Genomic DNA, 141,252 nt, shown 5'->3' with positions numbered 1-141,252 from the left:
TCTTGACGAAAATCAGTTTATGATTTTTTTTTCTTATGAAATGTATCTTCCATTTCAATTTCAAGAGCATGCTTAACATAAAAAATATTATTAGGCTGCATTTCTCATGTTGAGTCTTAAATTTGTGAATCCAAATGATGTACATCTTCATCTGTACACCGCTGTTATCATTAAGCAACACACGGCCTCAATAATAATAATAATTATTATTACTACTACTCATTGTTAATTATTAATCACTAACAAAAACGATAAGGGCAATTCTTTCAACGCGCAACACTTTAAAAAAAAAAATATTTATAATGATAATTTTAAAATTTTTTAAATCTATTATTTTTTTAATTTTATTATTTAATATTTAATTTATTAAAGATTAAGTTTCAATTTGTTTTTTATATAATTATTTCAATCCCATCATCTGTACCATATTAATCTGGTTGATTTAATTTTTTTTATTTGATATTTTTAATTTATTATTTAATATTTGATTGATTAGGAATCAAGTTTTATGTTTTTCTCGATTTAATTTTTATGAGGTTATTTTAGACTCGTTACTCGGGTCATGAACTTTATTTGTTAACTTGGATCGACCTAGGTTGTCTTGTTCTGTCATTTTTATAAATTGATTTTTTTTATTACTCAATAATGGGTTTATTGAGAATTAAATTGTATCGTTTGTTTTGATTTTTTTTCTATAGTGTTATCCCGGTCTAATGACTCGAATCGCAAGTTTGATATGCTAAACCGGGTTGACTCGAGTAATTTTTTCATTTTACTTTTTATGAGGTTATCTCAAACTTAAGAATCAAGTAATGGGTTCAATAGTAATGTTAAAGAACAAAATTAAAAAAAAAATCTATTAAAAAAGACCTAATCTTTTTTAATTGATTTTTTTTTTAATTTTGTTCTTCAACATTGAGTTTATTGAAAATTATATTTCTTGATTTATTTTGATTTACTTTCTATTGGGTTATTTGGTCTCATAATCCTAGTCGTAAATTTAACAAGTTAACTTAAGTTTTTTTTTTAATTTATTTTTTTTTAACTTTATCATTCAATATTAAATTGATGATTAGGAGTCGAACTTCATAATTTATTCTGATTTGTTTTATATAAAGTTATTATAATTTTATAATCCCAGATCATGGATATAGATTTAATAGATTAACACGATTCAATTTAATATATTATTATTTTAATTTTTTTATTCATACCCATATTTATTAACCCGATCAAACATGATTCTTATATGTTTTTCAACTGATATCTTTTTGTATAACACCATCGAATAATCTAGCAACACCCTAAAAACCAACTGGTGGTTTGATGGCTACTGGATCCGAATTTGAAACCTCTTCAAGTGTAATAAAAGTTAATTTTTTAAAATATTTTTTAATTAAAAATACATCAAATTAATATATATATTTTTTAAAAAATTATTTTATATAAAACATTAAAACAATCCCAAAACATTAAAAAAATTAATTTAAAACTTAAAAAAATAAATATTTTTAAAAATACAGTTGTAATGCCAAATAAATCCTTCATACAATAGGCTAAAGTTACGACCTGGAGTGGCAGCCATTTCCAAGAATTTGAAACCACTAATTCAAGAAAATTACCCAGTAGGACTGCCACATAGCAAGAGTATAAAAATACTTTGCAAGAAAGATACAAGTCCTCCAGCAAATCATCATTTTTCAAGTATAAACTTAACTGTTGTACATGGAAGAAACATGGTGATTACAAAATTTCAAATCACTGACGTGAATCCAATTACCGTGCCTTTGACAATTAGCAGAAACAAAATGTTATTACAGCTAAATAACTAAAGCACATATTCAAGTGCCACAATCACAACAAATTTCATAACCCGATCTGTCGAAAACATATTATTCACTTGGCTCAGCCTTCACCTGAGAAAAAACTTGCTCTGCTCTTACCGACAGAATCCTGAGAGAAATAAACATTACAGCAAATGCAATGGCGGGGTACCAGTTCAGAGTATCAGTCAATTTCCTCCCGGAAGCAAAGGACTGAATTCACCTTCAGTGGCAGACAATGAATTCTGGAGAATATAATTTCAGAGGTTGGCGTCCAGATTAGTAGGGACCCATGGGTGGCATGCCATAAGGTGGCATTCCCATTCCACCCATTGGAGGAGGTGGTGCAAAACCTCCACCCATCCCTGGACCACCCATTCCAGGCATTGGCGGTGCAGGCAAAGCAAGGGGCAGCAACTGTGCATACATATTCTGCACAAAAAAAGAGCGGGAAAAAGTGCAATGAGTTTAACCTGAATACCAATAACACTGCAACTATTTTTACATACTAGAGTGGACTTCATTATAAAAGCACATTGTCAATGGCATTTCTTCTAAAAGAGCAGTTAAACGTGATAATTTGGAGAAAATATTAACAAGGTCTTTTCATTTATTTATCTTTAAAAACTCTGTACTATTATACCTTTATTGATCAACTTCTTCATATTTAACAATCTGCATATAATTAGCTCAGTGGAAGAAAAAAGCTTTGAAGGCACTTTATTTTCATTACATATTATTCATTGAAAGCTTGAGAACAAGTTCATCAATTTTTTGTGGGAAAGACAACAATAATATAAAGGAAAGGAATTTTTATACTGATACATTAAGGGCTAATGTTAAAAGCATTAAGCTGCCCTTACCTGCTGAGCAACCATGTCCTTCTCCTCGTTCTCTTTAGCCTTCGCCTCATTAAGAGCCTCAAGTTTGCTCTTGATGAGCTCATCTACTTTGCTTGTGTACTCACGGATAAACTTCAAAACAGAAAAGAAAAACAAAATCAGAGGTTGAAGAAAATATTAAAAGTGTTAACAATTAAGAATGAGGGGCATAAAGACTACCTGCAAGAGATATGGGAAAGCAAAATCAATCATATTGTTCATCCAGGCCAGCTCCATAGCAACATCTGGTCGGATCAAATCATAACAAACAAAGAGGGCAGCTGCAAAGCACTCTTTCTTTCCCTGCACCAGCATTAAACAAGATCGTCAATGCAGATCTCCCAATTTGACCAAACAATCCAGCAAAACAAAATTCTCACGTGTGTTTCAGGGGTTTCTTTTTTCTTTTTCAAAAGAGGACTGCATGATAGAATCTTTAAAAATACTGTAGTCTGAAATTTATATCATCCAATGGCTTAATACTTGAAAAGACATTTGAAGAAAGACTAAAAAGCAATCTTGTTTTAACAGACATCAGAATCGAATTAGACAAAAATAAGAAAAAATCCAGTGGAAAATAAGAGAGATTGTGAGGAGCAAGGGGATAGTCAATAGTGCACAGAGACTTCAAGATAGGAAGCTTTTGCAAGGCACTAAAGATGCAAAGTGTGGGGAATTGCTATACACACACAAACACAGAGGGGATGGGGAGAGAGAAGAGATGGGGAGAGAAGAACTAGAGAAAACAAACCTGCTCGATGAAATAGACAAGCAACTCCTCTGAAAGTTCACGATCACCAGATTGTGAACAAGTTTCCATACAATCTTTGTAAAGATTGTCTTTCTTCGACAAAGCAATTGACTGCTTCCACCTTCCCGCTTTCTTGTATATATGAGAAGCAACACGTCTCATCTCAAGAAGCTCATGTTTCTCAATCTGCTTAAACACATTATTAACACTTGTAAATAAAAAATCAACCTTTAGGACTTTCAGTCATTCTTTGAAATTTAAACTAACCTTCTGTGCAAGGCCTATCTGGTCAAAGTTATCATGCAACTCAATAGATTCATGAAGTCTGTCATAGTCCTCCTCCTCGATATAAATTTCATTCAATGCTTCATTCACAGCAGAGACATTGTTGCTCTGAACAGCAACCATGTATGGCTTGATGAGACGGAGTTGACCAGCCTGAAACTCATACAATTGCAGATGTGAATAAGATATTACAGACAAAACTCTCCCTAGCCACTAACTCTCCAAGAAAAGTGGAAGCAACAGAAACATAACACGATAAATGACAAAGTGTACCTTTCGCATTATGTCCACTACTCGAGTATGGTCAACACGAAGTGCAATCACATTAAGAAGATCATTGATTAGGTCTGGATGCTCTTGCAAGTAAAAGTGCACGGCCTTGTAGTAGAGCTCAACATTTGCAACTTTCACTACAACATCTTTGAATTGCATGTGGTCCCATGCTTCTGGAGAGTGGTTCATTATAGTGGTTGCAGCATTGTCAAATTCATCATATTGGATGTATAAGTATGTCAGTTCCTTCCAATGCTGTTGTTCATCACAAGCTCTTATTAGCTTGGGGATGTTGAGACGAGTTGAGAACAACTTGATGTGCTCCATAAGCTTCTCAGGGCGGTATCTCGCATATAAAACTCCCAACTCAGTGAAGATGCCCATATGTGCACGCTCCAAACCAAGCCCACTTTCCATTAAAGAGATGAGCTCGCTAAAGCATCCCCTGTTCTGGTAATACTCACTGACCTCTTCCAAATCATCAACCTTTAATGGTAGAAAAAACAGGAATCAGAATTTATGAGCACTAGAATACTTACATCTAAGAACAGAAATTCATCGTCTACCTGTGTCACTCTCATTAACAGCGAAAGATGAAGATTTATGGGAAAAATAATCAGGAGCCAAAAAGCTCAAGGTCCGTTTAAGGAACCATCATCATAACAAATTACACTCAAGACATTGATATCAGACAGAATGAAACTGGAGAAAGGATTAAAAAATAACCACCTGTATGATAATGTTGAGACCGCATATCTGAGCCAAGCGGAATTCCTCAGAATCAACACAAGCAAAGCAGACTTCTTTCCATGTTTTTGAGCTGTTTGCTTTTCGAGCTGCGTCAACAGCACTTTGAAACTCTTTTAGCTTAACATGTGTGACAGCTAGCTTAGCCCAGTTACTGATAAATCTAAATATAATCTTTGCTGCCTCATACAGGGCTTCGTCATATAAACGATCTCCAACATTTTGGAGATTAGCAACATTAGGCATGAGAATAAATTCTTCAATTTCACCCAGTTGATCAATTTTACCATATGCATATATGAGCTCACTGTCAACCTTGGGCTCCTTTGACTTTTGCCTCACCATTAGAAGGTACTTCACCAAGTCATGATATACATTTGCATCCTCAGCCGCCTTTATGACTTCCAAGAATTGAGTAGCATCATCTGCACGGATAAAGGACTCAATTGCTTCACTTACTAGCCCCTCTCGCAGTTGGGCCTTGGCCACTTGGCTCCAGACAGCTTCTTCTTCCACCCGGAATGCAAACTCCACAGCTCGATCAATGCTATGAATATTATCCAGCAGGACATTGACAGCCTGAACATTAAGATTGAACTTCTTGAAAATGGCAAATGCTTCTTCATACAACTGACCTTCCACAGCCACCTCCCCAATTGCAGGTCCATCAAAGTTGTCTAGCCTATTAACATAATCCATAACTCTTGATGGATCAGCCTTGATGGCAGTCAAGATGAGCAGGTTTTGCAGATTGAAATTCCCGCTGAAAGCAGAATTTTGAAGAACTATCTTTTCAAGAAGTTCGATCAGTTCATGTGGAAGATCAGCTGTCATGAAAGCTTTAACAGCTGCTGAAACTTGATCAGGACTCTTGCTTTCAGGCAAAGCAGTCGATACAACCTGATCAATCAACTGCCTTCTGTACTCATTATCAGGACTAAGGGCTTTATCCCAGAGATCACCATCCATCCGTTCTACAACATATCTGAATGAAACCATTGGACCATCAGCAGAAGGAAACAAATCTGTGCACATAATGAGCCATGACCACTTACTGATGAACAATATGCATACCTGGCCTGCAGTTTGAACAATGAATTCTTGTTTGTGACATTGATTAATTCATCATCACACTGTCCTCTTCGGTAGGCAACAACAGCAAGGGTGGGATCGCGCTTCTCACAATATTTACCAACCACTCGTGAATCGTAATATGGGTTGGTAGTAAGAAAATGCTCTGGATTGTCACCACTTTCAATAATGATTTTACCAAGAGCATTGTGAACATGCACATCTTGACTTCCCTCACTGACTAGATGCTCCAAGAACTGAGTGAGCAAGCGGAGGCGATTTCTGCGAAGAAAATACTAAGTGAAGTGGCAATAACAACAGATGATTGAACATCACATTCTGAAAAAACAACAAACCTCTTCTCACACTCCTCCACCAAGGGCTCAACTGGCAGAAGAGAACGAACAGACAGAATAAGGCCTTTAATGAAATCTTCAGCACATTCATCATCAAGCAGTTGTCCTACAACTAAAGGAGCATTTCCTGGATTGACCTATTAAACAAAAGAACCAGGGGAAAATGAAAACTGGGACTATATTATCACTTAAGAATGATTTTGGCAATACAAAGACACGAAACATTAAAATAAAACTAAGAAAAAAATTACCTTCTGAACATAACCCTCAATATAGCGAAGCATATTGTTTACAAACAGATAGTGGGTAAGGTCTGGGACAAAACCAAAACGATCACAGACATTGATCAGTGGACGTGCATCTGGAAGCTTGGCTTCCATTAAAAAGTTCTTCGTCTTTTCAGCATCATAGAAGTTCGATTCACGTGTCACACGTTCTACCTCCTTGATCTGCCCAGTTTTAGCAGCTGCTTCAATGTACTTGAAGTGGATTTCAGGATCCTCACTACGCAGAAAGCAAAGGAGTGAAAATAAGAAGTTGCAGCATATAATTTAACAACCAAAATCATTGTCTTTTGGATAAGAGAATCCAAGTTATCAAAAAAGGTGTACCTAGAGCTCAAATATGAACCCAAAAAGAAATACAGTCCTTCATATGACTTAAACTGCTCAAAGAGCTTTATGCATGCATCCACACCCAATTGCTCACAGTATTCTTTGGCAGTCTGCATAGAGAGATGCCTATTAGCCCCAAAAGAAAAGGTAGTATTAGTGATTGCTTCTAAACGGTACTCTACCTGCACAATAATCTGAAGGTTGCCCCTCAGGTTGACAAGAAGTAGATCTTTCATACAGTCAAGAGCCCATTCTCGAGAAAGAGTACCAAAGAACTCGACAAGAGCCTGAAAAGAAGCAACATTAACATTTAGGAATAATGTTACATTCACTTGGGACAAACTTGTTTATGCATCATGCACAAACCTGAGGCTCAATGGCATGTGTGTTCACAATAACACGTTTAATATCAGGCAACTCAGTATAGTGCTGCATTATATGAAAAAAAATTGTTAGCACAGGAAATAGTGAAATTCTTAAGCTAAAAGGTTTTACTTAAGAATTGAGAAGGCATTTTACCTGAAGTGCTCGAATATACAACCCAGCTTTTTCACATAGTTGGCCAATACGTGGGCGATCATAGTGACTAAACATACCATTAGCTAATATAGCATCTGCAACATTTGGAAATGTCACAAGATTGATCTCCAAAACCTGAGTAGATATGAACATGCAGACTGTTAAGCCATCAATAGTTATTTCAAGTATACAAAATAATTTAAGGGCGCAAAAAAGGGGTGTTGACCTTAGTTTGAAGGTATCCATGCTCAGGCAAATTTGGCTTCAGAACATCCAACAAAAAAGCTGTTGCCTCGCGGATCAAATTCCTCTGAAAAACAACAACAATAATATCAGGAAAAATAAAATAGCCAGTAGGTATAAAGGCACTTTTTTGCACATATTTGAATTATTTCGCGCTTAAAAATAATAAAACAGTAAAACCTGAAGGAATAGATCAGTTATTGTGTTGTAATCAACTGGGGAACCTCCCTCCATTTGAGACATCATTAGAGCAAAATTAACGGCAGCCTGCAATCCAGAAAGTTGAAACGAAGGTGAATGCTAACAAAACTTAAACAAAATAAGAGAACCATCAGCCATTGCATTCTTGGTTGAAACACGTGTATACGAACACCTGATTGTGTGTGAGCGCAACTAAAAATAATGAACTGAGAGTTTATGAACCTGAGGGTCTGTCCGCAATATTGTTTGGAGGAGGAACAAATAATCAGGGTTGTAGCCAACCTATACCAGTGAAATAAAATTATAAATCATCAGCACCCAAAAAATAACTAGTAGCCAACTCAAAATATTGAATTCTCAACATTACTTAATCTGGAACTTGGCAGCATATGAACAACAGAATTTAATGAACGAGCATGTGAGTGCTTTACCTGCTTTGAGTATATAAGAATCTTGTCAAACTCCCTCCTCTCAGCAAATGCTGCAACAACTTTTGGAGTTGCCCTGGCTTTGATATATATCTTCAATGCCAGGTCATTATCAACGGTCTGCAATGAAAATATGTTTATGATATCAGAAAGATGAAAAATAATATGCATTAACAACATAGACAAAGCAGAAAATTAAATCCATGTCAAGTTAAACATATCCAAGTTGTTTACATCAAGTAAAGCCTACCCCAACAGCGACCCAGATGGCCCTACAAGGTTTGCATGCCCAGCCTAAATACCATATTTACCAGTATTGATATCAGAAAGAATTGTTGGACCTGGGGGAGGTCTCTCAATGCCATCTCAGTATATCAAGTCATTTAGTAGCGTGTTGGACAAATATTAGATAAAAGTTGAAAGAACAATTGAATAAATAGTCCATTTTTTTGCTATTAAAAGAAGAAACAGAGCATCACCAGCAATGATAAGTATAACTGACCTTCACAAGATCTCCAAGCTCTTCAGTGCATTCAAGCTTGTCCTCGGCCAACCAGTTCTCCAGAAGATTTTTCTTATTCTGATTTACAACAAGGCGTGATAATTCCAATGATTCAAAAGCATTAAGCTTTCCTCTAGTCAACAAAGTTCCAAAGTACTGCAACAATGGTGGTGTTTGCCCAGCTTGAACTGGAACACTCTGTAGCACATGAAAAAAACTAGAAATTCAGGACCTTGAAATCACTGTATCTTCATAGATAAAGAAACAAAGAAATAAAAAAAGTAAAAACAATGAAAACTTTGCACTAAAAAAACCTGGAATTTAGCAACAGTATCAGGAGTTCGGAGGATTCCTTGTGGAGATTCTGCGGCAAGTTCTGCGGCCTCCTTATACTTTGATTGAGAAAATAATTCTTGAAACCGCTGGACAACCTGAAAGAGACACCAATGATGTTTCATGGAAGAAACTGGACACACACCATACCATGTGCACAGGCATAAATCAATTAAAGCATGCATGGTAAATTTTCAAGTCAGCCCATGGTATTTTTCAAGGTAAACTGAAATAAAATAAAATAATGTCAACTTTAAGAAACCATCATAAATTACCTTCCATGGAAATTTCAAAATAGAAGTGGGATGCTTTTCTACCATATTCAAGTTTAAATGTTCTGTTGTTAGACCCAACAATCCATAGGATAGAATCTAATGTTGCACAGAGTTTTATTTCTTGAAGGTAGAATATTTTTTTTTAACTCTTAAATAGAATACACCATGTTTCTTGTGATTTATATTAGGAAATGTTTCAGTCTTTAGTTTTTCTCCGGTGCAGGGAGAACTTTCAACCTGTGCCGAGTTAGAAATAATTATCTTTTCAATGTTAAGCAACAAAATGATGATTAGACATCATATCAAATGATCACAATATAAAAACAAAGGCAAGAGTAGGATTGACTCCAACGATCGGCAGAGTTAACAAATGAACACACACACACACACACACAACACAAGTGTGTGTCTGTGCTCTTACCAGATTCTCAGCTCCAGGAAGATTTCCTCTTTTGGCAAGATTAACAGCAAGTTCAAGATTGTTTAACTGCCAAACCACCAAACAATGATATAAGATACTTGGTCCTCTTCGCTATAATAGCAAAACATAACAGAAATGGTAAAAATCCAGGAAGCAAACCTGGCCACTAACAAAAGGCACAATAGTTGCTTCATTTACAGTGGCAAGTAAAACCTGTCCTCTCCTATTGACAGCATAGAAGCCACCTACTGAAGAAGCATCAGTAGTCAAAAATATAGGATCTGGACTGATTCGATTTCTATAAATTGCGCTGGCAGTCTCTAAGTCATAAACAAATAGAAGTCCTTGCTTTGTGATCGCATATATTAAGCCATACTTTTGGGATATCTGTCACAAAATAAAAATAAACAAATTTTAGCTTTCGGTGACCCTATCAGGAGCATTACTAATCCTGATAAAAAAAAAATGCTTTACCTGCATTGACACAGGAAAATCATCAGCGAAGTCTGGTGGAAAGAACAGGTCTGCTTGCTTCTTGGTAAATGAAGGTTTGCCTGATAGACAATAGCACAATCAGTATCCAACAGATTTCACCGAAAGCCAGTATGAAAAGTCATAGCAACATGCTTCTAGTATCACCAAGCCCAAAACTTCCTTTGACACAGCATAAAAGCAAACAAATGAAACCAAGACACAATTACACTGCATATGATGTGCATATGGCTAAAGAAGCCAAAGAAAAGTAAATGACCTGGCACAGCACCAAGTTCAATAACATGCAACTTTGATGTTAGTTGTCCAGCATTAAACGACCTTGATGCAAAAGAGATAAGGGTTGAAGGGCTTTCATTTCCTGCAACCTGGAAAAGAAGCAAACAAGTATAATTAAATAACAATACTAGGAGCAACTAGATTAGAAAATTACTATTTAAAAAATAGAATCTACAAAATGAAACAAAATTGAGGATTAACATCACACTTTAAATGTGGCAAATGACGCAGCATGTGCTTCAAGAGCCTGACTACGCTGCTGATCCACAGAGAAAAGCTGCATATTCCCTTTGACCAATTGTGGCCTCTGCAACAAATATTAGATATTATTAACGCTGTTGAAATCTCTGGACGAATTTTAAAACTCTGCAATCATCAAGGTAGGTGCAATATCGATCATAAAGGAGCATTTCACAATCTAAAAAATAAATATGTAAGCTTTAAAACAAAGGAGAAGACAAAATATGCCATCTTACATAGTAATTGCCATACCTAATACACCAAAAAAAACTGGGAAAAGAACAAGCAAAACACAAATGGTTACTGTAAATTAACAGATTAAAGACTGGGCAATTATACTTTTAATAACATTCTTTCCTGTCTACAGAAAAAGAAGAAGGAGAAGCTCTAGAAATAACCACAATGTCTTGACACTATAGGAGCAACTTAAAGTTAAAAGCAGGGCCAACAAATTTAGTACTAATAAAAACCATGGTCCAAATGAGTTTCTACCTATTATGGACAACATTCAAACACAGCAAACTGTTGTCTGACGGGAAACATGCAAGCTCTCATGTCATACACTAGAGGAAAACTGTATTCAAAGTCATGAACGAGGAAACATTTAACCAAGGCAGTTCTCATAAGCAAGATAAGTTAGGCATAAAACAGTGCATTATTCTGGGAAGTATCAAATTATCAAAAAGTGAAGCTTTGAGCCACTTCGGTCTCAGGAATTGTGCAAGCAACCAAATCTTTTACACGTAGAAACATTTTAACAACAAGCATAGTGTATCATCGCTAAATAGTTCCCAATGCAATGAGAAAATGCCAAGTTTTCCATACAATTTATAAGAAGTGAGCATAGCAAACAACAAAAAAGGGAGATAAATAAGTTGAGAGCCCAAAATATTATTTGGCCAGGTCCAAGAAAAAATTTCGCATCAGAAGCATCCAATTTTAGCATAAAAAAAGGGCATGAGTACAGTAAGTTTGCAAATCAAGATTTACCAAGAAAGCATGTGAAGCACCTAACAGCCATTTCGCTAACTAAAATCCAACTTATAAATTCTTATAACATGGCAAAACTCAATGGAGCCACTAACATGAATGGTGCTATCATGAATACATTAATTAATAAATTACTAAATGTAAATAGGAGAAGCCTGCATGACACACCTCTGGAGGACCTTGAGCAATTCCAATGAGGACCAGCCACTTTTCTGAAGGATCACATCGATAGTTGATTATCTGATTGCCTTGTAGATTAGCTGTTCTATCAAACATCTTCACAGGCTCCGAATCACCTGCAAGTATGATAAAATCATAAACAAAGAGGAATAAAAACAAGAAAGTCGCAAAATCTTGAGAACATGAAGGTTAAAATATGCTCGCCTTCAATTGACCAGTGATAAACTGAAGTCTGAGTTACCAGGGCCAGCATCTTAGGGCTAATCCACTTCCAAAACACAACCTATAGCACATACACACCATGAATACCACAATTTAGACTAGCATTCTAAAAGTTAAGTAGGAAATCAAATCAATATTTCAAACATTGAAACCTGCTCAGGCATTTGATGAGATTTCACTTTCGCTTTCAGTTCTATATTAAATATCTGCAAATGATCCTGCGTAGTTCCCGGCAGTTGAGCTTCCAATCAAAACACCGAGATTCATTAACCATTAGACAAGGATTAAGGCCACAATTATTTCTATTATTGCAATTATTAACAAATAACAAATAAAGTTCTCTTGTATTCACTGGAAAATAAGCAGATCAATTTAGATAGAAAAAAATGATTGCATTATGTGTTATAAAAATACCTTTGAGAGCGAGAATTCGAGAATTAGGATTCATCAAGGCGGAATCGGCAGTGATAGGCCTTCTTAGAGGCTGCATAGGCATGCTCATGTCGACAATAACCACGCTGTTCTGTGGCGCCGTTTCTCTGATGCATATGTACTTCTCTGATTCCATAGTCACATGCGTGAAGTTTATGAACTGTGGGTTGATACCGAGGGTCGACAACTAACAATTCAACAACAAATCAAACAAAATAAAAATCAGCACGAAGACTTGTATTTCAAAAAAAAAATCTAGTGGAATCACAGATCTAGAGAGAGAATGTTGAGGATATTACCGTTAGAGCCTCTTTCATGGTGATTGGGGCATTGGCAGCAGCCATGGTGCCCTGGATCGGAGGTTTCAAGATCAGAAACCAGAGAGAGAGGGGGAGAGAGAGAGTGTGTGTTCCTTTGTGGATCGGTTAAAAACGGGTCTGTGTTTCTTCCTCCTTGATTCGACGAGCTAAAATGCGATTCAGTTGGGTTGTACGTTGACGTAGATCTCCATTGTACCAAATAGATATTGGTCTTGGGCTTTTAAATCCTTGGGCCGTATTTAGTTCCGAAAACTAGGTCTGTTCACGGGAAGTTGATGGCCCGGTGGGTCTAGGTTAGACTTTAGAGGGGGGGAGGGGGTTGACTTTAAACGGAGCAATAACGATGATTCAAAGGCGAGGTTTCTCTCTCACTGTATTGCTTCTCTTGAATCAGCAACCAATCACTGTTTTGCTTCGGTACATAAATCAAAGCAAGTCTCCCTCTTATGCAAGTGAACAAGTGCTGTACCAAAGCTTAATAGTAAAACGAAGAAGAGATCAGTAGTGTATAGATGAAGAGGAGGAGGTAATTGGATTGTTTAGATTCTGAAACAAGGTCGTGTAAAATGAGGGTGAATTGACTTAGATAGTAGTTGACTTTTTAAAAAAATAATAAAACAGGAACAATTAGGATAAAAACGCGTTTGTTTATGAAAATGGAGACAAAAAATAGTTTTAATGTATTATCTATCCCTGAGGAACAGAGAAGACAGACATAAATACAATAAAGTTAAGTTTTTTCATAATCCATTTAAATATTTCATAATTTCATCCTTCATTTTTACATATAGATCTAAACTGTTAATTTGAACTAACTTCATTTTCACCATCAAATCTAGACTGTTAATTGTTTATATTGTTATAAAATATATTTAAAGAAATAATTTAGCTACCGGATATTTAACGAATATATATATTCACTGAAACAATAGATTATATTTCAATTCTTGAAAGCTTTTTGGTCTGCTGGCACGTATACTGCCACTCACTTCTGCAGCTGTTCGCGTACCTAAATCTTGATAGCTACACCACTACCTTCCATACTGTTCTCCTCAAGAGGCAACACACAGCCTCTTTCTCCATTCTGCTCGAGGGCTTTCTAGGAAAGTACCCATCTCTGTTCGTGGCATCAATGCGAGACAACACTGAAAACGAAAGGTTGAATTTTGTGATGATATGTTTGGAGAAGCCTGATAAAAGGTGATGCGCATTTTATTTCTAGTAGCTGGACGCATGTCGATATTTCCTGGTAGAGAGCGGATTCGCACATCAATTGTCTCTGTATCGGGTGCTGTTTGCTTGGCCAGGAATCTCTCACCTGAAAATGCTGATCGATGTGATGATCTTACCCTCAAACGGTGCTTCTTTCTTACTCAAGGTGGAAGTGATTGTATCCTTAAAAAAGAATGCATTGTTAAATATCTTCGTATGCACACACAATTGATATTAATCATAAAATCTTTTACATTTCCGAGGGATCTATAATACTTGCAGCATGTGCGGAAAAGTCGAAGTTTGAACATCTAAGCCATTGCTTTGCTACTTTGGAAAAAAAAATAAAGAATAATATAAATTATATTTTTAAATTTTATTTAATAACTTAAAATGTTGGATAAAATAAAAAGTTTTAATTATCAGACAGTCACGAGTTCGAATTCTATTATTTTTATTTATTTAATTAAAATTAAGTATAAATTAATGTGAATCTGTATAAATTTTAAAATCAAAAACTTTTACTTGATAAAATATGTTAAATAATAATATAAATAAAATATTAAAATCTCATCTAACTTAAAATAGCTAAAACAGTTTTTTGACAATACCACTAGCATTTATGCAAAACAATACATCATATCATATAGTTGTGATAACATTATCAGTTTACTATCTTAGAATATATATATATATATATATATATATATATATTATTTTGAAAAAAAAAATGTTTTGAAGTGGTAATTAAGAAGGCTAATTTCTTTTAATAAAGAAATTTTCATAAATATTTAAGAGATAAAAACATATTTTTTAAATCCTCAAAAATTCTTTTGAAAATATTTATCCATTAAAATCTGTGAAAATATTCCAAAACTAAAACGTTAAGATTTTCAAAGATTAAGAAATGAAGAATTAGAATTCCAACAATTTGTTTCTCAAAATTTTAAGAATAAATTTTATTTCATGTTGGAAAAATTCAAATAACAAAAAATTAAATAGCGAAAATTCTTATAAATTGCTATTTTAAAAAAAAATATAAATATAAATAATTTCTTAAGCATTTTGGAAAATGTTTATTTCTTGACTGACTTTGGGTTTAGGAAATCTTAATCTTCTCTTAATATCTAATCAAAATAGTTAATTTTTCTAACGATCAAACGTAAAAAACGAAAGGAAAGAGAAAATTTAAAATTTAATTCAGTCATTATTTTTGAAAAATTAATACGTTGAGAGGTTAATTTATTTTAGAAAAACAAAATCTCTGAAATGCTTAAGAGATAAAAATAAATTTTGGGAATTCTTAGAAACATATTTCTAAAATATATAATTATCCATTAAGATTTGTGAAAATATTTTCAAAAGAAAATAAGATTTTCAAAATTTAAGGAATAAAAAGTTTGAATTGTTGAATAATAAACTTTAAAAAATGTTCAAGAAAAAAATATTTCATATTGAAAAATGTAAATATATAGTAATAAAAAAATAAAAATTTCTCATCATTTGGTTTATTGTTTTTTAAGAGTGGAGTTTTTTTATTTCTTGAAAATTTTCAAAAATTCAATGGTGAGGAATTCTGGATTTTTTTCTTGGAAAAAATTAGATTTTATTTATTTATTGAACATTTTAAACAGTTTAAGCCTTTTTAAAAAATAATTAATTTTTAAATTTCTCGAGAACTTTTGAAAAATATTGAATTTTTCCGATTTTATTCCTAATTCTTAAGATTTCATACTTTGGGAAAAAATATTTTTTAGATTTTAAAGTCTAGATTTAATTTGTTTTAAAAAGTTCTACTTTGTTAAGATATTTTGTCCTTGGGATAAGGCTTTGATGTCTACATGGCAGGTTGTGGCGGGTGTTTTTAACTGGCTGAAAGAAATTGATGCTTTTTGACAATTTTAAATAATTGATATTTTTCATAAATTTGACGGTGTGACTCGTTTCCTGTTAATTTATAGTATACTGGTGTTGAGCTCAATTGGGTGCGTGATGTGCAGAAAAAGTTATATTTCGGGCAATTATAACTGAAAACTTCAGTGAGCTTTTGATGATATTCATAGAGATATTATTTGTTATCAGAAAGATCATTATTCATTATTATTATATTATTATAAAAAGGTTTAGCTTGATTTTTTCAATATAACGAGTTGCACTTTCCTTTTTAATTTTTTGTATATTTTCTTTTAAGTAGTCCAATATTGAGGGGACTAGCTAAAAAGTAGCCCAAAGAGAGATATATTAAAAAAAAAAAACAGAGAAGAAAAAAGAAAATTACAAAAACAAAAAACAAATAATAAAAAATAAAAAATAAAAAGCCAGCAAATATATATAAAAAAAGAGCTCATGGAAATTTATATGGTCGAGTCTTTTTAAGATCACTAAAAATTTATATGATTATTAACTTTAGAACTTATAGAATTAATTGAAGTACATGTAAATTATCTGATAACTGACGTTAATATATAATAAAAAAAAGCAATGCTGTAGAGGCGATTTTTTTGTATCATTGTAGCACAAAGATATATAATAATGCATTTGTTTGATTTATATCATTAAAAAACAATGCGGGAGAGGCGATTTTGTAGGCATGTCATTATAATTTGTTTGCAAGCATGGCATTTTCCTTCTCGTTACAGGTTTTTAGCTCTTTTTTTATACACGAGTGACGGTAAATATTTCTTGATGCATTAAACACTGGTTTGAGCAGAGAAGTGATAAACATATAAAATGAGCTGATTGAACTTTATATGCATTTACATGGCATACAAATATGTCAAATTGAATAAGTAAAAAAAAATAAAACATTGTAAATAAGGTATTTACTGTGAACTACAGTTTTCAGAAGCCAAAAGTCTTACGTTTATTATTATTCTCATGACTATATATAGCCATGCAGCAAGTGATGGTTATAACAGAATAACCGAATAACAGACTAGGAAACTGTTGGCTAACAAACTAACAGAAAATAGAAAACAGAAATGTTGAGTCATCAGTGCTGAGTCATCAGCTACGAATGTTAACATTCCTTCCCTTAAACTGAAGATATCAATTTCAGTTTACTTCTGGATCTTCACAGACCCCCATCAACATGCGCAGCCTCTCAAAAACAATTCGTGGCAGTGGTTTGGTCATGATATCAGCTAATTGGTCTTGAGAGCGACAGTGCAGCAGAGTTATCACTTTATCACGAGTTAAGTCACGAAGAAAGTGGAAGCGAACATCAATATGCTTGCTTTTACCATGCATGACTGGATTTTTGGAGAGTTTAATAGTAGAACTATTATCACAGTATACTATCGTAGTTCCAGCTGAGGTATGATTGAGTTTTTCCAACATTCTTCTCAACCACACAGCCTGACAAGCACAAGAGGCAGCAGCAATGAACTCGGCTTCAGTGGTGGAGAGTGTGACAACAGGTTGTTTCTTTGATGACCAAGATACAACTCCAGAACTTAGTACAAATAGAAAACTTGATGTGCTTTTTCTGTCCTCCAAATCTCCTGCGTAATCGCTGTCGGTGTAGGCAAGTAGTTCTGCATTGCCACTTGATTTATAAAGGATGCCATATGCGAGAGTCCCCTTGATATAACGAAGTACTCTCTTGACTGCTTGAAGATGGATTTCTGTAGGATGTGCTAGATATCGACTGAGCAGATTTACAACAAACATAATGTCAGGTCTAGTGGATGTTAAATACATCAAACTACCTATCATTTGCATGTACTGAGTGCTGTTGATTGTCATGCCCCCAGAATCTGTAGCTAGCTTGAATCCTGGAACTATAGGATTAGATACAGCATTGCACCCAGCCATATTAAATCGTTCCAACACCTCCTGAGCATATTTCCTTTGACAAATGAAAATACCATCAGCTCGTTGCAATATTTCTAAACCAAGAAAATACCGCATTCTGCCCAGATCCGTCATATCAAATTCCTTCATCATGGAACATTTGAAAGAGATGAACAATGTTTCATCATTTCCGGTAAAGATGAGGTCATCTACATACAGACATACAAGCAGTAAGGAGGTACCGTTTGATGCTTTCTTGATGAACAAAGTGTGTTCATAGGGACACTTCTCAAATCCTTCCTTCAGAAAATAGGCTTCAATGCGGCTGTACCATGCTCTTGGAGCTTGTTTCAGCCCATACAATGCTCTTCGTAAGCGATACACTTTGTTCTCTTCTCCTTTAACTACATAACCAGGGGGTTGTTCAACATACACCTCCTCATTCAACTCACCATGAAGAAAAGCAGACTTGACATCTAACTGGAACAAGGACCACCCCTTTTGAGCAGCTAGAGCAAGTATTAGTCTTATCGTGTCCATACGAGCCACAGGAGCAAATACCTCTGTGTAATCGATGCCATGTCGTTGCGTGTATCCTTTGGCAACGAGACGAGCTTTATATTTATCGACTTCTCCATGTTCATTTAGCTTAGTTTTATATATCCATTTTACTCCAACAATTGTTGCGCCATGAGGAAGATCGGTGAGATCCCATGTGTTGTTTTTCTTGATAGCAGCAATTTCAGTCTCCATTGCACATCTCCATTTATTGCTACGAGCTGCATCTTCATAAGATAAAGGATCTGCATCAACAAATAGAGCAAAATCACCTTGATGATCTTCATCAGACAAACCTTCCCCACTGTCATAGTTCTGTAACCATGATGGTGGCTGTCGTGAACGTCTCATAGCAGGACTGGGAACATTGTCAATCTCAGCATTTGTATGTGCATTGATTGTTTGATGCTGCTCTAAATCTCCTTCTGGACCGTCACCATGATGATCAATATTAGTGGATCCACTTGTACTGCCAACATGATAATCACCATTAGCAAATCCACTTGCATTATCCTTGGCATGACAATTCTTAGCAGGGATATCATTGTTGTTTACAGCTTCATTCTGGCCACTGTCAGTGTTTATATCTTCGTCCCCCCATTCAAGAGATGCCTGAATTGCTGCTGCATGATCTTCACTCCAGGGCCAGCTATCCTCCTCTTTAAAGATAACATCACGACTGATAATTATCTTGTGAGAAAGAGGGTCATACAGGCGGTAAGCCTTGGATTCCTTGCTCACTCCCAGCAGAACACATTTTAAGCTTTTACTATCCAACTTTGTTCGTTTGTTGTCTGGTATATGAGCATAAGAGACACACCCAAATACTCGAAAATGTGCAACAGATGGTTTTGTGCCACTCCATGCCTCCTCTGGTGTCTTGTTACGCACTGCAAATGTGGGGCTTCGGTTAAGAACATGCACTGCCTAGTTTACAGCCTCCGGCCAAAATGTTTTGGGAACCTGCCTACTAGTGAGCAAGCTGCGAACCATGTTCATAATTGTGCGATTCTTCCTCTCTGCCACGCCATTTTGCTGAGGAGTGAAGGCTGCAGTGAGTTGGCGATGGATGCCATTGGTTGTGCAGAACTCAGAGAATTCGTTTGATGTGAATTCCCTACCCCTGTCAGTACGTAATCCCCTGATGCTGATGCCAACTTCCTTTTCAATCTTTATCTTGAACAGCTGGAAATGTTTGAAGGCAGCTGACTTCTCTGTCAAGAAGAACACCCAAAGTTTCCTGCTACAGTCATCAATAAAGGTTAGAAGATATCGTTGGTGACTGTTGGAGATAGGAGAAATTGGTCCACATATATCTGCATGGAGCAGTTGAAGAGGCTGAGATGCTCGCCACATGCTTTCTCGTGGAAATGAGTTTCTGTGTTGTTTGCCCAGTACACAGTCCTCACATGTTAGTGTAGAACATCTCAGCTGTGGCAATCCATGAACCATCTGCTTTTGTTGTAGAGTTTGCAGGCCACTAAAACTCAAATGACCATACCGATAGTGCCAAAGATAATCCAAGTTCTGTTCTGGAGTCAGAAAGCAGTTTTGATCATGAAGTTGGATCTTTGCTAGAAGAACAAACATTCTGTTAATAGTCATGGCTGTTTCGATGATGAGTCCTCTCTCAGGGTGATACACTTTGCACTTATTGTATCGAAACAGAATGGCCAAGCCTTTTTCCTGCAATTGGCCAATGCTCAGCAGGTTGTTTTTCAAGTTAGGAATATAGAATACCTCTGAGATCACTTGTGGAATGTTATTCACTTGCAGATGGATGCGGCCCTTTCCCATTACATCAATGCTGGAGTTGTCCCCTAGCTTAACTGTTTTGCGAAAACTCTCATCCAATTCTGCAAAGAAGTCCTTGTGTCCAGACATGTGATTGCTGCATCCTGAATTCAGGAACCATGCTGTCTCATCAGGTGCCTTCTCAATGTGCGCCATTAGAAGTAACTCCATTGTGCATTCATCTATTCCAATAGACTCAGGTTCTCTGCATTCATCCACTTCAAGGAATTCAGATTCTGAGCAGAAATCCTTATACTCCATTTTCTCTGTATTGTCAACATAAGCCATTAATAATAATGGTTCATTGGTTTCAACATAATAAGCTTGTGAATCTCGTTCTTTGCTCTTCTTTGGGCATTCATGCTTGAAATGGCCAAGATCATGGCAGTAGAAACATTCAACAAGGGATTTGTCAAAGCCTTGCCTCCCACGACCACGTCCCCTTCCATGAAAGGTGTTGCTGCTACGAGCAAATGTGCTGCTGTTACTGTTATGAGTAATCTTCAGTGCTTGCTCTTCCACAACATGACTGTGCATGCGCTGCTCATGAACCAACAGACTGCTTTGCAATTCATCAATGGACATGGTGTCCAAATCTTTGGATTCCTCAATGGAGCAGACTACGTAATCAAATTTTGAAGTCATGGATCGCAGGATCTTTTCAATGATAGTAACATCATTCAATGTTTCACCAAGAAACCTCAGTTTGTTAGTGATAGTGAGGGTGTGGGAAAAGTAATCAGAGACGGTCTCACCGTCCTTCATGTGAAGGATTTCAAAATCCTTGCGCAGAGCCTGTAGCTGTGCACGTTTTACTCTTGCATTTCCTTGGAACTTTTTCTTCATAGAATCCCAGATTCCCTTTGAAGTTCCTTTATCCAGGATAGTCTCAAGAATTGAACGATCGATAGCTTGAAAAAGATAATTCTTTGCTCGCAAATCTTTCAATCTTTGATCTGTTATCATTTTTTGTTGTTCTTCTGAGAGGTTGGTATCATCTGCTGCAGCAGAAACCCCGGTCTCGACTACCTGCCAGTATTCCTTGGATCGGAGGAAGTTTTCCATCAGCATGCTCCAGTGATCGTAGTGTCCTATGAAGCGAGGAATTGCTGGTTGAACAAAACTGCCATCGCTTGTCATCTTAGCTGCTGCTATAAGATGTTTAAAGAGAGAAGGCAGTAAAGGCTCTGATACCAAATATGAACTACAGTTTTCAGAAGCCAAAAGTCTTACGTTTATTATTATTCTGATGACTATATATAGCCATGCAGCAAGTGATGGTTATAACAGAATAACCGAATAACAGACTAGGAAACTGTTGGCTAACAAACTAACAGAAAATAGAAAACAGAAATGCTGAGTCATCAGTGCTGAGTCATCAGCTACGAATGTTAACATTTACATGCAGAATTTTGGATAAAAAAAAGAAATGAAGAATGTTACTGTAAAGGATCAAACCATTTGTTTTGGTGTGAACGCTCTCAACTTCAAATAATATGTGTTGCTACCCAATTTTTGACCCATGTTTTTTATATATTTTCAAAAAATCCAAAAATAGAGAAAAACAAAGAAAATCCAAAAAATATGTTTTTTAATATATTTTCGTCATTTTAGCATTTTCAACGTCGTCTAAAAAGAATTTAATTTTTCAAAGGATTTTCAAACGCGTTCGACTTTTCACGCGTCGTTTTTAAAATCATTGATTTTTCCTCATCGAGTCGACGTTGATATGGCTCGTTTTCAAAAAATACAAAAAAAACAAGAAAAATCAAATTTTACAAAAAAAGAAAGTTAAGGGACCAATTTTGAAAACTTGGCAATATTTTTTGCCTATAAATAACTGGTTTCCAACACTTACAATAGGGGGGGGTTCATTTGGTAATTTTGGGGAAAGGCAACACAAAGGGGAAAAACCCTAAAAACTAACAGCTTCTTCTCCCTCACAAGGGACCAGCCGCTAGCCCCTCCTTGGTTTTTAAGATTTTTCCAGCCGTCAGCTCCCCCACACATCCCTGTTTTTGATTTTTTTTTCTTCTTCAACCTCTCCCCAGCCGATCACCAAGCCAGCAGCCTCTCACCAAAATTTTTTTCCCTTTTCTCTCCAGCCTCAGCCGCTCATAGCCCCGGTCAAAAAAAATTAAAGAGAAAACAGGGGCGGCCGCAGCCTCCCTTTTATTTCCCTGATCACAAAGGCCCGGCCGCCCCCCCCCCTTTTACTTTCAAATCACACAAATCTTCCCCTCTTTCAGCCGTTTCTTCCCCAAAGACCGGCCAAAACACAGCAGCCCCTCATCTCTCAGCACCCACCATATCAACCGGCAAATCAGCAGCACCCCCCGGTCGGAAACTTCCAACAAGCCACACGCCGGACAGAAGCCAGAAGCGAGCATCTTGCCGGTTTGCCTCACCATCTTCCCCGACCTCTCTTCTCCGTCCAGCCTCCGACAACAGCAGCGACCACCTTAGCAGCAACCCCAGCAGCGCCGTCCACAGATCGACAGCCACCGATCTCAGTTTGTCCGCGAGCAGCTCCAGCCTCCAGCCCTCCGCCGTCCGAAGATCCAGCAACCAGCAGAGGAACGAAAACAGAGCGAGATCGATCGGAAGAAGGAAAAGGAACCGATCTGCTTCTGCAGATCAAAGAGAAGCAGATCTGTAACGGAAAGAAAAAAAATAAAAACCGATTGCTGTTTTGTGAGTTTTTTTTTGTTGTTTGTTGCAGGTGGCGGTGATCTTCACCGCCGGCGTAGAAATGAAGGAGGAGAGGGAAGTTGCCGATCCTGCCATCCACATGCCTGATCTGTTATCGGCGGCGCGTGTAAAGCCCAACTTCAGATTCGGCAGATTTGAAGAAAAAGAGGAGAAGCTGATCCGAAACAGTGATGAGAAAATAACTAAAATCAACTGGCCATTTTTTGCTTTGATTTTTTTTCTTTGCAGGTCACCGGGGAGGAATCCACTCCAGATGCACCTCTGTTTTGCCCAGTTTCCGAGACGGCGCTGTGAACCCCACGCGCCGCCAGCGCGGCGGTGCAGGAAGCCCACGCGCCGCCACTGTTCAGATGGCACCAAGGCTGTGCAGCACTGTTCCCTGAGGGTTTCCTGTTTCCTTTTTTGTAATTTCTAGATGCTGTGTGTATTTAGATATTATTGTATTTGATTTGTTTGAATTTTTGTTATTTGTTTTATTGGATAAATGTGATGTAAAAAAGAAAAGAAAAGAGAAAGAGAAAGTGATAATAAAAAAAAAAAAAAGAAATGTTTGTGTGTGCTTGCATGTTTATTTTTTTATTTATTTATGTTATTGAATTAAAAATAAAAAAGGGACAAAAAGAATTATTTGTTAATTTAAATATGGTTAAATATCTCAAGGACAAATAAAATCAAGTTGTATTTTCCATGAAAATATGAGGACAAGTTTTCTACATATATTCGGGGATTTAATAAACTGATTTATTCAAGCCTAAGAATTTAATTAATATTTAAATTTTTTCAAAATCACATCAGAACACGAAGCAGCTTATCTCAGGTAGGGTGTGTTAGGGGGTGTTAATACCTTCCCTAACCACAAATCCAGTCCCTTATGAACCCATTGATCTCTGACAAGACCAGTACATCAGGTTTTCCTAGTAGCCTCTCAATAAATTACTAGGTGGCGACTCCCACGAACGAATTCAAAGCAAACGCAACAACGAGAAAAATCGCCAGCCGATTGCTGCCGCGCGCCTGATTTATTTTTTTTTTTGGGGTGCGACAGAATGAGCGACTCCACTGGGGAAAGGTATTGTTTTTCAAACTTTATCGGCTAACTAAGCTTTGTGTTTTGATGTGTTTTAAAGTTTTTTTTTTTTTTTTTTTTTTTTTTGTACTTTGTTTTATTTTATTTGTGTTTTATTCATGCATTGTATATAAATTCTCTCATAGCTCAAATCACAAGTTTTAATTTTTGAAAGCACACACAAGCTTTAGGTTAGGTGGGGGACTAGCAGCTTACCTTACAACTTGAGTCAAGGTTGAAGTTTGTGTAAACCCCAACTCTTTGTATGAGTGCTTAGACTTGGTAATAGTTGGACACGTGCCAACCAATTACCTGCTGGGAGCCCCTATATTGCCTTTACGAGGGCAATCACTGGGACAACAAGAGACCCTTTTAGAGACCAAGTAGCAAACCTACCCTGTCTCACGTAAAATAAAATAGAACTTGTCTTTTAAGTTGTATGTGCTATCGTTGTTTGCATCTGAGCAAAAAATCACGATTCTTGTTCCATCATACAAGAGTTACGATTATTTTGTCACCCCTCGAAGGGTCGAGTTCATCATATAGATTACATAATTCATACATTTATCATGCATGTACCGGGTTGAAAGGTAGGTCCCCCGCACAAGCTGTGCTGCACGTGATTAAAGAAAGATGATGGGAGCAAAGAAAAATGTCAGATAGAGGCTCATTACCAGATTGAGGTGGGGCAGCATCAAAGCGAAGTAGCTGGACTCAGATTTGCTCGAGCAAAGTGTTGAGCATTAAAATGGAAAGAGAATGTCTGCACAGTCTTCTGTGGGAACACTGCTTGTCCACGTTCAATTGAAGCTGCCTCTCCTTTTCAGTCATTGAACAACAACAACAATGCTTCAGTCATCAACTAATGATAACTTTGTTCTTGCTTTGTTGCACTCTTAAGTGTTCATTGCCTCCACATCATCTAATGGAACCAAATGACTACTAGCCTCTTGTACATGGTGCATTAGTCTTCTTTGAAGCTACCCTAATTATGAGCTCAATTCCATTTCAGCAGCACAAGATGTTGGTCTGAAAAACCATGATTAGACACTGAACTTCTACGTGGCAGAGCTCTCTCTACAAAAATCCATTTATGGCTCTGCAAATTGGGAATGCAAGAGGGGATTTATAAGTTGCATATGCTACAAATGTTTCTCTCATCAGTTTCAGCACGAAGAACATCTTAGTAGGTTGAAGAGCCAGACCTGGTCTGGAAAAATATAAGCAGACTTCAAACTTCAACGTGCAGAGCTCTCTCGGCAGGAATCTGTTTGTGGATCCGCAAGTGGGAAATCCAATAAGGAAGCAGTAGTTTCAAGATCATCTATTATTTCTCTCCAACAATGTCAGTATTAAAACACAAAAGTAGAGAGAAGAGACATGCCTAGACTAACAAACATGAAGAATACTGAAAACTTCAACAGAGCAGAGACTTCCTCTATTGGTGCTTGTTTGCTGCACCGTTCGAGAGGAATCAAGAAGAAATAGAGGAGATTCATGTCCATCATTTTCTCCATAAAAGAGATAAGACATGATTCCACACGTCGGTTAAAAAAAAAACCTGTGGCGATACTACAAGTTTCTAGGCGCTGCCAAGATTACCAAGCTGTTGGAAAGTTTTCTAAACAATCCTCAACCAACCATAGCAACATTGGAAGATTGAAATAATGTTGTGAGATTTGCCGAAGATTTGAACAAGCTATTGAAGAGAGGAAAGAGTGAAAGGATCTGCCATGGATTCCAGAACAATGATGATGAGGGGTGAATCAGGAGATGACTTTGACGGTGTGAACCCTTAATTATGGGGTATAGCCAGGTCTCACGGTAGCATCAATTTGCTTAAATGTCTTTGCCAAGATGGGACATTCCTCTGCCGTTTAAGTTTGTCGACCAGCATTCTGCCAGATTCCATAATTTTGCTTGACTCCGAAAAATTCCCATGCAACCACCAAAATTTCTCAGTGGTATAATCCAGATAAGAGATGTAATGTCATGGTGGGATCCTCAACCATTTCAAGTGAACAGTTTCAAGAATTGCAAGAATGGAGTCTGAAAAGTTGGTGAGCAAGAGACAGGTGGAGTCGTTGAAGAAGGGTGTCATTGGCTATATTGTTCCCCGAACAACTTCAGAATCACATGTGATCGAGAATGTTTTGCAAAACACAGATATTGCCAGAAAAGCTTATTCGAGAATGGTGATGAACAGTCAATCATATTGTTATGGAATTCTGCATTTTGTTTTGGGATCACATCTCATCCTTCAACGAAACATGCTTTGCTTTTGTCTCTTTGTTGTTTTGAAATCAACAGATGTTTAGCATTTTATTCTGACAAAATATTTTGATCAAACTCCAACATGCGATAAAGGTTAATCAATCCGGAAGATTAAAAGTGTTTTGATTACAAAAATGACTTGATGCTTGTTTGAAATGACATGAGGTGACTAAACAATTTTGAACTCATACCTCCTGAAACTGAACCACACATCATATAGCTATGTTTTAAACAGTATGCATAATGACAATGTAGTGGATTCGGTAGTTATGGACTCGTGAATCATGATTCTTACAAGTCCCAATCATTACACTGGATGAGGTCAAAATTTATCGGTTTTAACTGACCTTGCTTGAAATGAGAAAAGGCCATCTTTGATATCCTTCACTTTCTAAAAATTATATCCCTTGTAGTCCCATTTTGAGCCTGGTGAAATATTTTCTTTCAAAAGGAAACCCTGACTAGGATCACGCCTCACACTGGGGGCAAACGAGAGATATTTTGAAGACATTGATGCAATTAATGGATAAAGGGGAAGGCTTAGAACAAAAGTCTAATGATTGAGAGAGAGCTAGAAGAAGACACATAGACTGGGGGCATATAAGAAAGTTTTGAGGAAGGCTATGAGAAAAAAAAAAAGAGAACGAAAAAAAGGGAAGTTGAAATTGCCTTCACTTAAATACAAGTCAAAGGTAAAGGAAGGGAGAACGCCTATCAAGTCTATGAAGAGCAAAAGAAATTTCAATCAAGGAAAGGCACAACAAAAGTCAATACCAGAAAAAAGACTAAGCTATAAACGTGACTTTTGGTGTCCATTATAAAGCCTCTGATGTTATCAGATGATTAAGGTTGGTTATTCATCAAGGAAATGTGGATTTGCATTATGACTTATGTTAAGAAAAGTCTAACTTTGAGGTTAACAAGGTTATATGTCGTTTCCTCTACAAAGACAACAATAGAAAAGAGTTGATGAATAGTTGATGTTGATCCTAGGTCTTTGAAACCCTCAAACACCTGTTGAGCCTGTGAAATTCCTTTCTTTCATAGCCATGAACCATAGCCTGCATTACGTGCTTTTAAAAGCCCTTTTTAATCAAGCAAGAAATTTGAACCGATAAATGGCGCTCTCAAAAACTTGAAGAGTTTTTCCATAAGAGTCGTGGCTTCATGAATTAAACTACTGGTTATTATGCATGCTGATAAAATAAATGCTAAGAAAAGAAACAACTTTTCTTGATAAAGCCTGAGCATCTTGTTTTTGAAATTCACAAAAATGTCACCTCATCACAGAGACCATCAAATGATATACCCAATATCAAGGATTCGAATTGATACAAAGAACCATGGAAAAAAAGCCATTTTAATCCTACAACGGGTCGATTTCTGTTTTCAAAAATACAAGACAATCAAAGGACGGTGTATTTCGAATAACGTGTGTTGGGTCTTTGATCAAAAAGCTTGATTTTCAAAAGATTTCCAAAAAAAGGACATCTCTGATTTCATTTCAACAAACTAGGACTTTGAATAGACATGATCTTTGAAATATGAGAGTTGATTCCAGAGCAAGGAAGAATATCAAACACAGAAGAAACAATTGATTGAGTATGCAAAATCGTTGATAGAAAATGACATTGAAGTCCTCGACACTCCTTTGAAAAGTTGAGCAGCTGGGGGCAATACAGTGGACCTTAAGAAGGAAAACAAACAGTATCCAGATCAACTGGGGGCAAAGAAAGAATCACATGATGAGTCATCAAAAGTCCATCAAAGTCATTCCTGGCATTCACAAAGCCATTTGGTTGTAAACAGAAGAATGAGCATGTTCAGATCAACTAGGGGCAATGTTGTTCAAAGACAATCCATGATTTAGTGAACTTCAGCAGCAATTGATGAGCAACGCTGCACTTGAAAGGATATTTTCATATCTCCATCTTGGGTCACCCTCTGAAACATGGCTATGACTCCTGACAGATGTTATCGGGTGAGTGCATTTGAATGAACATCGAACATATGCACACCACCAAGACTGACTGTGGAACAATGATGCACTTGAAGGACAATCTCATATTGTCATCCTTTGAAACATGGTTATCGACATACGTTACCACGCAACTGCATTGAATGAATGTCAGAAAGGCACCCACCCCGAAGACTGACTGTGTGGGACAATTTGTTTTGAAGCCAGATGAGCACTTCACCGCATGAGTATGGGTGATAGAAGTAGCATCATTGATGAGGCCGAGGCATTTCTTTTCACAATCTGATTAGAAGAGTTGAAAGGAGTCTATGAGAAGAGCACTGAGCATACAACCATGAGCCTTTGTACTGCAAGCTATGAGATGCATGATTGGATGACTGAATGAGTTCCAAGAAGGCTGATGATAGCATGTACTTAAAGAGTACTGTTTCAAATAGAGGCAAGTTCATGACTGATTATCAATCTTGATTGGGTATTGGCATGAGGCACACAATCAGTCAGAGGATAAATTCTCAGAAGAAGCCAGGAGAGAAAATCCTTCATGATGAATCAAGCAGTACCACACTTGGGGGCAAGGGTCAAGCTTGATGAAACGATGCAAGCAGTAATTGTCGAAGACAGCCCGGGTTGGGCACTACATTTACAGCTGAGTGGATGGCTTGCACATGAATGAGCCAATGCATCGAAAGAGCAAGGAAAGCTTTGGAATGAAAACAAAGGCACCCTATGACGATGGAGCATCAAAGAGGGGGGGACCTATATTTCAAATCAGGTAAGGATGCATGCATATCATCTAACCTAAAAAAAAAAAAAAAAAAAAAAAAAAAAAAAAAATTTGCACATATTTTTGAATTGTTACAGGAAAATCCTTAAGGAGGTCCAGCAAGATGGTGGAAAAAGAAAGAAGCATGGTGGTGATGATAATAAAGAATCGGTTTTGATCATGGAATAAAAGGACGATGGGATGAACCCTACTATTAGGAAAATCCCAAAGAAATGAAAGATCAACCTTGCAATCGGGAAGCCTCGAGTTTTCAACCCTTGCAGTCAGGAAACACCGAGTTTTTCAAATCCTATGATCGGGACTTATCAGGAAGCACCAAGTTTTTCCAGCCCTTCTTCTGTCATCCCCTCAGGACTTCGCCAGGTAAGTCCTATTTTTCACACTTGTCATATCACATTTTTTCCATCTGGTAGGTCGCCCATCATAATAAGACCGTTCATCATATTTTTTCCATCCGGGTAGGTCACCCATGAACAATGAGACCGCAGTTTTCCACATTTTTTCCATCTGGGTAGGTCACCCATTACAATGAGATCGCATTTCATATTTTTCCATCTGGGTAGGTCACCCATTACAATGAGACCACACTTCATATTTTTTCCATTTTTTTGGTAGGTCGCCCATTACAATGAGACCACACTTCACATTCTTTCTATCTGGGTAGGTCACCCATTACAATGAGACCACACTTCATATTTTTTCCACGTGGGTAGGTCACCCATTACAATGAGAGACCGCACTTCACACCATTTTTCCAGGGTTCGTCACCCGTACAATGAGACCAGCACCAGGGTTCGTCACCCGTACAATGAGACCAGCTTATTTCTAGGGTTCGTCACCCGTACAATGAGACCGGCTTTTTTCTAGGGTTAGTCACCCGTACAATGAGACCATTTTTTACTTGTTTTGGTTAAATGAGGTCGCCAGATGGGATCTCATGTAGCTTTGGTTAAAGGGAATCGCCAGATGGGATTTCAGGTTAACCGAGTTACACAGTTTAGTTCCACCAGAATTGAGGTCGCCAGATGGGATCTCATGTAGCTTTGGTTAAAGGGAATCGCCAGATGGGATTTCAGGTTAACCGAGTTACACAGTTTAGTTCCAGTTGAATGAGGTCGCCAGATGGGATCTCATGTAGCTTTGGTTAAAGGGAATCGCCAGACGGGATTTCAGGTTAACCGAGTTACGCAATATTTTTCGTTCCAATTGAATGAGGTCGCCAGATGGGATCTCAGGTAAACCCAATGTGTGGGCAGGTCGCCCGTGAAAATAGACTATTTGGGAGAGTGTGGGTCGGTCGCCCGTGAAAATAGATTAGGGTGAGTATGTGTGGGCAGGTCGCCCAAAGATAATGAAATCATTTTCCTTTTTGTTTTCTTTACAAAGCTTACTATGCAAAATTTTGAGGATTTTCGCTTCGTAAGCATTGTAAAGAGGGGGCATCTGTTGCTACCCAATTTTTGACCCATGTTTTTTATATATTTCAAAAAATCCAAAAATAGAGAAAAACAAAGAAAATCCAAAAAAATATGTTTTTTAATATATTTCGTCATTTTAGCATTTTCAACGTCGTCTAAAAAGAATTTAATTTTTCAAAGGATTTTCAAACGCGTTCGACTTTTCACGCGTCGTTTTTTAAAATCATTGATTTTCCTCATCGAGTCGACGTTGATATGGCTCGTTTTCAAAAAAATACAAAAAAAACAAGAAAAATCAAATTTTACAAAAAAAAGAAAAGTTAAGGGACCAATTTTGAAAACTTGGCAATATTTTTTGCCTATAAATACTGGTTTCCAACACTTACAATAGGGGGGGTTCATTTGGTAATTTTGGGGAAAGGCAACACAAAGGGGAAAACCCCTAAAAACTAACAGCTTCTTCTCCCTCACAAGGGACCAGCCGCTAGCCCCTCCTTGGTTTTGATTTTTCCAGCCCTGTCAGCTCCCCACACATCCCTGTTTTGATTTTTTTTCTTCTTCAACCTCTCCCCAGCCGATCACCAAGGCCAGCAGCCTCTCACCAAATTTTTTTTCCCTTTTTCTCTCCAGCCTCAGCCGCTCATAGCCCCGGTCAAAAAAAATTAAAGAGAAAACAGGGGCGGCCGCAGCCTCCCTTTCCCTGATCACAAAGGCCGGCCGCCCCCCCCCCTTTTACTTTCAAATCACACAAATCTTCCCCTCTCAGCCGTTTCTTCCCCAACCGGCCAAACACAGCAGCCCCTCATCTCTCAGCCACCCACCATCAACCGGCAAACAGCAGCACCCCCCGGTCGGAAACTTCCAACAAGCCACACGCCGGACAGAAGCCAGAGCGAGCATCTTGCCGGTTTGCCTCACCATCTTCCCCGACCTCTCTTCTCCGTCCAGCCTCCGACAACAGCAGCGACCACAGCAGCAACCCAGCAGCGCCGTCCACAGATCGACAGCCACCGATCTCAGTTCTGTCCGCAGCAGCTCCAGCCTCCAGCCCTCCGCCGTCCGAAGATCCAGCAAACCAGCAGAGGAACGAAAACAGAGGCGAGATCGATCGGAAGAAGGAAAAGAACCGATCTGCTTCTGCAGATCAAAGAGAAGCAGATCTGTAACGGAAAGAAAAAATAAAAACCGATTGCTGTTTGTGAGTTTTTTTTTGTTGTTGTTGCAGGTGGCGGTGATCTTCACCGCCGGCGTAGAAATGAAGGAGGAAGAGGGAAGTTGCCGATCCTGCCATCCACATGCCTGATCTGTTATCGGCGGCGCGTGTAAAAGCCCAACTTCAGATTCGGCAGATTTGAAGAAAAAGAGGAGAAGCTGATCCGAAACAGTGATGAGAAAATAACTAAAATCAACTGGCTTTTTGTGCTTTGATTTTTTTTCTTTGCAGGTCACCGGGGAGAATCCACTCCATGCACCTCTGTTTTTGCCCAGTTTCCGAGACGGCGCGTGAACCACGCGCCGCAGCGGCGGCGGTGCAGGAAGCCCACGCGCCGCCACTGTTCAGATGGCACCAAGGCTGTGCAGCACTGTTCCCGAGGGTTTCCTGTTTCCTTTTTGTAATTTCTAGATGCTGTGTGTATTTAGATATTATTGTATTTGATTTGTTTTGAATTTTTGTTATTTGTTTTATTGGATAAATGTGATGTAAAAGAAAGAAAAGAAAAAGAGAAAGTGATAATAAAAAAAAAAAAAAGAAATGTTTGTGTGTGCTTGCATGTTTATTTTTTTATTTATTTATGTTATTGAATTAAAAATAAAAAAGGGACAAAAAGAATTATTTGTTAATTTAAATATGGTTAAATATCTCAAGGACAAATAAAATCAAGTTGTATTTTCCATGAAATATGAGGACAAGTTTCTACATATATTCGGGGATTTAATACTGATTTATTCAAGCCTAAGAATTTAATTAATATTTTTAAATTTTCAAATCACATCAGAACACGAAGCAGCTTATCTCAGGTAGGGTGTGTTAGGGGTGTTAATACCTTCCCTAACCACAACCAGTCCCTTACCCATGATCTCTGACAAGACCAGTACATCAGGTTTCCTAGTAGCCCTCAATAAATTACTAGGTGGCGACTCCCACGAACGAATTCAAAGCAAACGCAACAACGAGAAAAATCGCCAGCCGATGCCGCGCGCCTGATTATTTTTTTTTTTGGGGTGCGACAATATGAATGAAAAAGGAGTTCCAAGAAAGGCAGAATGGAGTGGAAGGCTTGCTTAGCTTGTCGTGTCTTTAACTAACCCCCTCGTCCTTTCACCAAATTCAGGTCTCTCTTTTCCAAATGCTTTATGCTCTCCGAATCTAATTTTTCAATAAGAAATTAAAGTTCTCTGGATTTTTACTTTTCATGGCATCATTATATAAACTATGTAAAAAACTTGTAATTTCTCAATAAGAGATTAAAGTTCTATGGATTAGAAGTTTTTGTTAATCACATATTAAAATCAATTTATCACTTATTATAAATAATCTTAGATATATTAATGTTTTACAATGAAGTGTTTAAGCTGAAAAATATAATTGAACTTTGATTTTTTATATTAAATATATGCATTAACCAATTAAAAAACCAATTTTCAAACTAAATACACCAATACTAACAACAATGAAAATGGTGTTGAGAAATATGGTTTGTGGTTATTTTTTAAAGTATTTTTTTAACTTATAAATATATAAAAATAATGTTATTTTTTTATTTTAGCTCATCAAAATAACTAAAAAAATATAAAAAGTAAATAAAAAATAAATTATTTCAAAAAGAAATTAAAATGAAAATCTAACAGGGGAGTCCCTGGGTGGCTGATATTTTGTGCTATTGCCTATCAAAATCAATGGCCAACAGTGGCTGATTTTTCCTTTGTTTTACCCCCTTATCAACTATATAACATCATTGTCTCCTTTCCGCAACTTTTTCCTTCTGACGTGGGAGCATGTTGTCATTCCATGGGATCTCTGGCCCGGAGCGCGAGACAAACCAGGTTCATGGATTAATCAAGATCAGGCCTTTGGGGTACGAAAAAGATCGGCCTTGAACACAGTCCCCTGTGATGGGAACAGACAAAAGGAGGAGAAGTAACAATAGATATGTAATGAAATTTCCTGGCAACATAGTTCGGATTAGATTTCTGTAAGAACAATTGGAATCTTGGCAATATTATAATGCGTGCACGGTGTATGAAAGGAGGAGCACCAGTGAGAAGCTTCATCATGTACGCCAAAACTTAACAATCAATAGAATCTCAAGTCATGGGAGATCATCAAGAAGAAAATTGCAGGCAAACATGATAAAATCTTAATGTCGTTTGTTAACAGAGCACACTGCAAAACGGATCTTATGTCCATGAAAATGTTGGGAGCACGCAGGAGGCATAGATGACAGGGATACCACTTTTGTACGAGTTACAAGTGCTTGACAAATACCAGGTGCCAAACAAAAAAGTTTCACCCATAAATTTTGATCAAGCTTTTGCCATGTTCATGACTAGAACGGGTTGGGTTCCTTTACAACGCTATAGCATCACGGAATGTGACTATTTCACCGCTAGACTAACTGGGCTCGGATCCTTTAATTTTTTTTTTTTTTTTTTTTATCACTTGTATCTCGAAAATCGAATTTAAGAACCGGATATCTCCGGCATCAAGTTGCTCTCGGGGCTCATCTTAATTTATGCCATGCCGCCAAAGAGACGTCAAAGAGACACTGGTCATGTGGCATGCCGAAATAATAGGTATCATTGATCCCACATCATCTTTGACGTCATTATATTTTATCGCTTTAGAGATATCACATTGGAAATGATAGTGGCCATCCTGCCTCATTGGACTATAATAGCTCGAGTGCCTGCTATGTCTTAAATTTTACTCGGCACTCTATAATTCGTCAAAGTCCAGTCACATATTTGTATTGTTTATAAATTCAATTCGCGAATCAAATTCATAGAATGTGGTTGAAACGCCGTGTAGGAAATCTGGGAATCAAATAGGATGTCATGTCACCGATTAATTGGAAAGTGTACACTAAATAATTGATTCGTCCAAGTGAAGCTCCCTTTTGTGATGTTTGTAGATTCAGAATCGAGAAATGTTACGCAATCAACCCCCTTGAAACCACATGATTTCAGAAAAATTGGCTACTAACAATCCGTGCTTGATCAGAAAGGGAAAAATTATGATCCGGTTGGATAACTTTGATTAGATTTGAATCTTCTCTTTGATAGCTGGTAAAGACACTCGTGTCTCTTCGAAATTGAATGGTTTCTTGTTGTAACCAATTTAGGACACAATCACCGACATGCACATGATAATGAGAGACCATTCCTCCAGCAAGTTGCATGTTGATCCGCATGCCTTGTTTGCCAGAATAGTCTCCATGGCAAACGTATGGTCGCTTGCCTTCAGGAAACAAAATCAAGCAAGACTACAAACCGGCGGCAATCTTGCCGTATCTTCAATCTTGAATTGATCAACCACTCTTTCCAATTCTTCTCCTTATTGTCACCACAGTTTCCCTCTGACTAATTGCCATGTTCACAAGTTGTTAGTTGTCTATGCTCTAGACTTTGACTGATCCTCTGTTTAAATTCTTAGGGGAATCAGAAGATTCAGGCTGTCGTGTGAAGACAAGATCATATGCTTTCAGATTGAGTCTTTCATAGGAGATGAAGTCCAATATTATGTTATCACAAGAAGCATTCACTTGTGAAAACAATTACTCTCCAGTTTTATCGAAGTAACCATTTTAGAAGCTATTTTAGACCCTGACGTGATCGCATGAATGGTAAAGTAGATCCCGCAAGGAAATTAATTATGTTTGTACCTATAAATACATGGCAGCACAAATAGGACACCGGACTATAAAAAGTGACTAACTATATGTCAGAATAGTAGCTCTACACCCTGTAAAGAGCAGAACAACTCCATGGCTGGACTGAAAACACAGCTGGATACACACGCATTCACATGCATGAACTAAACCCGATAATAAAAGTTTAGAGTAAAGAATAAAATTATGTCTTATTGTTCTCATAAATTGCAGTAAATACAATAACAAATTACACAACAATATGCGGTAAATCCCGACCAACACCAGCAACTCACACCCCTCCACCGATAGCTCCACCTTTTGCGACCCGTAATGACAACCCAAACCACCACCCCCTTTCCTGCCCGAGCACACCGCACCACACCAGCAAATTCCACAAGAGATCGACCTGTTAGACCCATCAACGTGTAATTCACTGCCAATGGAATTACAAACTTCCCGTTTTATACACCCTTCCTCACTTATCCACGCCGAATCAGAATAGTATACCGAACTTGTCCCCAATTCTTCCTCCTCTCCTCTTCCACGATGCCCGCAACAGCTCCTCACCTCCACCCAGCCATCTTTTGTTTCCCAATTTACCCCTCCACCTGCCACCAATTTACCAATCCTATTTCTAGCCGCAACCTCAATATTCTCAAAACTCGAACTCATCCCACGTTCCATGACGTCAATATCTTCCTCGAAATCTGAATGAAACCAATCAAGCACGCAACGTGGAGACAATTCGTTGCCCAACAAATTAGGACTCACGGAAGCTAAGAATGGATGCTCCAGTAGCTGATCACAGCTCCACCGCTTACTTGGTTCCCTCTCCAAACACTTCTTCAAAAAATCCTGACCGAGTACAGACAACTGACTCGGCAACTCGGGCAACTCGTTTGAAAACCCGATTCGACTTAGTGAGTCAACCCCGTGATCCTCCCAGGCCGGTTTTCCAGTGACCATCTCGATAATTGTGCAGCCCAGAGACCAAACGTCACTTTCCGGTCCCTGGTATTCTCGTTTAATCACCTCCGGAGCCATCCATAACGGACTTCCACGGGGCAAGAGAGGCTCGCCGCATGTGGCGTCAATCGCGGACCCGAAATCTGCTAGTTTAACGGAATCGAAACTGTGACCCAATAGAATATTCCGTCCTTTAACATCACAGTGAACAATACCTCTTGAGTGTATGTACTTCAAAGCAGAGACTATACAGTAGGTAAATGACCGAACAGTCTCCTCGTTCACATCAGCGAAACGTTGAGTTGATGAAGCCAGGTCAGCAACGGTGCCGCCGGGCAAGTACTCCATGTGAAGATTCCGACAAGCTCTCGAGTTCTCAGACGAGACGTCGTCGCCGAGGAATTTAACTATAAAAGGAGAAGACAGCGAGCTTAGAATCTTGATTTCGTTGTCTAACGCTTGAACTTGATTTGCTTCACTGGCAGTCTTCACGGCGAAAACGGCACCAGTTTGTTTGTTGAAAGCCAAGTTGACGGAGCCAAACGAGCCTTTGCCTACGCACTTTCCTCTAACCCAAGAAACCATGTTGTGTGTTTTTCAGAGAGAACTCTAAAAAAAATTATGTGGAGTTTGCTTGAGAGTTCTGAGGGCCCAGGAGTGTTTATATATGCGAGAGAGTACGTAGCTGGTGTTGGGAAATAAGGACCCTTTAGTTATTTTATTTTTATGAATATTTTTTTTTTGGGTGGGGGGGGCGACGTGGAAATTACAAGTGGATAATTTGGAAACGGTTTGCTGACACAATAAGGGGGGAGTTTTGGCCTTTTGGGGTGCTGAATTGAGTAGACGCAAGAGGGGAAGAGGATGGGGGTGATGATGATGAGTTTTATCCTTATCCATGATAAAGTGTTGGATTTAATCTGGGCCTTTGAAATTTAGTTAGATCTCGGGTGTTTTTAACTTGTGAGGTTTGTCTTTGTCAAAGGATTGGTCGATTGGTAGAATAATTAACATGTGGTTGGCATGGTAATATAAGATTGGGGTTCGTGGAAGGCAATTTTTGCGGGAGTTTGGCTTTGGTGGTTGCGGACAAGGAATATTCTATACGAGGGTCCATGGAATGGAAGGATTCTTGTGAACTGCGACTTAAAAATTCATTTCCCTTGTATTTGTTGATGTAATTTTTTTTATAATTATATTTTAAAAAAATATTAAATTGATATTTTTTTAGTATTTTTTTATAATTTTAACATATTAATAGTTAAAAATATAAAATATATTTTTAATGTATTTTCAAATAAAAAATACTTTAAAAAATATATTATGGTAATCATTTTATAACCATGAATTCCATAATTAAGCATTAATTAGCTGTTATTAGTGGGATGTACAACCTGAATTTAATCTTGGATATTTTTGTCGGGACATGCCTATGAAGTTCAATTATTAAAAGACCGTGAAGGGATAAGGTTCATTAATTAACAATTAGAGTTTAAAGGTCTTCCCTTTTCTTTTAAAAAAAAAAACATCTAAGTTTTGCCGGTGGGACATTCAAATTTTGAGAGAGTATTGTTAGGGTATTTTCAGAATTGTAATAATGAAGTGATTTAAAATATTTTTTTATTTAAAAATATATTAAAATAAAATTTTTTATTTTAAAAAAATTATTTTTGATATCAACACATCAAAATAATATAAAAACATATATATATATATATATATTATTTTAAGCAAAAAAATCAAAAATTTTAGGAATATAATTTACACCACGTCCCCAAACACACCCTAAAAAATATTTAGAATAGCGTTTTAATTGAGGTTTAAAACAATTTAAATATTTTTTATTTTAAATTAATTTATTTTGATATTTTTTATTTTTTTATGTGTTGATTATAAAAATAAATTTCAAAACATAAAAAAATATTATTATTTTAAATATATTTTCAAACTAAATATATTTTAAAAAAAACAACCACCATCACTATTTTCAACCCCTTCAATATTTTCAACCCCTTCAAGTAACTATCAAGACACCCCAAATAAAGCAGCACAATCACATCCGTGTAAAATGCACTGATGAGTTAGGGAGCTTTCTTTTTAAACTGTGTAGTTAATTGTTAGAATTTTGAAAGTAATATTTAGATGCAGATTTTTTAAAACCTTTTTAATATTATCTTGGAGAATTAGACCATTGTTAAAACCATTTAATATCACCTTAAAAATAATATATATTGTTTTATCTGAGCAACTCAGTTACTGGTCAAACAAAAGATCAAAACAAGTAATAAATAAATTATGGGTTGAATTCATGGGATGCCCGTTTGAGGAACTCAGTTACCAGGACAATAAAAGATGAAAACAAGTAATAATTAATTATGGGTTAAACACATGATCATGCGTGATTAATATAGTATTTTTTTAAAAATTAAAAAAAAAGAAAAAGAAGAAAAAGAAGGCGTCCCACCCGATCACAGGAAGAAAAGGAATAAAAAAAAGAGAGGAGGAGGAGGTCAATTTCCCAGATAAGTGGCCAAAAGGCAGCAACATAAATTGAAGCCCCCACCAGTTCGAGGGGGCAGGGACAGACAAAGTTCGGTTGAGAGTGATGTCCACAACTATAACTTCTCATGCTTACATGGAAATAAACGGTAGGTCCACGTCTCACAATAGTGAACTTGAGGCTGGCGGTGGAGAGAGAAAGATGCCTAGATGTCTGGATGCCTCGCGATTCTTGTGCCTGGCATATGCAGTGAAGAGTTCCGAGTAGAAGTCTGTTGACGTGCACCACCAGCCTCCATTGCTTATTAAATTATTACTTGTAAGATTATCTACACGATAATATTATAGAATATAAACGAGGGTCCATTTTTTTTATTTTTAATTGAAATGAAATCTGGTTGCATGAGAATTACAGGTCCACAGCAACACCAATGCGTATCTTTTAAAGGATCACGATTCAGGGCACCTTTACATGAACTTATAGGTACCATTTGGACAGTTCATATTTCCTAACTTTTTTTTTTTTTTCATATTTCCTAACTTTCTATTACCGGATTGGTTCAGTGTAAAAAAAGCCACAATTAGATAGAAGTTTGGAGCAAGGATCATGCACCTGTTTCGTACGTATTTACCTCCGGATGTTCCTCGCCAAATTATTGGGGAATTAATTAGGAGAGAATTACACGGGTCTACCCGGGATAGGATAAGATTTTGTGCCATTGCATTTTCCCCCGATCAACGCCTTTCCTTTCTTTTCCTCCTGATGAATTTTCCATGTATTCTCGGATGAATTCTAAAGTAATTTCATTCTTGCCATAAATTTGAGATAATTACAATTTAAAAAACAGTTTCTAAGAGAAAAGGAATTACATGTAATATAGAAAAGCAAACTCATTAATTTGTTTTTTTTTAATTAACACTTCAAAATCCCATCAAAATGACACTCGCAAAAAAACAAAAAGAGATGAAAAAAATCCCGATCATGTATACAATTCAAGTCATGGTAAGTATCAAGCAAAGGCATGAAGGTAAATCTCGAGATAAGCTTTCAGAAGTTGTGACAGCTAGGAAATAAAGCTTGCCCCAAGATAAAAGCCAAAATATCAGTGGTATATTCCTGGTTAAGTGATGTAAAATAATTTTTTATTTAAAAATATATTAAAATATTTTTTAAAATTAGAAAGTTAAAAATCATAAAAAACATTAAAAAATCAATTTAATATTTTTTATATTAAATATAATTTTAAAATACATCTACAAACAAAGTTACCACATTCAGAAACACGGCACAAGTATTTGAAAATAGTTGAACGAAACTTCTCCCTTCTGTACTCATCTATATCCTATCTTCTAATTTCTCAATACGGAGTTCTTTGTTTGCTGGGGATAGAAAGTCCTTTTATTTCCAAGATTCCATATGAAAAACATGTGCCACGCGTCAGGTGAACAAGCGACCCACGTTGCAATTGTTTTGCAAGATTTATGAACACCTAGACAGCCATCAGGTAGTGTTTTCATGATCTTTCCCGTGATCTGTCATGGTCAGTCGGTATAACGTACTAAAAACCTGCCATGTGTCTATGTTCTTAGGCTTAATTAATTGATTAAGAAGCAATTGTCTCTCCCTAATCATTCCCAGTAGGGTATACATTGAAACAGAGAGCGCTTCAATAATTGGTCCCCTGAGGGAACGATCCAGAGACATGCTTAATTTTTTTTTACGAATAAAAGAAGTCATTTTGGTTGTTGATGAGATGTAAGTATAGATTCCAAATTAATGCTTATACATGTCAATTTAATTTCTCTCGAAGGCAAAACTATATATTTAATTTCGCTTCTCTTTTCCCATGGACATATAATTCGCCATCATTTTCTTCATAGTAATGCATATATCCAATCAATCTTCATTATCCAATTTAGCTTCCCTTTTACCAGTCGCTTTTTACAACATGCAGCAGCCAGAGAATCCTGAATTGAAAGTCAACGAGGCAAGGTAAGATAAAAAAAATTTCTCACCCAAACAATTACGGGCGTGTATTTAAGTAACTGTAGTGAAAAAAAAATATTGTAATTTCAAATAATTATCCCTTATTTGATATGGGTTTATTTTTCTTACCTCAAATTTGCTCTATACCCGATCAACCAGTCTGGACAGCTCAAATTAATCGGAGTTTTCTGCTCCATTAATTTTTGTTTAACTAAAATACTAAAGAATTACAATTAACTAGATAAAGTTAAGTCCAGTGAAAGTTTTAATTAGCCAAAATCTGATTAAAAAAATTATAACCCTATTTGTTTTTTTCAAATATATATAAAAATATAATTTAGATAAATGGGATTCTCTTTTTTTTTTTTTTTTAGAAAAATATAGTGCTTGAATTGATTTGGATAATTCAAATACATAATTTGAGTTTTTTTTTTTTTTTAATAGTGATCACCCAATCACCCCTTAAATATAATGTTTGGTGTTCTAGCAATAATTGTTTTTTTGAAAGTAGTTTGAACTTATAAATATATTAAATTAATATTATTTATTTATTAGAAAAATAATTTTAATATCAATATATTAAAATTATTTAAAAATAATTTTTTAAAAAAATATCTCTAATTTTAACAAAAAACACGGGAAAGCCACTAGCTAAGAAAACCGATGCTTCCAAACCACTCATGTGGAGTGGTGGGCAATCTTCATCTCTCGAGTCAATTTAATGGTGATCATATATTTAATAAAGTGAAAAAATCAACCTATCGCAAAGGGACAAAAGTTTGAGGGATCCCTCATGTAAAAACAGGATTTTGTATCTCACACGAATACAGCACCATAAGTTTTCCTAGTTTTAGGGATTGGATCGCAAACACGGCTCGTTTCGGAAGGAAAGCAGGAATTGAGGGCAGGCTCTGGTGGTGCGGAGAATTGTCGTGGGTGAGCAAGACAAAATAATGGCAGCACCGATTAAAGGGCCGACAATCCAACGTGCAAGAACAACAGCGTTCCATTTTTCGGGGACTGACATGCAAACATCACACTCTGTTACGCTGCTCTTTTGATCTTAAAGATAATGAACAAACAAGACAGCCAGTTGTTAAGAATCAATGCATCCACAATTGTGATGATCATTGATTCGTAACCAACTCCAGCCCATTCTTAATTTGAGAAAATCTCTGAGAAATTGAAGTCATTGGTCAAAAAGATTAAAGAATTTGTAATCGGATCATATTTGTCTCTTTAGTACTGCCGCAACTTGCTCCTTTCAAATTGATAATACAAAGCATTTTCTTTGCAATAAATGCTAATGTAACTACACACACTTCGAATAAATTAGGAAATAAAACTACAGATATATGTGGGCACTAAGGAATGTTGATTAAAAATTTAAAGAGGTAGGAACATGGCCAGGTAAAGAGTAATGTAGCTTGTGTCCCACTCATTTTATCATTTTAGATTGTCAAAAAAATGATTTGATTTCGTCAAAATTCAAAAAAAAACAAAAGCAAGTCAAAATTTTACATATTTATGTATGTATGTAATTTCGATGGCCTAATATAGTGATTGTAGAAATTGAACTTTTAAATTTTATGCATGAAAAAAGAAACACTTTTTTTTGGTAACTATCTTCTAAAGAATTTGTATTTTATCTCTTAAAAAGAATGAGTATTTTATTGCTTAAAACTATTATGTATATTATAGAACACACGAAAGGAATTTTAGCTTTGAAAAAGAGGATAAGTTGATCTGAATGCAAATAATTCTTCAGATGTAGTAGCATAATTGAATACTTTAGAGATTATAAGGACTAAAATATTTATACTATTGAAGTAAAAGAAAAATCATAGACGATGGTGTTAGATTGATGACTCGCGTTATGCTCTAAACTAGATTTACAAAAATATATATATGTTAAGGTATTGCTAACATGTTTTTTAAAAGCATGAAAAAATTTGTGGCCGAACACATAAACTTAAGTAAATTTATTTTGGTTTTTTCAGTAGTAATTGTTTTAGATTAGTAAAATTTCAGTTTATTTTTTCAAACCGAAAATTAAACAACGGGTGTCAAAATGTTTCCTCAGTATTATGATACCACCATATAAGCAACCAAAATAAATCATTAAGTTTAATCTCAAATAAAAGACAATGTTAAAGAATCAAATTAAACAAAAAAAAAATTAAGTGACCGAAAAAAGAAATTGAAGCATTCTTTGTGTGTGCAAATTAGTCCATGGCGGTAAAAAAACAAATTAAAGAGAGAATATTTCTTAAAAAATTCAAATTTGTTCCCCAAACCTCAAATTGTCTTAAATTAATGAAATTATGTTTTATCCAGTCAAATCGAATATTTACCAAGTGATGAAATCGACACCACAAAATCTCCCTATGCATACATAGAAAAAAAAAACATTATAGATTATTGTTGCAAATAATAGAGTATTGTTGTAATCTATGATGACTACTAAGAAGAGTTATAATAATTTCAGAGGTAATTTTAATTTTTGTATTTATTTTAATATATTTGTTGCATTTCCGGTAATAAACATTAATTTCTCTTTTTATTTTAAAACCCATTCCTATAAATTTCTTCTAGAAACAAATCAATTAACATCTAGACTAAAAGTTTCAAAGATAATAACATTGATATGATGAGTCCACGTTGGTTTGGACGTGGTTAAAAAGTTTAACTCCAATTCTTGATTTTTGGATTTCAAATTTTGGCATCAGTATCTAAGAAAAAAATATTATTTTTTAAATATATATATATATATATATATATATATATTCAAGACCACTTAAGAAAGAATTTAGTTATGATTTACGGCAAACTAATATGAAAAATACCATTATTATTGAACTAAAAAACCTTCAAACAAAAATAAAAAATAAAAAATAAAAAAGTCAGGAAAAAAACGGTTATTAGTTCTCCATCTTTCATCGGAAACAACATGCATGATTGCATGCGTATGACATTCATTAAGCAACTAATTGCATCCTTCATGATCAGTTAATTACGTGCCTGTAAATTTGCCGCACACTGGGACTCGATAATTAAGTGTGGTAATGGATCATGCTTTTTAAAAGTGAAAATATATTAAATTATTAATATATCAAAACCATTTAAAAATATCTAAAAAAGCATTTAGACCAGCTATTGGATCTTTACAAAATATCTTGATGCCCAGCTAAAAAATGGCGACAGCTTAAGGACCCAGAAAGTTCCTTGGAGCCCAGGCCATGTTTAATTAGTTACTTCAGACTTGAATGTTTGGTGCAAATTAACAGAGTACTTGGTAATATTAAAAGGTAATTACACAAAGAGTGCATACATGCAAGTATAGCTGCGATCATTTTATGTTCGACTCGGGGTCCATGTAAGTGGAACCGCCGAAGCAAGTAACATGAGCCAACTCCGAGAAGCCTAGAACCCAACTTGCCCCTAGGATGAAAGGCCATGGCCTTATCAGGAACATGTGGTGTGGAGAGACCCTGGTGCACTTTCTTGGGTCATTGTTTCGAACAATTCCTTACAGACAACGAACCATGCTGTTCATGTTTTTGTCGTTGTTTTGAATTCAAGAGATGAAGATAAATATTAACCAGACGGAATAGATGTCTATGTCCAGCTGGAATTTAGCGGGTCGCCAGTTGTCGGCAGGATTGAAGGAATATTTCTTCGGAATAGGATCTTATTGGTCCCACAAGGAAAGATTTGGTCAATGGATATATAGAGGTTCTTTTCTTCCACATTTTTTCTGGCTTCACACGATGGTATTTAATGTGTGTTTGTTTTAGAGGTTGAGGTTGAGTTTGAGTGTGGGACCCACTAAAAAAACTATAAAAAACAAGAAAAAATAGCTTTTGTGATTGAATTTTATGCATAATTGGGTTGTACCCAACCACAACCTCAACCACAAAAGCTAAAACAAACACACCTTTAATATAGGTCGAGAAAAGTAAGATTAAATTAAGGTTATTTCTTGAATGGGTTTAATAGATTAATTTAAATTGTTTTATTTTTTATTTAAAAAATTATAAGCATGTTTCATCAGAAATAACTCGACTTTAAATCAAAATTTTGATAAAAAAAATTAAGTCACATTCTTGAATGCATCAAAAGTTATTTTTTTTACTATTTATTGATTATAACTTACATGACACTGTTTTTTTTTTTAAAGAAAAAATGTTACTTGGTGTCATTTTTATTGTTTTTTTTTTTTGTAATGTAAATTCATTCTAACTCATTTTTACGACAAATAATTTTAAAATTGTGATTCAAAATTAAAAATTATATCAAATCAATGGCAGAAAGAAACTGAATTGTATTAACAAAAGCCAACTGTTGTTTTATTATTAACCCAGTTTGAACATAAACAATCTATCTAAGATGTAACTCAGGATTTTGATACGCGAAGACAGAACAGTTTACTCACACGAGAAAAAAAAGAGAGGATGAAAAACATTTTTTATGATTTCTAAGATGTGATTTGTTTTACTCACAACTGCAACATAACCTTAATCGTATTAATTCTTAATTTATTATTGCTTAAAAAATAAAAATAATGTAATTTAGTCATGATAATTATTAATTAAGTTCGCTATTTCGGTGCATTTGTGCTTCAAGTGGAATGCTAATAGAAAATATAATAACAAAAAAAAAAAAATTGGCTTTAATAGGTTTTCACTACTCTATTGTGTCTCCTGATCAGGTGACGACCAGTGGCGTGACCGTATCTACTACTCCAGGTATCTTTGTACTGCCCCAAGATCGAAAGTATGCCTCTGTGTCAAGGCGCTACTCTCTGTCCGACCTGGTAAGCTATGCCTTCTCGTTCAAAAGACAAGAAGGGTGTCATCTTTACTAAGCTTAGAGATGAGATGCATTATAGCCTCACGATCGCCCACAGTGTTCCGAAAACACTGGCCGGGATTCCTCTTCGTTTAGTAAGTTTTGTAACCCTAGAGACTACGAGTTGAGTCGTGGTTCTCCAGGTCGCCTAGCTTATCCCACGGATGCGGAGGCTGGGAAGAGGAGGTCCCATGGGCAATTATCTAAGTCAGCGCCTTCTTAAGCCTCTTCATAACTTCCATAACTTTGGCTCAAGTCCTATAACGAGGGTTTCGCTCGTTAAGGGCCGGGTTTCTATTCAATCTAAGAGTCAATTATCACGATGCTCTACCGCTTATAATTACCGAAACAAACTTAGTTTCTCTAATTCCAACCGGAGCGATGTTGGGAACTTACACTCCTGGTAATAGAAGCTGGATTCTATCTCTTCATGCTGGGAAGCGTATCTGTTTGTTGGTTGATTGGCTTGTGCTGCTGCTCTAACCACGCTAGCTGTGGAGTTGAACCACAGTTCTTCCTTACCTTTCGCGGTGAAATTCCACTTCCCTTTGTTCTTTCTACTACTACTGTAAACAAGCCCCTTTGTTTAGTGATTTATGGGGGGCTATTTCACCCTCCATTGATGGATAGGCTTGCCACTTTGTTTTCGAATAACTGCCAATGACAGAAAGACAATCCGGAGACTCGAAAGACAGCCATGTCTTCTCCTTAGGAAGAGAGCTTCCTAGCCTATCAAGGAGACGCCACCTTTCATTAGGGAATTTCTCAGGTCCCAGGGCGAGTCACAACGCGGACTGCATGGTATCTATATTCAGCCGTATCTATCTCCAGCTCTTTCTATAGCTGGTAGGTTCTTTCGCAAGTTCTCTAATCTCTTATAATAAAAGGAAGCTGTTCAACTTGTCTCAATGGAGAGAATAGATGGAATAGTATGTGGAGCCTATGCCTGGCATGCATTGCTGAGAACTACTAGCCTGGTAAGACTGGCAAGGTTATACCAGAATATGTTTAAAATGGATTGACTGTTATCCCTATGGGAATGACTAGTCTTGCTTGCTGGTCCTGCTTAGTGGGAAAAAAGTTCAACACTCGCTACTCTATTTATTTTTTTTTGCTTTAAAAGGTACCTACAGTAATTGATTTGAGGAATAGGGCTACGCTCCTGATGGCCGATGAAATTGTATCTTAACTGTCTGAATCCATTAGGTTCAGAAAAGAAACGAAAACATCTTTGATTACGATTAAAAGGAGCAATCTGAAGTAGACCAAGATCCAATTTCGGGTCATTTCTTGGTGAACATAATCTGCCATAATCTCTTCGATCCCTTCATTTATATGCCAGAATAAAGAGGGGTTGGGTAGGAAAGTGGAGGAGACTTTTTTGTATATGATGATCAAAGGGAGCAGCAACGCTGCAGTAATTCTTTGAAAAAGTCCGATTCTCTGTGTCTTCGAGCTTTTCATAAGGCAAAAATAAAAGTTTTTTTTTTTTAAAAAAATATATATAAAACCGATAACTAATGGTCCAATATTCTTAAAGCCCAACAAATTGGTTTTCAAAAAAATTGTAATGGCTGGTGTTGACTTTGATTTTTTTGAAATAATTAAAAAAATCCAAATCAAACAAATTTTCTGTTTAAAAATAGCAGAAACTAAACACGAAAACGAAAGCCAAGACTGCAAACGATACTAAACAAACCCTACATTTCTATGCTTAAGAATAACCAGCCAGGGGTATGAAGTACCAGCAAATATGATCAATGAACCATGGAGAGGGCAAGGAGAAGGGGGCGGTCTACTAAGTACTAATAACTACTTCAATTTATAACGAATATGGCAGCCATTTGAACCGGAGCTAGCAAGTAATTTGATCCAACACAGAGGCAACAAGGAACCGAGAAATGACAGCCCGGATCAGAAGAAGCCAACGGTGCGCGCATGTTTGTGATTATACCTTCTTAAGAGCACTTGGAAGTTGAAGTAGATTCCAGATTCTGATGCGTTGCAATGCTTTCGATTTACCATATGTATCAAAATAATCAGTGCCTCTGTTGGGAAAGGTTGAAAATAACGCAATCATCATTCATTTGATGCTCCCATTGAAGTAGAAAATCCCCATCCCGAAAGTTATATGCAAAGCCACAAAGTAAATGAGGATACCAGTTGCAAGTGTATTGCCATAACTTTATTGCGAAGCCTAAAATACAAATCAAGGTCTCTGGATACCGAGTAATGCATTTCTACTAAAGAATACCTATAAGTGAATGAATGAATCATTCAAAAGAATATCAGCAGAAGAATCCTACTATGTCCAGTCTTCAGCCATGGGTGAAATGATCAGGCTCCTCTAGAATTCAAATACCACTCCCACCATATTTATTGCTAGCCTTCAGCTTCCCGATTACAAGGTTCTTTCAGAAAATAAATATCTATCAGCGTATGTGTCAGCTAAGTTCCCGTCTTTAAACTAAGAATGCATCAATCATACATAGCGTCCCAATTGGATCAGCATCACACTAATATCATCACAGGAGCCTCGCAAAACAGAGAGATCAGCAAGCTTTTTACAGGCAGATAATGGTTCTGCCTTTTCAACCCCTATGCACAATCGGCGAGCAATATCAACAGCTTCTTGATTACCAACCTGAAATCATGTAAAGGACTTCATTTAGATTATTTGAGCTAGTGAAATTCCTTTAAAGGGAAAAGATTGCTAGCGAGAACATACCTTATCCCATAAGCCATCAGAAGCTAAGATTAAGAACTCATGATCTGGCTTAATTCTAACAACGTTTGTGTCAGGCTCGGCTATTACCCACTGTTTAAGATGACTATCTCCAATTCCCCTGGACACAGCCAAGGATCCCTGAATTCTCCAAGTTCCATGGATTAAATCAACATAGCCACCCTGCAAAACAAATTCCATAAAATTCATTAGTTCCCATTCAAACAAAGCTTTTCTCAGACCCTGTATTTCTATGCAAGAGCGTGCATAATATGGTGACAAACTGCTTACCATGGACTCAATCCTGTCCTTCTCGTCTTCCCTAGAAGGCCGGTGATCGGCTGTGAGGGCCTCTGCAACACCTCCTCTACTCATAACAGCACGACAATCACCGGCATTAGATACAACAAGGTTCCCCTTCCTAATTAAAGCTGTCACGCAGCAGGAGCCACCTCTAATATCTTCTTTTAAAAACTGAGCATCGGTATTCAAATAACCATTCTTAACCGCATCCTTAATGTCTTCTTCGTCCCTCCTAGCAACTTCATCTAAAATATTCTTATATAAATTCCCTGCTGCAAATTCAGCAGCTTTAGCACCCCCATGTCCATCAAAAATAGCAAAGAAAGCCTGCAAACACAGTGCATATATAGATTATAAGACACAAATTCTAAATCAAACAAAGAGCCTCAATATTAATCAACACAACATATAACAAATTTCCATATTGGGTTCCATGTTTAGTTTAGCCTTGAAAATTACCATAACCAAAAACATGTGTCTAGATGATCAAAAGACTTCATTTACAGCGATTATTTTCATATTCTTTGATATATTCCAGAATTCCTTAAATTGAAGCTCGTAATTATGTAATTCCATGTTTAATCATTCGCAATTATTCATTGGATTGCATCCATTTATAATATCTTGCAGAAAAACTCCATTACACCCCAACCCCCCAACCACACACACACAAAATCAATAAATCCAGATAGGTTATTCACCAAAACAATTTTATTTCACATACCAGTCCAGTGAATAGCCATACATAGACAGAGGAAGAAAACGAAAACAAAAAAAAATTCACACGGCAGAAAACTATGAAATTACCTGCTTGGCATCTCCTTCAAGTTCAACGACAGCAGAAAAGCGATCCTCCATAGCCTCTCTCCTTCCTCTCTTACAATAAACAGAATAGCCATGCCCTTCTCTCTCCACCTCCGCTTCCTCCACCTCCCTGGGCGTCCCCAGCCCTCCTCCAAACCCCATAACAACCGGTATATCCAGCCTCGCCGGCCTCTTTCTCTTCGAGAGCGTCGCGGCCGCCCCCGAACCCGAAGCCAAAGAAGAAGAAGAATTGAACCCAGTTAATGGTTTTTGAAGGCGATATCGAAACGGAGAGGGAGAAGAGCAAGAAGTAGTTGAAGAAGATGGAGATTGTGTTGTTGGTTTTGAATGGGTTAGTGTTAGTGCTATTGTTTCTGCTGGTGGTGAAGGGATTGATACCACTGTTTTGCTGCGGAAGAGAGTTGTTGATGGAGAAAATACAGGAGAATTCGACAGCGCAACAGAGCACGACATTTTTTTTTTTCTCGTGCGGTGTTTGTTTTGAGTTTTACTACGTTCGTTTTTTGTGACTCCTTTTGTTCTCTGGTTTGTTTGTCTATGAATCTGTCGCATGGAAGAAGAGGATTGTTATTGTGGAAGTGTTAGGAGGTTACTTATAGTGGTTTTCTTCCTAGTGATCTGTGGCCACTGGCCATTGCTCTGTTCCATAATGTCGATGTTGCCCTTGGACTATTTTTTTTTTGTTTTAGTTTCCTGGGAAAGGGTCAGAAGATTTTCATGGTCAATGGATTTTCCTGGTAAGGTGTGGCCTGAATCTTTGATGCGTGTTTTTACCTGTATTCATTTCCTAGTAGTGTCCACGTAAACAATAGGGCTACCAGTTTTTTCGTTTTTCTAGGACAATGCCGTGGGATAATTTTTAAAATGAATTTTGTTTTATTGTAAAGATTATGTAAAAATATATTTTTTATTTCATTAATTTTTATTTTTTATTAATGTTTTTCACAAGCATATAACTTTTTTATAATCAACTTGTCTTTTGAATAAAGAAATAAAGATTATTAAGATAAATATTCATAAGAAAACTTAATCATTTGAATTAAGGTGTAAAAATATATTATTTTAATCAAAACTCTCTTTTTTTTTTCTTTTTTTTTTTGATGATTTTTTGTTATGAGAATCATTGTTTTCAAAATAAAAACTAATCATGAAGAGTAAGGTTGAATAAAAATATATATATAAAAATCCCGACTCCATGGTCTGTACATGTACAAGATAAGTGTTTTATTGTCTATTAATATTTATGAGCATCTCCTTTATATTTAAATATTGCATATTAGATTTGCATATAACAATTCACAAGGCAATATTATTATAAAAATATAATCTAATTTGAACTCTATGAGCATCTTCCTTTTTCCGCAAACCTTTTCTTTTCTCCCTCAACATTTAATGACCAAGCACGCAAACAAAATGAAGTTTAGGATCTAGATTTAAAATCCTCAAATAACAGAGATCAAGTATGTGAAAACTTTAAACCTAAGGAATCAAGCCATAGTTTTTTCCAACAAACAAATATTACTTTTTTTTATATAAAATTGATGTTTGATTGGCACATGGAACCCTTATATAGATTTCGTACATGTAATGAAATGCAAATAAAAGTTAATTATAACACACAAATAGACGTAAGTGTAGTGATGAAATAATAAGAAAAAAAAAATTGAGGATAAAAAATATTCGTGTTATTCATAATTATCTATATGTTTTTGCATTTCAAAAATATTTTTTATTATTTTTATTTTTGTTTCAAATTAATATTTTTTTAGTGTTTTCAAATCATTTTGATATGCTGGTATTAAAAATAATTTTTTTAAAATAAAAAATAAATATTATTTTAATGCATTTCTAAGTGAAAAACACTTTAAAAAGTAACCGCAATCATATTTCTAGTGACCAAGTAATTCAACTGGCTTTTTTTTTCTAATTAAGAAAACATTAAAGTATCTCTGTAAATATTTTGATGCACTAATTTTAAAAATATTTTTTTTAAAAATAAATTATATATATATATATTTGCGAATAAAAAACATTTTAAAAAGTAACGCAATCCATATTCACTTACCCACAACAAAAGTGAGTTATGTTTTATTTTTATTTATTTATTTAATTTGTCTTTTATTTTGAAGTACACGGTGGAAAAAAAATTAACATGTGCGTATATATTTTCATTTTTTTTGTTTATCAATTTCCTTCCAATGACCAAGTAATTCAATTGGCTTAAACACCCCCCCCCCCCCCGGGAATTCATACTTAAAAACCCATTATTTCTTTCAAAACTATTAGAAAATGAAAACAGTTTAAAAGACATGATTGAAATAAACTTTATTAAGATATAATAGAGCTCAAAGGTTAACTGAAGAAAACAATATGTCGAGGAGGATGCTACAGGCAAAACAAGGAATACATTCTTGTTTGTTTCGTTTTTACAAACATATAAGCACTTCGATAAATTCAAGTCAGCAACCCACGAGTTTAATTAAACAAAAACATTCCTTTTTCTTATTAAATCTATATAAAACGAATTCATCACAATCTCCATGAAATTTATAATCAATACACAGAATAATGAAAAATTCTATGGTCAAACTCAAATACAAATTTGTTTTTACAAATATTTCTTTCGAGGCAAGAGATAGTTTCTTATAAGAGTGTTTGAGAAAGTGTAGTAATTGTTATTTTTTATAATATTTTTTATTTGAAAATGTATTAAAATAATATTTTTTTTGTTTTAAAAAAATTATTACTGATATCAACACATTAAAATGATATAAAAATACTAAAAAATATTAATTTAAAGCATAAAAATATATATAAAAAATTATTTTTTCTTAAAAACACTTTTGAAATGCAAAAATAAATAGGTTTTAGTTGGTGTTTGAGAGTGTAATAGCGGTTATTTTTTAAAGTATTTTTCATTCAAAAATATATTAAAATAAAAAAAATTATTTGATAATATTTGAGAGTATGACAGCGATTACTTTTTAAAATGTGTTTCACTCGAAATATATTTTAAAAAAAATAAATTTTTTTTACATCAGCATATTAAAATAATTTTAAAAACACTAATTAAATATTAATTTAAAATAAAAAAATAACAAATTATAAATTATTTTTTAAAATACAAAAATAAACCACTTTGGGTATAAACACGCCAACATTTCTGAGCGTGTTTGGTAGTGTGATAGTGGTTGTTTTTTAAATAACTTTTCGTGCTGAAATGCATGCCAATGATATTTTTTATTTTTTAAAATTATTTTTGACATCAACACATCAAAACGATTCAAAAAATATAAATCGCATTTAATTTTAGCAAAAAAAAAAAATTCAAATTTTTTAGGGACGCAGGTTGAACCGCATTCCCAGACACTTTTGTGTGTGTTGTCCACCACGGTGCAGTGCAAGGTAGTTCCCGAAAATGCTTTTCTAGTTTGGTTTGGCTGAGTGAATCCGCGGATTCCATTTCAATACCGTCATAAGTTTTCAACTAGGTACGAAGGTGGGTAAATATGTGATTCTAAGTTGTTTTTTAAAATAATATTTTAATATAAATATATGAAAATAATATATTTATTTTTAATACATCAAAATAATCCATGCTCGTAAATAAATTAATTTTTTTAAAAAAATCAAAAACTTTAAAAAAATAATATTTGAACACAAAAATAAATACCTTCAAAATCGAATTACGAAGTTTTTTTTGTCTTCTCCATTCATGAGTGGGAGCGCCTTCCCAGGCAACGTCAAGGGCGCCTTTCTTGGGAAATAATAGTAGCAGGAGGGAGGGAGTGTGTGTGTGTGTGAAACCAAGATTTTTTTTTTATTTTTTTTTCCGGTGGCAGTGTGTGTGAAACCAAGATTTGTTTTTAATTTTTTTTCCCGATACTCTAGTCAAACACGTTAAGGATGTGATTGATACGGGAGTGGCAGTGTGAATGGAGTGTTCAGTGTTCTTGACTCTCGCTGTTATTTTATTATTATTATTATTATAGCCTGGAAGATGTCGCTGTGAGCAGAACCGTGGGTCCCATCCTCACCTGCTCGAGCGCAACTTCTCTGAAGTAACCGTTGTTGACAGCGTGTTTCTGTTTGGTGACCGTTATCGCCGTCTGGTAAATATCAATGTCACCAGCGCTCTATGACCAAATTAAATTAAAACGGTAAGCTTCATTTTCATTTTTAGGGACTGTTTACAAGTTTTTTTTTTATTTAATTTTTTTTTATATCAGTAAGTTAAAATAATCTAAAAATATAAAAAATAATTAATTTTAAACAAAAAATACATAAATTCTAGACAAACAACATTTTGGTCACACTCCCCTCCCCTTAATAGATTTAATAATTTTCCATCTCTGCCATGTGCATCAAAACTTGCCAATACATTATCCCTTCATTTTTATTTTTACAAACACAATATTAATTAATTATATAGTCAACCTTAAAAACCAAATAACTTTAGCATCAGTTTAATTTATAGAACTAAATTATAAAAAAAAAAACTCACGAATAAAATATTAGGTGTTTGTTTGATAATGCACTATTTAGATTTGTGCATAAATTAACATGTTTTCAAATGCTTTTTAATATTTTTAATATTAACATATCAAAATTATCTAAGAAATCTTTAAAATATATATTAAATTAAGTTGATATTATTTTATTTAAATATATTTTGAAATGAAGTTTCAAAAACACAATACAGAAGCATTACCTTACCAGATATGAGCTAAGTCTATCACGGGAAAAATAGATCAAGTCAACACGAGTATATTAAACTGTAAATCTTAGATAACATAACCTGGTCGGAAAAGTTGTTGCAAATCAATTTCCGTTGGTGGAAAATGTTTTCTCTTTCTTCTTTATTCTTTATCGTTGACTTCTAGATGTAAAGATCTTGTTTTTTATCATACGATCACTCGACTAATCTAAATCGCCAATCCCAAATTTTCTTCGACATAACTTGCTGTCTTATCAACAAGAAGCTTAAATCCCTAGTTGTGCACGGGGCTCCCCCTCCTGGGATTTGTACATAGCATAACCACGACCAAGCTCAAACCTCACATGAACACAATTTTTGTGTATTATAATCTTAAATTCCCGCACATGAATAGTATCTTGTTTTTAATATTTGATTAGCTACTTGATGATCAACAATAAAATTGATTTTGTTTGAAAATTTTCAAACCACAGGCACACAATAGATCATTAATGACGAAAGTATTTACACAAATAAAAATATCATATATTAGAGCACTAGTGTTTTCCGTTGTCTTTTATGACTGGAGTCTGAACACTTTTTTTCAGTGTCTTGACCTTTCATGACGGACAATGTTGTTTGTCGTTGGCAAGCCGCGTGTTTGCGTGGACTATTAATGGACCGCTGATGTCAAATTCAGGCTCTATCTGAACTCAGAAGCAATGGGCCTACCGTAACTACCAACTGCAACCTCAAATATCGAACATGTCCTATTTTCGTCCAGCAGGAAGCCACAAACTCCACTCAACAACTGATAGGGTAGTTGAGGCATTTTTTTTATTATTATTTTAAAAATATTTTATTTTTTTTTAATTTATATTAATATTAATATTTTTTTAGTATTTTTAAATTATTTTGATATGCTGATGTTAAAATTAAATTTTTTTAAAATAAAAAAAATCATTAACATGTATTTTAAAACAAAAAATTATTTAAAAAGCAATCACAACTACATTGTCAAACAAGCACATTCATTAAGGAGCTGGGTTGAAGATTGACTTGGTCAAGTGTCATAATAGTTGATGTCGATAAAAAGTTAAGAAAAAATATTTAAAATTTTAAATTTTACATGAAAAAAAAATCAAGAAACAATTTATAAATAATAAAGTTTAAAAAAATTATTTTGAAATATTTTTTATCTCACATTATAAATATATTATCTTTTTATTTTAATTCAAAGTATTTAAGCCAATAAAATTTCTTATCCATGCATTAAAAAAATTTATAAACATAAAATATATATTAATAGTTTTTAATTCCACAATGAAAAAATAATTATTTTTTTTATTATTTATATAATAAACTTTGATAAAGCTACCAATCAATAAGAAAATGATCGCAACACCTTTAAAGGTAAAGCTAGGCCAAGTAAGGGAAAATACATTAATTTTTTCATATGGAGACAAAAACCTATACTGTCCATATCTTTTTGTATAATTTGTTTATCCATCAAACTGAAACTACTATTTTAAACCTTTTACACTCTTCGTTTTTTAAGAAGACACAACCCATTAATATTTGTTCCATACATAAAAATTTCATGGGCAATTACAATCTAAATTTTGCCTACTTCTAACTGGGCCTCTCAGGTTCCAAATCAATTCTACAGGCCGTGTCCAGATTGAAAACTATATAGTGACTAACATGATGGTCTCAACTTTAGCAGTGTTTGTTTATATAAATCGCAAACATCTGTGCTAATATGCTTAGCTCAATTACATCCCCAGCAAGCTTATTTCTTTAAGAACTTTTTGTTTGAAATTGAAGAAAATACATTTAGCAAAAACCAACTTCGAAAGAAACAGTTCTGCTTCAGGGAGTCCCAACAAACGAAATCCGAAAAAGAAAAACCATAAATTACAAAAATTAAGACATCATGGCGAGTCCAACAACCTCCGGAGAATCACAGCTTAGGAAAGTTCTAGTCGTCATTTTATTACTGAATTTACGGCAGCATTTTCAATTTCTTACATCAACTGATACCCCAGATTAAACCTCTGGAATCCTTCAGCAGCAACTCCAGCAACAGTTTCATTCTACATGCGTGCTGGTTGATGAGCCATAAGGTTGCAAAGCTTCAAATGAAATTTGCAATCAGCTTCCAAGCAAAAGATAAATCATAGAAAACACTACAAGATTGATTCTATTCCACAGGAAGCTAGATAAAAAACACTGGCGTGGCAGGAAGATTTATTTTCGAATTCCGATTTGTAGTATTCTGGGCAATATGGAGATTCTGAAAATAGATTCAAGCTGCTAAAATTAAATCATATATACTGATTAACGTTCAGTTTCAATCCAACTTTTCGAATATCCAATCTATCTATTTAATTTTAAAATTGAACGAACAATTCACGGCCAAAGTTCTCGAATTTCTATAACTATTAAAAATCGTTGCATCAATCTTGAAATTTCTTCACCGCGCTTTTGCAATTCATCATCCCGTCATTTTTTAACGGAAAATAGTGCTATCAACTGGCTGCAAATAAGCTAACGAGGAAAAAAAGTTAGATTCAAAATTGCAAAAAACACAATATAGTTCCCCGACGTCCAAATGCAATACAAAAGGCAGCTCTGGATAGCGAGGGGAACAAACTTTTTTAGGCTTCACTGATACAAGCATAAAATTATCAAATCTTAGTTTTAGCTTTTTATAAAACAAAGATATGAGGCCTCAGAGATACGATAATAACAAAATTAATACCAGAGGAAAATATTTTAATCTGGAAGACATCAGCAATAAAGAAAATGAAAAAGGAGAAGTATTAAAAAGAACTCAGTCCCTTAGATGTTCATAAACTGCTGCGATCATTACCGCAAGTCATTACAGGTCTGTATTGACTCATCACTGTTCTTTTAATACTAAAACTCCTAATTTTCTATAAAAAAATATTGAAAATTCAAATGGGTGAATGATGAAATTCGAATGTAGTTGCCCAAATAGACTCCCAAAGCAACCAAAAGTAAAAGGGCTGAGGGAGAGATGTTAAAAGAGCAACACAACCACTTTCGCTTCTAGGGAACGAGTCATATGGGAATTAAAAATCCACACTGACCAGATAAAGAAGCCTTCTCTTTGTGTAAAAGCAAAGGAAAAAAACCCAAATTTGGTGTCGAAATTTTAATTAGATTTCTTTTGAAAAAACTAACTTCGGCAGTCCAGAAAGAGGGAGAAGAGCACGAACACTAACGAGATGTCGCTGAAGAGAGACTGGAAGCTGAGCGACCCCCTTTTATAAGAAGAGACGGGGAAACGAGACGGCGGATAGGCGGATTCTTTAAAGAAGCGGGTCGTGTGTTTACCCTAATTTTTAACTTGAAAATACTCATTTGTCCTCCATAAATGGGCTTTATTAATACCCCAGGGAACATCAGGGCCTTTTCAATTTAAGCCTTGAACATGTGGGCTTTTTAGTTTGGGCCCGGTTTTAGATGAGACATTTTTATTATTCTAAACTCATTTGCTGCTTTTTTGTGGATCGTTGAAGGAGGCCCGTAGTTCAAGAGATTGGTTTCGGAGAAATTAATAGATGTTTCTAGAATAATATTTTTTATTCTTTCTTGTATACAAGTGTAAAAGTATCGTTCTGAACCTCTAAGGTAACTAGGACTCCAAATGGATTTTATGTAATTTTCATAGATCAATGTGGCGTTATGCTCGAGAACACTTGAATCTTCAAGACCTAGACCTCCAACTTAATAAACATTAAAAAACCTGGGAGGCTAATAGACAAAGTTCGTGTTTTTCTTCGTGATGTTTAAAAGCGATGTTGATTTAGTTTTTTGTTACAAAAAATATTAGATATTTAACCTGTGTTTCACCGAAAATTATATATTATTTTAAACAAAAAAAATCATGTATAGATTTTCAATACATTTTTGTATTTAAAAAAATTCTAAGTAAAATCAAAAAAATTTTATTCATACATGCAATTAAATAAATTGAGAACGGTATGTATTTTAATAAATAAATAAATAAACCCATGAATAATAACTAAAAATAAAAACTGGAAAAATCAAGAGACATGTGTAGATCAAGATGTGATATTTACACTATTTTGTTTGCTAAATTTTTTTAATTAAAATAATTATTATATTCAATCAAATGATAATAAAAATAGATTCACATATTAAATTGCTTGAATAAAATATAAGAAAAATAATAATATAAAAGTCTACACATATTTGAAAATATTTTTTTTTATTTTCAAAAATAAAATTTATCTATACAGAAGATTATATATATATATATATATATATATATATATATAGAGAGAGAGAGAGAGAGAGAGAGATTAATTAGAAAAACCTCCTCAAAAAATAAATGCATAATTAAAAAATAATTGTCATTTTAAATAAACTTTTTAAATAACATAAAAAAGAGAAAATATATTCATCTAAATATAAATAAAAATAAAAATAAGATTAAGATTAATTTTTTAAAAAATAGAAACACAAGAGGAAAAATATTTTTTCTTAAACAAAAAAAATAAATAGCGGTGTCCACAACAAAACTTGTGAGGTAAATCCGAACCATGAACTCAATTGGTATTAATATTTTCTCCCCTTAAATTTATAACAAACCTAAAACCACGATAAAACATCAAAGGATAAACAGTGTAGCCACACAGTGTTTACATCGCACTTTTTCACTTTAAATTTATAACAAAATCTTTTTTAAAAAAAAAGGAATTAGTGTCTTTCATTAGGGTGTGAGCAGTGTGTTTGCATAGATTTCACCCCAAATGCTTTAGTTTGTTTAGGGTAAACCCGGAATATGAACTCAGTCAAGTTTAACATTGTTTTCCTCTATAAATCCATAGAAAATCTAAAAAAAAAATCATTTATGGTAAAATATGAGGGGATAAATAGTGTAGTTGCACAATGTTCACCTCACATATTTTTTTTTTGAATTTATAACAAAAAAGAGTGATAAGTGTATTCATAGTAAAATATAAGGGGATGAACAGTGAAACTGCACAACATCCAACCCATTTTAAATAACAACAATAATAATAGAAAAAATCAGGAAAAACACTAATTTTACAGGGTGCTTTTTCCTGCATAGTTTAAATTATAAATAATTTATGTTATGGGAAATATTGAAATGACATTTTCTAGATTTACTTGGTCAAACCATGTTAAATAATAAAGACATTTGAGGGGGCAACCAATAAGACCAAAGAGATGAGCCCCGGGCGTCAAGCTTAACAGAAAGAAGGCATGACACACAAGGGCTGCTGAGGCTATGGTGGTTTTACTTTTTGTCATGTTTTTTGTCTTTTTATTTAAAAAATAATAAATAGAGGTTAATTTTCAACTCAATACACCTTTATATCAATTAAAAATAAAAAATTAAACATACAAAGAAATTTTCATGGAAGCTAAACATGTTGATATCAAATTTAGTTATTTTTATTCATGGAATCTCTCTTGCGGCACATTTTCCCTCTCTTCCACCCTTTTACAGCAATTGTAACTCTCATCTTTTAAATTTAAAGGATTCATTAACTAGAATATAAAAGTTTCAAATTAAATGGATTAAAAAGGAAAGTAAAAACAATCACAGAGGACAAGATATTTGAAAGGGCTCCCCATGAATACCTTAAAAAAAGCCTGTATATTTTGCTCGTTTTCAGTTTTAGTTCTTGTATTTTTAATCTTTCTAAGCAATCTAATGTCAATATATTTTTTAAATATTATTTTAACTATATAAAAAAAAAATCAAAATAAACTTTCAAGCTAATTTATCTGCCAACAGGGAGATTTTTTATTTTAAAAAAGAGAGCTAGATGGCTGGAGTAGAAAAAACCTAAAGAATAATAATTATAAAAAAAACACTATTTAATCGGCAATGTTTCTTCTCACGGGCTACATTGAATTCTTCAGGGCAATTAGTTTCTTTTTTTTTAAAAAAAAAAAAAAATCTCTCTCAATATATTCTTGGATATATTCTACAATAAGACAATTATATTCTTGGATATATTAGAATCTTGAGGCCAAGCGCCCCCGTCAAGCCCTTTTCAGATGAAAAACGAGTGGCTTTTTGCCTGGTCTAATCTACAGTGTCCTTTACTGGTTGTGAGACACGCAACTTCTTCGAGTCGCCGCACGACAAAGCCGGGACCACCACGTACTGGAGCTAGCCTACCAAACAGGACTCCATCAAAGCTTGTAACTAATCAATCTTTGTAGTTTCATTTTCATTCTTTTTACGTCTTCTTCTTTTTTAATTAGCACATTAATCTAAAAAAATTGACAGAATAATATTATTTGAAAAAGATTTAACAAAATAATATATGTTTATATTATCGTATTTGAAAAACACAACATTTACTAAATCAAAAGCTTTTCTCGACAAGTTAGTTGTCGTGATTACTTAAAAAAAAACAATTAAGCATTTTGAAAATCAGAATCTCTCTGCTGGCCAACAGCCGCGCAGAGGAGGGCCCAATCCCGAGCTTGCTTCCATCAAACAGTCTCCACAGTATACCCCCTCTCAAAATTTCATAAGCCCAGAACCGCCGCAAACAAACAGGACAGAACAAAAGGAGCGGAGGTGGCAGTGGCTTTCAGATACCACAGCCACTTCATGAGAGCAGAAACGACATTTGAGAAAAAACCACCAACAATCTCTGCAAAAATGAAGAAATCTAGCTGGAATTCTCGAGACAACAAGCAAAAAACAGATGAAACAAAAGCAGCTCACTCACTTGCTGGTGAAGTAGCAGTGGGAACTGAAGTGACACCTCCTAAAAACAAGAGCATAATAAAACACAGCACCAGCACATTCTTCCCCGTTTCACTCGTTACTTGAAGATTCAAGCTTTAAGCATTGGAAGAGACCCTAGTTCATATCTGGGTTTTTTTTTTTTTTTTTAACGTTTCTATATATGAGAAAATAAAAGGAGAAAGTAGCTCCAGAGAAGGGAGGATAGGAAAGGTAAAAGGAGACTAAGAAAAGGATGATTATTGATCATTTTCCTCAACAACAAGTGCACTTCCATAGCGGATTATTGCTCATTGTCCTCAATAACTCAGTTTCCCTTCATAACTCACATCATTTTTCCTCAATAACTCAGTTTCCCTTCATAACTTACACTGGAATTTAATTAACATCACAATTCAGAAAAAAATATAAAAATTACATGTCTTTTTTTCAACCATGATAATAAAAACTATTATTTCATCAAGACTTTTTTATTGACGTGTTAGTTCATCATTTCCTTTTACTTTCTGTTCTAATTTTCTAATTGCTCAATTTTGGTATAGATTGGTCAATTTTAATAAGGGGGTCCTTGCACCACACTCTTCTTACCTTTCATTTCTAAGCATTAATTGTTTTTACTAGCGTGATTGTTATTGTTATCGACTTGACACATGATTGTGCGGTGGCGATGAGACATTATTTTGAAAATCATTGATCGTTGATGTAACGCTTTATGTGGACAAATCCCAGACGAGCTTGCTTGCGTGGAAGCGGGTACCCTGTATAAAGTCAATAAAAGTGACCTCGATGATGTCACTTTGTCTCGTTCCTACAATAATTAAAGAAAATTCCAGGCTTTTGAACGGAAAGGCAAAGGAAATTATTGTGTATAAAGAATTATTCGTTCCATTTTATTAATTACTTTCATGAACTTACTTTGAAAATGAAAATGGACACATGAAAAAAAGAAAAACTCAAATACATAACTCATCAAAAATAAAAAAATAAAAATCTTTACTTTACCTTTTCTCTTAACCACGAGGCGAGTTCTTATTCCTTGACACGAACAGTTTCCTTCCGTATCCAGTACTGTTTGATTCACGTGGCTTCTTCTTTCGTCCCGGTTCATGGGGTTTTGGGTGTGTCCTGTGTTAGCAGGAGAAGCCCAGTAGGCAGCAGTCCAATTGGCTCTGTGGTAAATCTCCTGGCATGGTAAAAATATCACTAGAAAAAATTAACATGCATGGTTTTTTGGAATCTAATCATTTACTTTTATTAGTCGTGGTAAAAAAATGGAGGGGAGACCTTAAATAACACAAGGAAAGGGAGGGAGGGAGAGGAAAAAACTGCTTGCGTCCGTGATTCCAAATCCCTAATCGTTTCTCAATCCTTACGTAACTACGTTAGTGCTTCTAGTTTGGTGACATAGCTAACAAATAAAGTTGAAGTTTAGACCATTGACCTGAAAAGGAAGGTGAGGTGCGGGCAAGAAGTGCCCAGTCAATGCCTATATATATATAGAATGAGCATTTATCTAAATTTTGATCCTTATTTATGATGCCAGAGGATTCGCGCAATATTTTAATAACTTGCTTTTTCAGACGGATTTAGCGCCCTGGCTACACTGGATTTAGCACTAACGAAACTCAAAGACTGATCGTGCTTGATAATATGTCAAGCCACAAGAATGATCACGTCTTTAATTTCTTGGCATGCCTAAATAAATAAGCTTATCCAAAGAAATGAAGTAATATAAGTTTGGTGAACGTTTTAGATTTAATACAGATGAACTTTATATTTAGTCAAGTTTAATTCAATGTAAGGTTAATAAATATATCAATTCTAAGGCACTTACATTTGACAACGTTCATTGCACTTGGATTTAGCCATCCACTAAGTTAAAAATAACATAAGTTTAACAAATATGATAGATTCAAGACATTTAAACTTAATTATTAGTCGAGTTCAAGCTAATAATCATTTTTTTTTTTGACACGCTAAAAAAAAATACCCGCCAAAGATATTAGATGAAAACAACTTGGATTTATCCAAAGTAATAACTATCCTAAACGCTAAAGTCAATAATTAAATATGATGACATAGGCAGCCACTATGATCTCATTATAGCCAGTACTCAAAGGAATTATATCCGTTCGCTTCATTGTTTTCTCTATCATACCCTCGTCAACAAACACGCAAAAAACCCACAATGCTCTGGCGGTCATTTTCTCACCCAACACCGAAGGCTTTCGCGCCGTTAACACAAACAGCCAATAAATCAACAGAGATGACGGGGTTGATAATTGCTCGAGAAAACAAAGGCAAATCCTCCGCATCGCGGATGCGAACAGCCCGGAGTTGATCCATGAAGAACTATTTAATCGTTGAAATTGATTGTTGTCTTACGAAATAAATTAAGAGTTGATCTTGACAATTGAAAGTATTAGGAGTTATAATGCACATCCGGGGACTGTTTTTTTTCCTTTTTTTTTTTTTTTTCCGACGAGCCACGACGTTGTCTCGTGTGATGTTTGGTTAGAGAGTTTCTATCTCTGATCCCATCAATTTCATGTCATCATATTTCATTAAGAAAGTTAATCATAATTGGCAACATGGTTAATTGGATAAATTCAGACAACGCATGTGTTTTTTTTATAAAATTAGAAATGCAAGAAAAACTGATAGAAAGAGATGGATAAATTTAAGAATTTGGTCAGATTAAGATTCTGAAGATATATACATGTGGTCGATACAAGAGATATAATTTATAATGAATGGCATGATTCGCATATTCACCCACCCTCCTCCATCGAGGGCAATTATTGGCCTTATTTACACATGGTCTTTAAACAAAACACGAGGAGAAAGAGCCAAAAAATTATTTCACAAAATAATTCATCTTTTTCAGGTTTATTAGTTTTGTAATGAGAAGTATAGGGTTTTGTAACCTCTGCCTATATATCTCAATCCTTATCTTCTTCACATGTCAATAAAGCTAGGATATGTGCATCTTCTATCCCATTATGTCCTGTTTAAGCCGTGCTGCCGTGTGAGGTGCAGCAAGCTGATTGGTTTCGAGAATGACTTTCTTAAATTAAAATGCAATTTTTTATAATAATAATAATAAAAAAAACAATCTGTCACCGTGTTCGAATAGGATCGTGTCGTCGCGCGTCATTTTGCTTGGACTGACTTTATGAACTTTTTGATTGAGAAACTGGAACCCTATCTTTCTATCTATCCATGATCAACAGTTCGTGTTGATCATGATAAACACTGAGCCAAAGGCCTTGGGATTTTGCCCACTTGGAATTTCACCATGTACATCACAGAAACCAGACGCCATGCAAACAATTCAAGGCCCGCACCTTTCCACTGTGCAGTCAAGAGGGGGAAAAAACAAAAGTCTATTTATTTATTTTACTATCGACTTGGAGAAACGTAATTCAACCTTTTTTTTAAAAAAAAAAAAGTTAATTTACTTTTGCTAAAAATTAATATATATTTTAAATTATTTTGATGTACAAATCTTAAAAATAATTTTTTAAAAAAATATTATTTTAATATATTTTAAAATAAAAAATAATTACAACCGCATTTTCATACAGTAATTTTTATTATTTCCCAGACTTCCTTTGTCAGCTAGAGTCACTGTAAGAACTGAAACATGTCACATGCTCACAACGTAGATCTTCAGTTGATGTACTCTTGGGCCTTATAATTTTTAAATAATTTCATTTTGATCCATTTATTATATTTTTCTTACAAACAAGTTTTTAATTTAAAGTTTTCAATCATCATATTTTGCAGTCATGTACAATTTTGTTGCTAGATGGTTTTTTTTTTAATAAATACCCATATATCAAATAATTAAAACTAATTGGTAAAAACCAGTTAAATAAGTCAAATGGGTTGATAGGTAAGATTAGAGTTGAGTGGATTTAAATAGATATACTGTTTAAAAAATATTTTTTTCCTATGATGTCATAGCCATTATTTTATTCTTTTCATTCATTTTCTTTTTTTTAAACCTAAATAAAAATTCGATTAAATTCTTATGATAGATAGATGACATGATAATTTACTCATAATGTAAATGAGTATATCTATTTGAATATATTTGACTCTGACCTTATCCATTAATCAATTTTAATTATTGACTAGTTTCGAATAAAACTAGGATTTAACATATAGGATTTAATTTTTTCTTAAAAAGTAATTTATAGACTAGATTGTATATGAATATAAAATATATTGACCAAAACATTTTAATTGAGAATTTGTCTGTAAAAAAGTATATATCGTCAATTTTTAACGATGTTAGTGACTCTAAGAGACAAAACGATGTAAAAAAGATGAAAATATAAAATACAAGATTAATATTAAAAAAATTAATAATAAAGGGGTATCTTTTTATACACAAAACGAAGGGTACTGACTACTGACAGAGGATGTGGATGCAGGGAAGCAGTGGTCCCAAAAAAACAATAATAGTAATATGACTTTTCCAGTTTTCCTAGTACGTTTCTCTGCTGTCATGCTTAGCCAGAAGCGGGAACTAGAGAATCGAGGGCCACCTAATGCCTTAATGCCACCTGTCATTTCATTTTGTTCTTATGCTGGAACAGGATAAGATCTATACCCTTTTTTTATGGAGACGTGGTGGCGTGTCTTTTCTCTTTTATCTTGTTTAAGTTTTTTTTGACAAAAAGAAAGAGGAAAAAAAAAAAAACCGGGGAAGGAAGCAAGATTGGTGTGGGATATGGGAAAATACTATGCCTTGATTAGCAATGGAGATTCTAGGCTAGCCAGCATCATCAAAACGTGCTTGATTACCTCAGCTGGCCGTCAAGGGAAGATATTCCAATGAGCATCTTTCCTTTGTTGTTAGTGGTTGGTGGTTTGATTAACAAATTGCCTGAATTGATTTCCTTGACCTTGATTAGCAATGGAGATTCCAGGCCGGCTAGCATTATTATATGTTGGATTTTTTTTTAGATTAATTTAGGTATTTGAACAATTTACATGTATCTTGATTAATTTTATGAGCTCTAAAATTAATAATCATATAAATATTTAATAATTTTAAAATTTATGGAATTCGAATTATACCGCCATGTTGATTGAAAGTAAGCAAGCCAACTCGAAAATAATAAATTTAATAATTTATCTGAATATATTTTTATCATAGCTGTTTAAAAAGTCACGGTTAAAACTCCTGTTTATACGAGCATCATATTATGACTTTTAATATATTTCATATATATGAAGTATATATTATTTCTAGCCTAACAAACTGTAACTCTTTTTTAAGAGTGTTATTTTAAAACTCTTCAAATACCTGAAGGATAAACACGTTTTTTTTTTAATATATTTCAAATAATTACCTTCTGCCTTGAAGATTGATTTATTCTTCTTCTTAAAGGGGGGGAAAAACGTGATGATTCATCTGTTTCACGTCTCCCGGCAATTACACTTTTAACCATCTGTTTAACGTGATGATTTATCTTTCAGAAACTATCTTTTAACCTTGTCTTCCGAGTCAATGAAGGAAAAGCTCATGGATTAATTTTTACCTATGAAATCAAGATTGGGGGAAGAAATTTAGCAAGCGAAAATCCGCAGGTTTTTTTTTTTTTTTAGTTTAACGTGGGTGTCCGAGCCAGCTTGCGCGCACCTTGACTAATTTTACGGATCCTGAAATTGAAAAATCTGCAGGTTTTGGCTCCCGAGGAGGTTGAGAGAGAGAGAGAGTTGATCAGAGAGACTTAAAAAATTGAAGGGAGCAATCAGTAGCCAGTTACAGGTTTTTTTTTTTTTTATGCAGACGTGGCTTGATATGCGAGAGAGTTTTGAAATTTGAAGAGAGTGCCCTTGGCATTCCTTGAAAACTAGAATTCGGAAGTTATAAAGTTTAGCTCACCTTGACTCACAGACAAGTCCTAGCATCTCGGAAGCACGGACAGGACATAAAATAAAGTTGAGGGTAAAAATAGCGTGCACTCAGATTTAGGGTACTGTTCACTACGATAGTGAAAGAACATTTTTGTCGACAATCAGCTAGTGCACGATAATGTTGCAAGGTAAAATGGTATTTTTTTATATTAAAGACAATAAAATTATCTAATTGCTCCTAGGATAAAAAAATATAAAATTGATGAAAAGAAATATAAACATCTTTTCATTTAATCATGTATCGTGAAATTACAGGTATGCTCTTGCGATAAAAAGATTAAGTCGGAGGTCGACGTCCTTTTGTATTTTCATTTAGTTTTTTTATATATGTTTATCAAGGTAATTTATCTTTTACAATCGATTGAATATTAATTAGAAATATACTTAAACTGCTCAGCCTTTTATTGTGATAATTCACAATAAAAAGCTGAGTTGTCTTTTTTTTTTTCCTGTTTTTTGAGTTGTTTTTTTCTTAAAAAAACTATTTTTTTATATTTTTTTGTTTTCTATGCCTTTCAGTTTTTTTCTTCTTTTTTTTTTTAATATATTTTTTTAATTTAGTTTGTCAATATTAATTTTTTTATTTAGTTATTAAATTTTCACGACACTGGCCAAGGTTTAACATGTTAACTTTGTTTCACGAATTAACCCGGATTTTTTTTTCTTTTTTTTCTTTTTAATTAATTTTTTTCGTTTACTTTAGTTTTTTAATGTTAAATTTCTTTCTATTTAGTTATAAGACTTTCATGACACATATCTCAGGTTTTATGGGTTAACCCATTCATTTTTTTTTGTTTTTTTTCTTTTGTTAATACTAAATTTTTTTTATTTAGTTATCAAATTTTCATAACACGAATCTCGGGTTTAACGAGTTAACCTGGTTTGACAAAGTAACCCGAAGTTTTTTTTTTTCTTTTTTTTTTCTTTTTAATTAATTTTTTTGGTTTAGTTTAAATTGTTAATGTTAAATTTATTTCTATTTAATTATTAGATTTTCATGGCACATATCCCGAGTTTGACGAATTAACCTGGTTTCACGAGTTAACTGCGTTAATTCTAGGCTAACCCGTTAATTTTTTTTTTCTATTTAGTTATTAAACTTTTATGACGTGAATTCTAGGTTTGATGGGTTAACCTGGTTTGAAAGGTTAAATCAGTTAATTTAGACTTTTTTTTCATTAGTTTTTTCTTCTTATAGCTTTTTTTCCCTTTCTTTTTAATTAATATTTTTTTATTTAATTTAGTTCATTAATATTAAATTTTTTTTCTATTTAGTTCTCGAATGATGCATTTAGTTTTTTTTTTTCTTTTTGTTTTTGTTGTTTTTATGTCTTTGACTCTGGATTGCACTGTGTAATCCACAGTAAAAAGGCTCGTGCGTTTTGTGTTTTTTTTTTTTTTTTTACTTTGGTTTGTTTATATTATTATTTTTTTCTATTTAGTTATAAGACTTCTATGACATGGATCTCATGTTTGATAGATTAGCCCAGTTAATTCAGATTTTTTTTCTTTTTTTTTTTCATTAGTTTTTTTCTCTGTATAGGTTTTTTCTTCTTTGTTTTTCCCTTTTTAACTAAATTTTTTTAAGTTAGTTTGTTGATATTACAATTTTTTTTATTTAGTTATCAGACTTTCATGACACGGATCTCAGGTTTGACGGGTTACCCAGTTAATTTAGATTTTTTTTTGTTTTTCTTCACTAGTTTTTTTCTTCCTGCAGGTTTTTTTTTTCTTGCTTTGTTGCCTTTTTTATGCCATTGACTGTGGACTGCAGAATGCAGTCCATAGTGAAAATCGATGTCTTTTGTTTTTTTTTCTTTTTAATTAATTTTTTTTGTTTATTTTAGTTTGTTAATGTTAATTTTTTTTCTATTTATTTATCAAACTTTCACGACATGAATACCAGGTTTAGCAGGTTAGTCTAGTTAATATGAAAACGTTGTTAGTGTGTCGCTATGTCCTTTTTCTCCATGTGAATTGCATGTCAATCATAATTGTGCGGTTTGATGTCGACCAATCTTTTTACCTTTTTTTCCTCATTATTAGCCCAAAAAATATAGGCTGGTTATATTTATTATTGGTATTTCAACTTTAATCCTTGTTATTTTAATTTATAATATTTACCATTCACTTTTTTGTTAAAAAATTATTTTTTTTCAATTTAATATTTCAATTCTAATTTGTAATATATAATGTTTTTCAATTTCATCATTTTTCTTTTTATTTCCTAATTTTTTTATAAAAAATTTGATAGTTTTTTACTTCATCATTCAATCTAAGTTTATATTGTGTTTTTTTCTTTCTTTTTAATTTGGCTTTTTTCTTGTTCTATCCTTTTGTTTTTATTTTTTTTCATATATGGTACTTTCAATATAAAGACTTGGGTCACTGGATTAAAAAGTTAATGTCGGATGACTTCCTTTTGTTTTTGCCTTTTTCCTTTTTATTTTCATTTTTCAGCATTAATTTTCCTTAAAAAATAACTTTGTTGTTTTTTTTAATTTTTTTTCTATCGAGTTATCCCAGTTTTATAATTTGGACCATGAGTTTTGTGGGTTTACCTGAGTTAATTCATCCTTATTACTTATGTTACATGTCCATCATTTTATTTTTGGTTGACTATTGTGAGGTTTTTTTTTTTATCTAAGTATTTACATGTCTTCAAAAGTGTTTTTTCTAGGTTATTGTGGTTTTTTTAAAGAAATATATATTTTTATTTGCTATCACTATCAATTTTTTTATTATTATCTGATTAAAATTAAATCAACCTGTTAAACTTAATCTAAATTATAACTGGATTGTTTTAAAAAAAAAAACGATTTATTGCACCCGAACATTTGTTTTTATGCAAATTACACAAACAAAAATGTGGAGCCACGGAGCCGTGTCTAGTAAAAGCCTACAGCTACAAGAATGGGCCGACGACTTTTCCGAAGAAAGGAACTGGTCATTAACCAGTAACTTGCCTAGACACTAACCGACCAATCAAGAATCTCCATCCAATCAAGAGGGTCCATCTTACACGTGAAATGTAAAATTCACACTCTATAAACCACCGCTATAAAAATAAACTTGCACGCAAGTAATCTGTCGTCTAGACACCTTGGGGGCCTCGTCATCCTAGTAGATAACACGTGGATTGTTTGAAAATAACTCGTTACGATATTATGACTTTTTCTGACTTTTTTTCCAAATAAAGAAAATACTTGTTTTTTTTTTTTTTAATCAGAAACGGGATAAACCAACCACCCATCACCACGTTTAAAAACTAACAAACTTGGATTAATATAATGATAAAAAAGTTAGGGTAGAGATTTATTTTATTTTATTTTTAAATATATATTAAAATTATTTTTTATAACAATATATTAAATTAATATAAAATCTCAAAAATAATAATTTAAAACTACTTTTTAAAATATATATATAAAAAAGCTCTAATCAACTTCATCATCTCAACTTCGAATAAATTTGACTTGCTCAATTTATAAAAAAATCAAAACCGAATTCAAACCAAAATATTATTTGGTTTTTGTTTTTTGAAACTTAAAATTTTAGTATTTTATTCATTTTTTGGTTTAAAATAAAAAAATTAAATATAAAAAAATGGTTATAATTTTTCTTTCCATCAAATTCAATAAAAAAAATATCATTCCAAAAAAACAATTGATTACAAAATAGCATCAAACATAAAAAAACAAATAATATAACTAATTAATCATAAACATATAATTTATTTAGCAATCGATCCAAGGAAATTAAAAAATAAATAAAGGCTTGAACTAATGCTAGATTATATACATAGGTATTTAAAACCCACATACACGCTAACACACACACATATACATTCTATTCAGTTTTTTGGTCAAGATCAAAACGAAAACCTTCAAAAACTAAACCAAAAAAATAAAACTAAACTAAATTTGGTTTAATTTTTAGAAATAATTTTTTTTAAAAAAAACAGATAAAAACCGAGAAATTTTTTAATTCAAATCTATTTTTTATCTAAACCCAATAGTACCCCTGAGTAATGAAATAATTCAGACCAAAAACAGTTAAAAAACAGTTATGCTTTTAAATTACAGCGGACATTAACAGAGTCAGCTTTTATTTTGTCACGAGACGCCATGTTTTGTGTTTCATGTAAATATTCATAATTATCGAGATAAAATAATGAAGTGTAGGACTTATGTCTTTGATTAAAAAAAATATTTGGAATTGTGATTTAACTGTGAATTTAAAAAAAATTGAAGTTTATTTTTTTATTTTATTTTGATATACTACTATAAAAAATAAATTTAAAAAAATAATAAAATTTTAATATATTTTTAAATAAAAAATATTTTTTAAAAATAATATCTACCACAGTTCAAAATACTCCTTAAATATTAACCACTAATGTTGATTTTGGTGCCCAGTGAAAAAAAAAAAATCATCACAAGGTAGTTATTCGTGCTGGGGCCTTTATGGCACCAAAGGTATTATATTTATATTATCTAATTTACAAAATAATAAATATTTTTATTTATTGTTTCACGGTAAAATACTTTACTGCCCAGTAATATAACTAATTATCTCATAATGATGATTACTAATATCGTTTTGTAATTTTGAATAAAAAAGAAAGTTGTTATTTTTTTTTAAAAAAAGTACCATTCACTTTGCAACAAGAAAGTGATTATAAACTATTAAACATGTTCAATGGATAAACTATAAAAAAAAATATCTTATCTGTGCGTAATTTAGATAATTTCTCTTTAATTATGATAGTTACGTACAATTAAGTACATTTTCAGTAAAAAAAAGTTAAATAAGAAAAGAAACTATTTAAGTGATAATAAAAAAGTCATTTTTAATGACTACGAACTGACAAATATTAATAATTATTGCGTTCTAAGCAATTATTTCGTGAACTTGAAGGTACTATAAATGCAATGCCTTGAGTAACCATAGCAAATACGGTGTAAATTTATTTATTTTTATGTTTTAAAAATATAATTTTAGAAAAATTAGTTTTTTAAAAATATTTTTGTTTCAATTTTTTTTTTTAGCGTTTTCAGATTATTTTAATGTGTTGATATTAAATATATATATATATATATATATTTAAAAATATCATTTTAATGTATTTTCAAATGAAATACACTTTAAAAAGCAACTGCAACCACACTTTTAAATAGAAAAATAAATATATGTAAATATTTACTAGTTTGTAATTACTTTTAACTTATTATTTTTACAGAAATAGTTGTATTTTTATTCTTCTTTGAGGTTTTTTTAAAAACTTTTTTTTTATACTTGTTTGTTCATAACTACACAATTATGGAACAATTAACAAATTAATTTGTGAAAAGATAAGATATATATTTTCTCACCAACCATTCATTGAATATGTTTAGCATCTCACAATCATTTACCCGTTACGAAGTGAATATAATTTATTTCTCCTGAAAGTTAGAGTGTACCTTTTGAGTTGTGATGGCACGATAATATATATTAGTAACTAGCATAATTACGAGGTGATTAATTAAATTTCCAGATGGAAAAATAAGTAGTTATGATATAATAAATAAGAATATTTAATAGTTTACTCCTCTTATTTTGATGCTAACTTGCTCAGCTATTGAAGGATGAACAATTCCAATATATCACCTATGAATCTCCTATGAAGTTTTGTTAGAAAACAAGCAAACTGTGTTGGCCCAAAGAGAAATATATCAACAATAAGAATATTATTGGGTTATTTATATATCATTCAAAGTTAAATATTTAGTACAATTTTTTTTAGTTATTTTTTCTATTTTTATTAGTATGCTTTTCTAGTTTTTTTTTTAATTTTTTATATTGAATGGAATGATTTTCCTATTTATTAATATTATTAATGGAGTTTTCTAGTTATTTTATATATATATATATATATATATATATATATATATATATATATATATATATATAGGTTGTAATGGTATCTAGACAGTTATAAATTTAAAAGAATAAAATAAAGTATATTTAGAGTTTCTTTATAATTATAATATTTATAGTATTTGAGGGTTGTGATTTGTAATAAACTTGGTTGTTTTTCACTCTTGTCTCATCAGTTAGTACATAACCTAAGGATTCATGATACTTTCGGTTGAAGGACACAAATGACATGTAAAAGAACTCAATGGTCATTAGTGGTTAGCTGCCATGTGCTTTTGAATAACTATTTATGGGAGAGGTCGTGAAATAAGGTGTGCTTGTGTTAGAGGAGATGAAAATGTTCTCTATCATTAAAGAATGTCTATTAACTAGTGTTTTATTCATTTTCGTATCAATGGCTGTTATTAAAAATGGGATTCGAGATAATTTACATAAAAATATTATGTTTAAAATTTATAATAGAATAACCTGTACTAAAATACTATATTAAGAATCCATGATGAGAAATCATGTACTAAAATGATAAAAACTTATAATAAGATAACTCGTATAAAAATGAATATTTATGGTAGAAATTATTTTTTTATTAAGATATGAACTCAAGAATGAGTTTCTTTTACCCGAAAATATTACTGTAAAAGATTTTTTTTAAAGAAAATATATATTTTTATTGTTATTTTTCTATCATGTACAATCATATTTTTTTCTAGATTTTATAATATTTTAAAAGAATACTTTTCCTAGTTTATTTTTTTTTATTTAACATTACAAGGGCTTTTTTAGTTTTTTTTTAATATGTATATAAAGTGTTATAATAATTTATTGACGAGCAAGAGCAAAAAGACATGAATGCACAAAATTAAATATTTTAAGAATTATTCAACGTTATTGGTTTTTGTAGGTCTTGAATCACAATAAACAATACAATCTTTTGCTTTTATCTATGTCAATATCTCTGCAAATGATTTTAAGAATGTATCTCTCACCATTAATCTAATAAAATAAATTATAGTGTTTAGTGAGTAGTATTTTATTAATTACTTCACATAATTCATTAAAAAATAGATTTATACAAATAAATAATTCTAGAAGAATATTCTTATAGTGGATCCTAAATCTTATTTCATCTATATTTTCTTTATACCTATTTATTTGTTTAAAATAAATTGCTTATACTTCATGGGCATTTAATAAATATTAATTTGAAAAAGAAACCAAACTTCTTTGACTACGGAAACAATTTCCTAATACACTGGACAGCAATGACGGCACAACTGACCAATCAAACCAAAGTCAATGAACACCCCACAAGAATTTGAGTTTTGCTGACTCAGCACTCCCAATAAAACCTTCTCGTTTCCGAAATGGATAAACCTCACCGTTTAATCCGCAAAAACAGGTTACCTCATATAAAATATCATCGACACCATCCAATAATATTTCACCACGTGTAGGAGAACGAGCCGATGCTTCTTGTCCCTCTGAGTTTCCAGCTTTCTCCGGTAACCAGCAATCACTTAACTAAAATTTTAAAAAATGAAAAAACCGACGCCGTTAAATGGCGTGGCTGCTGCGTCGTGGCGCTATAAATACGTGTGCTTAGAGGAGGGAACTCACTCGTTCAACAATAACAAAACAAACTCTTGCTCTACGTGTTGGTGTTTCCCATTAACAGTCCATCTCCTTCTCCTGCCACCTCGCTTTCCTTTTTATTACCAGATTTTCTTCTTTCATTACTACCCAATTTCATCTCTATAGTTTATCCATCCATTTTTCTCTATCTTTGTTTTTAAGATATACATATCTAGCAAAATCTTCTTTTATCTGCTATATCGTTTTTTTTTTTTAAGAAACGAGGATGTGTGGGATACTTGCTGTTCTGGGTTGTTCTGACGACTCTCGGGCCAAGAGGGTTCGGGTGCTAGAGCTCTCTCGCAGGCAACTCCCTCTCTCCCTCTCTCATTTATCTAGCCTTTATGTTTTCGCTACCATTTCCACCCATATTTTATTCCTGATATATATATAAATTTGAAGTTTTCAATGTTTATTTCATAGCACTGGTGCTACCTGGCTAGCGTAACAGTAAAAGTACGAAAATGTTTTTCCTCCGCTGGTATATTTCCTAGCGCAGACAATTAGCGAAAAGGAATTAACAGAATTTGGAGATATGGACGTGGGACCAGATTTAAGATGAAAAATATTAAAAACGACCAGAAATCTTATAAAGTATTTAGGATTCATGGACACGATCCGCACAAATTGTTTCGTAAATTTGATGATGACAGGGGACTGATGGGTCCCATAATACTATTATAATCGACAAATTTGTGCGTATCAAAATTGCAATTGGATGAATAATGTTGTCTAATTATAATTGTAACAGGTTGAAGCACCGTGGTCCAGATTGGAGTGGGCTCTATCAGCGCGGTGACTTTTACTTGGCTCATCAAAGGCTGGCTATTATCGATCCTGCTTCTGGTGACCAGCCACTCTTTAATGAAGACCAAGCCATCGTTGTCACGGTTGGTTATTTTGCAGTTTTCATTTTTTGGCTTCAGACCAACAGTTTAGTTTCTGTTACGTTAAAATTTGCAAAACAGGAAATTATTTTGGTTGCAAATTACAATTAAAATTATGAGTTTTCACTAACTTTATCGAGTTGTTGGTGTTGAAAATAGGTGAACGGAGAAATTTACAACCATGAAGAACTAAGGAAGCGTTTGCCAAATCACAAGTTCCGAACAGGCAGTGACTGTGATGTTATCGCCCATCTGGTGGGTTGTGCTTACAAATTATGATAATTAGATCACATGAATTCCCAGTGATATTGAATCCAAAGGACTAATATATACTGATGTAGAATGGAAGTAGTTTGCAGTTCTTGGTTCTAACGAGTAACCATGTTCTTGAAAATTTTTGAATGCAGTACGAGGAATATGGCGAAAATTTTGTGGACATGTTGGATGGAATGTTTTCATTTGTTCTGCTGGATACCCGTGACAACAGTTTCATTGTTGCTCGTGACGCCATTGGGATCACCCCCCTCTATATTGGCTGGGGACTTGATGGTAACGGCTTGTCTGATCCTGGTTTTTCAAATTTATTTATGTCTAATGAGTTGGATTTTGTTTGATGATTTTACCTTTCTTTTTACTATTCAGGGTCCGTGTGGATTTCATCTGAACTGAAAGGTCTGAATGACGACTGTGAACATTTTGAGTGCTTTCCTCCTGGTCATTTGTACTCGAGTAAATCGGGTGGATTACGTCGCTGGTACAATCCTCCTTGGTTCTGCGAGGCCATTCCCTCAACCCCATACGATCCACTTGTTCTGAGACGTGCATTTGAAAAGGTAAAGACAAATATATAATTGGGCTCACTGTAAGTTGTTGTTCTTGATGTTAAAATTAACAAACAGGAAATTCTTATGGCGTGTAGCTCATATGTTAAGAATGATATACGCAGGCTGTGATTAAAAGGCTAATGACTGACGTGCCTTTTGGAGTTCTTTTATCTGGAGGCCTAGATTCATCACTGGTTGCTGCTGTTACTGCTCGCCATTTGGCCGGTACAAAGGCTGCCAGACAATGGGGGGCACAACTCCATTCCTTCTGTGTTGGCCTAGAGGTGAGTGTAAATTTTTGTCGTAAGAAATTCAGTATACAGATCTTAGAGAGTTTGATAGAGTCCTTGATTTTGTCCCTCGTGTTGAGCAGAATTCACCAGATTTGAAGGCTGCAAGAGAAGTTGCAGATTATCTGGGAACCGTCCACCATGAATTTCACTTCACGGTTCAGGTATAAAAATCAAGCGAAGTTTCTAAGCTCAATTTCGTGCTATCATTCTATGACTACCCAAAAGTGTAAACTAACATCTTTGGCTTGTTACAGGATGGTATAGATGCCATTGAGGATGTCATATACCATATAGAAACATATGATGTTACAACCATCAGAGCAAGTACCCCTATGTTCCTAATGGCTCGCAAGATCAAGGCACTAGGAGTGAAGATGGTTATTTCTGGTGAAGGTTCTGATGAGATTTTTGGTGGGTATTTGTACTTTCATAAGGCACCTAACAAAGAAGAGTTACACCGCGAAACATGTCGCAAGGTAACTAACTATATGCATATACCACTCTTTTCTGTTGAAACGTAGAGACATAACAAGGGAGAGTTCTGATAATTATATTCTGTTGCATGTATGTAGATAAAGGCCCTTCATCAATATGATTGCTTGAGAGCTAACAAGGCAACATCTGCTTGGGGTTTAGAAGCCCGTGTCCCCTTCTTGGACAAGGATTTTATTAATGTTGCAATGGCTATTGATCCTGAATGGAAGATGGTAAAAAAACCTTTCGTTGAATTTGTATACGTTGTTTCTTTCTATGTATGAATTTTTAAGTATTGATATTCACGATTTTAAAGCTTGTTAAGTGGTTCTCTATCTATTCATCAATTCCAGATCAAACAAGGCCATATTGAGAAATGGGTCCTTAGGAAAGCCTTTGACGACGAGGAGCATCCTTATCTGCCAAAGGTCCATATATACTAATTGTCTTCCTTCTAACTCCACAAGCACATTAATTGCTTTAGATTAACATGTCCCATTTCATTTTCTGCAGCATATTCTTTATAGGCAGAAAGAGCAATTTAGCGATGGTGTTGGCTATAGCTGGATCGATGGTCTCAAAGCTCATGCTGCCCAACATGTACCTATATGAGTTTTTGTTCTGTATCCTCTTGTTTCGTTTATAGCATATTTCTATTTGGAAGCTCATACTGCAGAATTAATATTTTCAGGTGACTGACAAGATGATGCAAAATGCTGAGCACATCTTTCCACATAATACCCCTACCACCAAAGAAGCCTGTTACTACAGAATGATTTTTGAGAGGTTCTTCCCACAGGTAATCCTATCAAACCTACCACAGTCAGTTCTAGTAAAGGATGAGTTATGCTAATGGTGTCACTGTCAACACTAATTTGATTATTATTATTATCGCTCTTCATTTGCAGAACTCAGCCAGGCTGTCTGTTCCTGGAGGAGCCAGTGTAGCATGCAGCACTGCTAAAGCTGTTGAATGGGATGCTGCCTGGTCCAATAATCTGGATCCTTCTGGCCGGGCTGCATTGGGTGTGCATCTCTCTGCTTATGAACAACAGGCAGCTCTTGCCAATGCAGGAGTGGTGCCACCAAAAATTATTGAAACTCTTCCTCGAATGTTGGAAGTTAGTGCTTCGGGACTTGCGATCCACAGTTAGCGCCTGCTGGAGGATGAAGTATCGGTGACTTTGATATCTATAGCATTGGCATTATTTAAACTTGTGTTGCCTTAACTATGGAAAAATCTTATAGGTCATATGTAGATGTTACAAATAATTATCTGTGGTCCTTTGAACTTTGAAGTCGTGTGTTGTCATTACTTTGTGGTTTTTGTACAAGGTAATTCATGTATGTTATCAATGCCCTGTAGCTGTTTAAAGCTGTAATGCAACCTTTCCTACTGTTTAAAGCCGTAATGCAACCTTTCCTATGGTTTCTTCGCTTCATAGATGAGTTTTTTTCTTCATCTTCTCAACTTCTTAGTTATATTATAAAAAATCCAATATGCAATTTTAATCATCGGAAAAGAGGGACAATGGATGTCTACATTTGTCTCAGCCATGGTACATACAATATTTAGCAGAAGCCCTTTTCCTATTACTTTTCATCACTGGGAAAATCGCAGATGAGATCCGATGCAGGCAGTGAAGCTTTTAAGTAAAGGACATGAACAAACCACAAACCACAAATGACATTTTTCTTTTTTGCAATGTTGAATAATATTTAGACTTTTGGGCCTTGAAAGCATCGGTGACATCTTCTCTGAAACTAAAGGGACCACGCTACTGTCAATGGGCAACAAAGGCACATGCAAATCATACACATTTTGCTTCTGTGGAGAACAGGCAAAAGGGTACCAGATTTTCTCTCCTGCTGCCAGTCTATGGCGGTCAGCGATCGGATCATAACGAGCTGGACAAAATTATGATAAAGGAAAACAAAGGATACAGAGCATTTATCTAGAAATTACTCCCGGCCATCACTTGAACCAGGCAGCTGGTATATTTGACCCGGCAAGATAAAATGCCTAACAGAAATAACTACAAGTCCCTTTCAATCCCATAGTAACATCTACCAAACATGCTATAGAACAGGGGCTCCAATCATTCTTGCAGTTTTTCACTTTATGAATAACTAATCCGAGTCCTTGAGACCATCCATGAAGGGATCAGGTTAATTAGCAAAATAAAGTAGCAAGTTTTCTCCCAGTCACCAAACAAAGAATCATCTCTCTTCGTGGTATGCAATATCACTAATTTACAAGGTGGGCTAATCGGAACACATGTATATCTTAGTCTAGAGATCATACAAAACAAATGAAGACGAGGATTGCAAATTATGCATCTCTCCGAACACGTATATCATTAGAATTGGTAGTTAACAAATAACAATAAACTAGACTTAAAAGAACAAGGCAGCGTAGAACAATTGGTTCCAAGTATCAGGCAGTCCAGGGAGGCACCAATGGCTACAATCCGCGGATCCCGATGGATCCGCCCTCTGCTGAGGGCTCAGATCGCCACTATAAATTGATGGGTGCCCATCTTTTCTCAACTCTGAGAGCATTGTAATGTCCAACAAATATGCAGGATTTTGCATTTCTCTGATCACAGTATCCACTACCCTCATTTGATCAGGGTATGCTCCAGGGTATGTCATTCCATTCATTGGTGTTGTCTCGCCGTAGCAATTTCTCGTTGTTGCTCCTGTCGTCCCCGAGCTCCATTCACTTGGACTGTCACAGATCAATAACCAAAATGGTTTCCTGTTAATTTCCAGCTTAGCAGAGTAATACTTAATTCTTTAGACGCTAATTACATGCACCATCCTATTAAACGAGGAATAGTAATGCCACTGCCGCTGACAAGTGACAACCGACAAATGATCGGTGTTCATTTTCAGGTTTCTTGAGAACAGGATCACGTGACGAGACCGTTGAAGGATGTCGGTAGATTGTCTTTCATTTGGGGGCAAATGACCCCTCTAAGGCTTGTGATATCATGCATTCTCTAGTCCTTTGTGTAATTAGTTGAACATGAATTTTATTTTTCCCAACACTCTGCCTGGACAGATGAAATAATTATGGTCACTACTCTTTACGCTTCAAGGCTCTGAAAAAGTCTTTATGTGATGACTGAAATTGGTTTCATTGCAATTGCAGATTATTCCCTGCAGTTGATTCAAATTAACTGTGGGGGTCCATTAATTAATTTGCCTCTTCTGTCATATTCGATCGAATTGCAAGCATATTTATTTTTATTTTTGAAAAAAAATTATTTTTTTTTTTTTCAAATACTTTTTTTATATTAATATAAAAATATAATTTTTTTAAAATAAAAAAATATTATTTTATTATATTTCCTAACAAAATACATTTTGAGAACACAACCAATAAAACACTCTTAAACATCCCTAATGCTAGTTTCTTTTGTACGCCTCATATGACTAAAAAACACCAATGGATTAAACGAAAAAAAAAACCTGAACTATTTTAAAGTGAAAAAACTCGATAACGGCTAATCTAATTCTCTTGTTCAACTTCCCAGCATTAAAAAATGACGTGGAATTTAAAAATTACAAGTAAATAAAAGGAAGAGAGAAAAAGAGAATAAAAGATGAGATTAAATGAATGCTGTCGCTTCCAAAAATCTATTGATACCAAAACTAAACCATTTCATCTTCGGATTTATGAGCATTTGAAATTATGAATCTAAAAACTTTCAAATTGATTTATGTTTTTATTAGATGTTTAAACATGGTTTCTGAGGTTATATTTGAGTTTATGAGTATTAGATAAGTGTTTGAAAGTATTTTTCAATGAAAAATAATAAAAACAAAAGAATAGTAATTCACTATGTTGCCGACAATCTAGCCGGAACACAGCGACCTCAGAAAAAAAGAAGATTTGACTGCAGCACGCCGTCCGGTCCTTGGAAAATTTGCCAATTTCTTTATCTAGTAATCATCAATATTATTATTTATTTTTTGTTGTTGCCCGTTCTACCCTTGCCTGCCTTCCCCGTCTATCAATAACCCGCAATATTCGTTATAATTACATTAAACGACCCTGTTGGGAAAGCACCCATCAATTGCAACTTGCACCTTCCCTTCTACCGATTCAACTCTCCATCGTGTTCATATTATTTTTGTTTTTATATTTTAAAAATAATTCTTTTATTTTAAATTAATATTTTTGTAGTGTTAGCATGTATTTTAATGTCCTAATATTAAAAATAATTTTTAAAAAATAAAAATATATTATCTTAAGTAAATTTTTTTAAAAAAAAACTCCAACTGCCGTACTCACAGACACCCCTAAAAATGGACCCATTTTTTAGTGCTGAAACCACTCCCAACGGACAATAAGATTCGAAGCAAAGACCAATTAGATGAGAGAGAAGGGGGGGACGTACTTGTAATGTGTGGGAGAGATGGACTGGAAAAAGACTCTGGTTCTAGTAGAGTCGATGTTGGAGTCCACCCATTTAGCCCATGTTCTTAGCCCTCTTTCCAATGCAACCAGACGATCCATATCTTGGTAGAATGTACCTCCTGATTCCATGTAATCCCATCTGTCCATCACACGCTACTTTTATTTAACAAATCCAAGTGCTACGTACTGTTACATTTATTGATTTTCATCAACACTCAAGAAAGATAGCCCATCAACGAACACAAATTGAGTTTTTTCCTTGCACTAGTCTGACTATGACTGGTAAAAAATTTATTTTTCAAATTATCACAACTGAAAAATAATTTTTAATTTAAAGTTTATTTAGAAGAATAATTGTTTATATTTTTCATGTTAAAATATATTAAAATAATATATTTTTTTATTTTTTTAAAATTCTTTTAAGATCAACGTATTAAAACAATTCAAAATATTAAAATTTTTTTTTAACAAAAATGCTTTTTTGAATATTTTAGAAACAAGGGTTGACTCGTATTTCCAAACACAACCTTAATATAATAATTAATTCACACATATGCATTTTTATAAAGATTTAATAGCTTGAAAGAAAAAAAAACAAAAACAATCTAATGGTAGAAAAAAAAAACATAAAAAAAAATGAAAACAAGAAACGAAAAAAAAGACATTAAGGATATATTAGAGTTCTCATAATAAAACTCCCAATACCATTGAAAAGATATTATCAAGATGAATTCTTACACCATGAAAAGCCAACTTCAAAGCTAATAACGAGTCATGTGTACAATTTAAAGATTGCGACATGGGCACTTGATGGCAACCCATCATTTTTAAAGTTAGTTTTCATAGTGTTTATGAATTTATCTTGTCAATATCTTTCTAATAACACTAAGAGTTTCATCATCGGAGCTCTGATATATTGCTGATGCCTGTTTTTTTTTTCTTTTCTTTTCTTGTGAATTATTTTTTAAGTTTTGCTAATTTGAGAAATATTTTTTCAATTGTGTTAGCAAGTGAAAAAACGCAAGAACCAGGATAAAAAGAAAGACAATTGTAACAGTACTTCTTACCCTTGGAGAGAACCTTTGTGACTCCACCAGTGACCGGTGTTGAATATCAGCACGTCGGCATTTCGCCAGGCGTTGGCATTCCCCGAAATTTCCTCTAGCCTCAGAACCCTCTTCCCTTGTACCACATCTATGTCTACCAAATATGGAGCTTTATAAAAGGAAATGGACACATCATAATCCTGCACAACACCAAACCCAGATCAGGACAATGACCTCCATTCCCTTGATCTCCTTTTGACGCCCGAAATTCACCTTAGCTAATGTGCCGCAGCTGGCAACTTTGGCATCAGCGGTGATAAAGCATACCAACATAGTTAGGGTTCGGGCCCCTCAAAACTATGACCACCGTATCTGACTTTTCATGTTATTTAAATCAGTGTAATAATAGCCGTCCGATTTTTATTCAAATCCAATCATGACTAAATGCAGGACAGCTACACCCATTCCTCCCCTTTTTTTTTTACAGAACTTGTGTAATTCCGGGTTAAAGTTTGAAAAATAGAAAACAGCACGGTAAACTCAGGTATTTGTTTTTGGTATGGCAGTGCAATCAAAGTTTTGAAAATTTATTCTCTCCCTGACACTATGATGTTAAGAAAACGACAAAAATGACACTATTTGTCCAAGTTCACAATCGAAGTTCGATTGTCAAGAAAAAAAGACGAGTCCTGGAAAAAAAAAACGACGACTTCTTTCATGTTTCGTCCATATATTGCTGGGCTCAAGATAATGAAAAGACTCCGGCAGGAGCAACATTTTTTAGTGTTCAAATTGCAGCCTTGGAGGCCACTAGCAGCAAGCACATGAATCTTATCAATTCGCATCTCAAGTAAAGTACTGTAGCAGTAGTGGCTATTTGGAACAGGGGAACTTACCGAGAACTTGAAGATGGAAAAGGGTTCTCCTCTACTCATTTGTGTTGAAGTTCGAGGCACCGACGATGAAATCAAGCAAATCAAAGACTCCCATTGATTCCGTCCAAGGGAGTCCCCCACAAACATCATACTTTTCCCTCTCATATTTTGCAAAAACTCAAGCCCATTGAATCTATACCATATAAAAATTAAACATAAGTCCACCAATTGCATTCACAGCACTAGAAATGTTAGACAGAAGGAGGACCCAAAACGATTTAACACTAGATGATGTTCTCTGTTACCTTGGGAGCTCACAATTGAGAGGCTGCCATCTGTACTTGAGATAATCAGAGTCAGGCCTACCATACATTTGGCAGTTGAACTGAGCGTCAATAATGGTTGGGCAATTAGAAGATTGATACAATGGGTATGATTCATCACGAACCCAAGTGCCGACAAACAATGCACAAGTACTTTGATTACCTTGCAGCCTTGGCAATCTGTGCTGGTGGTGGTTGTGGTGGTTTCTCATGCTCATTATCAAAGCTGAAGTTGCAACCTTGGTTTGAAGCAAAACCAAGAAAACAATCGCAAAACATGATGCTAATGGATTGCAAGAGGACCGGATACAAGCAAGGGACATTTTTTAGAGGAGGGAAGGGTGAGAAAAGCAAAAGTAAGTAGAGCTAAAAAGCTAGTAAAAAAGCAAAGAGAGATTGCTATGAAAAAAGAGAGGGGATAGGGCTTAGGAGGATTGTGTAGTCTTATAAAAGAATGGTGGGTTTTTTGTTTTCTTGTGTGCATGTGAAGGTAGCCGAGATGGGTTCACATGAGTTGCATATTGGATTGTTGAAGGTTTTGATTTTAGACTTTGTTCGAGTTCTTCAATTCCTTTAGAGGCTATTGATTCATCTGCAAGTTCAGTTTTTGTCCACAAATCATAGGATGCTCTTGGATCCACTCGTATTGATGTGCACCTCTAGTCTCTAGATATTAACTGCTGACACCTACCTTGAAAGTGTAAAGAAGCAAAGAATTTTAATTCCGTTTAACTGGTTAGTTTTAGTTTTATTTTTCAATAATTATAATAATTACAAGTTTGATTTTTTTATAATCACTAAAAAAAATTATATAATTAATTGAGATCTAAACATTCACATTAAAGAAATAAAAATGTAAAGCAACGAGAAAATATTATAAATCAAAAAAAGAGAGAAGCATTACCGACGAAGATTGAGGAGGGGCCCGAGGGTTTGGAAACATTGGTTTTTTTTTTTTTTCATATGCTTTTTGTTGTTTGAGACAGACACATAGGACAGCGAGGTCATCTTCACCTATGTGTATTGTCTGTTGTTTTTGTATGTTAAAATCATGGTGGCGCCTCAAAGTTTGAGATCCAATCTGCTTTGAATAGAAAAGAGAAGCATAGCAGCTAACATGGATAAAGAACAGATATTTTCCTTCCTATCAAAGAATCAATCTTTTGAATGTATAATGTTCGTTGCTTTCCTTCGTGCACATACACAAGAACATCATTCTGTTCCCTTCTACCTTCAAACAATCTCTCATCGCAATACAAATCCAATTGCGTAACTGTGAGCTTTATACAAAAGCTTTTGTGCCTTCCACCCGGAGCTGGTTTCAAGGTGAATGAGAATCTTTTTTTTATTTTATTTTTATGGACATGCCTTGAAAGTATGAGCTTTATTGCGTAAATATGAGCCATGAAATAAATACAATTTTTATTATAAAATACAATTAACAAATATGAGAAAATGAAGAACATATTTGGGATTGCTGGCATGGATGTGATCATGGCTCCAGGTGCAGAAGCTGGATACCTTTGGGAGAAGATCAATCTGGAAAAAGAGTATAGGATGTGAGGGGGGAAGACGGCTTTTCTTCTGGAGATCAATTTAACAGAAGCATTTGATATGTTGGCTATATGCACACAAGTAATTTAGTCCAAACTCTCCATTCGAGCGAAGTGGGCTCCTTTCCAGAATTACGGGCCTCTGAGCAATGTGAGAACATCTGTTTTTGTGCCTCCATGAGTTTTATAAAAAATATATATATATTTAGTTAAAACATGTTGAAGAAAAAACAGTTTAAAGGGGTTTAATTAAAAGTGATTTTAATAATAAAATAATTAAAAAAAACGTATAGTAATTTTACAGTTTTTAAATTAAAGTATTATAAATTGAATTCTTAATACATTATAAAATCAAGAATCCTTTATTAAAATCTTACTTTTATTATCGTCAATTTCATTTTGTACATAATCCATTTGAAAAAACTTATTGTATCTAATAGCAGTTTTAGAAATCAATTTCTTTAACATCTTTTCATTATTTTTGCAGTCATCTCATTTACTCTTTAGTTGTGATTTGATGAAAACATGACTAGTCTGTTCTTTAAAGGTGATTAATAAAAAATTTCATCTACTTAAAATAAGTATTTAGTCTCATTTTTATATCAATAACTTTAATGCAAATGTCAACAAAATTCTGCATCATTTTTCTTATCCAAACTTTGTTTGAAGACCTAAATCAAAATACATAGTGAGAAAAATAAGTATTGAATAGTAACTCAAGTTGTCATAACATAAACACACACATATGACAGTTTACATATGTTTTACAACCTCAATGGACCGTCTGTTTTAGATTCCTTATAGTGTGTGTATATTGTTTAGGTGCAAATAATTATATATACGAAGGACTTTTCTTCTCTTGTCCTTTTGATTTACAACCTCAATGGACCGTATGATTGATGGGATTTCCATTATAGAATGTTAATTTGTTTTGATAAAGCAAAAATCCAAAGTAGTGGTCAACTAGTAAATTAAAGGAGAAGGGAAGCGCGACAGGAGCATGGTGAAATCAAAGCTTCCAGCTTTAAGGACAAAAAAAAACCACGTGAGAGGACAAGGAGAGGAAGCACCTTGCCGCTGCCACAAATATCAAACGCAATTGTCTGGTGATTAATGAAAGGGACAGTCTTTGTATTGTTCAAAGACTTTGGTCTGCTCTGCATTTGTTGTCTTAAATTAAAATTTGCTGAGACCCAAACATCGTCTACTTCTACACCCTTTCCTCTTCCCTGTCCCCAAAGTCCAAGCCACCAGTCTTTCAACTCTGGATAATCAACTAAAAACTTACCGATTTCTCCACATTCTCTCTCTCTTTCTTTTGGACCCTATTTTCATTCATAGCCATTGAAACTAAAAACTGATTCTTTTTTTTTAATGGATAATCAACTTAACATCATCTTCAAATTAAGAATTTTTTCCTCCCCACGTCAGAATTGGTCCATTCCCAGTATTTAAGTTCTACTTGTTATCTATAATTATTTATCGAGTTACTGGCTCTAGTAAATTTAAGTAAGAAAAACATATCTTACTGGCCGCCAGCAGATGGATTCTAATGCAGGATCACTTGCGCCATCACATAGTTTTTTCGCCATAGGCAGCAAATGTTGCAACATTAGGAAGTTAACTGGTTTTCCAAATATACATTTTCACACATAGCTGACATGGTTATTTGTATGTTAAATGGTTATCATCTTTTAGCAAATATTCTTCTGACAATTGATGGAGTACCTGTTTAGTATGGCAAAATCTATGAAGCCAACAGTACGGTTGACATACCTGAGGTCTCTACCGTCGGAAACCGGTGAATGGACCAACACCAGCAGAATCAAAAGCAATGTCTATTGGACCAACAGAAGTAGATGGAAGTCGGAGTGTACTCGCATGCCGAAGTGGGTTGGCGAGAGAGATTCCATTGGAAGGAAGCAGGGAACAAAAAGATAAGACCAAGAGAAAAATAGACAGCATGGTTTGCATATAGAATCGTTTGGAGACACGGTAAGGTGACAACACCAATAACATGAACATGTGTTTAAAGGAACAATGGGAAGCTCTTGGTTGTTTACCTACTTTACCAAGAAGCTAGCTAAAGGTGCTAGGGAAAATTAGGCAGGAACTACACGGTTTACACTTTCCATACACTTGAATAGCTGATTATTTAATGCATCTGGCCTCGTTCGTCGTTACATTCCTACCCTGAGCTCCTGTCCACAATAGAGAACCCAAAATGAACTCATCTTTGTATCTAATATCTATAGCTGCTATACATAAAAAGCATGCCAACAATGAGAACCTCCTTTCCCCTTAATATTTCCGTACATGGAATTTTTTAGCGCAGAGCAAAACTTTTAGTGCTGAACCAATCAAAATGGAAGGCTCCACTTATGCCACGGTGAGATAGAGTTTATCTCGCTAGACCAGGATAGGGATCTGATCATTCAAGTAAAACAAAACTCAGTTCTGACGGGCTACTGTATTTCTTCTTTGGTAGCACTTTAAGTCGCCCTCATTACCGAACCATCTTCCGCGATTAAGAATGCTCGAACCATTATCACCGACCATGCTTTCCTTCTTAAAAGTGGAATCCTCAACCAAGGACTCGTTGATTTTGCCATTGCAGGGTTCACATTCAAGATGATATGGCTGGTTAACCTGACAAGAAACATGCCAAGGAATCTTGTATAAAATGTATAAAAAGTGAAGGTTACGTTCCACAAATTAAGACATGATAGGTGATGACATGGCTCTCCGTTTCAAGCACCATGACTTACCACAGCTACTTGATGAACAGGCCTTGTGATTACATCACTGATATTGCTTGCAGCAACACTGTTGACAATAGCGACAGTCAGCACTCGGCAACATAACAAGCAAAAACGGATATAGAAATTCTAAGCACAAAATGAAAAAAAAAAAAAAAAAACATGTGAATTTTTTAAGCCAATTAAATATGGGGGTATTGCATACTCTACTCAGACAAAACAGGAGTTGCCTTTATGTGGTGATCAAAATGTAGATTCCTTCTTGCTGCTTGACATGACATTAACCCCCTAGGTTGGTGCTAATAATTAAAGCAATTACACATAAAATGTGTGCAAGCAGACAGACCCGTTAAACTAGAACCCTGCTAGAAACAAGGATTTAATACATAGGACTTGGTGACTAGAACATGTAAGAGCTCTCAGATGTTCCCACTTAAGAGGGGTCTGATGGTGTGTATCAGCTGTTGTCTCCCTCCTATTCTTCATAATTTAATCTAACAGAAATTCAGCCATTCCACTTGAACTTGATAGGTGGTATGGTGCTTACTAGATCAAGTGCATATCATATATAGCGGAGAAGGACATTGGAACATGAGATAGAAACATAGAAACATCAGCCCAGCATTACCAGTACTTCACCTTGAGTCATTTTCTTTTTCCTTAATCCTCCCTCTACCTTGTTCTAATCAGGTCTACAGGGCAGATGAACACTAGATATCTTGCAAAAGAAACACGTGCCATCCTACATAAATCTCAAACTGATCTTTTGAGCAGCTAGCGTGATACTGCCAAGTAGAAGCAAGTCTCTAAGAATTCATTTGCCAGCGCCTTGTCCTTTCTACAAGCATAAAAGCGAGCATAAAGTAACTGGAAATCTACAAAACAAATTTTATCCGACCATTTTAATTATCACCCTCCGATTATTCTAAGCAAATTTTATACAAATTAATTACTCAGATTCTCAAATAAAGGCAACTTCCTGGACGGCACTTTTCCAACCTAGCCCCGTATCTGGTAACTAAAAAAGTTACTTTTCCCCAAAAAAAAAGCATTTTAGGCTCCGTTTGTTTGCAGGAAAGTGAATTCCTTTTGGAAAGTGAATTCCGGGGAAAGTGAATTCCTGGAAAGTGAATTCCGGGAAAGTATTTTCCGATGTTTGGTAGTGTTATGGAAAATAAACTGGAAAACACTTTTCAGTGTTTGGTTATGTCATGGAAAATGAGCTGGAAAATAACTTACTAATATTTTATTTTTCTCAAGTTTATTAAAATAATGAGGAACAAATCTTACAAATTAAAAAGTTAAATGAGAATGAAATTGAAAAAAAAATATAATTTCATAAATTATCTCAAATAAAACAAATAATAATTAAAATAATAGGGATCAATTCTAAAAAATTAAAAAAAATGAAAAATAAAGAAATTAAAATAATAATAATCAACATTTCATAAATTATTTCAAATAAAATAAGTAACAATCAAAAGAATGAGGATCAAATTTGATAAATAAAAAATTTCAATAAAAAATTGATAAGGAAAAAGCAAATAGCAATTATAAAAATAAGGACCAAAGTTAATATAAAAATAAAATTTTAAGAGATGAAATTGAAAAATAAATATTCAAAACAAAATATATATGGCAATCAAAAGTTTGAGGATCAAATTTGATATAATCAGCAAATAATGACATTTCTAAATTTTTCACAACTTCCGGAAAGTGTTTTCCCCTCAAATTTTTCAGGAAAACACTTTCCAGAAAACCAAGCCAAATTTTCCTTTTACTGGAAAGTGTTTTCCATTAACCAACTTTCCTAATGGCAAACAAACACAAGAAAGTTTGGAAAGTGATTTTCCGGAAACCACTTTCCGGAAAACAAACACAGCTAAAAGGAAAATACTTTCCTGAAAGCCAAGTCAAATTTTTTTTTTTGACTAAAATTGACTGGAAAGTGTTTTCCGTTGACCGGAAAGTATTTTCCGTTGACTAGAAAGTGTTTTCCGCTGACCGGAAATTGTTTTCCGTTGACCAACTTTTCTAATGACAAACAAACACAGGAAAGTTTGGAAAATGGTTTCCCGGAAACTACTTTCCGGGAAACAAACAAGGCCTTAAGCCCTTGTGTTTTGCTGTTTCCTAGATTATTTCCTTTATTTTTCCATTTTTTAATAGAGGAAGTAAGAGACTAGACATACCCCACTGGTCCTTGTTCCATGGTTCCACCATCCTCATTTTGATCTGTTTTAAGTACTTCAGGGACAGGACTAGGGTCACTGGCATCAATGCATTCGCCACTTCCATAAACATCATCAAGAAGTGTAGGTTGGATTGCTGCATTACAGAATACAAGAACATGTGTGATGATTGATATACAAATATTCCTTTTCACTTGTCCTCAATCAGAGCAACAACAAACCTTTCAACGGGCTTGATTGTGCAGAAGGCAACTTCATTAATAGTTTCTGGCATATGACGGTATCCTGAAAATCTAAGAAAGTGTAATCTACAAACTGCAATCTCTCAGAGTCTGTCATCTTTGAAAATCCAAACGAACCAGTCCATGTGTTTAGGACACCAGGAACAGCAGGCAAAATCAGTCTCTGGACTCCTAATTCCATGAGCTTCTGAAGGGGGAAAAAACAGAACAGCACTGACAAATTTGGCCAAAATATATCCACTTGTAGCAGCATAGTAGAAAAGAGATCGCTATGCTTAGGACTTGTGTCATCCTTGATAAATAAATGCATTCCTCTCTCAAGTCAAGAAATGACATCAACATGCAAGGAAAAAAAAAACTCTCTTTTCAGAAAGCTATTCCTAATTTCCACGACAACGTAAAACTTGGCATTGTTTTCATTTTTTCGATGGCATTCAATGAGCGCTTTGAAAAGTATAATGATAAGCCGCCTCATTCGGTAGATTAACACGATGCCTACCACAGCCACTTGATGTATTGCAATTATTAAAGTTTCGAGTGAAGGGAAGCATTACAGGGGTTGCAAGCCAAATCTTCAAAAACCACTAGGAAATTGGGATAAATGAACATAAAAAAAGAAAGCCGGATTACAGACAGGCTCGGTGGATTACCTTTTCGAGCACATCCATTAGTATGCGACACATTCCAAGTTGCCGAAATTGGAATCTTGTGCCAACAAGTGGTATTTCTGCTACTTTGTCTCCATGAATCCTTGAACAAGAAACTATCATTGTGAGATAACCATTATCTCACAAAACATAAAGGCAAGGCTGCTCAGCAACTATTTCTAATCCCATACAGAATACCATTGTGTGAATAAAGAGATTCTATGAAGTCACCTTACAGTAGCCACACTAACTAACTCGTCATTCTTCTCCAAAAGTATGGTGTAGAACCCTTGAAAGTTCAAACGGTTAAGTTCTGACCTGCAAAGTCAAATACAGAAACATTAACCATGCCTGACATCTAGTATGGAGAGAATCAAATTCAAACTAAGAACATAAAATTATGTCAAAATCAAGAATAATTGTCAATCCCCATAGTCATAACAACTGACACCTTAGAAGAAGACAGTCCAAAGATGATAACCTGCCATCCACCAATAATAATAATAACTCATCCTTACTGTTACAAGGTAATTATAACTCAATAATCTATAAATCAGAATGTACCAAGAAAGTCCAGTGACTAATCAACACATTTCATAAAACATGATGAAAGATAAAGTAACTAAATAAGTAGAGAACTGAAAATAATTAGGAATAGCATGAAGAGCAAATTATTATGGGGGTGGGGATTGTTTCAGACTGCTATGGCTGCATCATTTTTAGTGAGGTGGAAATAGTGCGAATCCAAACATTTTTTCTAAACATTCTTTTTGAAACCATCTTTTGCCTCTGCGCTTGCTTGTTTCTGAAAACTTCCACCTTTTCTGCACTTGTTATAGAAAAACGCATTGGCAGCCAATTAAAATATGCTCAATATGGATTTTGTTTGTGATTCGAGATACAAAAAACAAAGACAAAATCAGGAGCCTCTTGGTTCAGTACTAATATAAGATCCAGAATAGTTAGATTTTGGTTGTGCAAATTTTAAAATACCACTTTAAGTATGCTCTATGAATAAAATATACCAAATACCATGTAACAGAAAAAACAAAGTGGTTAGGATAATTTGTCTTAAATAATAAATTCTCACCCATTACTAAAAATAACATCTTCCATAAGATCCCTCCCGGTGCGAGGTTCCTCAATGGGCTCGAAACATTCATGCACCACATCAAGTGCTATTTTGAGCTTGCTGTAGGTCTCAACCAGGGTCTCATCATCAGAAGAATCAAGTTTATGCTGATCAGACTGCATATACTTGAATAACGTCCAAGTAAGATTGTCCACACCCACTGGAATTGGTTTTCCTATAAGCTTTTGAAGGCCCAAAAATATCTACAACAGGGACACCATCATAACAGTAAAATCAAAGTGCGGCAACCTCCATGACATTCCAAGAAGAATATCCATTGAACATATATTTTTGTGGCAGGTATAAGCTACTGGCACCATGCATTATAAGACGGTCTACAGTGAAATTTTATTCATATATATATATATATATTTTTTTTTTTTTTTGGGGGGGGGGGGGTAATAGCCTACGAAGATTTAATTCTTATTTATCTTTGCAACTCATATTCTAATTGAATATTGTCAATTGATCCTCATATACATAAAAAAAACAACATCATCGAGTGTAACCAATCAAGCTGACTAAATTATATAATAGCACAACATTGAATCTCTTAATAGAAAAAAAAAAAACTTGTATTTTAACTTGGATCATATAAATCACACCATAAGGTCTCTAAGAATCTGAAAAAAGAGCCATCCCCCTTAAAACTTGTGGATATGGTCTCTACTCAATCAAAGAGGTGAAGGAGGTGTAGCCAAGCTAAGAAACAAGGGAAGGGAGGAATGAGTGTAAAGCAAATCGCATAATATCTATTACAAGTTCTGTTATGTTTCTATTGGGGGTAGAATGTGGGGAATTTGATCAAGTGCTGGTTATGCCTAAGGCTCTAAAGCTTCTGACTGTGTAGTGTCTTCCTTCCCCAAGCAGCAATATAACCATTTTTTTCACGTTTTTACTTCAGGCCTATCATCCAAGGATTTAGCACCTAAAATGATCTTAGTTGATAGGGCAGGTGTAGGTAATCCACTGAATCTTCAGCTTCATCTAAAATGGAATCAAAACCAGCTAATATGCAAAACATATACGATTGATTTGCCGGTATTTATAGCAACGGTATTAAACATAAATGCAAGCAAGCATGCCAAGAAAAAGGAATGAGATACATGGATTCAGAAGCCATTAGCATTAATTCTGCCTTGTGAATTCCAAGAAAACCAATAACAAGGCTACGATGCAAGTGTCAACAATAATATGATATGTTGAATGGATGAGAACAAGTTAAGCAAATAATTCTGATTCTGTTTTTCAAGAGTTCATCATTAATAACCAAATACATGCAAATTTAGCTTGATTGTGCACAACAAGAATAGGAAGAGAAAGTGAGTTTGAAGTACCACTTCACACTTTTTGCTGCAAAACCAATTTTCTTCAGGACGATCCTTCCATTTATCTGTCCATCTGTTACTCAGACACATAATATGATCTGCATCAGGTAGAGAAAGGGAATATTAGAGACATTTCAAACACGCCCCTCCATTTGTTATCAGCTTTAGCTGCAAGCAGATAAAATTAACCTACATTGGTGCTCGCATTGAGTGCAATTAAGAACGCCATCAATAAAATCCTTGGTGTCTTTTTTCAAATTGTTTTGGCCACAAATTTTACAACAGCATGATGGGCAGAACCAGTCTCCATCCGGAACATCCTATAGAAGCATGAAAGAGAAGATAAAAAACAGCACTAAAGTTTAGACTCGCGTGAGAAGTCAAATATCTCAATAATAAAATGATAATAGGATTTCTAAATGAACACATAACTCACCTTCATGCCCAGACATCTTTTATGGAATGAGGAGGGACAGTGATCACATAAAATCAAGTCACCACCATAGTGACAAACAGAGCATACATGATCATTACCATCTCGATCCCAACTTCCCTTCAAACTATCAGGTCTTTCTGCCTTGTGATTACTCATCTCCTTGCCACGCATCATTTGTATCTGGCATTCTAGCAGAGACCTCCCATCATCCAGAAAGATGCTGGCAGCTGGCTTGCAGTATTTGCTAGCACCTGACCTGCAAGATTTGACGCCAGCATGTAGTTCAAAGCCACTAAGGGTGTAAACCTTCCCACAACAGCTGCACTTGATCCCATCACGAGCTATGCGCCCTTCCACTGTTGGATTTCTATTTAGGCTACCGTAATGTACTTTTGTCCTTGGCAACACGATATCGTTGTCTATCAACAAAGACAACACAGTTCGAGGATTATGATGTGATGGGTCAGGAGCTACCACATGCTGCACTCTTTTGCTTGATCGGAGCACACGGACCCACTTAGTATGTTTCTTATCATTTCGTGATCCAGTCAAACCTCTAGATGCTATCCCGCTTCTTGACTTTGGGCGGCTTGTGTTTTGAGCATCTGAATGGGTTTCAACATGTAAACTATCCTTTCTTTTCCTTCGAGCCTTTCTAGTGGTTAGAACATTTATTTCGTGAAAATGTTTTTTGGACAGTGAAAAGCAAGAAGACTCTTTAGAAAAGTTTTTTTCCTTCTGAAACTCCGTTTTACAAATTGCAGAAGATATTTTTTCACAAGAAAACTGTCCCTCGACTGTTTTACTGTCATTTTCCATTTCCATATCTCTAGAAGTATCATTGCATGTTCCTTTATCTAAGATGTGTTCGATGGCTTGTCGTAGTGACCAGAATGTCCTCCCCATAGGAGATCGATGGTAAAAATCACGCCTCCCATTACATGTTTTATAGCCAAACACCCATCCTAGGGCTGCGAGGTGCTTCCTAGCTCTTAGTGACATATCAGTTTTCTTAATCTTTCCCCTGAATCTCGTCCCGGATCCATCTTTAGACCAGAGATTACTCCATTCCACAATTGCTTCGGGACAATATTCAGGTTTATAAACAACTGCTTCAGAATTAGAAGAACTCACCACTTGAGAGCAACAATAAGGATCCCGATCCTCTTGTTGCTCAATAAGAGAAGATGAATCACCATGAGAAGTATGCAAACTGTTCTGCTTACCTTCAGAGGTTGGAGAAAGGATCCCTCTGTCAGTTCCACAAAAATCTAGACAAACCTGCCGAAGAGAATGGTACACCTTCCCGTCAGGTGAGGTGTAACGCAGTCTACTTGTGCCTTTATCTTTCATGGATTCAATTTTCCACCTCTGATGTAAAAGATGCTTCCTCACATCTTTGATTAGAGTACCCGTGGGCTTTTTGTTACCCATCTTTGCGTATTTGATAATGGCATCTGGGCAAAATTCAGGTCCAGGAACTATGTCTGAGCCAGCACATAGCCAACTGCTTTGAATGCATGCTGAACCCGAAGATGACCCATTGATTTTATTGGAATTGGAGTTAGAAAAACCTTCATCACTGGTTATAGAACTGACAGCAGGAATTCCATCCAGGTTAGAAGGTAAGGCAAACAAAGCCCGAGGCTTCATACACACAACTGCGTCATCTTCACAAGAAAATTTTGGCACGACCCTGTCAAGAGTTGATTCAACAGTAGGACAACTAGGATACAACAGCAGACAATCATTTAGCGAGTTCTCGACTGGTTTCATGGCGTGAGTCTTAACCAGATCTTCTTTCCGATTCATGTTAACATCATTAACAGGTTTAGCGATCTGCAACGGCTGCTGTGTAGCGTCTGGAATGCCTATCACCTGGAAAAGATGATTCACCACGACTTTAAGATTATCATCAATTGCCCCTAAAACCAACTCTCTCCACAAAGCTTTCACGGTAGAAGTCCACCGTCCAAGCTTCTCAAAACTCTCTTTCTCTCGCAAGTCATACCAAAGTTGTTTTATGGAAACGGGAATATATTGTTTTTGTTCGTATTCCTCAACCAACACAAGAAACAACCATGTCCCACGTTGCCGCCAAGTCTCGTCAACTTCATCCCAGTCCTGTGTAGCCCTTAGTTTATTGACACTTGCCATAATTTCGTCGCCCAAATCAGGGAAAAATATCCTCCTCTCCTCTGAACCATCGTCGTGATCAAAAATCACACCTTCCCACCAAGCCTCCTGGTAATGCACATCCACACACATTCCGTATGGAAGACCATATTTACCAAACTGAAACGGTGGTGGTGCTGGCCTGATGAAGCCACGATTGTTACACCGGTCTTCATTGGCACAATCAGTGTCATCAACGGGAAGTGAGACGCAAACTTGATCAACAAGATAGTCAGACTCGTCATCATTAAGAATATGATCGTATTTAACTTCATATTTTAAGTCCAGGCCTTGCCTACGACATGCAATGACAGCTCCCGGGTGCCATGAGCCCTGAAATCCATCTTCCTCACTCCTTACCTATAAAATCTCAAAATTAAACATACAAATTATCCAAAGTGAAAAAAAAAATACAGATATGAAAAACATTAAATTGTCAAACATAAGTAAAAACTGCTCAATAAGTCATTACCAAAATTTACAAATAATTAAAAAAAAAAAAAAACACCAGTAGAGAAAATTTCCATATAATAACAGGGTAATAACTTGAGAAGAAAACTGAGAAAAAACCATTACATTAACGGTATCCCATTAGACTAAAAATTTGGTAGTCTCTAAAGAACCCATAATCAACCCTTGCATGTCTGGAAAAACAAAACATATTGAAAACATTGATGAACAATAACACCGATATGAACCAATAAAAAACCCAATGCAGCACCTATCAAAGCGAAAGCCACCTTAAAGCTTGACATTAAACTCAAGGATCAATAAACAAAACAAGAAAAACCATAAAAAATAGTCAATCAAAAACAGGCTAAAAGGGTGTCAAAACCCCGCAAAAAACCCTTCAAAAAAGGAGTTATTATTTTACCTCTACTTTCTCATTAACAGAAAGCTTTATTTCGGTTCTTTTGCGTTTCCTCGTTCTCACAGATTGTTGTTTCTCCAAGTCCAGTGCCATTGAAACAAAATTTTGATAGAAAGTAAACGCTTTGAAAGTTTTTTTTTTTTTTGGGTAAGGCCGTCACAGATAGAGCGAGAGAAGGGTCCTTGTAAAGGCTTGCTTACTCTTCCAAGTCTCAACCCTCAAGCCTCAGCCTCACTCGGTAAATTTTTCCTATTCTTTCTCTCCAAGCAACAGAACTAATCTTTCTCTCCGTCTATAAAAGTAGTCAGGTTTGTTGGCATTTAATATTTTGATTTATTAAGATTTATTATGTGTTCGAAGAATATTATTTAATTTCTAGGGCACGTTTACAGATTCTATATGTGGTTAGGGTTTAAACTTTAAAGAAAGGAAAAGAACGTATAAGGGCCCACAGTATTGTACGGTGTAGTACATTGCTAGCACTTGATTAACGGGTCTAGTGGTCTACAGCAGTCCTCAAGATTCTGTGTGGACCCTTCCCTTTTTTATTTTTAGGCTTCTGATGCTTGTGCTGTGATAATCATGGGTAGGGACAGCAAGGTTGCATGAGTGATTCCATGCACCAGGGATTTGATTGGTGCAATGAGAACACGATTGAGTGTAAACCACTCGAAAATTTCTCTTCTTTCTAATTGGTTTCGATAACTAATTAGTGGTCTGTCATTGCTTGTGAAAGGAAATACTAAAAATGCTTTCACTCGTACAAACTCACATCTTCACGCTCAGTGAGTTTCGAATTCATGTAAACTACGGTTTATAAAAGTATAATTACAGTTATTTTTCATTCAAAAATATATTAAAATAATATTTTTATTTTATTTTTTAAAACTAATTTTAAATTAATATATCAAAATAATATAAAATCACAAAAGATATTAATTTTAAAATAAAAAATTAATTTTTTTTAAATACTTTAAAAACATAAAAATAAATATTACCTTAAACATTCAGATTTGAGTCTTATAACTGGAAAGAAGATGAATTTGGAATGTAGAAACTCCACTTTTGTGCTTATAATTTATCTTTTATGATCATAAATATAAAATTGCATGCTCTTGTGTTTTCCCGAACTTTGTAACTTCATTTCAGTTATACTAGTTTGATTTCTTGTATTACGAGACGAGCTTCTTCTTCTTATTTTTTCTCAACGTAAAAAAATAATGTGAATGTTGTTAATGGTTATTCTAACCATCAAACAAGGTTATAACTACTGGTTGAAAAGTTCACACATATCTTTAATAAAATAAATTAAGAGTTATGCTAATTAATAAATGATATCAATTTATTGATCCCAATTAAAGTTTGAGTTGGGAATCTAAAATAAAAATATTGATTAATGGAAAAATAAAAAATAAAATATATTTTTTTTCAGTTTGAAAATGAAATTGTATCCTTAAAGTATTAATTTGTTTAAATAAAAAAAATATTTTGCAAAATGTAGTAGTAACTTGACGTTATAGTTTATTATTAACATCACTAAAGCTTTATCTATATAAAATCAACCGAAAAAAGATATTAAATTCAATCTCACTAAGTTAATGTAAAATGATTAATTTTTTTAAAAAATCATGAATAATTAATGCAACCCATAACAACTTTTTAATGTTACATTTTTATTATTTTATATTGTATTGCTTTATTAAAGATTTCAAATATTATTTTCTAGTTTATCGGATATTAATTTACAAATCCAATCTACAATTGGTTTGATGAGAAATAAAAGCACCTAATAAAAAAAACCAATAAAGAAAATTAAGATGGTTCACTATTTAATATTTTTCAATAATTTAAAATACCAACATAAAAAATTTATAAAAAAAAATATTTAATATATTTTTAAATATAAAATACTTTTAAAAACATATTACCTTATAATATCAAATAAAAAATAACGTGTTTATAATTTTAAAGAAAGTAGATTAATTAGTCAAGTTTTACATTTGTTTTTTAAATATTATTAATTTAAATTTTAAAAATTTTATAGTTATTAAAGACTTATATAATTATTAATTTTAAAATTTACAAGTTCTGTTAAAATTATATATTATATTAAAAACGTTAATAAAAGAAAAATAACGTTTACCAAGGATTAAAAAGTTAAACTTAGAAGTTGAGTTGAAATTGATGTGAACGCAGAGTTGATAAAACGTAAGAATGACAACTCTATGGACTGTTTTTCTTATGCCTAAGGCCTAAGCTACCTGCTAGTGCCAGAGTCATAATTACTTCCTCCTATACTGCTCTAGCGTAGTAATTTTCCTAGTTGAGAGTTTAATTTAAGAAATTTTTCTTACAGGGGTTGACCCACGTGCTAATAACTACTAACATTATATGCATGGCTAGGTCCATGTGTCCACGTCATATATCTTCTGATGAATTGTTTGTATTTTGCTATTGTATAAAAAATATAAATAAGATTGGTATAGATGGATATATAAATCTAATAATAGCTTTTGTAATTAATAGAACTATTTTTACTGCAGTAACTGCACCTCTTGTTTTTTTAAATCCTTTTTGAATAATTAAAATTATATATTTTTTTATATTTTATTCTTTAACCTTCAACATTCAATTAATTAAAAATTAATTTTATATTTTTTTATATTAAATATTTTGAGTCTAATAACTCGTATCATAATTTTTTTAATAATTAAAAAAGCTTTATAATTTTATTTATTTTTTATTGAGTTATTTAAATCTTGTGATTTAGACTATTGGTTTAATTAAATATTTTAAATTGGCTCTATTATGATTATTAAGATTATAAGTTTGTGATAACAAGTTATGTTTTGCAAAAACATAATAATCCAACACTGTCGCAAAGCGTTTACTTTTTAGGGATACGAGTAAAATTAGGTTTAATAATGCTTGGCTCATCTAGTTATCCATAAACCAGCACCCTAACGCTTGATTCATGCAAGGAATTTCTTATCATGCTATCCTCTCAGGGACAGAGAATGCCATGGCATTTTTCGTTTTAATAGTTTAGAACAGTTTTTTTTTTTGTGTATACAAAGTAAAATTTTCAGGAATATTTTAATTTTAATAAAAATAGTTAGTTTATGAAAAATCCGGGAAGATGAAATTAATATCAAAATCGAAGTAGGAACACTGCACTGGGATTTTATTGGCCGTAAAAGCAAAATAAAAATAACAATAATAACAAGTCCAAACAAAATATATAATTCAGCCCAAATTTGCTCCAAAAGTAGTTATTTAGGCCCATATACAGTTACAAGAACGAGTCCATATCAATACAAGGGCTAACAAATCCTCCTCTCTTAAACCATCAAAACCCTCTCACTCTGCCTTGACTTCTTTTTTGTGCTAAGACTCAAAACCTTAAAATTGTAGAGAATTTCTCGAGACCCTGCTGTTCTCCTTCTATTTCCTACTTTAGTTCAAACCTCCTCGGAACATCCTTTCCATTAAAATACAAAGGACAAGAAGCACAAAAGTCCAGTTAAACAGGTAAAACTCTCCCACTCTTGAAATAAACTTCACACTAGATATCAATGTTTTGAGTTCTTTTTGTGGGTTTTAGGTTTTCAAACTTATCTTTTTTTTGGGTTCACATCAAATGTTTTGATTTTCGGATTTTTTCACTAGTGCTTCTGTTTTATTGTTACAATTTACTATCTAGGTTTTCGCTTATGTTGATTTTAAAGCTTCGAATTTAGCTTTCTAGTAGTGTGTAATAGTTTTGGGAACTGACGGGCCTTTATTGCAGAGGAATTTTTGGTGATTTTATTCCTTTGCCTATTTGAACCCTAGTGATTAAAGAAAAAAAGAATTTGCAGAAACTTAGATGCATGTAGCAGTGCAACAATCCTGGTTTTATATGGCCAAGCTGATCAATGTGCGTAGATGTATATATAGTTTCTCAGGGAATGTTTAATTTCAAGAAGTTTTTTTTTTTTGAAAATATGATGTTCTCTTCTGTGGTGTAATGCTTCGAAGAGATAAAGATAACAAACATGTTTGTGTCTTTTTAGTGCCGCAGGCCACATGAATAGTTTGCCTGATTAATTTTGCAGGAAGGTGTTCAACAACCAGTGCTGGGCTTATACATAATACGGGGTGACAACATGTAAATGCCATCTTCCATTTTTTTTTTTTATAATAAATTTGTTTGGGAAGGCTGATACAATGTCCTGTTCCCTCTAACAAAGTTTTTCTTTTGTTGTTTCTTGCAGAAGCATTGTTGGGGAACTTGATGAGGAGATTGATGCTCATCTTGACTTGTCAAGTCTGAGAGCTCATCCACTCAAGCCCGTCATCCATTGATCTGATAGGAGGGAAGGAAACGGCATCGTTATAGAACATTTGAAGGGTTAGGTACTTACGAAAGATAATGTGTTTGAAGACTGGTGTGCTTAATGACGAGTAATTTATTGATATAATTGTCACCGTAGCAAAATATCATCAAATTTTTTTTATGTTTTAGAAGTATTTTTTTAAAAAAAAATAAATATTTTTTAATTTTTCTACTTCAAATTATTTTTATATTTTAAAATTGTTTTGATATATTAATATTAAAAAATAAAAAAAATATTATTTCATTATAGTTTTAAATAATTTTTTTTAAATAACATTTATAATGTTGCTCAAACTGCAACAATTCAGCGGCGGCCAATTTTTTTTTTCCTTTGAAATTTCTTTTCAAAACTTTCAAGTGCATTATTTACTGTCAAGCATGGGATCCAATTCCATTTGCATTCCATCTCGACGAATGGCTGAAGAAACTCACAGATAGTCAGCTAATCTTAAATATCTCAAGGAAAAAAAAAAACTAGCCTCTTTTTTGGGATCACCTGTCAAGGATTGATGGTTTCATATATATATATATATATATATATATATATATTCCATTGCGCGCAGGCCCATATAAGTTGTTTCAATTTTTCAGAACCCTTCTTTCTAAAACAAACACGTATTCTGCATGTCGTTTTTTCGTAACACAAACGACGTGTCGTCTTTCTTTTGCGAAAAATAAAAAGCAAATACTACTTTCAATAGATGATGTACCCTACCTTTCAATCGCGCTCGCTGTTTGTGCTGAAGCTGAATAATGGCCAACACCAATCCCTCACAGCTCCTTCCGTCAGGTCAGCTCCATTTTTTGTTTCTTCTTTACGAGTTTTGCACTCTTTTTTACTTTTCTTGAAAAAATCATTAGTAACAAAAGTGATTTTGGATTTTTTTTTCTTTTCTTAAAAAACAGAGCTAATAGACAGGTGCATAGGGTCGAAAATATGGGTCATAATGAAAGGAGACAAGGAGCTTGTTGGTACTCTCAGGGGTTTTGACGTCTATGTCAATATGGTCCTTGAAGACGTTACTGAATAGTAAGTCATAATGAACTCTCTTTCTCTGTTTTTCCTTTCTTTCCTTTTTTCTTTTAGGGTTTTAATAAATACATGCTAAACTTCACTTTTTGTTGAAATGTGAAGGATTTTTTTGTTTCACTCAATGTTTCTTTACTCTGGTAATTTTGGTGTTTAATGTCATGGTTTTTATTTTTATTTTTTACAATGATAATGATCGGCAAGAATTTTGGGTATCTTGAATAGATTGCTGCCTTTCATAAGGAAAGGTTCCTGGATTACGGTCTTTGCGATTGCTGGCATCATTGTTTTTGATTGCTATACTGAGCTGTATTTGTATGTGGCTGGTGTAAGGCTTGGTTGTAAAATTTTTAATTTTATTGTGCTTTTGTTTGTTCCAAATTGAAGTAAAATTGTAATCACGGTGGTCAGTGATGATATGAAGGAATTGATGTTATACTTCCGTAATGTTACTGCTTGATGCTGATCGAGTGATGGAGTCTTATGGTTGGTTGGTCGGGGCGTTGTGGCTGCACATTTTGTCTGCAACTTCTCTTTCTTGCAAGCCATTAGCGAGTGACTTTGCATGGAGATTAGAGTACTTTCCATCCCATATAATCACTAAAACATCATCTTATGTGATACATTGCTGAAAGACTGCTTGTTTTGAATTTGCTTTAATCTGCTTCTTTATCAATGTTGTAGTGAAATTACAGCTGAAGGGCGACGCATAACCAAGCTTGATCAGATATTGCTGAATGGAAATAACATTGCCATTGTAAGTATGATTGCCCATGGCTTATTTTAATTCTAGTCCGAGCCCATCAAATTACAGCTGTGTTCAGCATTCCAGTATTTGGCATTTCTTTTTACTTGTGTCTTGTGATTTTATTGGTGAGTTACCCTTGCTCTCTCGAGATCCTGGAAAAAGGACACAATGTGAATTGGAGAGGTCTAGATTGTGTTTTACTTTGTTGAAATTTGTAGTTCTCTAGATGTGTGGATTTTCTAATTTTAGTTTGCAATACAGCTGGTTCCTGGTGGTTCCCCTGATCCAGAATGAAAGCAGGTGGATGCTTGCATAACTTATTTTTCCTTTTGATGTAACCGTGGCAGATAACTTCTTTGTTTTATTGAGAAGTTCATTTGTTAAGAATTCCACTTCCATCTTTGTGCTTTCCTGCAGAAATGTAGCTGAAATATTATGGCTGTAGATGATTTTCTTTGTCTAATGAACCGTATTATCGGGGGATTTGCTCTTGTCTTTTCTTTTCTTCTCTAGTTCTTGTTTGATTGTTTAAGATTAATTCAACTCTAAATATAGATATACTACTAGGACCTAGAATGGTTCAGATATGGCATGAGATACGGTGAGCCAAGGGAAATGACAAAATAGGTTGAATACTTGAGGCTGAACTGGACAGCCCTTACTCTGGTGGATATATAGAGAACATGGTTATTTAAGCTATCAGCTTGTTAATGTCAGTGACATTATTACGAGTAAGCCACCATGTAAGCATCCATGATGTGGGATGATAATTGCTAATATTTCCTTTCATTTGTGATGATATATTCGTATATTCCTCTGTTTTTCTTTGGAGTTATTAAATGAATGGTTATCTTGTTTTCATACATTGTGAGGCCAGGATGAGCCTGATAGCAGCACGCCCAGCAAATCGGGTGAAAGGAAACCAACTAGAGAGTCCGGAATAGTGAGATTTGACTAACATCCTCATCCCATTTCTGTAAGCCTCCCCCAGCCTTTTCGTTTGGAAATCGGAATGGGCCAGAATCCCTTGTCATTTCTTGCACAGTAAATGGTATTATTTGGTTCAAGGATGATATAATAAGCGTTGGAATTTCAGAATACAATTTACTTTATCTTCTTTGGTAATACGAAGACTTATAAATCTTGTTTTAAAGAGTTTGTGTGGAAGTAAAATTGTGATTGCTTTTTAGATTGTTTATTTGAAATATATTAAAATAATATTTTTTTATTTTAAAAAAATAATTTTGATGTTTAGTGCATTAAAATAATTTAAAATATAAAAAATATTAATTTAAAGAAAAAAATATAAAATAAATTTAATTTTTTAAAAAATACTTTTAAAAATAAAAAAACTAACTGGTTTACAAGGAAATCTTGTCTCGAACAAGAACCAGAGTATGCGGCGACATGTACCTAAAGCCCAGTGATAAAACGAGGCTGTATACATGTAGATGTTAATTAGAGCCAAGTAAAATATATTTCTTATATCAGTCCAATTATGGCTATGAATGACTAATCTTAACATGTTTTTTTAATGACTTATTGAAGGGGAAGCGTGGAGGACACCTAATCTTAACATGGTCCACTTCAAAAAGTACAAAACCCTTGCCCCCCAAGGAGTCAAATTTGTCAGCGTCAGCTTTTTATGATTCTGCAAGTAATCTACCTAGAATAAATAAGAACTGTAGCTCTCATCTTCTTCCTGTTCCTATCTGCCTACCCTAGCTTGCAGGAGATCAAGTAAGCTCTCTCACTCCATGAATGTTTTTCATATCAGTTCTTTTTTTTTTTCCCATTTTGTTTTTGTGAGTTTTGGGCTTCGAACTAGTTTTGGTTCTAGTTTTCATGCTTCAGATTTTGTCTTTAATGTTAAATTGTTTCTCTGGTTTCAATTCTTGAAGAAGATCATTATGTCATGCTAGTATGACTAGAAACCACGACATGTCAATATTACTTCCTTTTCTTTTAACTTCTCCTGATCTTAAAACTTTAAAAGTGAAATGCATTCATCTTTGATTCAATCAATATAACGAGAAACGATGAGTTGAATGATATCTTCCTTTTGTGTATGAACTTGACTGGTAAAGTAAGTCCTGGTTATGGATTGGAAAAAAGTCAAAAGTTAGTCGTTTTGGAGAAATCTTACACTCAAGGTTCATCTATTAATCTCAACTGTTGTAGAGTGTGAATTAGGCATTCTAAATTTGTTGAGCTTGAGCTTGAATATCGGAGCTTGGTTCAAGAACCTGATAGTTCACTGTTAATGGGTTATAAATTTCTTGTCTTGTCATCGTTTGATGTAATTGTCCTTGGATTTACACGTCGACACATTTAACTATGAAAGATCAAAGAAGGTCCTAGCTCATGGTTCTATTTGGTTGTTCTTGTGAATATACAATTCAATTGCAAATTGCCATATTGAAAATGAGAGTTTTTATTATGCTCACTTGTGCATTCATATTTTGTTGGTTACAGGCAGATTAGAAACTAAGAGCTTTTGGAAAGCGAGCAACATGGCAAAGCATCATCCAGATTTGATCATGTGTCGGAAGCAGCCAGGAATTGCCATTGGAAGACTTTGTGAGAAAGATGATGGGAAATGTGTCATCTGCGACTCCCTGGTGCATCCTTGCACACTTGTGCGAATTTGTGATGAGTGCAATTATGGATCCTTCCAAGGTCGATGTGTTATTTGTGGAGGAGTGGGAATCTCTGATGCTTACTATTGCAAAGAGTGCACACAGCTGGAGAAAGACAGGGATGGATGTCCAAAAATCGTTAATTTAGGGAGTGCGAAGACAGATCTGTTTTATGAACGGAAGAAATATGGTTTTAAGAAAAGATGATAAGCAGCTCGTTACATCTCTAGTGGTTTTTCTCCGCCATTGTTAACCTGAATTTCCTGAGACAGAAATAAAATTGATGGACAATGTTGTAGTTCTTGAATTGTATTACTATTTGTTACTGCCAGTCATTGCGAAACGCTATTGATTATGTTGCCTTCCAATTGACTGGATTGTACCATAGAGATGCCTATTATTTTTTTCTCCATTTGTGCTCTCTGCTTACTTCAAATCCCATGTTTATGGTCCAATGGACTTGGATTGTGAGAGGATCTGAATTTAGTTTCAAATATTGTTCGTGCTTGGCAGCCTAGTTTTGGCTACAACTGTTGAAAGCTTTGATTTCTGATGGTAGATTTTTTATTTTCCTCTTTTTCTTGGTTTGTTTGAGGGGTGCTTCTTAGAAGTGGCAAGATGAATCTAAATTTCTGATGCTGGAAATTTGATTTTCACTTTGTTGAAGTGAAAATGCACCTTATAGTCTTCCGCACAAACAAACATATTTTTAGAATGTTTTTAGTAATTAGGATAGTTTTTATAATTATAAAATGAAAATATCAGGGTTTTAAAAAAATACAAATTATAACTATTTTTAAATTTAAGTTTTCATCACAATTTGAGATTAAAAACAAGTTTAAGTAATGAAAATTAAATAAGTTTAAGTAATGAAAATTAAATAATTTTTGAATATATAATCAATCAAAAAATATATTCAACCGCACTACATTAATTTTAAATAACGTTTATTTTTGTAATTGGATCAAGATTTTTAAAAATTTTAATTTTTTAATTTTTAATTTTTTAATTATTTTAATGTGTTAGTATTAAAAATAAAAAATATTATTTTTATATATTTTTAACTAAAAATATTTTAAAAATTAACATCTATTAAAATATCAAATAGAATATTAGAGATGTCAACAGAGGCTTGCGATTGCTGGCCCAAAATGGGGAATCACGCGGAATGGACAAGTAGAAAGGAATTCGGACACATGTTACAAACAGAACAGTGAGAGAGGGAGAGAAGGAATGCATTTCAGCAATTCGAATTTAAAATTATTACTACCTTAGGAAGAAGATAGAAAATACGTTAAAAAAAAAACATCGAGAGATTCAATATTACCCATAAACATTTAGGGCCAAACGTGTCACAAAAGAACAGTGTCCTTACCTAGTTCTCTGTATTGAATTCGGACACATGTTTATATAGGCAAATTAATGAAATAAAAAAAAATGATATAATTATTTTTGAAATATAATAAATTATTTGTTAATAGGATTTGGAGATTTTTTATATATATATATATAAGGCCTTATTTGTTTCAGTAAACCACTTTTCCTATTTTTTTTTTTTATATTTGGTCAATTAAAAAAATTAATTTTCTCTTTAAAGAAAAAGTTAAGCCTTTACAAGAGGAAAGTGTTTTCCTTTTCTTTTTTTTTTTAATCTTTGAAAAAAATTTTCATTTTTTTACAAAGAAAAAATCTCATAAAAAAAATATTTTAAGATTTTAAAATTAAAAAAATATTAATAGATTTTACTTTTACAAGATTAGATATCTATAATATTATATTTAAAATATTTATATTATATATAGTTATATTTTATAAAAATAAGCTATATATAAATATATGATATAATAATAAAAATCACCATCACACTTTTTGTATCTCATTAAATAATCAAATAGTTATATTTTTTTAATTCTTTTTTCAACTTACCTTTTATGATGTTGCTAGAGATTAGAAAATAATTTATTTTTTAAAAATTTACTTTAAATGAAAATTATTTTTCAATAAAACAAACTGTTCCTAAAATAATATCATCAAACATTATATTATAGTATCAAAGTGGATTTAATTATATAAAAAGGAGTTGTTTGTTCTCAATTAACTAAATGAAAATGAATCACAATTTAATATAATCAAACCTATTATTAACTGTCTCTCGTTTAATTAATTAAGCACATAATACTGATTTTTATACGAGAAAAAAATCCATCACAACTACAATCAAGTCAAAAACCCAAGACTTTAAAATTTCCAGAATTCTTGAAATCCCCAGTGTTTCTTTTCAACACATAATGAAGACGACACTTCGTTTATTGTTCCAACCCGCCGACATTTCATTTGTATTTATTGGGCAGACATTAGTTAGAGCCCAGGCCCAATTTCGCAGTCGGCTTAGAATTAAAGTTCGTGTCGTTTCTCGAGTGTTCGTTCTCTTATAGCCCATCTACAAACTTCCAAACAGAAAGTGTTCTCTCGCTCCCTCTCTGCAAAAAGAGAAGCAACAGTCTCAAATCGATTCCAGCAGGTACGTACATGTCTTTCTGCTCATCTATATTTTACACTTGATTTTTTTTTTTGTTTTATGTCAGACTTGGTGTTTCGATAGTTGGTGTGTTTGATTTCTTTGCTTTGTAGTGTGGGTTGGTTGTCACAGGTTCTAATTATAAGCCTAGGTTTTTATCTGGGTGGGGTTTTCATAGGAGCACTTGTCTTAATAAAAGAGGACTTTGTTGTCTATTAGAAGCACGAAATAGCACTTGTCATCTCAAGCTTCTTTCCTGAAAAGCTGACATTTTCAGTCTTAGAAGTCCCCAATCAAACATGAGCTTCTTCAATTTAATTAAAAGGATAATTTAGTTAAGTTTGACCCTCAAAATCGGCACTAGGTTCATTAGCCTGATAGTTCCTGCTAAGGAAAAGCATGGATCTGATGTTCTATTTCCAGGTCATATAATGTATTCCATTGCTTCTGCTTGTAGCTAATCATAGAAAGTTGGCATGAATGTGTGAGTATACTTATGGAGTCTATTGTTTTAGGATGACCCGTTAGAAATCTGATTCATTTTGTGTCATTATTTTATTTAATTTGCATCATATATGCTAAATATGAGGCATTGGAATTGTATCGGTTTCTCAGAAAGAGGAAAAAGATGTTTGCGCTGGTGCTGTTAGTTGCTGCTATGTGCATATATAGTGTTTATTTTTTTTTATTTTTTTTACCAAAATGTAATCTACCCCATGCTTTGACATATGCTTACAGTTGTGGTTGTCTCAGGTGCAAGTAGCAACACTAAGATCTTGAAGAAATCATGGCGAAGCATCATCCTGATTTGATTATGTGCCGGAAGCAGCCAGGAATTGCTATTGGACGCCTTTGCGAGAAGTGCGATGGAAAATGTGTAATCTGTGACTCCTATGTGCGTCCTTGCACACTTGTGCGAGTATGTGATGAGTGCAACTATGGATCCTTCCAAGGCCGATGTGTTATTTGTGGAGGAGTGGGAATCTCAGATGCCTACTATTGCAAAGAGTGCACTCAACAGGAGAAGGATAGGGACGGGTGTCCAAAAATTGTTAATTTAGGGAGTGCCAAAACAGATTTGTTCTATGAACGTAAGAAATATGGTTTTAAGAAACGATGATGAGCAGTGGGTCACATCTGTAGTGCTTTTTCCCCCGCACTGGTGCACTCAATCTAAAATGTCGAAACTAGTTATTAAATCTTGAGTTGTATCTGCTGATATTACCCCTAGTCGTTTTGAAAACAATATTGATCACTGAAGTTGTCGCTTGATGCAATGGACCTGGATTGTATTAGAGCCATATCTTGCCTTTTATGATGTCATGAATTCTATCTTCTTATTTATAATCTAATTGACTTGGATTTATTTCCAGGCATGTTGGCAATTAGTAATGCTCCTCTGTCCAAGCAGTACGTTTCATTTACTAATGTTATCATTTGATCAAGTTGATAACGTGAAGTTCTTGGCTCGAGTTGTGAGCAATGGTAATTTCTTTACCGGGCCTCTCCGGTTTTATATCATGTTGTAATGTAGATTAGGTTGTGTTTGTCGTTACTATAAGTTTTTTTGGCCTTCTGCAGGGATTAATGTTGCTGGTAGTGCCATTACTGTTTGCTTAATATTATTTTCTCAGGTGATCATCATGTTCGTGAGTATTACGATATGTCATTTCTGTCGACCTTCGATGATTAGACTACGAAATCTACATTGCTGGGAACACGGGTCTTTTCTGGATCCAACCTTTTGGTTGTCTACCTGCAACCTTTACGGTCACCATTGCCATGCATCGTAATTCATAAAGCAGCGGGTAGGCAAGAGCAGGGATGTTGACTATAAAGGAAAGGGATGGTTTAAAAATCCGAAAAACAAGTCTATTTTTCATTTGCCTTGATCGTTGATCTGTGGGCAGATAATCTTGTGTTTTTCATTGTTCTGGAAGTGGAAACTTGGAGCCTCTTGCACCACTAGGACGTTGAACTGCATTTGAATTGCACTTGCATTCACGGTCCAAAACTGCCGAGATGTCGGTCGTTGCGTATGTACTGGTTTGGTGGCTGCCTGCACTACATGATGATAGTGCCACTAGTCGTGGCCCTAATCAGATGACGCCTTTTCATTATTGTATTGACTTTGACACAAGCATACATCCATTCTGCTGTTTTTTTAATTTTTTATTAACAAGATATTTTGATTAATCTTATAAGTTTTAAAATTAACACTATATAAATTTTTAGTAATTCTGAAAAAACTCAAATTTATAATTATTAAAAAATAAATTCAAGATCTAACAAATTAAACAAACTCTTGAATTACCATTCTTTGCTATACCACTGTAACACAAGACACTTCGGAGTGTCATGTTCGGGCATGCAATAGAGGGATTTGAAGCTTTGCACAAATGGTCCAATTTTTTTTATCTATAAATGTGAAGGTCCTTTTGCGGATGAGGGATGCCTTGTCTCTATTATCTTTGTTTTTAACTGTGATGGTAGTTTTAGGTTAGTTTAGACTTCACCTTAGATACATTTGTACATTAATTACTGTATGCTAATCTTTTTTGTTCAAAAGTTCGTAGCTCTTTGCTGACCTGTCTTTTGAGACAACTCAGACACATTTTCGAAACATATCTCAGATACTCCACCACCACGGATAAAATCTTATGACAGATTGATGTATCTCTCTCTCTCTCTCTGCAGATTTTAGTGCTCCTTACTGTGCAACCAAGAGAAAGTAGTTAAGCACTACCATGATTAAAGAAAACTCGTTGACATGAACAGATTGCTCAATCTGCGGCCAATTCTGCGCATTTAGACTTATCTGCAAACTCTTTATGAAGTGAATTACGAGTTCAGGGCTTGAAATTACTAGAAGAGGAAACAACACGAACCGATTGAGTTGTAAATGCCATGTCCTAGTAAAAAATGCTGTCTACATCATGGAACCAATTCAATAATGTATAAATTCAGAGAAGAGCATTGCAGTGATTTGACATGTAAAATCCAGTTATGAAAATACAATATTTGTTCTGTTTACGTGTTGATTGATTGAGAGATATTGTTGTAATAGTTATTTTTTAAAGTATTATTTATTTACAAATATATTAAATTAATTTTTATTTTTTAAAATTTATTTTTGATATTAATAAATTAAAATGATTTAAAAATATTGAAAATAATTAATAAAAAAAAAAAAAATAAAGTTTCATCCACAACGCCAAAAACACGATAAAAACAAGATTTTGCTATTTCTTTTGATCCAAAACCACCATGTTGAAAGAATCATACTTGCTTTTAAAATGAAATCAATGGCAAATTCTCTTACTTCGTGCAACGTATTAGAAATACTTTTGAACAGTTTTAACCGATACAATTGTTAAATTTTAACCTTGTGGATGTTCTTACAACTGATTTGACTAAATAAGTTTCTTTTCAGAGAATCTTTACAACGTACGCGAGTGCATAAGGTGGAGTTTAAGATTGGAGAATTATGTTAATTGCACACTTGACTTATGCGAATAATTTTAATTGCTTTCAAAGCTGTTTTCGCTCACAAATCACATTGATAGCAATGAAACTATGAAAGTCAAACCTTTGACTTCAAAACAGAGTTATAATGTAATACAAACAATTCTTATAGACAATTGCGATAGAGGGTGTTATTAAGGACATCCTTGCATCAAAGATTATTTTCTGTTTACCATACAATATTTTTTATACAAATCTGTTTATTTGCACAGTCTGTCTTTTAATTTTGTTTATTATCCAGAGATCATGAGTGTTTTGTTAATCGGCAACTAGCTATCTAGAATTATATAATTACAAATTTGACTGCAAAAAGCAAGCACCCCTTTCCTTTTCTGGTAAAGGAAGCGACGGCACCCCGTTGACCGAGAGCTGAACGGCTCTGATGCACCCACAACAGATATCAAAAGTGGCACCCACGATTTGCAAAACGTCAACTCTCATCTTGCAATCATTATTTTCCAAGTGGAAATAATGCGAGATTCATTGCTCTATAAAAGGGGAGCGTTGTCTGTTTGCCATTTAGAGAGACAAAGGATGGCATTTGGAGTTCGCTTGTGCTTGTGTCTCTTGCTTGTCTTTGCTGTAATATCTTCGGCTCGTAACACCATCTCATTCTCAGGTATGTTTCCTCTGTTATGTTTTCATGGAGTATAAATATATAGTGTGGGTCATCGTGCAGCGTTTTTTTGTTGAAACCAAAGGTCTAAACTTTTTCTTGACCGATTGCTTGATCGGATGTCCGAATAACAGGCGAAAATTTCTTTGTTCTTTAGCTAAGGCCTTAAAGAATGCAATTTGAAATGCCATTAATTGTGGCGATGCATGTCTATATATACGCGCATACACAATTTAGATCAGCCATGGATTGAATCCCAGTTCCTTAGCATGCAGAAAATCTCCAAGACCCTTCCTGTGTTTAAGTTGAACAGAGAAGTTAATCAAGTCCACAGCAACTCAGATTCCAGGAAATTAAGATCATAGGGATGCCCGTTATTTACGTCTTAATCTATGGTTAATAACGTTTATATTATTATTGTAGTGTGTGCAATAGGCCAGCTAGATTCTGTGTACACGGTCTGCTCTGCATCGATACTTGTCCCTGCTTACTGGCTATTATCAATATATTACCTCACTAATCACAGCACTTTCGTAAGAGACAACATCCTTAATATTGTTTCATTACAGACCAAATAGAGCACACAGGACAAAGAAACACCTTGAACAACAACAACTATTATTATTATTATAGCATATTGATTTGATTTATGCAGATACAAGTTCGAGAGATGAAGAGATTTGTTTTTGGTGAATTTAAACTAAGAGTCTAATATTGTTGACTACTTGATGGTTTCTAATCCTCAAATGTGTTATTATACACGCAGACAATGAAATGGTCTTAGCTGTGAAGGGGAGGTCCTTGAAGATGACACTGAACGACTACGGTGAACCAACGGCAAACCGTGGGCACGATCCTTCACAAAGAAACAAGAACCGGGGTGGCCGTAGAGGCTGAGAGATTCCATGGTGTCTTCTTTATTCAGTATTTTGGATTCTAACCTAAATATATACTGAACTGAATATATAACACAGGCTCACGTTTTGTATTGCAAGGGAGCTGATTTATACTCTACCTCTGCCATATAATATGTATTCTCTAAGGCTTTTCTTCCTCGTTTAATTGTCATCTTTCTTAATTTCAAGTTGTTGTGTCGTGTTAAGGAGCTTCAGTGTGATCGAACATTATTGTGAAGAATTAATTTAGATCCTCTCAAGCTATCCATGACATGAAATAATGTCTTCTCTGTGGACCGTTGTGTTATCATGAGAAAGGGGTCAAACGTTTACTGGACTCTGCGGGTCTATTTAAGATTATAATAGTGATTATAGTTTAAAATTTTTTTTATTTAAAAATATATTTAGATGATATTTTTTTTATTTTTAAAAAATTATTTTTAATATCAGCGTATCAAAACAATTCAAAAACACTAAGAAATTATTAATTTTAAATAAAAAAATTAAAACTTTTTAAAAACACATATTAAACCATGTTTTCAAACAATCACTACTTTTCATTTAAGGTATCTCAAGTTCTCAAAAAGGACTCGGCCACTCAAGAATCCAAAACGAAATTGGATCGTAGATGATAATCTTATGATTTTCACTTTTCAAAATTCTAATTAAAATGATATGACAGATATTTTTTTTTGGTTTTTTGATTACATGGTATCATTGTAAAGAATCTAAAATTGAAAATGGTTTTCTTGTAGTTAAGTCTCTGCTGGAGGAAACAAAAACATATCAGTTTGGCTTGAAAATACTTCATTATATATATATATATATATATATATATATATATATATATATATAATATAAACTTAAGTGTTTTTTTTGGAATTTTTATGTACTTCTTGACATTTAGGTCCTTACAATTCTAATTTTATCATGAAATGGTCCTTGAACTTCATTTATATTACAATAAAGTCCCTGAATGTTAAGAAAAGATAAAGAGGAGGTTTTTTTTTTTTTTTTTTTCCATATTGTTAGGATGATCTTAGAGTGTTTTAGAAGAAGAAAAAAATTAATGTAAAAAATTAGGTTTTATAGAGCCAAAGACGATATTCATCATTTTTTTTAGGGTCGGACATGTCCAGCTTAAACACTCAAGCCTAGTTATTATTGGGCCAATGCGTGCAAGTTTGGCAAACACCCAAACCCGCTTTCTTCTTTGTTTTCTTCCTTGTCGCTTTCCCACTATTATCTATAATTTTTTATTCAGTTAACATTAATTTTTTTCAATGGTTGTTTTTATTTTTATTTTCTATACAACCCAAAAAAATAATCATTGCTGTTAAAAAGAATTATTCTCTATACAACCTTATAACAAATTAATGATTAATTATGAAATTGTTTAACAGCAATAGAGGTTTCATAATAAGAAAGATTTTTTAAAAAATATATAAGCATTGATCGTAGATTTACATGAAAAAACATTGGTCATATTAATTTTATAATTTTTTTCCATTATTAATTATTTGGTCAATATCGATTTTTCACAAATATTTAACGATTTGTTTTTTGTATTTTTCATAAAACCTCACATAAACAATTATTATTTAACTTATGGTATTGTACACGGTCATCTCTGCATCAGTTCTTGTCCCTTGCTTACTAGCTGCCATCTTATTATATTACTTCACTAACCACAGCCCTTTCACAAGAGAAACAACCTTAAATAACAGAGGTTGATCGCAAGCAAGAAAAATTGGTTCATGTTTAGCACAAGGTAAGAGTTTTATTTTGACTTGATGAATGTCTAATGATCAGATCGATGAGTTCTGTGTTATACGGTGTACAGATGATGAAATGCCTTTTTTTTTAGTGATTATACAATGACATGGCCTTGGCCATTACGAGGAGGCCTTGGCAATGGTGGTGGCCGGAAAACGTGAGAGATTTCGTGATGTTCTTTATTCAAATTTTAGTTACTAGCTTGCTTATATATATATTGAAGAAGAAAGCAGCTGGATTATGGAAGAAAGCAAAGATTGCAGCAGATCACCGCCTCCCCCCCCCCAAAAAAAAAAAAAAGAAGAAGAAGCTGCCTAGAAGTATCAATAATAATAATAAAATATTTCTCAAATATTCCATGAGTTTAGCTTTAGCAAGCAATTACAGAAATTTCTTAGGCTCTGTTTTTAGAAAATCAATTAGATAGCTATGCCTACACGAATGCTGCCCACCATCGATAACTGATCGAGGTCTTAGATACGAAGAAAAGGCATTTACGTAGACGTCTAAGCTAATCAAAGGTAAAGTGAATAGAGTAGTGTCTTGCAAATCTGCGTCAAAAACATAGCGGTCAATTAATTAAAGAAGAAGAAGAAAGCCTTATAATTTTTTTATCCCAGAAAGTTCAGTGAAAACCAAAGGCCGTATTCCACTCGTTTCCTGCATATAGTGGGCGCCTGTCGTTCCAACATCTTTGGTGTCAATCTTGAGATTCTCAAATTTGGAAGGCCTCGGTACTATCCATCGCCAATAATTGGTACAGTTCCGGGATCCATCATCGGAACTAGTCGAGCACAAGGCTATCAAATCTTTGGCGTTATCTTGACTTTCCGTCTGTGCGAACGCTGACATACCACCAGTTGCTGGGATGGCTTCAGTTTGCTGGTTATAATTGCATATCAGCTGATGAGGCTGTGCTAGATCCAACTTCAAACGCTTGGCTTGATGGTGTTCCTCGAGGGCACAAGGCCGGTCACGTCTCTGACTTTTCTCAATGGCACTGTGATTGTGACTCACGTTTGTCCCGTCAGTTCTCTCGGTCACTTTCTTTCTAAGCAGGCAGACGACATGGTTGCTAGGGTTCGGCAGCAAAGATTCATCAAGACTGTATTCATGCATGCATAATCCAGCTGCAACCATCATTCTTCTTTGAGTTGGGATTCTGATAACTTAATCTCTTCCTTGTCCAAGTAATCGTATCAAAAGTGAATGTGCCGATAATCTTCTTGTCACCTTTCCATGTACCCTCATTACGTCCAACTCGGCGTTTGCTCCTGGAATCCTTAGCACTCCTGTTTTTCAGTTGAGTAAAAAAGAAAAGATTCTCCTTGTTCGACAACTCGGATCCTTCAAAAGCCTCCCAAATCTCGCAAGGTTCGTGATCACCATAAAGATTGCAATCTTTGACCGTATTAGGCAATGGAAGTCCATTAACTTTCCTGTAGAGGTGGAAACAGGCAAGTTCAACATCGGTGGGGCAGAACCTGTATCCCGGAGGTGGTTCGATGGAAGAATCATGTTCTCCTTGCATGGTCGCTGGTGCCTAGCTAGTTGAGACTTGAGAGTTTCTGATTTCTTGAAAAAGACAGCAAAGAGATCGACTAGTATGCATGCAATGATCAGTTATATAGCAAAGGAAAAACCTAATTAATTGAAAGCAATTGATCAGTAGCCAGTAGGTACGTAAAAATGAGTTAGGGTTCAGTCTCAAGGATAAATATATATTATTTTGGCTTCAAGGGATACCGCATTTATTAATTTCAGATCAATTATAAGGAATATTGCTTTGTTTTTTATAGGCGTTTTAATTTTCTTTATCCTTATCCTGTGAACATTTACCGATGGATTTTGTATCCTTGATAGATTTCTATTACAACAGCAGGTTGGATGCTTCAAAAATTCCGGAAAGGTTAATAATGATATTTATCATTTTTTTTTAATGAAATCCTCTTGGGTAATGACATAATATTTAACTAGTATCTTAAAAAAGTATTTAGTACCTAATTTTTATTATATTTTTAACTGGATGCCTCGTCTTCAATTCTATTTATTCGAGTTAATTTTTTTTGCTTTCCACGGTGCCACTTTTCCTTGAAAAACATTATGTTATTTTACAATTAATATGTACTTGACATTTATGTTATTTTCAGTTTTTTCAAATATTTATTCATTTTATTAACTTGCTTCATTTTTCAAAATTTCCAAATTTGAATTCAACTCTTTTTTTTTAAAAAAATAAAAAAAAAATCATGTGGGACAAGATAATAGCCATGCCATCATTTTTCTATGCCTATGGTGCAAGTTTTGATACATCTTGGCTGCTTAAAATGATGAAATTCATCACTTGGGGTGGTCACAACCGATGAAAAACATCCTTTTAATATGTAAAATACAAAGAATTGAGTCAACTCTAGGTATTTAGATTATCCAATTTGCAATTTGATCACTTGTATTACTTAAAATTTACGAAATCTTTGTTAGTTTGCGCAGATATTAATCTGGGTTACTAGATTCATCAAATTCGATGGTTTATTTAACATATTTGATAAAATTCATCTAAATAGAATTATTGAAAATTCAAATGTCTATCATAAAGTCACCACCAAACAAACAAATTAACGAGAGAAAAGACCTTAAAAGCAAGGAGGATATCCCTACTCTAATATTGTCTGGGAGTTATTTCGTTATGACTCTCGTTTTCTAGTTTTATAGCGTGCAATTCTATTCTGAATTTACAAACTTACTTCAAGCATGCAATCAAATGAAATTACGTTATAAATTATATTGATAAGATACGATCTCCCGGCATGAGATGACTCCATGGCCCAATGGATAAGGCGCTGGTCTACGGAACCAGAGATTCTGGGTTCGATCCCCAGTGGAGTCGTGGCCTTGATTAGCCGTTATTTTTTTTTTAATTAAAAACCTCGACTAAAGGGTCTGTAGCAGCAATCAGATGTGACCATGATCATTATAAGCTTATATTCTTATTGTGAAGCCCAATCTAACTCAAGGTCCATGACGCTCCTACTACAGTAACTAAAATCTAACAAAAATACCCCTATTCTCTCTCTCTAGATTTTTGGCCCTCTTTTTTTTTTTTTTTTCCTTCTTAAGAACGAAATAAAATATTATTTTGGAATCTCTGTCTCCAGATTTTTGGCCCATGAAGAAAATCACGAGCTTATTGCGCTGCTAAAATCAAACGGCGGAATGTTCACTGTAGCGTGAGTATTTTTTTTATATTTAAATATATTAAATTTTTAATATTAACATGTTAAAAGCTTGATTGCAAAACAAACACTACCAATAAATGCCAATGTTTGAATTTCTAAATCTATGGAGATATATTTTTTAATTAATTTTTTTCAATCACAGTTATGATCTTATGGAGCTTCATTACACGTTGATCAACATAACTGGATTTCTAAATCTCAACTCTCTGATAAATTCAAAAGGAAAATCATAATAAGATCGACACTTCTCTAATAACAATTCCAAAGGACTTGTTTCGAATGAAAGGCCGCAGAACTTGCTTGATCAATGCCTGGACTTCATAACTATGAGCCTAGAAATTTCAAAAGAGAGCATGAACTAGTTCACTGTTGAGGATGTCTCTTGCATATTTGTATTGAGCTAAATATGGGTTAATTGTTAGGGTATCTCCGCTCTCTCTTCTTTCTCATAGAATTGATTGGGTTGTTCCTGTTTACATGATTTTGTATAATTGCCATGTCAAGGTTAGCTTTTCTTATGTTTTTTCTCATAATTTGTTTAACCGCAATTATTAGACTCTTATTTTTTATGCATGAATGTAAACAAACCTTTAAAATTAAGATGTTTTCATAATTTTATGCATATGTTGAGTTATAATTTTCTTAGGATACAAATGAGGGATTCACTTAACATCAACAATGAAAATGAAAAGATTGATATTTTAAAAAATAAATATCTCATTTCAGATAAATAGCATTATTCAATTGGAAAAATGGGTGGAGAACGGGTCACCTGGTAAGTAAAAGGTAGGGTATCCTGAACCGAGGAGCAGAAGCACTTAACCCCAAACAACAACACTAGTAAATCCCCTTCCCAAACAGACCCCATAGGAACCTGAATTTCCCCCATTCCAATTCAAACTCTCAAGACAGCGCGAGTTTTCTTTTCAACCTGCTCTTTAGAGGTTAATTTCTACCGATTCGCATTGAAGGTGCTATTATACTTAAAAATTACTTGATGGGCATTAATGGGTTTTTTTTGGCTTATTTCTTTGATTTTCATGATTGTTGTGGATTTCACGACATAAATATTTGTTCTTGCATTCTTGAAAGTTTAATTTCAATAATTTTTTTTTGTTAACGAGAATATTGGAATGCAGAAACTGGTATCTTGATTTTGTGACTTAAATTGGGCATTTGGAGGAAAAAGAAAGACAAGGGCAATGGCTACCCGTGTAACGCAGACGCCCCTGATAATCCAGGATGAGAATTTGGGTGTCAGTCGCAAAAGTATTCCTCGGATGTTTTTTGTTACTACATTAGAACTTGTATGCTTTTTGTATCCTAGGTTGAGGAATAATTTTCTTTTTTTTCTTCTTTTTGTAGAGGTTGGTTTTGGTGGAACTGTTAAGAAATCTAAAACAGCGACGAAAAAAAGTGGAGGATTTGCGTTGGGAAATCGAAAGGCACTCGATGATATTACAAACAAAGCAGTTGTTCGTCAAGAAACATCTTCTCGGAAAAAGAATGTGCAAAAGGAAGAGATCAATAATGTAGCCGAGGAAAGATTTTTGCACGATCACAATAAATGCATTGAGGAAAAAGAGGCCACATTGATTTCTTCTTTCCTGGACTTGGTCCTTCCTGGGCATGGTAACTGTATTACGATATGCACAATCATCATGAACATTTGCTCAATTTCATTTCAGTTTTCAACCGTGTGAAAGTTCTTCCCACCAAAAAAAACAAAGTGCGAAAGTTCTGTGCTTGTAGTTTCTATATTTATTTCCACTTTTTGAACATAATGGTTACTCTATAGTATTCAAGGTCGTTGGTTAAATGTGTTCATCAATTTTATGTGGTTGAAAGCATTAAGTGGTTTTTTCTTAGTAAACTGACTCAGCTATGTATCTATTTTATTTTAAAGCCATACTCTTCAACTGTAGTTGATTTGAGATTTATCCCGGTTTTTGTTTCTGAACTTTTTTTTGTTTGTCTGCAGATTCAATATCATCTTCTGCTGAAAATCCCGAGGTTAAGCAGGTGAAGGTTGTCCTTATGTTAGGTTGATTGCCCGCGTATAAGATCTAGAAATGGTTTTGCTTTTACAAAGATCAATATATGATCATTCAATGTTGAGGATGTTATACGTGTTGTATCGAGCTAAATATCGGTGAACTGTTAAGATTGTCTATTCTTTCTCAGAGAATTGAATATCGGTGAACTGTTAAGATTGTCTATTCTTTCTCAGAGAATTGATCGAATCGGACCTGTTCTGCATAGTTGCCTCATCAAGATCAGCGTTTTGTATTTTTTGCTGATATGTTTTTTTTTTCCTTTCCTGTAGACTGATCCTGGTAGCCGCTTCTATCCGGAACAGAGAGAATTGGCGATACCTGTGTTTTCTGATTGGTTTGAGTCTTCAACTCAGTGGCACTCTCCTCCATGCTCTCCTATTCACTGGGACTCTCCACCATGCTCTCCTTTTTCATGGCAATTTGAAGCAGTTGAATATGTGCTGAAGCCAGAAAGTGATGTTTGAAAGCGACTTATTTCCTCCCTTGTATGTCCTCGGGATGTAATCTAGAATTACTGTTTTCAACCGTTTCTTGGTACAGATTAATGATCTGTGTTCTTTTTCTCCATGATAGCTGTTTGGTTCTTTTCTGCAAGAGACAATGGTAACCAGAGTCGGTCTCCGTTGGTGGCTGTATTATCCATTCAATAACAAAGACTTTAAATTGGACTAATGATCAAGTACTCGACATTTTGGATTGCCAGGACTATGCAAATGCAATCTGTCTTACTTCAGCCCTCCTCGTCCCTTGATGAAATCTACTTATATGGACGTGTATCAATTTTTTCCTGTTTATGTTCGCTTGGTACATTCGGTGCTTGCTATACTTTCCAAGTACATAACATCGCGCATTTAACCCTAAAGATGGTTGATCTAATGATAAGAAGGTTTGCTTTCTTTTTTGTTTTCTTGGTTCAAATTTTGGGATAAATTTCTAGAAGAATTAATTTGATTTTTATAAATATACTAGATCGATTGCGCTTTTTTAAGATCACTGGAGGAGAGCTTCAATCTCAATAGATCCATGAACTGGTCCGAAAGTATTTTCACCATCAAACAAAAAAGATAAAAATACCTCGCATTTGCTTTTGTATTCACTATATAAGCAGCACATTGAGGTCACAGAATTCGTAATCGGAGCTCAACAGTTTCCATCAAAAGGGTGTAATTTCAGGATTTGAGTTTACAACCTGTTAACTCCCATTGCTCTAGAGAATAGCTAAAACAGGACCTCTTATGCAGCTTGAGCTTGGCAAAGAATCCAGCAGTCATTTCTTCACCAGTAAGTGCTAAGCTGATGAGAAACCACGAGCACAAGGACGAGCCCATGGTGGGATCAGCTCCCACACCTTTGCTGCTGATCTCCATCTTCATTTTCTTTCTTCTAACCTATAAAAGACAAATGCTGATACCGTTTTGGCCATGTAAATCAAATTATGGATTGGCCTGTGGAGACAACGAGTGCCGCTATCTTAATGGAAATGGAAAGGGCAGTTTCGTATATAAGAAACGACAAACGAGTACGAGGGAAAAAAATAAATAAAAGAAGCAACCATCAAGGTGTCGACACCTATGAAAGTGGCAATAACCAAGAAATTTCACAAGACTACTTGTTAAGCTGCTTCTGAAACCCCAAACATCGTATGGGAAATTTTATGTTGAAAGAGAGAACTACTCGCCACCACAAGTTGCATCCATCAGCTCAAAGGTAAACGAAGTTGAACCACATATCCTTGTGACAAGAACGAAGTGAATTTCTTCATGCTCTTAGTTCAACAAATCAATATGACTTCCCACAATGTATCAAGCTCCCGGCACCCAGGAAGAGACCGAAAATGGCTGCACTACCGAGTGTGGTTTGTCCAATGTATCTGATCTTCAAAAGTCCTGGCACCTGCATTTTTCCAAACTAAATAATTAACTAATGAACACTTACGAGGGAATGCAAAGAAAAACAGATTGTTTTACATTTAAATTCCTTTAATACAGCATATCTAAAACAAGATGATCTGCACAAATAAACAAATAAATCAAATAGTATTTTAATCTAAAGAATTGGCAGATAACACGGATTGTTCACTAACTGGGCAGTGGGGAATCTTTTTTAAGGCAACCAGGACCGTATGACACCACTAGTGACTATCGACGACCTTTGAGAACTGTAGGTTTCACAAAGTCTACCCCAGAACGCAAACAGACACCCAGCACTAGTGGAGGCACCAGGCAACAGAACTTTCTAAGCATCTCAGGGCTGATTAAAACCTCTAACCCGGCCAAAACAGCAAAATGAGGGTCACAAAAACCAGTGCACGCCATTGTCTTCTGGCTGTTTCTGACTTTCTGTTTTAATTCATATTTTATGGAAGGGGATGCATGTAGAGAAAAGGAACATGCACACAAGGAAACATGAACTTAAGGGAAGCCATGGTCATAAAATTCAAGTTTCAAGTTGATGTTCCATCTATTTCTAATTGTACAAGTATACTTTAAAAATCTAATTTAAGTTAGCATACATAATATGCAAAACACATTAAAAGGCTGTTTGTTTTTTGCGGTTGAAACCACCTTTCGTGATTTTTTTGAAAAAAATATTTTTTTGCTAGAAATTAATTTTTTTTGCGTGTTTTTAGATAATTTTTAATGTGCTTATGTCAAAAATAATTTTTTTTTAAAAATATATTATTTTTATATATTTTCGAGAGAAAAGAACTTTGAAAGGTAACCACTACCACCCTCTCAAACACTATCTAGGTAACATAAAAAATCTCATCCACTCAAAATATAGTTCAAAAGAAAAGGACAACATCAGGGTACATAATTTCTATTTCAGTAAAGAAAAAATGAATGTTCAAAAGCACATTTTAAAAGGGTCTCAAACACTTAAAGTGTGAATTTTGGTATCAGGTCAGACGATCTACCTTATACCTGACTGCCTCATATGTTCCATAAACAGCACCTGCACAGAAATTACATACATCAGATGGATAGTTGAAGAAAACCAAACTATAGTTTCAACAGTGAACCAAAAGTATAAATATATAAGACAGAATCTGTATGAATTCAAACTATCTTATTAAGATTGTCCACTGGTTAATATATTTCTTTTCAGCATATCCATGAGGAAATCAATGGTCATGGCTTAAGGGGGAATTCCAAAGGTATAATGACAATGATAATGGTGTGAAAAAAGTAAACACCAAGATAGTTAAAGTTCCATAATGTAAAGCATACAAGCGCACACTTTTAACTTGCACCAGTGAACTAAAGCTTTTCCACAACGTTTTTCATCTTTCTAAGACATGTTTCTGCCCTCAGCAGGCAGGTCACACCACAATAACCCTGTAGTTACACTATATAATGTTTACACTGAGTTGTTTGCTACAAGCATCCCTAGCAATAGAAATTTAAAACTTAAGCTACAATCTAGCTGTTTTATTTCTCTGGATTATCTTCTTAAGTTCAGTATGGACTTGATGCTTCCTTATGATTCTTTCCAGGTATTGTATAATTAACAGACTTTAGTCACAGTTCTCTTCAACCAACTCTAGTCCAGATTTATTTCTTCCAGTTCCTTCAGAACAAGCTAATGCAGGAGCTTGCTAATATATTATTATATTCATTTTGCTTAATGACTAAGGAGATGATGCAGCATCTTGGATTATTTATTATATTTGTTTTTGCTTAATGACTAAGTAGTCACCTTTACTTGATAGCAAAGTTGTCTCAGTGACAAAGAATCTCCCTAGTATAGATAGGTTGTGAACATGAGCTAAAGGGAACTTTTGGTGAAATTCTACAGTATGTATCAAAACTTGAGGTTCTTATAGCCTTTTAGTTTAAACCATCCTTGTTCCAACTCAATTCTTACTTCTTTCTAGCCTATGTTGGTTAGGCTATTGCTGTTTCCTCTCCATTCCAAGTCACAAGCACTTCTAGAGACTTTGCACGGGTAAAGCCAACAAAAATTAACCATGCTATTTTGGTTACACTTGTCAAGCTTCAATTGAAGAACACGGGAGCCTATCAATTTAGAATCAAGAAAGCCACCACTATTAAGCAGCTGGGAATATCATCAAGGGCGTCCCCATTTTGCAAACTATCCCATGACTTCCATCCAATACCATCTTGTAACAAAAACTCATCTGCACAACTCCTGAAATCACAAGTCCTCTCGATCGCAGCTCTCAGTGTCTTAAAACCAGTCTTTTCATTAAAATCATGCCCTTTATAGCACACCTAAAACCAGTCTACATCTTCTGATGCAGGATTTCTTTCACTAAAACGTTCCAGAGAATAGTGAAACAATTGACATTAAAATCAACTTTTGCACACATTATCAGGAAACAGTCCCTCAATCCTCCTTCCCAAAATCAAGCAATAATACAGATGGTAGTCCAAAATTTAAAAATTTTAACAGAGAATAATCCCTAGCGATGCCTTAATTTAATTCAATTGGCTTTACGGGTTTTGTGTGTTTGTATGATAAGATATAAAGGTAGATTTTAGAAATTTAAAATAACAACAAATTAGGGGCATTAAAGTCCCCAGAAGAAACAATATGCCGATAACAAGAAAAACTTATATTAATCAAAACCAGAACAAGAATATGTTTTAGGGTTTATGATGTAAGAACTTACCTACGGCGCCACCAATAGCACCTCCAACCGCAACGCCAGCTGTTACACGAGCCAGACAGCTATCCCTCGCCATTTCAGGATTGCGAGAGTTCTTGTTTATGTAAGTATTTGATTGAATGATAGTGAAACCTTCTTGAGGTTTGTAAAAGACAATGTATCCAGTGGTGACTGTATATATATGTTTTTTTTTTATCATGTGATCGTACAATATATATTATTCAGCTATTAAATAATATTGTTTTTAATATAAAATTATATATAAAATGATATAAAATTAATAGAAAGAGCTAAAAAGTATATTTTGACTGTATATTTTGATTGTTTTTTTAATTATTAAAAAAAACACCAGCCTTCCTTCAAATTTCTCAGAATAAAATATTCCGTTGCCGGGAATCGAACCCGGGTCTCCTGGGTGAAAGCCAGATATCCTAACCGCTGGACGACAACGGATTTGGTGTAGGCTCTCTACATTTATTATTATATAATAACTTATTAAGTAGCACCAACCATGCATTGACCATTCTTACCAGCTAGTTATCACCTACATCCTTAAGAACAAAAGTTTTTCGCTATCCAAGCAATTAGGATTTATGCTATTTAATATCAATAATTATTTAGTAAGAAAGAGTTGTCATGATTAAAAAAACAAGGTAGCTTTGTAATGAACATTTTGGAACTATATTTGAGTATCTTTACTGATAGTGAGAAATTATTATAATTTATCTTTAAAGTTTTTTGATATGTAAAAATGAGATATATCATGAAAAATCGAGATTCACTTATTTTTTAATATATATATATATATATATATATATATATATATATATATCAATGCTAGTATCTTTCTTAATTAATAATTATATATAAGGTTGGTTTTATATATCAGTGCTTGCTTTTTTTAATAAAAAAAATAAGTCAATACATTTAGTACTTATCAACAAAGCGTTTTTAATATATGAGATATTTTTAAATAATTAAGGTGTTTTTTTTTTTGTCAAGTAAAATATTTCAACAAATTCTGGGTGAACATATGAATGGTAATTATCCAACATTGAAAAAGAAATGAAAAAGAAGAAGAGATGTCTGTATAAAATGAATCTATAACACCCTGCTCTAGCTAGGTTTTTGGATCACAGGTGGTTTTTATCTTTCGATGTGAGCTTCTGTGCTTGCAGACCAGTATAAACATGGAGGCAAATGCATCTTCCTGAACCTATACAACTCCCTAACAGATTGGTATCAAAGTTAAGGGTTTGGTTTTGGATGAGTGATAATTGTGAGTGGGCTCTCATCACTCTGTCGAGTTCTCATGAGTGAGCATGGGAGCTAAGCTCCAAGTTCTGGATATCTCGTATATACGAGAGAAAAACTATCCCATGTTGAAAATTAATGAGAAAAGAGAGGTGTTTACATGTAAGATGGATATATAACTCATTAGTCTAGACTTTTGAATTGATAAAAAAATCTCCCAGGAGAGATTCCTAAACGAATGGTGCAACTTAATCTCCTTGCTGTATTCAATGTCTCTCACAACCACCTTAGCAGACCCATACCACAACGGAAGCAATTTGACACATTTCTGAACGATTCATACGAGGGAACCCAGGTTTTTGCCATCCCCATCACTACCTTCAAGTCCTGTAGATGATCAACCCTCGGATATGTGTTAGGATATGGTGTGGGCTGATAATTGGGCTTGTTATTGGACATGCTGTGGGCACGATGAAATATGATTGGCTTATGAAGACTTTCAGGGTAAGACCTCAAAGAACGAGAAGATGAGTTAGAGGAGGGAGGAGACTCAGAAATTGAAAGCTCTGAGGCAACATCTCCTCTCGTAAAAATATCATCAAAAATTAACATTACTGCGTTCTATTGTCTTTCTCTTTCGAATCCTACTATTTTATTATTTTTTTAAAAAAAAAAAAAAAAAAAAACAGAAGTGTTGGGATATAGAATAATGATGCTCTACAGCTCTAGTAAACGCTATTTTTGTGATTAAAAGTTGGGATGATAATGTATACTAATACTGACTAACTCGAAGGGTATGAAATTATTAGATCTTTTTTTCGGGTTCCGGTTAGATTTGGGTAAAACTTCATGGCAACAAATCCTCGCCTGTAAGATCCTGACCTTTCGCATGTCAGAGCACCACACGGTCGCCATGTGAGCCTGCATTTTAATGAAGCAATCAATCCCTTTTCTTTTCCGGGCCACTCTTTGTTTTCCTCATTGACAGTGCAGAATACAGATACAACTCACAATCTTATCCTCTTACGGAGCGTGTTTATTACACATCTTTTCTGGAATGAACATGGAAATTCTAGTTTTCTTGCATTTGAATAGAAAGATGGAAAGGTCTACGGAGATCTCCATTTATTGCCAGTAAAGATGGCTGACGGCAATTTCCAGGGATGATTGGTGGTCATCGGACGGACCTTTCTAGCCTGTTAGCATCTCTAGAATCCAAAATCTCAACCTTTCAAGTTACATTTGAGACGGACTTGATTGAGTGGTAAAAGGCACGATGGCAAAGATTTAGCAACCACGTCCAAGTATATAGCATCCGACAAGAGTACTCTTGGATAAAACTGAAGAGTGCATGTAACAAAGTTTATAATAAGAAAGTAACAAAAAGGATAAGCGTGCCCAGAAGCTCAAACTCAAATTTAGGATGAATTGCAAAGAGTTCCGTCGATTTCATTAGTGATATATTTGAGACTTGCAATAAATCATGATCTAAGATTCTTAGAAACTTGAACTCAAATAAGACAAATCTGAAGAGAAATCCAAATAAGAATGTGCATGGCATCTACTAGCAACAAACCTGAGCTGAATTCATGAACCAGTTAAAAGAAAATTTCTGTAGTACGTTCTCTTATGAATTTACATGGCATCTGCTTTTTTTCTTAAACATGAGCAGCAACCTACTTAGAATTTACATTTCTCAACGTCAACTCCCCAGACAACGTACATATATAGGGAAAAAATTGGAAGCATGAAAAAATTCAAAACACAGTGGAAAAAGGACTATATATATATTAAAAAAAAAAAAGACAAACAAACTTTTCAAGAGCTCCCTCTTACACCAATACTTGCTGCTTGCTTTTCTAAACTCATTAAAGGATGGAAGACAGATCTAATTAGCGTGGAGATGCCCATCCTTTAAGTGAAGTGCAGAACTGGAAAACAATCTGGGTTTCATCTACAGAGATTGTTTGTGCATGCTAATGAGTCAAATCCTCGCTCCCAACACCAACACTTGACTTGTCAATCATGCGCACATTGTACTGTTCATATACCCTTGCCCTATTTTCTGCCCACCATTGTTCTGCTTGTTTCTCACTGAACCGCTTTCGACTGCATTTATAGATTTGATCAAAATTTAAAACTGCACCACTGGAACCATGATCGAATTCATTTCTAGAACTCAATTAAGATGTCACAAATTACTGGGAAACTGTACGGTTATCATTTTTGTCGGAAAAAAAAAAAAAAAAAAGGGACCTCCAGATTTCTTCCATGGCATATGCAAGAAAAGAATGCAAGGTTGATAGGACAAAAACTTGTCTAATGTATTTCCATCACAACTCAATTGTGGGATGAGACTGCTATCAAAGTTGTTTTCAAGTTGAGGGCGGAAGCTGAATTAAGCAGCCGCACCAAAACAAGAACCTGCTTTACAGCAAGTTAGAATGTAATAGAGACAAATGGGCAATATGCTATTAGAAGTGTGAGCCTGGGCATGTAGCCACTGACTATACAATCTAATTGATCACAGACATTTGGGTAAGATTTGGATAGCCAACCTGGCCCGAGAACAACGCACCTGAAGCGCACTCGCTTAAGATCCTTGATACCTCCAGGTTGGGAGGTGAGTGTTATATATACACCGGGCTCATCTTGCTCAACCCATTCAGCTTCATGTCGCAATTCACCTTCTTTGGTTCTGCTTCCATTTTTTGTTGTTGCTTCCAAATGGCCTTGTTTGTTGTGACCTGCAATGCGGTTGCTAGTGATGCTTGAACCATTCAAAAGCAACTGGTTATGCAATCCATTCGTGTCTGGTTCTTGGCATGTGATTTGACCATTCAAACGGTCAATAGTAGAAACATCATTGGAAGTAGGACTGGATCCAAATGAAGTAATGGAAGTAGGACTGGATCCAAATGAAGTAAACAAAGGTGATTTGATGCTTCGGCCCATTCCCACAGGTAGTCTTTCAGCCATGTCTTTTAACTATTAAGCATATAAAACAAAATTAATCATCAGCAAAAGATGCATCATCAACATAAAGATGCTACAAGCGGGCATGATTAGCGACTATCCAACTGAGCATTGTTAAACTACTTCTTGTTGCAAGTACAATAGACAATTGTTTTCATGCTAGTTATGATAAAGCAAAGCATGCAAGTATTCAATTTTCAAAACAGCATTTATCTGCATTTTCACGAGTTCAAAGTTGCATTCCACAAGCTCCTATAAAGAAAGGTTAATTTCTACAACTAGGAAATGAGAAAACCCGATTAAAAACAACAAAGAGAGCATAAACCAAGTAAAAGAAAATCTAGGTATGTTTAAGCAATCCATAGTCAATCATACGGATGAAGATGAAATCCATCTTACTTGTGCAGTAAGAGACTTGATCACTTCTTTTGCTGCTTTGCATTTAGCAGTCTCTTCTCCTGCAATGGCTATTGCTTCCTTCAGCTGCATGGTTGTTCTTTCCAGCTCAACTTCTTGAAGCTGGGCTTTTCGAGTAAGACTTTCCACCTGAGAGACCAATTCGATAAGGTATAATAATGAACAAGCAAAACAACCAACCTTTATGTTTTCAAACAGTATCTGGTACATATGGTTAGCACAAACCATAAATCAAAAGGTTATAATGAAACTAGTGCACTTTGTCATATGTCCTTTCATACACTTTCAGAATGCTTCACCAAATTTCAAAGGAAAAATAGAAGAAAAGTCCTAATAATTAACTAAATTACATGGATATGTGATTGAAAAGAACGAAAGTACACACCTGTGCTCTTAATTTAATAACATCTTGGTTAAGGCTCTCACTTTTCCTTTTAGCATCATCCACAACAATTTTTGGTGAGGTAAGTCCACCCAGAGTTGGGGTCGGCGTTGTTGATCGAGGGGGGCTAGGTCGTCTAGATATTGGTGATGTTGCTCGAGAAACAATTCTTGATCCAGGAACAGAAGCAGAAAAAAACTTCTTTGATGAGCCAAACATAGGATTAAAAGATTTAGAAATATTAAGCGCTCCCCACTGGGAGCCTCCATTTGGAACAGGTGACACCCTGCTGCTATTGAATTCAAGTTTTTTGTTTCTCTTAGATCGGCTTTCTGCTTGCTTCAAGGATTCCATTGATGAAAATCTAGCTAGTTGTGCACGAGACCTGAAGTCCAACTTCTCATCTTTATCAATAAACTCGCTCGGCCCTTGATTGACACTGCCTCTCCTACTCACAGAAGATTGAGAAGAAGCATCGGTCTCAATTGCTTTTCTTAGTTTGTTATAGCAATTATCACAGACACGGTAAGCTTTGTTTGGATTTGGTGCCATTGAAGCCTTGAGAGACTTCTTGCTGCTGCATGAATGGCAATAAACTAGTCCACAATTATAACAATTATGTCGCTTCCTTTTGAAGTTAAATGGTAGGCGGCAGCCAGAACACATAGACTGATCAACACCAGAGACCCACTTATGAAGGCAGATAGCTGCAGTAAAACTAGTACCACAAGCAATACTTTTTACTTGTTTGTCTTTCAGGGCCTCCACCAATGATGGTGAATTTCTATCATCTGTATCTCCGTGACCTAGTCTTCCATTTGCTCCCTTGCCCCAGGTGTAAACTTCAGTTTTTGAAGTTAAGACTGCAACATGATAAGCCCCGCAAGCAATTTCCTCAACAAAACTCTTGGAGAGTTTTCCTTCAACACGAGTTGGGAGCTTTCCATCAGCTAGTGGATTGCCCAACTGACCATAAACAGGACTGCCCATTGTATACACATGGCCAGAGGTGGTTCGTGCAACTGTCAGACTATGTCCACATGCAACTTGGCAAAAATTGGGTTCAACAAGAGCAGCAACACATGTAGGAACCAACTTTGCTTCCTTGTCACCATGCCCAAGTCGGCCTTTGTCTCCATCTCCCCAAGTAAACAGTTTCCCTGAAGAGCAATTGCTGGAACTTGAATTTCCAACCATAACTTCTATGACTGCAGCAGTATGCCAAACACCACAGGCAGCTTGTACAGTGCGGAGCCCCTTGAGCGATTCCACTTCCTTTGGTAATGAAATGCTTTTTCGATCTCCATGACCCAGAACACCAAATGTGCCATCACCAAAAGTGAATAGTTGCCCAGCAGAGGTCACCACTGCAGTATGCCAGGGTCCACAAGAGATGGAAGAGACATGTATGCCTTCCAAGGGTCCATTCACTCTTTTTGGAACCCAGTGACTTACCTCGTTTCCATGTCCTAAAAGACCAAAATTATAAGTTCCATCACCCCATGTATACAGATCACCAGAAAGTGTTACAGCACATGTGTGGTACTCCCCACATGCTACAAGCTCAATATTTGTATTACTGAGGGCATCGATAAGTTTGGGATGCAAAACATCAGAATCTACACCATGCCCAAGCCTGCCCCCAGATTCCTCACCCCAGGAGAAAATTTCTCCTTGCTTGGTCACTAAGGCTGCATGTTGTCCACCACAGGCAATGTTCTGGACATCAAGTACAACTGCAGATTCCAGAGCTTTAGGAAACAAAGAATCCATTTTTTCACCAAAATAACTTCCAGCTCTATGATTTCCACCGCCTAGCACACCATCCCCTGTTCCTTCACCCCAAATGAAAACATCCCCCAACGCACCACCATCATCATGACCAGAACCTTGGCTCAATGAGCTAACAGCACTTGATAGGCTAACTCTAAAAGCATCCACTGCCATTGCCTTCATATGACCATGTACACTGTCCGAGCCTCCAGATGATAAAGAATGTACTGAACCGCTAGCAGAGTCTGAAGGGAAAAAACCTTTTGGGGGAACAGCATATAATACCACATCAGAAAATGCTTTATCCAAACCATTCTTGGGGGGACTTTCGTATGGACTATGAAGGCGATGGTGATCCACATCCTGAATGAAGGTAAAGAAAATCCCTTGCGTCATCAACAAATTGAAGGTGGGGTGTGCACAGGGAAGATGTAAAGTAGAGAAGTGTACCTTATGCGAACCATCATTACTACCAAATGGCGAATTCAGAGGGGAGCTTCTGCGAGTATACGTCCTAGGGCTGTTTGCCTCAGATGGAATTCCATCACTCCTTGATTCCGTTCTCCCTTTTTGGTGATTACTGCGTGAAATTAATGCTTTTAAACCACTAAACCATACCTCAGCTTCGTCTTTATCCTTGCAAATCTGGTAAGAAAGATCACATCATCAGATTTACAATAAGTTCAAAACTAAAAAGCTGTTTAAAACTGTTCCCACCTGTCATGACAGGTAAGTCATGGAAACAATCAAATGGATAAATAGGAGTAGAAATTAACTCATAAGTAGAAGAGAATGACTACAGCAAACAAATTCTTACCAAATCCAGTGATCTTTCATTATAAATAAGAGAAAATGACTGATACTCCTTCTCAGGGCGTGGATACCTTTGAAAGATTGGCTGGAAAAATTGGACAATGTTAATCAGTACAAAACAAAAGGAGGAATTCTTTTGTGGATTCATGATGGCACATATGAAATTTGGAAACAAACTATTCTAACACAAACAATTGCATGGGAATGAAATTTGAATAAGGAATTGTCATGATACTGCAACAGATGATCCTGGTTGAAAAGCATAGCTGACTGGTTGTGGTGCACCAAGTGGGAAGAAAGTTAGAAAGGAGAATACTTAATGGGGCCACTAGTTTGGCAAAATATAGAAATGGGGCTTCTTCTCTGGTGCAATGGCAAGAATCCTGAACCATGAAGCGTGTGCCTTAACGTCAAGGTTATTTCAGGCAGATATAGTGGAAGTTGGGGCCACTTGCAGATCACCCTAATGGGACTCCATTTTATTTGGACCAGCACTAGGTAATGGTGTTTTATGGACAAATTCAATGAAAAATTAGAAAAAAAATTACTCTAGTGAGCATTTGTTTATGGGATTAAAGATGCAAAAGTTTATTATTGGAGCACCATAGCCAGCTCTATGTCAACCAGGATAAGTTCTTGACAACAAGTAATATTGCATTTAGAAAGTTCCCTAAACATTCTAATAATGCTCTAATTAAATCAAAGGGGTTTCAAAGGAAGAAAAGAGAGAGCAGCAGGAGTAACAACATTAGATTCACAGGTAGCTCTAAAAATTATAACAAGCAGCCTGCATGTTGCTGCAGTCTATAAATAACGTCAAATTCAAGGAAGAGTATCTAAGTAAACCACAATAATTTCAAACCAAGAACTTACTGTTCGCTGCCCGGATACAATTCTAGATACATGACTTAGTCTGAGATGTTTCTCCTTTTTCCCAGAGAACCATATCAAAACTGACTCATCCTGAAAGCAATGCACATTCAACCATTAAGAATTTCTAGTAGGAAGAATCTAATTAAAAAATATGGCAAAGACCAATATGCATCAGAACATGCTGGGTGCGCCCTAAATGAAAAAAAAGGAAGAAAAAAAAAGATTAAATTGTTGAAGACAAAGATGTACCAGCACCTTACAAGAAAACCTAATCCCCTGCCCAACTGGGCCGACCTCATAAATAAATTAACTTACATTACAAATTTCTTGCACGGACAATATAATGGAGGTTTAGTTTTTGTTGAGCTGATTGTCAGACTAAAGCATTGATGATAATGAGAGGGGGGGTGCATGTATTAAGACACAAATATCAGTAAAACTTGGACCAAACTTACACTGGAAAGACGGAATGGACAGAACTTTGGCTTTCCCCTTCTTCCATACTTGAGCAAGTAAGCCCCTTTCTTTAAAGCTGTGATGGCCTGTTGTAAAGATCATTCAAGAACCTAACTTATGCATGTTCGGCACATTCTTAAGCATAATAATACCAGCAGAAAGCTAAATGAAAGTGAAATGGTAAATGCCATATTCAAATGGCTAAAAAAAAACCAAAGAGATTCATACAGATTTGAATAAGGTTGGAGGGTGAAAATGAACAGTATGTCTAACAAAAATGCACTTCACAATCCTTTCAAAAATTTAGAGAGAGAGAGAAAAGAGACTAAAAGCACAGCACAGCAAACCATCTGGGAAGATGAAAGTCTTAGTGTAGTAACTCATTTTGCAAGAGATTCAATCTAGCCAGTCAGCCTTCTCAATCAATATAAAAGCACCAGCATAAATTCAGGATATCAATTTTTTTTTTTCCTTTATTGCCTGAATAAAGATGATTAACAGATTTGAACCCAACCTGGATTACTCTCCTAGGACATATATTTCCACACCACACTTAACCTGATCACATCTATAATACCAAAAGAAAAAATTACAAGAGGACCTAGGATTGGACTGGAGATGAGAAATTCAAGTTTTTCACTTCAATGTCAACTAATTATCTTCTGATAAATGTCCTCATAATTTACATTGACTTCTCCCTGTCCTAATTTCAACACCCATACATTACTTAATTTCCTACTCACTCCACCACCACCAATACCTTGCTCCTTCATCCTTTCATTAAGTTCTCAACAACAAAGCATTTCTTTGCAGAAAAATCTAGAGTAACACCACCATTCCAGCCCACAGTTGTTTAACCATTCGGGTTCTAAACCCTCTCCTCAACACTGACAAAGCCATTTAGAGTCATATAACAAAGCAAACAAAGCGTTATCTAACCATGACCCAGAAACTGTCGACATACAATCAGCATTTCACTTAATCCCACGAAAAATTCTGTTAAACCATTAATTTTCATAAATCACCTTAATCATCTAAATAAACTCAACTAAACGATAACAGAATAAAAAAAGTAAAAAATAAAAAAATAAACACAAAAAAAATGAAATTAGAAGAAATACCTGTTCGATGTCTCTTTCAACAGGTCCAGTTCTACCAAGATCCGAAGCCATTCTATCACCCCTTAACATTAAATCCCCAACAATAAAAAGCCAAAAAAAAAAAAATCTATTATTTCAAATTAACCATTTTCAAAAAAACCAAACCCTTCCATCCAATTCAATTGAAAACCCTAAGAACAACAGAAATCCACACTCACAGCCAACTCAACTCGACCATCAAGATCACTCACTCGCTGAATCACCAGCTCAATCAGGTCCAAAACTCACAGAAATTCTTTCACTTCAGAGTAACTTCAATTTGAAGTTAATAACAATAAATGGGGTGAATACTTAACCAGTCTGATAAAAAATAGGAGAAAAAAGAGTGAAGTCCGGTGATTTTGGAGCTTGAAGATAAAACTAAGTGTCTATTTGGATAGAGAGAGAAAGTGAAGGAAAATTTAGGAAAGCAATATATATATATTCATCTGATTATTGAAGTTTCGATTTGCAAGAGAGAGACCAAAAGCTTCTTGCTACCTTTTTTTTTTTCCCTCTCTCAAGTGATGAGTATTTTATTTTATTTTATTTTATGGAGCTCAAGGAAGACCGAAGAGAGAGAATAAAGAAATGGCATAAAAGTGGAGGGGGGTAAACCCACAAATTTAATTTGACATTTAGGTTTTTTTTTTTTGCTAATTGATGTTAGTTATGCTATTAATTACTGTTTTTGTTTTCATCTTCTTTTTCTTTTTGTTGTCTGTTTGGTGTCTGAGAAAGTGAAAGCTCGGATTCTATTGACTAGAAAAAAAGTGAAAAGGTACTGAAAGCTTTGCTAGTAAGCAGTGTTTTACATGAACAGTCAATTTGAATTATCCATTTTTTTTCTTTTTTATCCGTTTTTCACTGCGATTAATGCTAATTAACTACTAGCCTACTTCTACTTTACCAGAAAAGTGGAAGTTAATTAATCCTCACCTAGATTTTTCCATTGGCAATTGTAATTTTTTTTTCTTTTTAACTAATTATAACAAAAATTAAAAGAGATTAGTATTTTGTTGTATATATTACATTATAAAACTGTGATTTTGCCCTTGATTGGCAAAATTAATTGGGTTTGTTTTAAGGGCCGGGAGGCACTTTTCATTGGACCGAAAGAATAAGGTTAGATTTTTTTTTTTTTTTTTGCATTTTTATTTACACAGTATAATTCCCTTATTTCCCTTAATATCAAAAGAAAAAACATTAAGCATTGTTCAAGTAGCCTTTTAGTCTTTGATTTAATTTTCAAATAATTAAATTACATCATTGCTCTTGGAATGTAAATTTTTTTGTCTTTGATGAAAGGGTTCCTCTATCTTTTATATTTGATTATTTAGTAGTTGTTGAGATTATTAGAGGTAACATGATAATTTTATAAATAAGCAAAAACATAATTTTATAAATAAGCAAAAACAAATATGGAAGGGTGTGGAAAGTAAACAATAGATTCGAAGAGCATGTGTGATGTCATTCAGTGCTCAAAACCTTGTTTATAGGGTGGTGATCGAAACTTCTCAGCGTCACTTCCACGTACAAGTGGCACATATGACATAATTATTATTGATGTGGTGCGTATGGCTTTCATTTTTCTTTTTTCCTCTCCCTTACTTATTTTTATGCTAGTCTTAAAAAAATGCAAATTAACCCCTGAAGTTTGTTGTCCTTAAAATTCCATCCTTGTTCTTTTTACTGTAGTATTATTTATTTATAATAATTTATGAAGTTAAGGATTTTTTTCAGTTTCACCCCTAGCGAATAATTTCATCTGTCATATTTGCTTCTCGTTCTTTCATTAGTGTTTATTTTATTTATATGGTTTTTGCAATTATTTATTTTTTTCAATTTCATCGTTTTTGAGTTTTTTCCTATCAAATTTAATCTTGTTTTTAATTATTGTATTTTTTTGCCTTGTAAGATTTTTCTAAATTGATTTTTTTTTATTATTGTATCCTTCAGCATTTAATTAATCGGCTGTTCAACTTCTTAGTTGAGCCTAGGTCTTGAATTTAACAGATTGCTAGTTTAAGATATTAACCTTGGTTTACAAAATTGACATGAGTTTCCTTGCTTTTTTTTCATCCTCGAGCATTTCATTATTTTTTCTTCACTTTCTATGAGATTTTTTAATCATTTTAAAAATAACACGGTTTGCCTTGATATTTGTTTTTTTTTCTTTGTTAAATTTATCTTTTCTAAAGGAATTTTGTTTTAAAAATAAATTTAATTAATTAATTTTATCATTTAATATTTAATTTTTTAGGTATTGAGTTTTTGGGTCGAGTCTGGCTTGAGAATTTAATAGACTGCATGTTTAAGAGTTTAACCCAATTTTACAAGATTCACTTGAGCTTACTTGATTTTATTTCTTTTTTTAAGCTTTTTTTTTTTTTCAATTTTATCCTTCAACATTCTTTTCACTCGCTTTCTATTGGATTTATCTCTATTTTTCAAATAACAAGGGTTGCCTCAAGTTTTTTAAGTTTTTGTTAAATTTAGCTTTTTTAAAAGGAATCTTGTTTTTTAATTAAACTAAATTTATTAATTTTATCATTCGACATTTAATTCGGCGGGTGTTGAGATTCCTAGTTTAGTCCATGTTAATGATTTAACGAATTACAGGCATGAAAGATTAACTCAGGTTTACAAAGTTCACCCGAGCTTGCTTGGTTTTTTCAGTTCTATTTTTTTTTTTTGTTTCATCCACTAATATTTTGTTATTTTTGTTTATTCACTTTTCATGGGATTTTTTTTTTGTGGTTTTGAAATTAACAAAGGTTGACTTTAATATTTTTATTTCGACTTTTGTTAAATCTAGCTTTTTTAAAAAGAAAATTTATTTTTAAATTAAATTAAATTAATTGCATGAGAGTAAGCATGAAATGCTCGATTCATAATTTTTTGTTTTTGTTTACTCGTTGCCTTGACAACACGTGCGACTTTCAGTTGCCAAAACCTTAAATTTTTCTTACTCCTTTCAAAACATTGATATTATATGAACACTCTTTTTTACGTTGGCACAAAATTATGCCACACACCACTTATCTAGTATAATCTATTAGATAGTGTTTGATTATTATCCCAAGATAGAAGGACGAAGATAATAAAACAAAAATATGTTTGGTTTAAGAGAAAAAACATAAAAATAAACATGTCTCTGGAACAATTTTAGAGTGAATTTATAAACTTTCAAAACAGACAAAGGGAACATGTTTTTAAAGACAATATTTATTTTTTTTATTCCTAGAATATATTTGTAAAAAAATTTCAATTCCAAAATTGTCAAACTAAGATATGTAAGGATAAAACATGTTATTATTATAGTTTTGTAGCCCAACTTAGGAGTCGATTTGAGGCAAAGTTCAAGTCACCGGTTGAGGTTCAAGTTACGAGTTAGGTTGATCCGGGTTGAACTGAATCAATATAAAAATAAAAGTGATTATTATAATAGTTTTAAACATAGTTTGGGGGTTGACCCAAAACAAAGATTAGGTAATGAGTGGAGTTGACCGTTGACCCATGTTAATATAAAGACAAAGATTGTTATTATCATAATTTTAAAACCTGATAGGGAGTCAACTTGGGATAAAGCTTAAGTCATGTGTTAGGAGAGTCAACATATAATAAAATATTTATTATTAAAGTTTTAAAATTTAATTTGATGATTAACCCGAGACAAGACCCAGGTCATGGATCAGGAAGTCAAGTCAATGCAAGAATAACAATTGTTACCGTCAAATTTTAAAACTCGACTTATGGATTGACTAAAACAAGGCTCAGGTCACAAAACAAAATAGTCAATAATGATTGATCCAAGTTAGTGTAATGTATAAAAGTTATTATTTTTATAATTTTAAAAAATTACTTAATATGATATTTTATAAACAAAAAATATTTTTTAAAACAGAAGTGATTACAATGTGAAAGGAACATTTAGGGATAAAACCAAATTCCTCACGGTTCCAAGCCTAGATGGCCCATCCATGCCAATATTAATACATTTTTAATTTTTTTTTGTAATTTTTATTTTTGCTAGAAGGCAACATATCTACCACCAAGCCTCCAAGAGTCGTCTGTCTGGGATTTCTGGAGAGCTTTCTTTCCTCGATCGAAGCAGCTGATCGGTTTATTTGTCTCTGGTGGAGGAAGGGTGGTCTTTATAACTGAATTATTATTTTATTTTTTTTCCAGTCAAGAGTCTGTTTCTATGTGATTTAAAATCCAAGTGGAAAAGAAAAGCAAATAAGAATAAATGACGAGCGAAACAAGAATTAAGACTCTAACAAGCAATTTCTCTCTCCGGCCATTGACTTACAGAAGCATGTCTTGAAAACCAATCAACTAGCTGATCCCAGGCACGTGGCATCAATCTACTTAAATGAATGTAAGCCATTTTTTTTCTTTATAAAAGAAAATCATGAACCTGCCTGTAGGGAATTATTTTTATTTTATAGTCAAGGAGATGAAATTTATTTTGAAATCTTAAAACTAATAATTTGAATATACCATATCAATATAATGTGAAAAAGAGTGACTTTAAGGTTGTCTGAAAAGGAAGTTTAGCCTCGAACTATCAATTAACGGGAAAGCTAGTTTTTTTTTTTTTTTTTAAAAATCTCTAAACATCCAATAAAAAAAACCCATGTACCACTAGAAAACACATTATTGCGACAAACGTCTTGGAATTTAGGATCTGGCTTGATCAAACACATGAAGCATAAATTTTAGCGACACTCTGACAGTGTTTACACCAAATTCCAGGTAGAGATCCAGATCCAAGTGTCCTGACATTATCTGGAAAAAAGTGAAAAATGGAGTGGTTGAGCATGCAGGGATGACCCAGTTCAACTTGGAATTTGACAAATGTGAGCAGCACAATAAAAAAGATGCATTCCATTCCCTGCTGGTTAAAGAGCATGTGCAAAGTGGCTTGAACTTCCACTGATACGTCCATAATGCCCCTAACTACAGCCCCTTTCTCTTTCCAGACCCTGTTGATCGGGACCAACATGACAGTGGGTGCACTTTTGAGAAAAGCAGCCATTAGCCACACAAGTCGGAGAAATTCCTGGCCCCCTTTCTTTCTCTGCCTCCATAACGGGCCTACCTTGGTGGGAGATGGTGTGCCTATCACCACGAACCCAACAACCACGTAAAACACTCAAAAAGACCCGAGTGATGCAGATCAGGAGACAGAGGAAGGCACCCTTTAACTCACGAAGTCTACTGGACAGAGGAGACGTGTGGGATGCAAAGAATCTTGAAAGCTGTTATGAGCTTATTAGCTGTTAGTTATTATTATCCTAGTTAGCTATTGGTTTCCTAGTCAAATTAGTGTTTGTTGTTATAAGTTTATTAGCTGTTAGTTATTTTATCCTAGTTAGCTGGTAGGAAAATTAGTATCTGGTCTTAATTACTTATTAGATTGTAATTCTTTAGCTGGAGGGTATTTAAGAGGAGAACAGAACAAAAGATAGGTAGTTTTGTGTTCTTGGCAATCGCTTTTCTTCAAATATAAATTGGAGTGGTTCCCTTACAGAGAGATTCTGTGTTATTAGTTACCTATTGTTCTTATTAGATTCAACGAGAGGTTGAACCAGAGAACATTTACATCACCAAGCCCTGGCCTCATTCATTGCTCCAAATAGTGCCCTGTCGAACCTCAAATCGAAGGCTGAAGTTCATGTACGAACTCAAACTTAAAACCAACCCTTAAAAGTTCAGGTGTCAACGTATAATATAACATCAATTTTAGAGAGAACAGCCCCCACTGCTTCTCCGAGTTGAAATCCTCCGCAATATTTTTCACTTTAGCCTTTCTTCTTTAATTGCTCAACTGGTCAAATATAGATACAGTGACTTTCTTCTGTAAATGATAAGGACCCCTTCAAAATTATTGAATGTGCATGCCTATCTGGTCTAGAGAAGCAGGCACACGCATGATGCAAAATCTTTACAAGGAACCGTGTGGTATAGGCTCTCATTGATTAGGCTCATCTTTTTGGCCAACTGGAACTATGACCCATAACAAGGATTAATTTACTTCTCAGAGGATTTCCTTTGGTGATGTTAAACCATTTCTAACATTTAATCATGTGCTAGCTACTACTAATGGCATGATCGTGAGAGGATCGGAACATCATCAGGTTCAAGCAACGTGC

The 141,252-nt window shown here is 34.4% G+C and overlaps 13 protein-coding genes and 4 non-coding genes across 24 annotated transcripts; 7 read left to right on the top strand and 10 right to left on the bottom strand.

The window, feature by feature from the left end:
* Window positions 1-1,681: 1,681 nt before the first annotated feature.
* Window positions 1,682-13,047, bottom strand: LOC118027581 (clathrin heavy chain 1). The gene is made up of 30 exons (XM_035030962.2): window positions 12,858-13,047; window positions 12,541-12,745; window positions 12,279-12,367; window positions 12,109-12,187; window positions 11,893-12,020; window positions 10,703-10,801; window positions 10,475-10,583; window positions 10,198-10,277; window positions 9,883-10,110; window positions 9,724-9,789; window positions 9,009-9,125; window positions 8,695-8,892; window positions 8,196-8,312; window positions 7,987-8,046; window positions 7,744-7,830; window positions 7,547-7,630; window positions 7,321-7,455; window positions 7,168-7,230; window positions 6,984-7,088; window positions 6,799-6,911; window positions 6,439-6,691; window positions 6,188-6,324; window positions 5,835-6,113; window positions 4,743-5,745; window positions 4,014-4,499; window positions 3,723-3,893; window positions 3,456-3,641; window positions 2,885-3,007; window positions 2,687-2,797; window positions 1,682-2,255 (listed from the first exon to the last, which is right to left on the bottom strand). The coding sequence occupies exons 1-30, from the start codon at window positions 12,900-12,902 to the stop codon at window positions 2,103-2,105; spliced, it is 5,109 nt and encodes a 1,702-aa protein (XP_034886853.1). The 5' UTR covers window positions 12,903-13,047; the 3' UTR covers window positions 1,682-2,102.
* A 22,338-nt stretch (window positions 13,048-35,385) lies between these two features.
* Window positions 35,386-37,165, bottom strand: LOC118027582 (mitogen-activated protein kinase kinase kinase 18). Its single transcript, XM_035030963.2, has one exon. The coding sequence runs from the start codon at window positions 36,889-36,891 to the stop codon at window positions 35,401-35,403; it is 1,491 nt and encodes a 496-aa protein (XP_034886854.1). The 5' UTR covers window positions 36,892-37,165; the 3' UTR covers window positions 35,386-35,400.
* Window positions 37,166-47,805: 10,640 nt separating this feature from the next.
* On the bottom strand, window positions 47,806-50,072 carry LOC118027583 (putative protein phosphatase 2C 53). Its single transcript, XM_035030964.2, has 4 exons — window positions 49,479-50,072; window positions 48,660-48,998; window positions 48,372-48,551; window positions 47,806-48,287 (listed from the first exon to the last, which is right to left on the bottom strand). The coding sequence occupies exons 1-4, from the start codon at window positions 50,046-50,048 to the stop codon at window positions 48,126-48,128; spliced, it is 1,251 nt and encodes a 416-aa protein (XP_034886855.1). The 5' UTR covers window positions 50,049-50,072; the 3' UTR covers window positions 47,806-48,125.
* A 6,711-nt stretch (window positions 50,073-56,783) lies between these two features.
* LOC118027728 (small nucleolar RNA snoR136) lies at window positions 56,784-56,928 on the bottom strand. The gene has a single exon (XR_004683874.1). It is a non-coding gene; the product is annotated as a small nucleolar RNA snoR136 (small nucleolar RNA).
* Window positions 56,929-57,022: 94 nt separating this feature from the next.
* Window positions 57,023-57,108, bottom strand: LOC118027727 (small nucleolar RNA SNORD25). Its single transcript, XR_004683873.1, has one exon. It is a non-coding gene; the product is annotated as a small nucleolar RNA SNORD25 (small nucleolar RNA).
* Window positions 57,109-74,444: 17,336 nt separating this feature from the next.
* Window positions 74,445-78,390, top strand: LOC118027584 (asparagine synthetase [glutamine-hydrolyzing] 1). The gene is made up of 13 exons (XM_035030966.2): window positions 74,445-74,776; window positions 75,222-75,360; window positions 75,517-75,612; window positions 75,765-75,906; window positions 76,000-76,190; window positions 76,304-76,465; window positions 76,555-76,635; window positions 76,729-76,950; window positions 77,047-77,181; window positions 77,302-77,376; window positions 77,462-77,548; window positions 77,640-77,747; window positions 77,857-78,390. The coding sequence occupies exons 1-13, from the start codon at window positions 74,697-74,699 to the stop codon at window positions 78,100-78,102; spliced, it is 1,764 nt and encodes a 587-aa protein (XP_034886857.1). The 5' UTR covers window positions 74,445-74,696; the 3' UTR covers window positions 78,103-78,390.
* A 762-nt stretch (window positions 78,391-79,152) lies between these two features.
* Window positions 79,153-84,250, bottom strand: LOC118027585 (protein PMR5). The gene is made up of 5 exons (XM_035030967.2): window positions 83,604-84,250; window positions 83,320-83,491; window positions 82,445-82,623; window positions 81,358-81,516; window positions 79,153-79,679 (listed from the first exon to the last, which is right to left on the bottom strand). Exons 1-5 carry the CDS (start codon window positions 83,942-83,944, stop codon window positions 79,346-79,348), a joined length of 1,185 nt encoding a protein of 394 aa, XP_034886858.1. The 5' UTR covers window positions 83,945-84,250; the 3' UTR covers window positions 79,153-79,345.
* A 3,887-nt stretch (window positions 84,251-88,137) lies between these two features.
* LOC140955961 (uncharacterized) lies at window positions 88,138-97,049 on the bottom strand. Its single transcript, XM_073411444.1, has 10 exons — window positions 96,960-97,049; window positions 93,911-96,445; window positions 93,668-93,794; window positions 93,484-93,572; window positions 92,105-92,349; window positions 91,246-91,332; window positions 91,018-91,117; window positions 90,347-90,554; window positions 90,126-90,261; window positions 88,138-88,771 (listed from the first exon to the last, which is right to left on the bottom strand). Exons 1-10 carry the CDS (start codon window positions 97,047-97,049, stop codon window positions 88,708-88,710), a joined length of 3,681 nt encoding a protein of 1,226 aa, XP_073267545.1. The 3' UTR covers window positions 88,138-88,707.
* Window positions 97,050-101,965: 4,916 nt separating this feature from the next.
* LOC118027587 (sm-like protein LSM5) lies at window positions 101,966-103,603 on the top strand. The gene is made up of 4 exons (XM_035030971.1): window positions 101,966-102,124; window positions 102,241-102,364; window positions 103,049-103,121; window positions 103,374-103,603. The coding sequence occupies exons 1-4, from the start codon at window positions 102,088-102,090 to the stop codon at window positions 103,404-103,406; spliced, it is 267 nt and encodes an 88-aa protein (XP_034886862.1). The 5' UTR covers window positions 101,966-102,087; the 3' UTR covers window positions 103,407-103,603.
* LOC118027589 (PHD finger-like domain-containing protein 5A) lies at window positions 103,049-106,171 on the top strand. 2 transcript variants are annotated; one of them, XM_073411225.1, is made up of 4 exons: window positions 103,049-103,121; window positions 103,990-104,088; window positions 104,661-104,852; window positions 105,588-106,171. In XM_073411225.1, exon 4 carries the CDS (start codon window positions 105,626-105,628, stop codon window positions 105,956-105,958), a length of 333 nt encoding a protein of 110 aa, XP_073267326.1. In that variant the 5' UTR covers window positions 103,049-103,121; window positions 103,990-104,088; window positions 104,661-104,852; window positions 105,588-105,625; the 3' UTR covers window positions 105,959-106,171. The 2 variants fall into 2 exon arrangements, with proteins under 2 accessions (XP_073267326.1, XP_034886864.1); XM_035030973.2 differs by lacking the exon at window positions 103,049-103,121 and adding an exon at window positions 103,715-103,855.
* A 1,951-nt stretch (window positions 106,172-108,122) lies between these two features.
* Window positions 108,123-109,657, top strand: LOC118027590 (PHD finger-like domain-containing protein 5A). Of its 2 annotated transcripts, none has more exons than XM_035030974.2 (2): window positions 108,123-108,272; window positions 109,008-109,657. In XM_035030974.2, the coding sequence occupies exon 2, from the start codon at window positions 109,057-109,059 to the stop codon at window positions 109,387-109,389; it is 333 nt and encodes a 110-aa protein (XP_034886865.1). In that variant the 5' UTR covers window positions 108,123-108,272; window positions 109,008-109,056; the 3' UTR covers window positions 109,390-109,657. The 2 variants fall into 2 exon arrangements, with proteins under 2 accessions (XP_034886865.1, XP_034886866.1); XM_035030975.2 differs by having other exon boundaries at window positions 108,180-108,272; window positions 109,023-109,657.
* Window positions 109,658-112,306: 2,649 nt separating this feature from the next.
* LOC118027591 (protein PSY3) lies at window positions 112,307-113,472 on the top strand. The gene is made up of 2 exons (XM_035030976.1): window positions 112,307-112,413; window positions 113,177-113,472. The coding sequence occupies exons 1-2, from the start codon at window positions 112,329-112,331 to the stop codon at window positions 113,305-113,307; spliced, it is 216 nt and encodes a 71-aa protein (XP_034886867.1). The 5' UTR covers window positions 112,307-112,328; the 3' UTR covers window positions 113,308-113,472.
* Window positions 113,473-117,896: 4,424 nt separating this feature from the next.
* Window positions 117,897-117,969, top strand: TRNAR-ACG (transfer RNA arginine (anticodon ACG)). The gene has a single exon. It is a non-coding gene; the product is annotated as a tRNA-Arg (tRNA).
* A 195-nt stretch (window positions 117,970-118,164) lies between these two features.
* Window positions 118,165-121,244, top strand: LOC118027593 (protein PATRONUS 2). Of its 5 annotated transcripts, XM_035030978.2 has the most exons (6): window positions 119,007-119,289; window positions 119,458-119,587; window positions 119,684-119,950; window positions 120,300-120,346; window positions 120,645-120,860; window positions 120,949-121,243. In XM_035030978.2, exons 2-5 carry the CDS (start codon window positions 119,521-119,523, stop codon window positions 120,837-120,839), a joined length of 576 nt encoding a protein of 191 aa, XP_034886869.1. In that variant the 5' UTR covers window positions 119,007-119,289; window positions 119,458-119,520; the 3' UTR covers window positions 120,840-120,860; window positions 120,949-121,243. The 5 variants fall into 5 exon arrangements, with proteins under 5 accessions (XP_073267649.1, XP_034886870.1, XP_034886869.1 ...); XM_073411548.1 differs by lacking the exon at window positions 119,007-119,289 and adding an exon at window positions 118,165-118,309 and having other exon boundaries at window positions 120,645-121,244; XM_035030979.2 differs by having other exon boundaries at window positions 119,003-119,262; window positions 120,645-121,244.
* Window positions 121,245-121,846: 602 nt separating this feature from the next.
* LOC118027594 (uncharacterized) lies at window positions 121,847-125,190 on the bottom strand. The gene is made up of 3 exons (XM_035030982.2): window positions 125,012-125,190; window positions 123,293-123,330; window positions 121,847-122,268 (listed from the first exon to the last, which is right to left on the bottom strand). Exons 1-3 carry the CDS (start codon window positions 125,082-125,084, stop codon window positions 122,155-122,157), a joined length of 225 nt encoding a protein of 74 aa, XP_034886873.1. The 5' UTR covers window positions 125,085-125,190; the 3' UTR covers window positions 121,847-122,154.
* A 199-nt stretch (window positions 125,191-125,389) lies between these two features.
* On the bottom strand, window positions 125,390-125,461 carry TRNAE-UUC (transfer RNA glutamic acid (anticodon UUC)). The gene has a single exon. It is a non-coding gene; the product is annotated as a tRNA-Glu (tRNA).
* A 2,363-nt stretch (window positions 125,462-127,824) lies between these two features.
* On the bottom strand, window positions 127,825-135,828 carry LOC118027595 (PH, RCC1 and FYVE domains-containing protein 1). 2 transcript variants are annotated; one of them, XM_035030983.2, is made up of 10 exons: window positions 135,271-135,828; window positions 135,074-135,134; window positions 133,952-134,038; window positions 133,497-133,586; window positions 132,628-132,708; window positions 132,261-132,455; window positions 130,041-132,173; window positions 129,638-129,784; window positions 128,841-129,250; window positions 127,825-128,371 (listed from the first exon to the last, which is right to left on the bottom strand). In XM_035030983.2, exons 1-10 carry the CDS (start codon window positions 135,288-135,290, stop codon window positions 128,239-128,241), a joined length of 3,357 nt encoding a protein of 1,118 aa, XP_034886874.1. In that variant the 5' UTR covers window positions 135,291-135,828; the 3' UTR covers window positions 127,825-128,238. The 2 variants fall into 2 exon arrangements, with proteins under 2 accessions (XP_034886874.1, XP_034886875.1); XM_035030984.2 differs by having other exon boundaries at window positions 135,074-135,125.
* Between the last annotated feature and the right edge of the window lie 5,424 nt (window positions 135,829-141,252).

This window comes from Populus alba, chromosome 9, assembly GCF_005239225.2.
Source record: "Populus alba chromosome 9, ASM523922v2, whole genome shotgun sequence".
In the NCBI taxonomy this organism is placed as follows: Eukaryota; Viridiplantae; Streptophyta; class Magnoliopsida; order Malpighiales; family Salicaceae; genus Populus; species Populus alba.
Note: the sequence above shows the minus strand (reverse complement) of the source record. Positions and strands in the feature narration are given on the sequence as shown.

Coding starts and splice junctions, on each gene's coding strand:
- LOC118027585 (XM_035030967.2), bottom strand. CDS start 83,944: ATGTCCCTTGCTTGTATCCGGTCCTCTTGCAATCCATTAGCATCATGT. Junction 81,517..82,444: donor CACAAAGGTTCTCTCCAAGG/GTAAGAAGTACT, acceptor TGTGATGGACAG/ATGGGATTACATGGAATCAG. Junction 79,680..81,357: donor ATCTCTCCCACACATTACAA/GTACGTCCCCCC, acceptor GATCTGTGACAG/TCCAAGTGAATGGAGCTCGG.
- LOC118027594 (XM_035030982.2), bottom strand. CDS start 125,084: ATGGCGAGGGATAGCTGTCTGGCTCGTGTAACAGCTGGCGTTGCGGTT. Junction 123,331..125,011: donor TGCTATTGGTGGCGCCGTAG/GTAAGTTCTTAC, acceptor ATTTCTGTGCAG/GTGCTGTTTATGGAACATAT. Junction 122,269..123,292: donor ATGAGGCAGTCAGGTATAAG/GTAGATCGTCTG, acceptor GGAAAAATGCAG/GTGCCAGGACTTTTGAAGAT.
- LOC118027581 (XM_035030962.2), bottom strand. CDS start 12,902: ATGGCTGCTGCCAATGCCCCAATCACCATGAAAGAGGCTCTAACG. Junction 12,746..12,857: donor CCATGAAAGAGGCTCTAACG/GTAATATCCTCA, acceptor TTGAATTGTTAG/TTGTCGACCCTCGGTATCAA. Junction 2,256..2,686: donor AGGACATGGTTGCTCAGCAG/GTAAGGGCAGCT, acceptor TTTTTTGTGCAG/AATATGTATGCACAGTTGCT.
- LOC118027589 (XM_073411225.1), top strand. CDS start 105,626: ATGGCAAAGCATCATCCAGATTTGATCATGTGTCGGAAGCAGCCAGGA.
- LOC140955961 (XM_073411444.1), bottom strand. CDS start 97,049: ATGGCACTGGACTTGGAGAAACAACAATCTGTGAGAACGAGGAAACGC. Junction 91,118..91,245: donor GTTAGTGTGGCTACTGTAAG/GTGACTTCATAG, acceptor TTCTTGTTCAAG/GATTCATGGAGACAAAGTAG. Junction 88,772..90,125: donor ATGGAACAAGGACCAGTGGG/GTATGTCTAGTC, acceptor TTATGCTTGTAG/AAAGGACAAGGCGCTGGCAA.
- LOC118027587 (XM_035030971.1), top strand. CDS start 102,088: ATGGCCAACACCAATCCCTCACAGCTCCTTCCGTCAG. Junction 102,125..102,240: donor CTCACAGCTCCTTCCGTCAG/GTCAGCTCCATT, acceptor CTTAAAAAACAG/AGCTAATAGACAGGTGCATA. Junction 103,122..103,373: donor ATGGAAATAACATTGCCATT/GTAAGTATGATT, acceptor TTTGCAATACAG/CTGGTTCCTGGTGGTTCCCC.
- LOC118027590 (XM_035030974.2), top strand. CDS start 109,057: ATGGCGAAGCATCATCCTGATTTGATTATGTGCCGGAAGCAGCCAGGA.
- LOC118027583 (XM_035030964.2), bottom strand. CDS start 50,048: ATGCGACAGATTCATAGACAAACAAACCAGAGAACAAAAGGAGTCACA. Junction 48,999..49,478: donor TTGAAGGAGATGCCAAGCAG/GTAATTTCATAG, acceptor CTGTGTTTGCAG/GCTTTCTTTGCTATTTTTGA. Junction 48,552..48,659: donor AGGACAGGATTGAGTCCATG/GTAAGCAGTTTG, acceptor TTTGTTTTGCAG/GGTGGCTATGTTGATTTAAT.
- LOC118027595 (XM_035030983.2), bottom strand. CDS start 135,290: ATGGTCGAGTTGAGTTGGCT. Junction 132,174..132,260: donor GTAATGATGGTTCGCATAAG/GTACACTTCTCT, acceptor ACCTTCATTCAG/GATGTGGATCACCATCGCCT. Junction 129,251..129,637: donor TCAAGTCTCTTACTGCACAA/GTAAGATGGATT, acceptor TATGCTTAATAG/TTAAAAGACATGGCTGAAAG.
- LOC118027584 (XM_035030966.2), top strand. CDS start 74,697: ATGTGTGGGATACTTGCTGTTCTGGGTTGTTCTGACGACTCTCGGGCC. Junction 76,191..76,303: donor TGAGACGTGCATTTGAAAAG/GTAAAGACAAAT, acceptor TGATATACGCAG/GCTGTGATTAAAAGGCTAAT. Junction 76,951..77,046: donor ACCGCGAAACATGTCGCAAG/GTAACTAACTAT, acceptor GCATGTATGTAG/ATAAAGGCCCTTCATCAATA.
- LOC118027582 (XM_035030963.2), bottom strand. CDS start 36,891: ATGGTTTCTTGGGTTAGAGGAAAGTGCGTAGGCAAAGGCTCGTTTGGC.
- LOC118027593 (XM_073411548.1), top strand. CDS start 119,521: ATGGCTACCCGTGTAACGCAGACGCCCCTGATAATCCAGGATGAGAAT. Junction 119,951..120,299: donor CTTGGTCCTTCCTGGGCATG/GTAACTGTATTA, acceptor GTTTGTCTGCAG/ATTCAATATCATCTTCTGCT. Junction 120,347..120,644: donor CCGAGGTTAAGCAGGTGAAG/GTTGTCCTTATG, acceptor CCTTTCCTGTAG/ACTGATCCTGGTAGCCGCTT.
- LOC118027591 (XM_035030976.1), top strand. CDS start 112,329: ATGGCATTTGGAGTTCGCTTGTGCTTGTGTCTCTTGCTTGTCTTTGCT. Junction 112,414..113,176: donor TAACACCATCTCATTCTCAG/GTATGTTTCCTC, acceptor TTATACACGCAG/ACAATGAAATGGTCTTAGCT.